Source organism: Pempheris klunzingeri, chromosome 7 (assembly GCF_042242105.1).
Source record: "Pempheris klunzingeri isolate RE-2024b chromosome 7, fPemKlu1.hap1, whole genome shotgun sequence".
In the NCBI taxonomy this organism is placed as follows: domain Eukaryota; kingdom Metazoa; phylum Chordata; class Actinopteri; order Acropomatiformes; family Pempheridae; genus Pempheris; species Pempheris klunzingeri.
The window spans coordinates 26034287-26178465 of record NC_092018.1 but is presented as its reverse complement, the minus strand read 5'-3'; the positions used below and the strand labels follow the sequence as shown (position 1 = coordinate 26178465).

The following is a 144179-nucleotide window of genomic DNA, read 5'->3' as shown; positions in this document are numbered from 1 at the left end:
GATTCAGTGCGATTATCTGGCAGAACTTGTCTGAGAATCTCCACGCTTTAAGTTGTCTTCAGTACCAAAGTAATCCAGTAATAGCTGTCTGTAGGTACATGGCACATTGCTTTCAGGAACTGCTAGTAGCTGATTTGGCATAGTTTCAATGGCGCCACTTCAAAGCAATTATAGGCTAAATCAAATCGGTGGCAACTTTATATTTCCTGTTTACATTCCTCAAAACATAATGAGAGCTGGAGTTTCCATACTGGAAACCCTTTGTTCTACATTGATAGAGAGGACATTCTGACTGAGCCCGACAGTTTCAGAGGTCTCTAAAAAAAAGTGCTATTAACTCTGCATTACTATGCTTTATGAAGCTGCTAACCTATAAAAGAAATGTCACTTTTATGGTTTTCAATGCAGCTTTAGATTCTTTTCATTCCTTCCATTTTCTAAATTTCAAAACATGAAAACATTAGTAGCATCAACGTTTTAAGATAATTTCTGCTTGAAAGAGTAAAGATAGAGATATATCACATCTAACAATGTAAAAAAATAACATTTTAATTCTGTTAGAGAAGCTCACCAATCTCATCAATGAAGACGATGCAGGGCTGGATTTTGACAGCCAATGAGAAGACAGCAGCAGTGAGCTTCTGTGATTCACCGTACCACATGTCTGTCAGCGTGGAGGCCTGAAGGTTAATAAACTTGCAGCCCGAGGCTTTTGCTGTTGCCTTGGCGATCAAGGTCTTCCCACATCCCGGAGGACCAAACAATAAAACACCTACAAGTGCAAAATCAAAACAGAAATTAGAGTTTCTTTCAGGCTCCTGTTATGTGTTTGTTCAAGGTTCTTTTTAAACTTCCTGCACGTATTATTCTAAAGTGCACAATACTTGTGTGTCTGTCTGGACAAAATGATAAAATGCTGATTTGTTTTTAGGCATAACTTTATAGTTTTAACCTCATTTCAAACATCACTGGCAACTTGTGGGGAGACTTTTTCCAAACATGTTCTCAAACACACAAACTAATGGAACATTTGGCCCAACTTACTGCTTACTTTTTTAAAGGTACACGATATAGTCAAAGGCTAGAGACTAGAAATGGAAGTGGATTCCCAGAGCAGCTAATTTTGGAGGTTGACTCATCTTGAAGCTCAGTGTAAAGCTGTGTGCCAAACAGTAAAAACTCTCTACAAAAGTGAAGTATCCCTCTAAGTGATCATCTGCTGTCAGGCTGCCAAGTGTATAAATATTGTCAGATGCTTTTTGGCACACGGCACTGGATGGGGGCACAATGCCCTGGATGGCTTTCTAACAATAGTGAGAGAGAGAGAGAATGGCTAAGACACAAACTGATGTGGGTTATAACAACTTCTGATATCTGTAGTTTTCTCATGCAAAGTCATGGATCTTATAATCTAGTTTTATGTTGGCTAGCTTTTGATGCACTTCAACTCCAACTATTAGCATTCATGACAAAAAGTGAAGTCAAAAATTGTAGTGACTTGGTTTTGTACTCTAATACATCAAATTTTGCAAAAAATATCCAGCATGAGGTTAAAAGCTGACTTTCTTCAGCATTAACATACACTTTATGTCCCATAATCCCATAATTTTAGGACAAAGAAGCAGGACAATCAACATACAAAAGACAATAAGGGCTTCAGAGGTTTTGTCTGGCCAACAAAGTCCCCTGACATCCAACCACACGATGTCTCACTAAAGAGAAAGTGAAGGATATTTGTGCTGTAGAACAAAGCCAAAAAAACAAAACTGTGTCATTGTCCAAATACTTTCCTGTACTACTGGAGATTAAGTAAAGCCAGATACCCACAAGTGCATCATTCAGAGAATTTCTCTAGGAAGTATTTTGTACTCTTGTAATGGCAACACGGATCTGAAACATTATATGTGAAATGTGAACACTTGTATTTCTGTTTAGATTACATGTTCTGGTACCTTTAGGAGGCTGAAAGAGTTTGGATCCAGCTAAAAGGTGTCTTTTCTGAAAAGGCAGGATGACTGTGTCTTGCAGCTCGTTTATAACCTCATCCAGACCTGCTATGTCTCTCCAGGACACCTGCAGCAAAGCAATGAACTGTGAAAAACTACGTCTGGGAAAGTGCAATGACAAAAAAAGGTTTCGATTGTCACTTGATAATCTCAACGTCACTGGCCCCATTAGATTGCTACTATTACCTTCATAGTTTGTGGATCAACTAAGTGAGATGCAATGTTCATCTCATACTCTGTCAGTTTGACTCCCTCCACGCCGATCCTCTTCATCAACTGTTCTGCCTGGAAAGACAAGACACACACCTCACCTTGAAGTTACATAATATAGCAATGTCACGCTTATTTTATGTGCATATGTTCTGCATACCCTTTTCTTGGCTTGGCTTTTCTGTTTGGAGGTTGGGTCCATAGCGTCTACAACCCATTTGATGCTGTAGTAGGTAGCTGCGCCAAAGATAGTCAGCCTCAGCAACATGCCCACCACTTCATTCCTGGACAGCGGCCGCATCAGGGCCTCTCTGGGAAGATCTTTCAGCAGCATCTCTGCCGGCCGACGTCAGTGCATTGGCTTGATGGGGGACAGATGGAATAGGGCAATGAGACAGACTCCTGGACTAAAACACTATGTGTTACAATTACAACACATGCAGGTCACCGGAGCCTGAAATGACCATTAAGTTTTCAATTGATTGTATTTGGTGCAAGCATGGGTATGCTAGACTCTATAATCTATAATGCCACAATGCCTGATTAAACAAATCCCATCACTTAATGTTGCGGTGCAGCACATTCTTGTAATGGCGACGTTTCAAGTGTGTAAATAACTTTTTATCCACACAAACTCCTCCTGGCTAATCACCAAAATACACCCTGAGTGTCAGTCAGTAGGGTGAACCATACGAATTAATTAATAACAATTTACTAATATAACACTACTAATATAACACACCGCTTGTTGGATGATACTTACATCGTACAAATGTGTTATGACCCTGAACATGTGTGCAGCTGAGCGTTGACATTTTATAATTGTGAATAAAGGTTGGACGTAATATAACAACTATCCCACCCAAAAGCTAACCTGTCCGACATTTCTTCATAATGCTTCCTACTGCTGTTATTTGAGCAGGCAATTTATGAGCAGAAGTGTCTATTTGGCGGTAATAATTACATGTATGCTTTATCACCAAGGACTAAATCCCATTCATTCGCAGGTTAGCATGTCCGGGCGAGCTAAAGCTAACCGAGCTAGCAGGCACCAAACTGTTACTTTGCACTGTGAAATGTCATAAAAACATAACGGCTGCACGTACAACATTTGACCTACACTCTGTGTGCTTTTACACACAAATGTAACGTCCCCTCTAAGATAAAACACTCAACAGTAATACTTACTAAAAACAGGAGCCAACAGATATGTAACAAAAATGCCAAAACACTAGCATTGACGGTGCACCACTTTTTTAAGTCGGGTAGGAACAAACAATTTAGTTCCGGGTTTTGTATGATTCCGCCTTGGCCCTGAGCAGGGACGTTTAATGCTGTCGGCCACTGGATGGCAGCGCTCACACACAGACATCTCACACACATCAGCACCATGGACAGCATTCACATCACTGCAGCAGGTAGACGAGACAGAAAAAGAAGGTTAGACAGGTGAAAAAAGTAGTGAACCTTTTGGACTAACAACCATTTATTAGTATAGTGGAGATTGAATGTTTATGTGGTATTGCACAAACAGAAAGTGAGTGGTGGAGATTTGTTAAGAATAATTAAATATCAAAATATTTTTCTAAGATAATTAGATGGTTTGGTTGAATAAATCTGCCCAGTAGAATTTTGGAGAAATACATTTATTTTACCAAGGAATATGTGTGTGCAGCTAATAATATCATTAATTGTTTCTCATTGAAAAACAAAAATGTTTTAGTATGTATCTAAAATGTATGCAAATTTGTGCCTATCATGCCACAAAGTGTAAGCCACTGCATTATCTTTTGGAGCAGAATATTTTGCTGTGGGTGGCTGTGGATCCATTGATTAGACTGTGATTGGACACTTAACACCCAAGCATGTCCAGGGGTAGGCAACATGCAAATGTCCCTCGGTCTGGAGGATGGCTCACATCTGAGGCCCTAATCTGTGTTTGGTTTCCACTCAATTCCAGTGCTGTCTGATAATACATAATTCAGTCTTAACAGCACCCTCAAAGATAAGCCTAGAACAAATGTGCTTCTCCTGCAAGCAATTTATCACACACAGGCCAAAGGGACTGTTAATTGTCACAGATTGTGAGCTAAATTTGAAAATGCTGTTACAGCTTGTTTCCAGACGGGTCTCTGCTTCAGTACCACCGAGAACAAACTGAGGTTTACAGTATATGTATAAAAAAAATCTACCACAACTCCATCAATTGCAAGCGTTTACATAAGATGACTTAATGAATACACGGGTTCTTTTTGCTATTTGCTCCAAGACTCACAGCTCTCGCATCAACCTGAATGCTGCAACTCCAACAAACACCGACTATAACAGTTTTCACTGTAAAGTTCACCTCACAGTCCACGTGCCCAGTTTAGCACACTTCTCTCTAAGCATAATTAACAGGACTCTGAACAATGTGCTAGAAAAGGAGGGATTGTCTGTTCTTAATTTTTTTTTTCTTTGCTGTTAAAATCCTTCAAAGTCTCTCTCCCTTTTGTCGTCCAATTAGTTGTCCAAATTGGATGCAAAATTCCATCCTGCACAGTTCCAGCTCTAAGCATCCAGCAAAGTCCACCCTCGTTAAGGAAAATGGCACACAAGCTGCTATTGCACACACCTTTGGCTGTGAAAATGCTTCATAAAAAGCTTTAATCCCCCTGTACTGCAGCAGCAAGTCCCAGGAGATAGGAGCCTGACAGGGCCATTTTGATGGGTCTGGGCATGAAAGCGCAGGCTAGTGTATCTGCAAAGTGCAGCCGGGGCTCCCACAACGCCTCGCACCTCGCCCAAACAACCACTCTGAAGCGGTTGGGACAAAAAAAAACAAAAACACATTCAGCTCCCATGGCTGTCAACCTCCACATGGCTGAAATAAAACTTGAAACTATCTGCTGGCATCGTTTATACACCAAAGCGGCATTCTTTTGAGAAAACATGCTGCCAACTGATTGTTTTTCAGCAAGAGATACAAATCCCTGTTGATGGATAATGCTTGAGCCAATATGTCCTATTGTAAATGCTAGCAAGGTTATTATTTGGTGTGCTGAGTGTGACTACTGGATAGAGGAAACATGTCTACCTATTAACTGCACAAGTTAAACTGTTTAACACTTTCAGTAAATGTTGGTCACACACAGCTGTTAATTACCCTTTCAGTCTTCCAGGAAGAGATGTTATCTGCAGCAGGACAAGGAATCATTTGGAGTGGATTATTTATTTACCTGTTACCCAGAGGGACTGAAAGGATTTATCTTTGACCACTGAAGTGTTGGAAGTCGACGGCTCACCTGAATGAATGAACTTTCGAACGTAAGTGGACTGTACTTGTGGTCCATTCTGTGGTGGTGGAGTTTCCTCTTATGTACAGACACTTAGTTGGTCACACGTTGCAATGACTGAGTCCTTATAAAGGGTCTTCCATATATTTGTTAACAGGTTATCGACATCTGTAATGGTGTTATTAGCAAATATAAGGGATGAACACCAGCCAGAAGGATCTTCATGAATGACTTGTAACTGATCTATTAAACATGTGTAATCCATTAAAAACGGTAGGCTATTAGTTACAACTTATAAACCATTTATACGGGGTCAGAAAGAGTCAGAAAGTAGTACACAAACGCAGTCATGCAGGTGTAAAGAAACAATAGTAGCCCCAAGCATGAAAACATCTATCACCAGTGTTTCACTCTGGTTGCCCTTTTTGGCACCTATCAGCTGCCAACTGCTCAGGGACATAATATAAATGATTCATGTCTGCTATCTGACAAATAAGCCTATCAATGTCGTTTGGCATAGATGGAAAGTCAGAGGAATGGAAGAGGAGAGATGTAAGAACGAAGCGAAGTCTGGATGAGACTCGACACCAATCAACAAAGGGATTTCACATGATGCTCAGGCTTCCTCGGGCATCCTCTTTGTTCATTCTGCCAAGGTAACTGACGCAAGTCGACTACCCATCGACATTGGCAGAGAAAGATGATTACAGCCGTAGTTACAGACTGACTCCTTTCTCCAGTTTTTCCAAGACTCAGCGGGCCTCACCATGGTTACTGAGACACTGGCAACAGAAGAAAAAAATGCTTGAAAAGGAGTAATAATTTGTTTTCTCCTTCTCCTCCATCACCTAAGACAGGTGAGGAGACTATGCATTTACAATGGCACATCCATCCATGCATTTAGATCAGAGTGATTTCAGAACGTCCTGTTCTGAAGAGGAAACCAGTTTCTTTGGTGCATCAGTGAGGTGGAAATTTGTGATAAATCTTTTTTTTGTGTGTGTTTGTTTTAAAAATGATTTCGCTGTCGAGTAGGGTGTGACAGCAGTCTGATAATGGTGTCAGTTGTAGATCAGCATTTTGTACCAGCAGTCTGTGAGGTTGACAAAAGGAACCCAATTATCCACTGAAACTAAGGATTATTTTGTTAAACATAATAACAGTGAAAAGAGAAAAGAGACAAATTACAGTAGTGTAGCATGCTAACACATATAATTACATTAGCAGTCATGTGAGATCCAAACATTGTGTTACATTAGAGGCAGCTATCAGTTGATGTCACAGTGTAAAAGTATCAAAATGGTAAACAACAATCTAATAATAAAAGTGTTAATTTCTGTAGCCCTGAGACACTGATAGCAGCTACGAAGCTTGTCACATTGGATGGATCGTAAACACTTCTTCTTTCTTCACCGCATGTAGCATGAAAATCTGTTATCACCTGTCATCAGTGGCAGGCCGCCGCCTCCCCTCATCTACTTGATGACATATTTGTACTCCAGCTCATATTGTGTTTTTTGACATTTAATTGGCTCACTTTACAGTCTATGTTGGGTTGATTGAACAACCTTATTCAGTGTTCATCGTCTTTAGTGTTTTCTGAGGAAATGATTTGCCTGCATCACATGCGTAATAAAGAAGGCCAAAGGTCAATTATTTCACATGTGCTTCCTTTCCATGCATTAATTATGCACATTAGTAGAGAAGGTCGTTATTGTAACTAGCATCATTAAATGCAACAGCAGCAGTGAACTGACAGTTTGAGATGATCTAAATTAATGCTGGAATAAAATCCTCATTCATTCACACTCACGAATCTGACTTCCATTTCAATTCGCTTTTGAAACTCTGATCTATGCTCCTTGTTTTAATATTTTGTTGTTTTATATATATATATGTAATATGTGTCTACGCTAAGATAAGCTAAACTAAACTAACTGACTCCCACGTCTTGTTTCATGTTTAACTGTCAGACATTTCTGTAGACATTTCATGTTTTTAATCTATATATCAGCAGGAAAGCTTAGGAGCATGTATCTACAGATGTTAAGTCAGTAAGAGTCTTCCCAAAATGTTGAGCTATTGCCTGTGAGAGTCATCGAGATTTCATACAATATCATCATGAGCAGGGTATTTTCATTCAATGTTTTGCTTGAACAGCGCTTGAAATGAAAAATGTGTCTGACTTTGACTGAATGAGTTTCACTGATATCAATCCAGCTTCAGACAGCAAACTAGCTCTCTCTTTTGCAGTGAGAAGTGCAACCCAGACAGCAGCAGCATCAACAAGGCCTCACTACACCGCCTCCACACATCCACCATGGTTACTTCCTCACCACTCACCTGAAAAGCTGGAGCTGACTCCATAATCTCCATCTGGCATGAAGGATTCTGAGCCGTGGAGATGAAATTGAAGCCTTCAGCCCCAACTCCTCAGGTAGATTCTAATAAGAAAAGCCCCGGGGATGTCAGGTGGGGGGCTGGTGTCTGCGTACGTGCGAGAACGATGGCAGAGGTACGTGAGCCTTTAAAAAGCATGAGAATGCCAGAGCTTCTCTGACAAGTAGGACGTTTAAGTTCAGAGCGTGTGAGACTTGTCCCGTCGAGTGAAAACAATTGGCCAGTTCCAGCTCCCATTCATCAAAGTGACAGCACTTGGCCACGTGGAAATGAATGAATAAATAAAGGAGAACGCATTCAGTGTGCAGATGAAGCTGAGCCTGCTGGGTAGACGCTGTCAGAGAGAACTGTCAGTATGTATACTATTCAGCCCTTGTTGGCAAAATGACACAACTGAAATGCTCCTTGCATATGGCTCCCTCCTCTCACCACATGACACAAATGATTTGTGACACTGAAAGTAAAATTTCATCTTTACAATCCCCCCTTTTATCCACCCTCTACTGATATTGTAGCCCCTGCTGGGCTGCTGTCATGGTTGGCCTGTTGTCTGCAAAAACAGGAGTGGTTGACCTCGGACAGCTCAAGCATATCAGCATCCTTTTCTTGACTTTGACTGTGAAAAGAAAAGTATTTGTATGCACCCCTTGTGGATACAGAAAAGTCTGCTTCACCCCTCACTACCCTGCTCTTGAGCTATGACCTGCCAATTCATTATTGATCATCATTTTCTGTTGCCTGGTTACCAACAGACATCCATGCTGATCCATAAGCTCCCCTCCACGTGCAGTTCACGAGATATTAAAGCTGCAAGCAGCGATGAACGGGCCCTCGCACCTCTGGTCACGTCGGGCGTGCGGCGTCCTTGCTGTCAGACGCCGACTGTTGTATGTGGCTCTGAATTTATATGCGTTTCGGACACCTCACAAGGGAGGAGAATGACACTTCCTGTGGTGAGCTCACCATGAACATCTAATGAAAACCAAATGATGATTGTAACAGATGGCACACTTCCTGTTGCCAGAGGGTGGCACAATGACTGTGACTGCTAATGGGGATGTAGATGTCTTCAGGCCAGTACTCTGATGAAATCTGGACAGTTTACACTGAAGTTACATCAACTTAGTGTTTCACTGATAAAATGACTTTCAACAATTTTTCATCTTTACGGTCTTACATGGAGTTTGAGGTGGAACTAGGACCAGTTCAGTATTTTACAGTCCCTCTGAATGGCCAAAAACACACCATAATTTCACATGCAATTCCAAATAGCTGACATAGTTTCAAGGCTTCAGTTTAGGAGGTGCTGTCAAGCCATTTTGTCGCACTCAGGCCTTAGACTCATGAAATATATAATTTTTCACCACTTTTGATTTTTCTTGCAACGTTTCATAACATTCTGAGCACATCAAAAGTGCCCCTCAAAAATGCACTTGAATATTAAAAATCGAAAAAAAAAAGAATAATTATGAGTCTTTGCACCACAATAGGTCCTCGCATCGCCTGTTGCTCGTGCCCTAATAAGAGCCTCTTTGATGACGGGACCGTCTGTGCTACTGAGGTTGTACTGTAGACACATCGAGGTCACCCCGCTGGATCCTTTCTTCTTTTATCTTGAAGTGAAGAAAGTTGAGAAAATCCCTCTGCAATCCAATAATGCTATTTGACCAATTTAGGCTGCAGTTAATACAAGTAAATTCAACGGGATTTTCTTCTTAAATACTTTTTGTTCTAATTATATTTCATTTCAATGTACACATTGTAAAAACATAATGTGAATCCATTAAATCAGAAGTAACATAGATGTAAAGATGAGTCATAATCTGAAATTCTACTCTGACCTTAGTGTAAGTAAAATAACAGTGTGGCATTTGGGGAAATTTGCTTATTCGCTTTCTTGCCGACAGTTACATGAGGAGAGCGATACTAGAGCTTATCTTAGCAAAGAGACTGGAAAATAGGGAGAAACATCTAGCCTGACTTTGTCCAAAGGTAAAAAAAAAATACACACATTATATCTCATTTGTTTAATCTGTACAAAAAATGGAAAAGTGTAAAATGAAAATAAGAAGTTGTGGTTTTACAGGGGGCTATGTGCTATTTCAGGCTTACTCTGTCTTTAAGTCTTTACACTAAACTGAGCTATCTAGCCACTGGCTGTAGTTTCACATTTAGCATACAGAAGAAATGACATTTGTATTTATCTTCCTATCTAAGTCTTGGCAAGAAAGCAAATAACAAAGAACTAAGCTAAACTATTCCTTTTAAAAGAAATGCTGAATGTTTGCATGAAAACTCTATTTTGCAGCAGAGGCCTGAGAACGCTCATCTCTTTCAGTTGTCATTAAAAGCCACTTGAAATGCATCACCCAGCTCTAACTTCTTATGGGATACCTTGGATCAGGCCATCATCATATGAGAGAAACAGAATTGAACAAGTAACTGGTTTTTTCCTTTGCGAGGACACAAAGCTCTCATTGCCCTTATGGGCTGGGCTCCCTCAGCTGTGGCGTATCATTCTGAGAGTGACACCTTCATCATAAATTACACACAGGCAGCACGGTGGCATCCAGCGTTAGCCCGGAGTAAGCAGTGGATGGTGTGAGGAGTCTTATGTTGCTTGGCTGCACAGGGAACCGTATTGATTACCACTCATGTTTCTTTCGAATCAATCTCCATCACCCATCGGCCATTTTCTTCTTTATATTTCATTTGGGAAGACGGATGATGGAGATGGCTGCCTGCGTGTTTGGAGCCAGCCAATCTGTGGCACTGCAGAGATTCCATCAGGAGATTTAGCATTGTCTCCATCACACCAGGACTGGCTAATGGAAGGAGGCATATCACTGTCATTGCCTTCACTCTCCGTCCTCCCCCATCCTCCCTCACTGCACCCCCTGGGGATCCTGAGACAACATTTACTTTGGCTGATTAAAACCCCTGCCAAATAACACATTGGGATCTGTCCAGCCACCCTCAGTGACAGGTGATATATGGTTTTGCCCCTACATATATATAATCATACCATACTGGACATGTGTACATGTACAGTACTGTGCAAAGGGTTTAGGCAGGTGTGAAGAAATGCTGTAAAGTAAGAATGCTTTCAAAAATATAAAATGTAACTGTTTAAAATGCAAAGAGAGCAAACAGAAGAAAAAATCTAAATCAAATCAATATTTGGTGTGACCTCCCTTTGCTTTTAAAGGCGCATCACTTCTTCTAGGTTCACTTGCATACAGTTTTTGAAGGAACTCAAAATGTGGATGTCGGCTGCCTCAAATCCCTCTGTCTCTTCATGTCAATCAATCAATCAATCAATCTTTATTTATAGAGCGCCAATTCATAACTGCGTTGTCTCAAGACGTTTTACATAAAGAGCAAGTCAAGACCATGTCGGTCATGTGATCCCAGACAGACTGGGTGTTGTTGAGCTCAGGGCTCTGTGGGGGCCACACCATCCCTTTCAGGACTCCTTGTTCTTCTTTATGCTGAACAAGGAGTCCTGAAGATCGTTCCTATGGACACTGGCTGTACGTTTGTGGCCGTTGTCCTGCTGCAGAATAAATTTGGGGTCAATCAGACGCCTCCCCGATGGTATTGCATGATGGATAAGTATCTGTTTGGCTTTTTGGCTGCAATTCTTCCATGAAGACCACTTCTGGCCAGACTTCTCCTGACGGGAGATGGGTGTACCTGGTCCCACTGGTTTCTACTAGTTCCGAGCTGATGGCACTGCTGGATATCTTCCGATTTCAAGGGGAAGTAAACATAATGTGTCTTTCATCTGCTGCACCAAGTCTCCTTGGCCGACCACTGCGTCTATGGTCCTGAACGTTGCCTGTTTCTTTGTGCTCCTTCAAAAGAGCTTGAACAGCACATCTTGAAACCCCAGTCTGTTTTGAAATCTTTGCCTGGGAGAGACCTTGCTGATGCAGGATAACCTCCTTGTGTCTTGTTGCTGTGCTCAGTCTTGCTGTGGTGTTTGACCTGTGAAATGAAATTATCTTCCACAGCCTCACCTTGGTAGCAGAGTCTGGCTGTTTTTCACCCAGTTTTAAACCTCCTACAGCTGTTTCTGTTTCAGCTAATGACTGTGTTTCAACCTACATATGAAACTGATGATCACTAGCACCTGTTTGGTATAATTGGTTAATCATACACCTGACGATGATCCCAAAGCCCCTGACTTTGTGCAGGTGTACCTGAAAGAACTGGTGCTGTTTTGAAGTCAAAGGGTGGTCACACCAAATATTGATGTGATTTAGATTTTTTGTCTGTTCACTCACTTTTCATTTTGTCAACTGATAAAAATAAACTATCAAATTCTATATTTTTGAAAGCGTTCTTACTTTACAGCATTTCTTCACACCTGCCTGAGACTTTTGCACAGTACTGCATAAAAGACACGTTTTCTATATTTTCAGATGTCTGTGATCCATAAATGAAATGCCTGACAATGACACTTCACTTTGCATTTTTTTATTTGATGCATCAAGTCTTTCCTGAGGCATGTCTGAAATAATACCTTTTCCATGTCAATCAATGTCCAAAAACAATAACTATACTTTCATATTTCTTTATTTAAGCTTTGACAGGAAATTAACTGAAAAAGCAAATTATACCTCCCTGTGATTGCAGACATTCCTCACTTTGACAGCAACTACACATTGCATATTTATCCTCAAACACAATCTCACTTTTGATTGTTCCTCGATAAGCCGGGGCTGTTAGATGCAGGCTCTGTGTGGAGCAGATCTCACTCAGCTGGGGTCAGCCAGATTTATTTCTCCTCCCAGCACTGGAGCTCGGTGAGCGTTGAGCTCAGCCCAAACCCCCTGGTGCTCTCACCAATCTATCAAGTCCATCAGTGCTTCATGTAGCCTGGGGGACAATGGCTGGCAGCCCGAATGAGCTCGCTCTTCCTCCTCCTCCTCTTCCTGTCATTGCCTCCACTCCCTCTGCAACATGTCTGAGCCATAGAGGTCTGGCAACGTGTGCTAGGTTGGTTTTCTCTCCTCAGGTAGACTGCAGGATGTTTTTACACTGAAATGTTTGAAAACTCTCAGATCACCTCAGGGATACTACAGAGTAACCTAAGCAAATTACCACACTACCTGCATCACAACCTTTTGAAAAAGGCAGAGAAATGGGTAAAACATGGTTAGAACACGTACCATATAACTGCAGTATTCCCCGACATCCAGATTCAGTTCCAGCCGTAGAATCTTTGTTGCATATCTTTCTCTCCCCATGTTTCCTGTCTCATGAAATAGTAAGTAAAGCACACGCTTAAGATATTTCATTTATTGATTATTAGCAAGATGAAATTGTTGTCAAGTGCCTTTTTTGAGCTCCTCTGCTGAAAATAGCAAGTGAGTGAGCCAAAACAGTAAAGATGCACAACAAGCTAAAAGACTCTAAAAAGCTCTGCACAGCTGAGGGGAAACTGCTGCAGTAACAAATGTTGTGTTGAGTGTTACTCAGTAACTATAATGAAAAAACAAGTAAAAAGATCCGTAAAGGAATCAGCTGAAAACTGTGTACTAAGTGGTCCTTCCTCCAAAGCCCAGTAACACAAGCTGGTGGGTGTAATAAATGTTGACAGCAGCCCACTAAATTCCGGATTAAGCTTAAGTCAAAATATGACCTCTTCAACTTCTCAACTGAACATGAGTTGTAAGTTGAAGTTTTACAAAGATGGCAGCGTTTTTTTATCCCTGAGGTATAACCAGTAGTAGCGGTGCTGCAGTTTATAGGCCTGTAAAAAGCATTGCAGAGAGCTGTGATATATATATTTATATATATATATATATATATATATATATATATATATATACGCCAACTGCAGCTTCTTCTCCTGTCAAGATTGTTAAGGCTAAAAATGTACAAGCTGCATCTAAACATAACATGACACAAGTCAGCACAACATGCTTGTTTTTATTTTTGTGGCCAGCAGCAATACAGTGTTTATGGTCTCTCCGGCCCTGAAAGACAGAAATGTGTGAAGCAAGTACTGCCATCTTGTACACCTGTGAAAAAGAAAAAGAAGGGAGCTCTCACTCCGCTCTGATGGCTGTTAAACTCCAGGTGTGGTATGATCAGTTAGTCAAACCTTAGGTTGTAGATATCTCCTGTTACAACATCTTGGATCCAATTTTTGTGGAGTTTTATTGGAAAAACTTGTGAGTTGCCACTTATGCCCTTTTTTGCAGAATGGAAGTGGGAACCCAACCACCTCCCCCTTTTAACAGTGATTTATCTTTTAACGCTCAGGATCTTTGGCCTGCTGCTGAGGTCTTCAGGAACACATTTACTCAGGCTGTGATTATGCTCTCAAAAGGTCACCACAGTAATCATGTATCTAGTGTAAAATCAGTGAGAAGTGGGTTAGGACTATTTCATGAGGTCCTGGCTCTCTCTCTCTCTCATTTTCTCGTTGCTTAGAGACGGGGTTCATGTAGAGTTTTTGAAGGAATGTGAACCTTTCACATTGTAATGCCAAACAGCACCTGCATTTTTGTGACCCTGCAAGGGCATTTAAGAACTTGTTTGCTGAGACTTGAAAGCTTAAAATTAAACTGCTCTGTGTTGTTTCTTAGATGTGAGAGCATGTTCTGTATGCCATCAGTTTAAATGAGGATAAAGACAAGGTTAATGGCATTTGGTCGTTTCCACAAACCCACAAACTTCTCAGTACCCTCAGGGTGCATAAACTTAAGATACATGACTGACAAGTTTGACGTACAGTAGTTTGGAGCAATTTATCTGAGAGAAAATAAGATGGATTGAACAGGAGGCAAGCTGAATAATTTCACACACAAACAGATGCCATTTGGGGATCAGCACTAGAATTACAAGGATGCCCAGGCTACTTCACTCCTCAGCCATCTGGAGCACATCTTCAAACCAAAACCGCCAAGGACATAATTTAACAATATTTCATTTTCAGTAAAATGTTATGCATATTCTCAGATTCTTTTAGCCAGAGTGCGACTGTGCTGTAAGCTTTCATCCTCAGCATTATCGTTGTCAACTCTGTCAACACTCGACTTGAAAACAGAAAGGAGGCTGGTTTGATGTTTGTGTAAAGCACATGCTTTAAGCCACCAAACTCTCACACTTTCTGCAAAAGGGGAAGAGGCATATTCGTTTTCTTGCCAAGAGTTAGATGAGAAGATTGATACGACTGAAAGTGCCATCAATCTTCTCCTATCAAGAAAGTGAGTATGTGTATTTCCTAGAATTTTTAACCATTCCTTTATTGCTTGCTGCACTGAAGTGCTAACTTTATGCCAAACACTCTTGTCATTATAAAAACACAAATGGACCAGAGCATCATTAAATTCACAACATCATGAAAGACATCAAAACTTCATAAATAAGGAACTAAATGGTTCTCCCCTGGGTCATTTTTGATAATACTCAAGCCTCCCCAAGGCTTAAATTAAACAAAAGCTATTAATCTCTCATAAATAGCTACAGACACAGAAGTTGCACGCTGTGCTGTGATGGTTGGGAGGAAAAAATGGCATGCTGGCCTGAAAAGTATCACACACTCCAGAGGAAACATAGGAGGAGGAAGTCATTAATTTTGCATCATAGTTTATTTAACAGTGTTAAGGTCAGTGGACATGAGTATTGTGAGAAAGGCCAACATGCTTTGGCTGAAAGGCATGCAGCATAACAATTATGTGTAATTATGTAAGAATGACATTTGACGTCTGTGTTTTTTAGTGGCATGTGTCTCTGAAGGCTCATATAAACAAGCAAGTCTTGTGAAACATGAACTGATGCATTCTTTGTTTTGAAAATAGAAGAAAACACTATTTAAACCTGTATGATCTGATCATGAACTTAAAAAACTAACTTCATATCACCCTTTAAAGGCCACATATTATACATTTTCAGGTTCACACTTTTGTTTTCAGGGTCTAATGTAATATGATTACATGCAATAATGTTAAAAAATAAATAATTTTTCCAAAAAATAGAGAGACACAGGTAATTAAAATTGCTACAAAAAATATCGTTTTACTATTTAAACCATTTATCATGTTGGTCTCCATCTTGCACCTTTACATTTGACTTGCCATTGTTCTAAAACCATAATAATTAGTAGATCTAATACATAGCAACTATTTCAGATACACTACTACAAATACACTTTTATTTTGCTGTAAAATCATCATTATTTTACCCCGTTCTCCCTAATCTGCAACAAGCCTATCACTCTCATTATTTGGTTGGTTTCATATGAGGCTTAATTCACACAGTCTGTAGCGAATTAGTAAAATAGATGCCAGCCACATTATCCATGCAACATGTCAACGCCAAGTTCAACAGGCTAATCTTCAAAATAAATGCTCATAAAATGCAATATACAATGCGCAAATTCAACATATAAGAGGTTACTGTATCCTATACATACACACTGTATGTATGGTTCCTCTCTGCATGAGTCTCTTGTATAGTTGACATGTATAATTACACCACATAAAAACCATATACACATCATGCATGTATTTGTTAAATATCAATACACCTTGTTTGTCTTATATTGCCAATATGTATACCTATATGTGAAATGTAAAAACAACAGCAGAGAACACATGCTGCACTCTCAGTCTGTCCTTGTCTTTGGGTTCTCACTTAATTCATTCAAACAAACCTGCAAAGCCCATGTTTTAATGACCTAGAACAATAATAATGTTAACATTCTTTACTGATTCATCTCATTTCACTGTGACTGTCGCTTGTGAAAAATGGACTGAATTAACTAACTTGCACTAGTGTTCCAATATTGCAAATAAATAAATTATACATAATATATAATAATAAGAAGAATAAATATGTCACTGTTTTTGATTGATAACAAGAGCTACAATAGAGGGGCTACATTCATTTAAACATGCAACCAAGACATTACTATTGTTGCAAATGGCCATTACTGTGGGAAAGATGGTAAAATTATTTATTCATATAAAACTGCAAAGACCCATTTTCAGTTATCATTATTTTAGTGGTTCAAAATGGCCAAAGCAAAATGGCTCTGTAATACTCTTGCCAGTATTACATTGCAACTAGTTCTGGTACTGCCTGACATGTGATACAAATCTTTACAATACTGTGAAATGAACCAACACATCATTGTCAGCTCTTACTAGACCCAGAGAGATGTGGGAATCCCTGGAGCTCTGTTTTGAGCGGCGAGGAGAATAAGTCCCCAGAGTTTCCTTTGAATTACTGTGGATTGTCAGAGGAGCTTCCTGTGAGATTGACATCCGTGGACCAGATCCTTTGGGATTCTATAGGTGGCTTGTTAAAATGGAATGATACTAATATTCAATAATTTAATTTTTGGATTCTAAAATAAAAAAAGATTTTTATAGTACACATTCATACTGTCATCCTTTTCCCATTTCCACTGGCCTCTTATTTTATTCTGTCTCAGAATATAAAAGCCCTGTGCTGGCATTATGGCCGCAAACAGCAGGGGGCAGTTAAAGTCCAATTGAAATCACCTTAAGTCATCCCCTGTTTGACATGAATATTCTTTATTAATATTAAAAGGAAGGAAAGAGTCTTTGGGAAAATATAAGACATGCTGCTTCTCCTCTTAGCTGTGTGCTGGTGTTTCACTGTAGGGAATGAGAAACAAACAAAACTGCCCTGTAGCCAGCATGCCATGGTTAGACAGCATGTCGTTAGTGGTAGTGAAGGGTAGGGAACAGCATCTAACAAGACTGTAGTGACAGTTGCAGCAATGTCCACATGCTGTTTAATGTGCAGCAGCTGAGCAGCTAATCAAGGTATCAATTTAACATTTTGATTCCGCTCACACAGCAGCTCCTGTTCCCCAAATCAATGGGAGGAACAACAAACACTCCCTTCTAATTCTTCACCAACCACAGGTATAACCAAATCATCGTCATGGGCAGCTGAAAATGACCGACAGGCTTCACAGCCTCTGAGCCAACAACATGTTCACTGACACCCTGGAAATCTCAGCAACCGCAGCAAACAGTCCTTCCTATCTTGGCTGAACTCCTATCTCTCAACACAGAGACGCTCACCACACAACAGCCAAACACTAACATGTCACCCAGTAAATGACTACGCAGCCCTGGGGGGCCATAGAAAGAAAAAATACATATCCAGGCCACATCTTAATGTACTGAGTGCTTGGAATGCTATTGTGTGAGCACGAGATACAATTTGTGGCCATGTTTGATTCATTTGTGTGCACGAAATACAATTTGTTCCCACTTTTTGATCAATTCGTGGTCACGTTTTGATTAATCTGTGCACATGAGATAAGTGTATGTACAGAGAGCCAGCACAACACACCATTTCTCCCCAAGATGGTCTGTCTGCCTGAAATACCATTTCTCCCCAAAATACATCAGTGCACTGTGGTGCTATCCATTCATTATCCATCCCGCTTATCCTAGAGGGTCACAGGGGGGCTGGAGCACTGTCAGAAACTTTTTATATTGTTTATTTTGCATTCAGATTTAATTTAAGTAGCGCCTCGACAGTGGTGTCTGCCACAGAGTGTCCTGGGGATTCACTGCATTATCATTGTATGGATTACTGAGGATCACTGCTAGCAGACGAGATGACGCCTGCTCCTTGATTATGGAAGATTTCTCACTGTAAATTGTAGGTTGTCAATGCAAATCGGTAGTTTAATACAGGGTTCGAGTTACAATCTGGGAATTGTGGGGGTGTATAAAATAACTAACATTAGGAGTGGAGGATGGGTGCGCCTCCATGGTTGAGAGAGAGCCAGAGAGAGAGAGAGAGGGAGAGAGACATCACTGCTCAATAGCTGGTACAAGACACACACACACACACACACACACACACCACACCAGCCCATTATTTACAACAATTGTAGGCTATCCTCGGTGGTGAAGCACAGCCATACTATCATTCATGAAAGAATACGGTGTTTATTTTAGCCTATTCATCTTAAATTATACTCATTACATTGTGATTAAAGCGATGGTTGTTGGTAATGTATCAGTGACCCCCAGGTGCTTATGAATTTGATGCTTTCAGGGGAGCTCTGACGTCTCATGGGAGAGTAACGTGATCAAGGTTCAGTTCACCTAACTTAAACCCTTGGCTAATATTTTTAATGATTCTCCCTGACTGACACAAAAACACATTTACATAGCTGACAGCATTTTATGCTACCCGGTTATTTATTATTACAATTAGAATTTTAGAATTTTTATTTTTAGGAATATATTGTGCTGCACTATTCTCTGATTTTGAAGTGTTGGATGGCACATTTACCCATTACTACTGATTTTATTAATCACTTTTGTGCCCATTTTATCCACATCAGCAATGTTCTTTTAACACTTTAATTAGTCTTGAACAGCTGTCACAAATCCATGTAAAACAATTCTCCAATCAACACTTGTCGGCTTGTCAGAATAATTGCCTCTGAACAATCAACACTGATAAACACTGAGAAATTAGAGTGCAACACTAAGGAGGACAAACATGAGGAATTAATTCCACATAAACTAATCTATGACTATTTGCAACTGATTTTATTTTTTAATAATATAATTATTAATGAAATGAAAATAATGATAGAGCATTGCCCCTACAGTCAATAGGAAACAATCAATTCATGTTAAAATATGTGTTCAACTATAACACACATCTGCAGAATTTCCTAAATCTCTTCCAGCAAAGTGCTTTCCAGTTTTCTGGCTCCACTAAACAAACCTGATGAACTCATTCTGTCTGTGAATTAATTAAAACAGCAAGTGGACTATTTTCATCCTTTGGCCCTGCTTTTTTCATGCCAACTGTATTTGACCTGCTGCACCAAGTTGGAGAAGAAGGACAAACTGCATGGTGCCCTTTAATGGCTGCCCTTTTAGCAGCACTTTCCAAGGCCCTCTCCCTTTTTCCTCTATCGAGTGTGCTTTTCATTGTCACCACCATCATTCATTGGTAGTCATAAATAAGAAAATCAAAAGGTACTATTGTTTCCCATCCAAACATCCATCTGCTGTTAAAATCCATATGTATACATACATGATGTACTATTGTCAGTTTCTGCTTCATTTTTTTATTTTCCAATCATCGCATACTAAATGTGTATGCAGTGTGCATTGATGATACCTATTATGAAACCCAGATTACTGACACCAGGCCAGACATATTATGATATGTGGTGAAAGTAAAAGTGGAACAGCGCAGTAGTTACAATCTGACTGGAATCATGGAGAGCTGACGGGACCATCAGAAATGGCACCACGGAATCTGAGTTGCACCTGGCAAAGGCCTTTATGTGCGATATGAATCAGTTTGTTCAACATTTTTCATCATCAAGTTCAATTTTATGTGTTTCACAATGTAAATGCTACCACTGATAAGTGCCATATTGAAGGCAGATGCTTTCAAATCTGGTAGCAACAAATGAATAGCCAAAACACTTCACCAACCTTGACAACATCTGGATCAGAACATGACATGCCAACACTACGGCAATAACGACTGACAAGACCAGCACTGTAGAGAGTCCAACAGCACTCAGAAATGTGTTTGACACATTATTATTTCAGCAGGATGTTTGACCTGCTCTGCACAGATTGATGCATGTGCAGAGGTTGACACTATTCATCTGCTGAATGGTGAAATTTTCTCTGTGCTCACCTTAAATCTCAGTTGCATAATTAATTGCATGATTAATTATGTGAGTTTTGAAGCCAATTGTGGTCCAATACATCGCTTGCACTGATGTGATGCAGAAATTTCAGGTATCAAATGCGCACTGAATATTACGCCTGAATAGCACTGACAGAACGCCAATGCTATGGTGGCAAAAGTGGGAATTGATCTACTGCATTGGACAAACAAAACGTGCCTGTGCAAATGCTGCTCAAATAATAATCTAAATCATCAACCCTGGTGATATTGCTGTGCTTCAGCATTTTCAAACAGCCAAAAAATAATGTAGCATCAAAGAAACATTTCATGCATACAGGATGTGACTTTATGGAAATGATTATCCCACGCAATCACTGATGTACAAGACTCACAGTAACGAGTTCAAATCACTTTTCTGAAACATTTTCATTTTCACAAAAACACAACAGAGCCTGAGCGCCTTGGCCTTGTCTGGAGCAGTTGGAGTACATCGGCGCCACATGGGAAACGCAGTGAAATGCTCTTGTTCCTCTGTGACAGAACATACAGCTCTGTGCATCGTGCTTGTTGGCATGCCGAGGTCTGGGGAGTGTTTGGCCGACGTCGGAAGGAGAAAATGCTCGGCTCACATCTGAGAACAGTGGCTGATGCTCGGTCCCTCGGGCTCCGCAGGACCGTCGCTGTCAAACCCCTGGGCCCTCACTCCTTCTCCTGGAGCCCGCAGATCAAACGCTTGGCACAGGACTGTCAAAACCCATCTCGTCATGGAGAGAAGAACGAGCTAAGAGGCTGTGATAATGTTTACCAGCAAGAAATAGGGACAAAGAAGCACTTTGCTTTGACTTTTAGGGCCGATATGTGCACTCAGCAGTTTATTGTGTCTTACTTGCATCTCAGCATGTTTAGAAGTGTGTCCTACTTACTGGCCACACATGAAGAGCACTGAGCGATTCAGGAAGCTTGTTACAGCACAACATATTTCATGTCCCTTCACCCTTCCAGTGCTTGACATTTCTTCAGTTCTATATATGCTCTCTTGAAATCAAAGAACGAAAACATGAGAATGTGGAGCCGAAGTATGAAAAGAACACATTGTGATACAGGAAAGAATAAACAGAAAACAACACGGCCTCGGGCACTGAGCAGCATCTTAGAAAGATTAATGAGTGTTCCCGAGGACCCCAAATTAAAATAGCATCGCTTTACATATCATCTTGACAGGAGATAATTAATTACCAGCCCTTATACAATTGTTTTCAGGAACATCGTGATGACTGTACATGCACAAATAGTCATAGGTTCCTTTAATGAAATTCACTACTTTTCTAATAGATGTCTTCATTGGAGCGATGCCAGCAGGTCAAGAGAGCATAACTTGGCATCGATAGAACTGCTGGCTCAGTTACTCACTCCTCAAACTAGAACGTGGAAAATAGGACTTGTGATCCCGTTTTTAGGTGGAAGAACAGCACCTAGAGGGAGAAACTAGACTCAAGAATGCAACAAGGACATCACTGCTGCTATTTAAGTCATGGGGACTTATGGAACGGCACAGTATCTTTAGAGCAACCTGAATAAATTATGGAGTGTCTCACATAAGAGAAAGAGCTCACTAAGAGAGTGAATAGAGTCTGCTTGTTTCACCTCCTCATCAATCAAGCACAGAAAGCAATCTAAAGGCTGTCGATACAGGATGGCGAATAACATTGAGAGGTCTTTGGCGAATGGGCGTGGAAGGCATATGTAGGCACATGGCCAAAATGTAGGTTGGGATCAAGGCAGAGTTAGATTTTTTTTCTGTTTAACATCATCCTAAATCTTGCCTTACTTTACTTGGCAGGATTTCTTGTAAAAATGCCGCCAACATACCATCCAAGAGGAGAAAGTAGGGCTGCCAGCAGAAAGGATTGTCCAATCCCCATATCTGAGAGGCTTGGATTTGTCTTTTTTGTCAAAATAAAATGATAGTTCAGACGACTCTCTGCCCACAGGACAAGCTGATTTAAACTTTAGAACAAAGTACAAGCTATGACCTAAACAGAAAACAGGTCATCTCGAGGAACACAACAGTGGTGGTCATCTTTCAAACAACTTAAAAAGCCCTACGGTTACATCAAGTATTATATAGAAATAGGCAGCTGTTTGCACTGGCTGTTTAACAGTTCACATTTCACTCACGCTATATAAATGCAACCTGAAGCACATTTTTACATTTTACGTCTATTTTCTTCTGTTTGACATTTATAACTACAGTGGTTGTGTGATTAACTCTGAGCGCTGCCAAAATACACTCAATACTGCGCCTGAACGCATCCTGTGTAGCCACAGAGGAGGACTGAAGCTGTACTTGATACTGTGTAGGGTGACCATATTTCAAAAACCTCAAACCAGGACTCTTGAATGTACGTCTGTGCATGCGTACATGTATGTCCTTGTGCACCAAAGGCGTTGCCATAGGACAGATGGGCTATTATTTTGGCACTTGGCACTCTTACCGAGCACGCCTTTCAGCACCATGGGTACCACGAAGGAGGCATTCTTGTTACCAGATACTTTACAAAAGAAAAAGAAAGCCTCCTAGAGCTCCTTAGAAAAGAAGACTTTCTCTTCAGTGTGGCAATTACCTGCTAGCATATGGACCAAAAGAGCTCCTAGTAACTTGATAATGATACATTAATTAACTGACACACATGGAAACCAATCAGTGTTGAATTCAGAAGTGTGGGACATTGTTTATGTTTATGGGTGGGACAGAACATGATAACTGTATGTAAAAAGCTAATGTCAGCAATGCTCATAACCACTCACAATGCTAACATGCTGATATTTAGAAGCAGTAATGTTACCCATGTTCACCATTTTAGTTTAACCTTGAAAGCTGGACCACAATCATCGGTAAATCTTTGCTCTTCTGTCTCTCTCTTCTAGGACCTTGTAGTATAAAGTAGCTGCAGTAGTAAACACAAATAGCCTACACTGAGTGTGGTTTATCAATGTCAAGTTACACAATGTCTTGATCCAAAACTTTTAAACAGTTACCCCTTGAAGCTATTTGGAGCTACCAGTGTATGAAGTTGTCTAGCTGTGCATCGTCACGGTGTCATATTGTACCGTGGGTGACAGTAGTCGGTGCTGACAGGCTTGCAGACAGACGGCCCTGGGAAGCTGTCAGTCTCCCCAAAGATGTTGCCATCTTATTTCAACAGAGTATGTGGAAGTTGTTCAATTTGAAATTCTCAATGTCATTTCTCCTTATTTCCCTGTAGTTTTGACCTTCCTAGCCAGGTCTGGATATGCAATCACTTGTGTTTTATTACACCTTAAAGACATATTAAAGACATATTAGTTAGAGCTCCAAAGCTAAATTTGGGAATATTTAGTAGCTACCAAAGTGTCCAATATTTGCCCTCAGAGCACTTTAATGAGTAACATAAACTGAAAATCTTGTTGTTTTTTTTTTTTTACCTCCAATGGTTTAACTTCCTAACTTGTGATGTAAAAGGGCCCTCCTGCATGTGTAAGTACACTGTGACATCACTACTAGAGGTGATTACAGGTGCAACAAGAATTAAGTTAAGAATTAAATGACCTAATGTTTATCCCCCTCTGTTCAAACTGTTATTATCTGAGTATTGAACATTGTGTACTGGATAGTGGACCTTTCCTAAGGTAGGATAGCATTGAATCCTTTAAAAAAAAAGTCTGGGAGGAAATCCACTCGAGCGTTCAACATTCAAGTGGCGTTCGGATGTGGCAACTATGGAGGCTCCCCTCCTGACATTATACAGCAGTGTGTCTTGTGGTGTGTATCATCTTGAAAAAGGGCAATAGCCTGAGTGATCAGCTGCTGCACTTTAACATGCTCCTCATGGCTCCTCAAGGCTGCGACTATCAATCCATCCTCACGTTTAATACTTGGCACAAACCATTGCATGTTGACATTATCCATTGGTTCTCTCCAAAAGTAAATGGTCCAGACAAGCGCACCATATTTCTTCTCTCCAGATCTTTTGTGCTCTAAATTGCGTTATGTGACCCTGGACACAAGTCATTTCTAAATGTCAGCGCTGCCACTTTGAGTTCAGTGTGTTTTGTGGACGGTTTCGCAAGAGTCTTGCTTTAGATATCTTAGATAATGTTTTTAAATCAGCCAGAACCCGGCTCAGCGTGCATCTCGCCCTGCAGCGATCCTTGACTTGACAAATGTTTCACCTTTGTGAATCATGTGATGCTGATACCTTGCTGCTATGTGAGGCATTGTCACGTGCACGTAGTTTATACTGAAGTTGTACTGCTGTAAGGACATGTCATACAGAATGTGCTGTGCATTTCTGGATCTGCTATAGACTCTTTTTACAATACAAAGGTCACATTTCAGTCAGTTTGCTGCTGAGGTTAAAAATGCAATTTTCTGCTCTCCATTTTACTGCACCCACATATTGGAACAGAGTTTGCAAGAGTTTGCTTGAGCCTTCTGTGTTTGTATATGGGTTGCACACACACAAACGATGCTTTAAGGGTTTCGGCTTTGTGCTGCCAGCTACAAATCACCGTGTCCTGTTGTACTGCTTCCATCCTTAAAGTTACCCATGCTTTAAATAGTGTTTCACACATTAGAAAAAACACTAATACACAAGAAATATGATTCAATACACACACCGTTGTTGCTGTAATTGTTTTTTTATCCACACGCTTTTTTATTTTCATTTTTGTCTGAAGACCAGAAGGCTGAAAAGCAATTGATCTTTGAGGTTGAGCAAGTGCATTTTCCAAAGCAGATACAGAAGAGAATCAATTTGAAGCAAGAGCACCCACACAATTGTTTGTGGGCATCAAAGGCTACCCTTTTCTGTCTCATGAAACAAACAAACCATAAATCACAACTGATTGGAGATTGTGGACGGCGCTGGATTCACTGCAGCTGGTACAAGTAAACCAAGATTCCCATTAGTGAGGTAAATACAACAGGAAAGCTTTGGAATGCAAATGCCAAGAGTCAAGCTGTTTTTATTGTTTTCAGTCGTTAAGTGATTATCTGCAAGTGATCATAAACGGGGGCGTTCACAGAGGCCTGGACCTCTGTGGGGGAATTCTACACAATTTTGTCTTCTTTTTTTTTTTTTCATAAACAAGCTTTATTTTGACGTTTTTAATATTTTATGCACTCTGAATTAAATGACTGAAAATCTGAAATGTGTACCTCATAAACTGTTAAATAAATTAACATAAATGTATTTATATAAACATAAGTTCACTGGAATTTTAAAAGTTTAGTTCATGCAACTACTGCTTTCTCTCTCTCTCTCTCTCTCTCTCTCTCTCTCTCTCTCTCTCTCTCTCTCTCTCTCTCTCCTATCTTTAATGAATTCTCTTTGTTTACAGTTTTAGTGGACTGCATGTATTTTTTTTCAAACTCTCCAAATGTTCCAGATCGTGACGCTATAGTGGCAGGGAGAAATCAGTAGGCTTCAGTTGACTTTAATCATTTAGGCATAATAATAGATTTACAACTCATTCTCTAAACACAAGTACAAAAAAAATGCCATGATTGTCTGACATGTGAACCACTGTCTTACCAGCTGTTCACAGGCAGGTAGAACCACATCTTCATTCAGTAAAGACACTCTATAAGGAGGTTTTGAAAAAAAACGGATAAAGAAATCAAACTAAATCTGATTTCTTAAACCAGGGAAACATGAGCAAATTTGTAGATGTTTTGCTTGTGTAAGAGATTATCCATGGTCCGGCACCCCCTTAATGAACTCATTAAACCAAATCAAAACTCTCTACTTGAGCTACTTAGCGAAGGGGATTTTAAAAAACCATATGTATAGAAAAGCCATTTTTGGGCAGTCAGCCTTTTCCATCTCTTAACTCTTTCTCCAGATCATGAGAACAGTTACTGTTACAGTTACTGGACATTCAAACATGTCAGAATCTGCGGTCGTGGTTGCGTCTGTGCTGATGTACTCTTGTATACTTTCTCTTCATATTTTGTACACGCATCAACCTGCCAGAGACAGCACATGAAAATGAGCCGGTATGGTTAAATCTGGAAGTTAAATCTGGAACATTGACATAATGTTTACATGATGTTAATTGATTTGCATTGTCCCTTAAATAAAAAAAAAAGTAAGTAAACAATGTAGGAGCCACACCGCTAAATAAAGTGACGTTATGAACATGAGGTAAATCATTTTTTAATAAAATATGATTTATGATTTAGAAACCTACTTATATCATAAATCAGCAATGTCACACACACACACAGAGTTTAGAGACCTTAGTATGTCAGACTGTGATGTTACAAACATGAACATTCACACATATTAAGTTTTTTGTCAAGCTTCACAGGCTTACATTTGAAACTTTGGGGGCCTGATGAAATGACCTACCGATGCCGATGATCATAAATAGACTAGTAATAAGTAATAGTAGTAGTAGGAGTTTAATTCTTAGGCTTGTGAAAATATTTGGTCAGCTTCTTGTTATAACAACAGACTTTTCTCATTTTTACAGCATCATTTGCTCTTCAACACGTTTCATTTCATGTTATTGTGGCATACTTTATAGTTATAATGAGATATCACATTATTCTTATTTCACAGCTTACTTTTCTTACTACAACAATATGTCATGTTATTATTTTATATAACAAAATTTAGGTATGTGATGATATACATATACATATACATACATATATACATACATATATATATTTTTTTTTTGTCGTGGTGGTAGCGCTATGCTATGGCTGTAAACAAGTAAAATGACCTTTTAGGTGTTCATTAAGGTATTCTAAGGTATTCCTAATTAAAAATACATGATTACATGAACAAATCCTCACAGCCTGAGCGTGATATAAAACATTAAATAACTGTTTATGCACATGAGGACATCATTCTCAAGTGGGTTTAAATCTGGTTACAAATGTCCTCAAAATTCAGGATCCACTCAGATAGATTTGTTTGTTCAAGATGCTATTAATATGTCTGTAAACAACTTTTGTATTTCCAGAACAAGAACTAGTATGACGGCCAAAATACTCAAACATGGTTTGCTTTGACAGTCACATTAATTTTTCATAAGGCAGCACACAGCCCATTGCAGAAGTGTATGATTTTCCTGCTACAGTGTGTCCTTGGAATATTTTTCTCTAGAGAGCACGGGTAATAAATTCGTCCGTTTCAGTCCTGGGCTCTGTTTAGATGGCGATCCACTTCCTATTGATGATAATCATCTGTCACAGAGCACAGCAACGTCAATTAAATGGGGGCTGTCCATCAGAGAGGTAGCAAGTGTCGTAATTTACCCCATTGTTCCAGATTACAACGATTCACTGACTGATTGCAAAGATTATCCAGAAGTAAGATAAAAGCTCTCCTTTCTTCTGAGAATACCCTTGGATAGACTGCCCCTCAATACGCAAGACTACTTTTTGAAATTTCTTTCAAAAGTCTGAAAGTGAGTTTGTTTTCACAAAGACAAGGATGCCCTTCTCGGCATAGGTAAGGACTAGCGTTGTCACCGATGTTTGTTGTGCAAATGTCCCCTTTAAGAACTACATCAAGGGCATCAGTGGCTGCCTACATTTGAACAGACACGGCTGATTATTTAGACAGATAAAAAGATGCTCATTTGTATTCAGAGGTGAGTAAAGAGGGAACAGGGAGTACATCACACCCAGGAAGGACCAGTACTTGCAAATGAAAGCAACCCACAGGTCAAATCAATACTGTGTCTACGATAATACTGTAAAGTGGCAAACCAAGGCCATTTATAACTTTAATAACACTTACTACCCCAACAATGCAATGAATGACCACAGTAGAAAAAGCTGCAGCACACACACACACACACACACACACACACACACACACACACACACACACACACACACACACACACACACACACACACAAACCACTCAGCTACTCTTGCTCATCTATGAGTTACAAAGGAAAAACAATGCAAAAGGGAACCTGTAAGCATGAATATTTGAATAAATATTCCAAATTCTCTTCAGAGATGAGTCACATCTGTCGAGAATTGTTCTCTAAGCTTTCATTTACATTTTCCACTCAGCCAATCTCTGATTGGCATTTAAACAAAGCTTCGTGTATCCTGGAGAGGACTGACATTTGCGTTGCTATTTTTTTCCCTCGCTCCTCTGCAATTTGGAATGATAAACCATTCCTAGATGAACTCAACACCTCCACCTCTTGCCTTTCTTCCACCTAATGGAAAACAGACCTGTAATAACAGTGAACAGATTTCCATATAGACTTTGGGAGACTGTTTGTTGGTGTTATTTGTTCTGTGCTATTGATTCTTTCAATATGTGGACCCAATGCCAGCTGCACGTGCTTGGCCTACTAGCTCAGCTGGGAGTCTCAGCTGCTGGAATATTTAGTATATATCTTTGCCATGTATTATTAACCACCTCTGTGACTTACAAAAATGTTTCCTTCTTGTGTCTTTGCTGCAGGAAAATGTCAGCAAAGACTGAGTGTACTGTACAGCTCCACTATACAAGCATGCAAAAACAACTACCAAGTACTTTAAGTCCAGACTGATGACTACTAGTACTACTACTACTGCAATAACATCTACTACTTCTACATCTACATCCAATGAATATAGTAATCGTGTTTGTACAGCACTTTTAACATTTACAGACAGGATTGAAATCATTCAGTGCCTTTATGAGCAATCAGCAATAACTTTAAATCAATTCAAACATCCAATGAGAGCCCATGCAACATGCTACAGTGACATCTATCAATATTCTGTGCTAAAGGTCTTCCAGCGGCATTTTAAATCAGCTTGAGATGTTTGATAACTACTACATATTTGTTCCACACGATCTTGAACTTAAAGCTACAGTGATTGATTTGCCAGTTGGGGGTGACGCAACAAGCTGTAAACACAACTTTGATGTATCGGCTGTGAGAGCGAACCAAACCAGTGAGGTTACTAATGAAAAAAACAAAATGGGCTGAAAGATGTTAAAATCCTGTGTAAGCGACCTCTGTCACATTACACATGGCCATTTTTTCCACTACTATTATAAAAACACATATAAAATTTGGTTCAAAGCTTCCCCAGCAGAGCGGCAGAGGGCATGATGCAGGCAGTTTTATCAGCCAAATGTTTTTGTCTGACTATTTTGCAAAACAAATAATGTTCCTTCAGAGAATATACTGTAGACTATAGACAGCCAACACAAAACCAAAATGTTATCACTGTACATGACAAAGAAGACCATGTGTGCTTCGTACAAACCTTCCTTTGGTAAGGGAATATTTCAGGTCTTGAATGTCAGATGCATACTAGCAAAGTTCTGCATCGACAGACTCCTGCACTCTTTGTACTCACTAGTGCATCACACAATAGGAGAGTCATCAGAGAGCTTGTGGAGGTGGTATGACCTTGAGTTAAATTAGGTAGAGAGCATTGCTCTCGCTTTTCTTTTTTTTCACTTTTCCAAAGTGATATTAAGTTTTATCTAGTTGAAAAGTACAGGAGAAGTCAGGAAACACAGTTTTCACCAGCTCCTCCAGATGGATGGAAACCCTGTGGACCTATAGAGTACCGTATATGTTGCATCGTCTTTGCTGTGTGGGCTGAAATTCTGTCTTGATGGGGCCGACAGAGTTCCTATACGGGGGTTAGAGAAAAGAAAAAGTTCAAGGTGGGTTTAGAAAGAAACGCAGAATTTTCTTCATTCATAAAATAGCATACAATTGCACAGATCACCTGGTCAGAGGCATCAACCTCATTGGCCGACTTTTAAGTCCTTCCACCCCACTGCACACCCAGATGCATGAATGTCTGAATATCCCATTACCATTCCACAGTATGGTGAGATTGATTCCATTCATCCGTGTTATTAGGGGCCTGGAGTGCAGCCAGTGAAGAGAGAGTACAGTATGGCTTCAGTGACAATTCAATTAGCTGCCTCCATCTTTGCACCACCTCCACATGACCTGCATCACTAGTTTTTGCTGACGATCAACCTTAGTAAAGTGATGGCATCCTTGGGTTGTGCCGCAAATGCAACCAACATGCTGATTGGCTGAAAGGACTTCAGGTTAATGGGAGTGGTGGGGGGGGAGGGGTTCTCCTTCTATTTTCAGCTCAGAGATTGGTTTGAGAGTCGCAGCTGTGGAAAATCGGCATTAGTTCAATTTCAGAATACACAAAAGCACGTTCAAATAACAGTCAATAACACACTGGTGTACCATCATTGTGTACGACTTGTGTGCCAAAAATGAATATAATCATTTATCTAGCAGCTGCAGCACTTGACTTATTATTTGTAACCTCTGATTGTATTTCTGGATTTGTGTGTTAATGTATGTGTTGAAACCAGCCAGCGCTCATTTGTGCAATAAACAATCTTACTGTTTGTACACAGCAACCTACATTTACTCTCACTTACCATATGTATGGGAAAATGATGAGATGTTTTTAATAAGCGGCACAGTGGTTAGCACTGTTGCTTCACAGCAAGAAGGTTCCAGATTGAAATCAGCAGGCAAGAGTTCGTATGCTTGTGTGGGTTTTTCTCCAGGTACTCCGGCTTCCTCTCACAGTCCAAAGACCTGCAGATTAATTGGTGACTCTAAATTGCCCGTAGGTGTGAGAGTGGGTGGCTGTTTGTTTCAATGTGTCAGCCCTGTGGTTGACTGGCGACCAGTCCAGGGTGCACCCCGCCTCTCGCCCAGTGTCAGCTGGGATTGGTTCCAGCCCATAGACAATGGATGGATGGATGGATGGACATGTTTTTAATTTTCTCTGACCGCTGTGCCTGGAATAGTGATTATTTCCAAGTTGCTTCATCACCTCATCACCCTCCATCACTAATCCATATATTAACCACGTTAAAATATATATCATCAGCATCTAAATCAAACATTTCTGTTTCAGTCAAGCTGCTCTCTTGTTTGAGCAGAAGTTCATGATAACTTGCATATTCTCTTACCAACGTAGTAGCTTTACTTCTTAAAGTGAGTTGAGATAACTAGCTGGCTCTTATGTTGAGTGAACGCAAAAAGACTTTGGACTTTTGGAGCTAAGATTTTCTCAGTTTTCTACATTTTAAAAGTGGACATTTTGGACTGATTTCTATCAAAGTGGACTACTTTGATTTCTATCAAAGTAGTAGCAATTCAAAGTTTGCTCCTGCAAACAGGAATCTATTTAGACTAAATGAAGAGCAGCCAAACCATCTCTTTCATTTCCCAGTACTAATTCTGCAATAGAGGGAAAAGTCTGGAGTGGATTTATTCAAAAGACAGGGGATGTCCTTGAGGTGTGGAAATAACCTGGATTAATACGGCAGCATAGAATCAGCTTGGGAGGAGACATCAGTGATGGAGCCAGTTCAGTGATATTAGGCAAAGAGCCAAACCAGTCAACACAGAGCAGCAGGGCCAGTTTGGCTAAGGGGGTGGGGGTGGGGGTGGGGGGGTGAGGCTAGCAGCCGAACTTTGACATCTATGAAGGACATGGCTGACTGCATAATGCCTGCCGTGGTTCTATTTTGGATGACACATATAGTCACAAGTGTATTTACTGTTATTAGAGTTACATGCTCACTCTTTTTCTACTTGAGGGAATTATATTTAAGTCAAATTGGCCAACATCCATTGCAAGCTTTTGAATCAGATCTGCTCATGTGTGCAGTGCTGAGTAAAACCACAGAAATAGCTCAGAACACCACTCTGCCTCACACCATGTGCCTCTGACAGGGTTTTAGGCAAGTGACATAAACACCAATCCCAATAATCCTTGACACTGAAATTGGACTGCCTTTCTTGATCATCGCTGACTCTTGCCCTGCTTCTCCTCCCACATCAGTGTGCAGCTCACAGCCAAAATCCTGCACTCTACTAAAATTTATCACACAGTACGTGACTTAAAAATGTTCTGAGCTTGTCTTAACCACAAACAATATTTCAACTGTCATTACTTAGCAGCTGAGGGAACCCATGGCGCGGTGAAGCCTTAACTCACTTTCCGATTTCAGGATTTAAAACATGCTCAACATAGTTTTAATTCACGAGCTGCTTCTTTAGGATGTAACAATATGGCTCAGTATTTAAATTCAGACTGATCATAAAGCACTGAGCCATTGTGTTAACATGTGGAGTGTGTATTGTGAGACACCAGGGCAGAAAACACACTGTGAGAAAGATCTCTGGTGAGATGAAGCTGCAGAGAGTTGAGAACAGCTGAGGGAACCTTACTGTGGCAAATAACCTAAAGTTTTGCTGTGGGTAATGCTTCCCCCTCAAGTCATTGTGCTGTTTTGGGAAATAGCGCCATTAAAGTCATCACTGTTTACGATGTGGAAAGAACACAGGGATGTGGGAGCTGCGCAAAGACTGGCTGACCTTGATGGAGCTTATTAGCATAAAGCAGCCCTTTGGGCCCCACATACTGGGTGGTGGTGGTGGTGGTGGTGGTGGTGGTGCTGGGGTGTATGCGTGTGTGGAAATGTACTCTGCTCAGTAAGCTGCTTCCCATGACTTTGTATTAGACAAAGCTGAAGAATAAAAAGAGAATTATATCTCTCTCCTGGCAGAATTCTGCATTAGATACAATGGAATTGCTGTAATGTAATGAGTTAAAACAAATGAGTATTACAGCAAATGTATAGAACTTTAAGTGAACACATTTTTCATCATAATTGGAATAGATGCTTTTTAATTAGAGATGATTTTATGTTTAGAAAGTCTGTTGGATTCACTCACTGCACATTCTGTGGATATTTGTAGGCACAGTCATCCAGCAGTAATGAGATCACACTGTTGATTTTGGTATTTAAAGCCGCATTCATTGATTTTTCTTGCCACTTGAAAAACACAGCATTGACTTATTATCATTTAGGCTTACACATCCAGCAGAAAAAGCAAGATTAGCATTGATTTAGAGCTGTGTTATTGTCCAGGCAAAGAATTAAAAGTGAATATTCTCTGTCTTTTTATTTATTTTTTTTTTTTTGGTTTAATGAGCAGATAGCATGCAGTGGGTTTATCAGACCTTTTTAGTTTGGGCTGAAAAAGTTGGAGCCTGTTGGAAATAAAGCTAATAACAGTGACCAGAAACTCTGTTGACCACCCATGTTCAAAAATAACATTCAAAAGTAATCAGAAAACTTATTTTGAAAGCAACCATCCAGCACTCAGTTTAGCCTCTTTGGAAATCAGGAAGTAAATTTATGGTGGTTGTAACTTTGTTTCAGAAAATCATCCAGGTAGCTCGCCATATTGCAGCCCTCAGTACAAACATTGAATGGTTCAGTCCTACCGTAGCTGTGCTCAGGTGGAAACTAGCGAACAGTCCGTCTTGATGTTGCTCGTTCGCACAAACTCAAAGCTAAGATCAGGGTCGAGAAATAGAAAGACAGGCAGAAAAGTGCTGAAAAAGAGGATAAAGGGCAATAATTTGTTACCAATTTTTTCTCCAAGAAAGACAAGGGCCCATCAGAACCTGCACAACCACGTTAGCATTTAAAGTTAATAATATCCCAGCTTGGGATGAAACCTGCTACAGTTCAACAAAATCACTCCGGTGGTTTCATTTCACTCAAATGCACTCTGTGGATCAACATAAGTCTTACAGACATTACATTTTATTTATATCGCTGATATTGATTCAATACTTTAATCAATAATCAGTTCCAGCAAACCCGCCATCAGTCCTCCCAAGGCCTACACAGCTCTCAGGTGAAGGGGAGGAAGGTGAGCAGCAGTTCGTTTATAATGGCGGGCAAATAATCCATGGAGCTGATGATGGTAAATTCTGATCTTTGGGGTAAAAGTTAACTCCCCCTCCACTTCTCCCATAACAGAGCAAATAAATATTCATTATGAAAGTACAAAATAATAATAGTATAATATAATACACTGCTAAATAAAGGCCGGTAGACTTTGTATAAGGTAATTAACATCAGACATCAGCAGGGATTTCTGATTAATATTTGGGATCGTCTAATGGGTTTTTCATGTGTGGTTTCGTGGGTCTATCATCTCAGGTGGCAGCCCTGCGTGTTGTTGATCAACACCAGAGACTTTTTATTTTTCATACTAATGCTTAATATTTATTTGGCCAGATGCCTCTGACTTTCCAGTGTAAAAAATTCTCCTCACATCAAACTTGCATGCCAGGGACCCGTGTAGGAGAAGACAGATTCTATCAGTGCTGCTGTATTTTCTTGTGCTCCTGTAAAGGTCAGAGATTATCCAGCGTGGTCTGTTGCCTTTGAATGTAACATTTGCTGTGCTAATGATCCTGTTAAATGTTGGAACAACTTCAGTCATTTACAGACTGGGAGGTTCCTCCACTTTGTTCGATAACGGTCCCTGCAGATGATCATATTAGATGTAAGCCCACTAAACAAATCAAACCTGTTTCTCTATTCATTTTGCCAAATCAAGGCCTAAAGGCATCTTCAGACTTTATTGGTTTACAGCAGTTATTTTGAACCCTGGAGCTGTTTCTTCATCAGGTGGGTTTGTTTGAGCATTCAGAGCCACTGGGCCAGAAGCCATGTTAAGGGGCTGGTCCCTCTTCAGGTTTCCAAACCAGCCTGGAGCTTCGTCTGGAGAGAGAGAGTGTGATCGGAATAGATACAGAAAGTACAAACATATAAATACACAGTGTTCACACAGTAATACCAAACTGATACTGAACATTAGAATATAATATATAATAATAAATGGAAATCACCCATCATGCGGTCCATTCAGATGGTCAAATGGTCTATTCTATCATTTATTGCTTTGCTCAAATCTCAACAATATCAGTATGTACACACACACACACACACACACATACCACCTCTGTGCTGCCGATACAGTTCTATCTAGGAGGCAGAGCAATGCTGGGCCTAATTGTGTCTTGGAGCTACTGTGCTGCTCATCTCTGGAGATCTCATTATAAGATCCACAAGCTGTTCAGGCACGTACCCGCTCTGTTCACTCCCTCATCCCGTCAGCTCGTACATCATAACCGGCTCAAATCTCCATCGCCCCTCTGCAGTATTGACAGAATAAAACAATTATTGTTGATTAGGAAATTGCACCGCGCACCTAAAGACAGAGGCACAGAGACAAACAGATAAACTGCTCTGCGAGGTGTTTGATCTCACCATCAGCTGTCAATAGCGAGTATCTAGTTAGGAGCTCTGATCCAAGCCGTAAGAGGAGTGCAGGTTTCAAAGTCTTCACAAAGTTTGGTCCGTTTGACAGCACATATGGCTTTTGAAGCGCCCAAAGCTTGACTTTTTTTTTTTTGTTTACAATGCTGCTCGGGCACCATTCTCTCAGACTCCCTCACCCATCTGTGTTTTCTCTCCCACAGGTAAATCAACTTTTTCAAGGAGTAATTCATCATATGTAAGTATTACAAAGTGTGGATACTGTCAGCATGCAGTACAAAAACAGGTTACATCTTTTGTCTTTGCCTTTGTCTGGAATTTGAGCAATTAAATAAATATCTGATATGTAAATGACAGTAAATATTCATCCAAGATCATTTTTGCCTCTTCAGCATCTAAGTAGTGTTTATTAACATTATTATTATTATTAGCATTATCAGGTGATGGGTATTTGTGTAATGAGGCAGGGTGTGGCCTAAAGTGATCAACACCCTATATCAAGGTGCATAATTATTAGGCAGCTTCTTTACCTCAGACAAAATGGGCCAAAAAAGAGATTTAACAGACTCTGAAAAGTCAAAAATTATAAAATGCCTTTCAAGTGTGGAGAAAAAGGGATGCAAATTATCTACTAAAGACTTGAGAGGAATTAAACGTGAAGCTACCAGGAACTCATTAACCTCCAGTGCTGCCATATTCCAGAAATGCAACCTACCTGGAGTGTCCAGAAGTACAAGGTGTTCGGTGCTCAGAGACATGGCCCAGGTAAGGAAGGCTGAAACATGACCACCACTGAACAAGACTCATAAGGTAACGTCAAGACTTGGCCAAGAGATATCTGGAGATTGTAGATCTGAAGGTTTTATGGACGGATGAAATGAGAGTGACTCTGGACCGACAAGATGGATGAGCCCATGGCTGGATCACTAATGGGCACAGAGCTCCACTTCGAGTCAGACGCCAGCAAGGTGGAGGTGAGGTACTGGTATGGGCTGCTTTTATTAAGGATGAGCAAGTTGGACCTTTTCGGGCTGAAGATGGACTTAAAATCACCTCCCAAACCTACTGCCACTTTTTAGAAGATACAGGAAAAAGTCTACATCATTCAAGAAGGCCATGATTTTTATGCAGGACAATGCTCCATCACATGCATCCAAGTACTCCACAGCGTGGCTGGCCAGCAAAGGCCTTAAAGATGACGGAATAATGACATGGCCCCCTTCCTCACCTGACCTAAACCCTATTGAGAACAGTGAGGAAAGAGAATACACCTCTTTGAGCAGCATTTGGGAGGCTGTGGTTGCTGCTGCATGAAAAGTTGATCATCAACAGATCAAAAAACTAAGGGACTCCATGGATGGGAGGCTTATGGCAGTTATTGATAAGAAGGGTGACTATACTGGTCACTGAATATATGTGGAAATGTCAGAAGTGTTTCTTTGTAAATTTCGAGTTGTTTATTTGTTATTCTTACTCTAATAAATGAAAATAAGTGAGATGGGAAATTTTTGGTTTTTCATTTAGTTGCAGAATAATTCTGCACACTAATGGTTGCCTAATAATTGTGCACACATAGATATTCTGCTGAGAAAGTCAAAACTCACGTTTCCTTTGTTAAATCCTTTTGGATTGACTGAGAGAACTGTATTTCTTCAAAAATAAAATTAATCCTCGGGAATACAACTTGCCTAATAATTGTGCATGCAGTGTGTAATACTATTGCAGGCTGGAAAACATGAATCACTTAGCCCACCCTCCTTTAGAGCTGCTGGAATTTGGACTTGTTCAGAGTATTAATACTAAGCCAAGCTAAAAGTCTCCCTGCTCCAGCCTTAGTACTTGGCACACAGACAAAAGAGTGGTATCAATCTTTTCATAGTAAGTATACTAATTACTGATAAAATGAAAAACTTCATAATCATTTTTCAACTTCTAATGTTCTGCAATGGCAGCCGCACATAAAGATTTCAGCAGAAGTATCTGTCAAGATGAGGACATGAGAGGGGATTCAATATTGTAGTCAAGGACACTTGAGTAGGGACTCAGCAGGGATCAAACCTAAGACCACTGTGTTGGATCACTCTAGCACTAAACAGCCCTCTCTGAGATGCTATCCTGCCCACTCAAAGCCACACTGGATAATGTTATTATACTTTGTTATCTTATATATTGCATTTATTCTTCTATATTCCCATTTTATGTCAGAGTCTATTACACACTAATAAACAGGCCAAAATATGACAGGGAGAGATGTTTCCTGTTATGTTAGAGTGAACTTGGTTGCTTCAGATGGGGACTATTACACAGATGAAATATTGTATAGAGAAACGGTCATTTCATCTCAAGAAGGGCTCATAAAGTGTGTGACATTAATCTGTGCAGGAATGACCCTCTCACGGTTCCCATAAAGGCTGGCTGTTATCCAGGTCCCAGGAAAATATGAGTTTTTTAAAAAATTTTTATTAATAATCCCCATTGATGGATTTGAGTAGACAGAGCCAAAAGGTCATTTTGATTCCATTAGGTAAAAATAAAGTCACAAAGGATTTTCTTTTTCATTTTATTTTAAAAGGAATTGAAAAGAGTTGTGATTTTGATTAATGTAGCATTCTCTGTACCTCCAAAGATAACGTCCGCACTGCACCTGTGTATACAGTTCTCTATGAGTTGAATCTACATTTTTATCTTATAGTATATCATCTACAGTCACACAGGTTTGTGTTTGTCCCCCAAACTTTGCTCATTAAAACTTTTGCACTATTTCACTTATTGAGCTGGCTATCTGTCCAGATCTCTGTGCTTTTTCCTGCTGTAATTGCTGTCAGTTTCTCTGCAGATAAATAAACCACCGATTGCTCTCCTGGCTCTCTCAAATTTATGAATATATGTGCAAAGTGTATGCATTCCTGGCAGTCCAGGGACTTTGCATTGGTTTGGCCTCACAATGGAAACACTTTTATCATACACATGAAAGAAAACCCACCGACTCCTGTACCGCCAACCTTCCCCTCCATCCCCCTCACCCTGCAGCTGTCTGAATAATGAAGTCACCTCTCCCTTTTGGCCGCGGTCCAGGCGTAAAAAGAGTATTGTTAGTATCACAATGAGAAAGAACGAGTGGGTCCTGCTCATGAGATGGATGTGGTGTCCTTGTCCATCCAACCCCCAGCACCACTTCCCACCTCCAGCTCTCTGTCACACACATCTTACCCCCACCCTCCACCGGCCCATCACTCACTGTCACTCTGTCATCCAATCTGAGGTAAAATGAAACCTTTAATGCAGACTAACCTTCCCTTTCACCTATTGCTGCACAAGCATGCAGCGCTGATGCACACGTGCACACACTGCAGACTGTAACACTACACATGTGACTGCTGTTGATTACACACACAAAACTTTAATCCCTAACTTTAGTCCACAACCCCAACTTCAAATGATAATCCACCCAAAATGTATTCTTTCAGGATGAAGCTGTCTGTCGGCACAGGTTCAGAGAATCACTGTGACTGTTGTGTATCCAAGAAGATCACAGCCTCTGGGCTCTGTAAACATGCAAAGTACCACGTCTTTTTTAGACTACAAAGACTGAGTGTTTGATACTTAAAGGGCTGATTTTAGGTGCAGTTTCACTACTCCACTACACCCAGCAGAGTTTAGCATAAAATCAAGTAATAGTTTGAGGACATTTGTTCCTTACACACACATGCTCACAAACCTCTTAATATGAAAGCAGCTAAGCCACATCCAGCACGGTAGCTCTCGGCCTCTCAGTCTGCCACCTGCAACACACTCCCCGGGAGCCTGCTGTAAATCGACACGGCAGGCGAGCCTCTGTGGCGCAGAGCTGAAACCATTCATTCTATCAGGTGGGGTAATATTATTCTGCAGGTGTTAAGACCGGGGAAATCCATATTGCTAGAATAATAATTTCCCGGTTAAAGCTATTTCCTGACATGGAGGCCATGAGACATTGCATTGGCGGTGTGTTTGTAAACCCTGTCGGAGACCACAGTAAGATATTACCTTGGGAGGGCTGAAGCAGTCTTCGTTTAGAGGACACACAGATGATGCATTGCTTATGTGAAATGATTAGAGGCAAAGAAGCATGACGTGGTGGCAAGTTGCAGGCAATCTCTCAGAGTAAACCAGCTGGAAACCAAATTAAAACGAGCCTTTGGAACATGCAGGTTGGGCAGCATGGCTAACCCCAGTAAAAAGGACTTTTCCCTTTTCATTGCGTCCTAAAATGCTCAGTGTATTTGTGCATGACGGTAGTGGAGAAATAGAGGAATAGATTGGACACACACGGAAGCCTCTTGTGAACGCAACAAATGTGTTCAGTACTTTCAGCAGCACTTCTTAGCTTATAGTCCGTCCTGCTGATGTCTCTGTTAAAGGGATGGGAGGCAAGTTTTCACATCTTATTCTCACTCAGTCTTTTCATTACTATAACTCTTACTACTGCTTTTGATATTTTGTGTACCGTGAGAGGGAAATTCTTCGCTCAGCCCCAACCTTGCTCACTGTTCTTGGACCAGTCGAACTGTCCATTCTCACACTGCACATGTGCAGCTGACAGTGATCTAAGTGGCAGATTTACTACTGAGAAGTCTTTGTAATTTCCTGAACCAAGGGTCCTTGATTTAACGTAACCTGAAACCCCAAATGAATCCAGTGAATTAATGATGAGCTCCTGGATTACTACTGTAGCTAGTAAACTGGTTAGCCTGACATGCTAACAATCGTAGCTTACATTAAAACTGATTAACAAACTTAAAATGTTACTTACACTTTAGCTCCTGTGTTTTTGGTTTTGGAAACAAGATGCAATAAAGTAAGCTCAAAGTCTGACAGGCTTACCATGCAATAGTCAGTCACTATTAGGGGAGGGAGACCAGTACAGAGCCTGCCAATGTTGGCATGGAAATGTTATTACAGTGTCTGTACATAAAAGTAATGTATTACAAAACTAAAGGAAAAAAAAAGGTCTTTTGAACATGTTTTGATATTTGAGTTAAAAGCATGGCAAAAGACTTTTGAAGTCATTCTTCCTCAGAACGGCCACATTTTTGGCTGGACATGAGAAAAACTGAGCAAGTCAAGAAGGTTCTTTCTGGGTAAAATAATTGGAAAGCTTTCAGTGCTTTCTGCAGACATGTTATCCAGTGGGCGGGCTGAACAATCACAGCACAAAGGCCCAGAAAACCTGATGGAGGCTTGAGGTGGTTGTAAGTACAGGCAAAGCAAAATAGGCAATTGTTCTGGTGCTGTTAGCAACTGGCTTTACAATAGTGCATGTAGTTTGAGTATGACATGGCCAAGTACACTCATGGGAGAAAAAGCGAATTATATGACTTGATGAGAGAAGGATTGAAAATGCTTAAGAGAAAATGGAGAAGCGACTCATCATAAAAATGATTTTATTATCCTAATAGTTATCGGAGGACAGATATCAGTTTTGCACTTTTTACAATATATTACTATCCTTAGACTGTTTTATACATTGTTTTATATATTAATCATTTTCAAATAATTTTGTACATGCTTTTGGGACTGACATTCCCTGGTCAGATTAAGCAGAAAAATGGGAAAAAAGGCACATGATTGCTCCTGTCCACAGTAAGCAATGCAGTACAAAGAAACAAAGAACTGTAGAGGTTTGTATAAGTGCAGGTCAAATACCTCCCGATCAGATGATGGGCACCCTGAAGTCTACTACATGTCTTGCCAGGGCAGCACAATATGTCCAAAGCAATTTTCCAAATCACAGGCCAAAGTAATCATTCTGATGTGGCAATTGACAGAAATCATGCCTTTTGATTTTCTCAGATGCACTCAGATAAAAACTCTGAAGCGCTCACACGCCCGGAGGCTCTTTCTCATATCCAAAGATCTCATAGTTTTACAGTAGAAATAAAAGAATTACTGGGATCTCGAAACACCTCTGGGCAGCGCTCAGGTGTCTTGTTCCTCTGTTCTATACATGGAGCTGAAAGTCAGAAATATGGGTCATTGAGAACAGCTTAGCTTGCTGTAAGGTCTCTGTGAACGCGCAGCTCAGTGGAACACATGAATTGATCGTATTCTTCTTTAAGACTCAGTGTCGGAAAGCGCCGCGGCCTGAGGGAAGCTCAGTGTGCAGTGCAGTATGTAGTGTGAAATACCACAGACTGGCACCACCAGTCCCCCCCGCTCCTCTCTGAACTGTCCACGGTTTGAGATCCGACTGCGACTTGAAACAATGTCCAAACTGTCTCAGAGGTTGTTCTCTGGCTTCAGTGTCTGGGATGCTTAATCCAGTTTCGTATCATCCACTTCTGACCGGAGCATCTCTGGACCACCAGGCGAAGGCCAAAGTTGGCATCTTTGGACATTTCTACCTCCAAGCATCTCCCGGTGTCCCTGCTGATGATTGGACCATTCTGCAACAAAGACACGCGGCAATATGACTAAATTTGCACTAGCGAAGTGTTTAAATTCATCCCTAACGATCAGATAACGTGTGAACTTTTTACCTGTGTAAAGTCCCAAAGCCTCTGGGAAGTTCTTGAAACAGCATCGCATTTTTTCAACCTGGGAGTGCGTCCTCTGCCATCATCAACGAGACATTTTGTGTCTGGCAGGAAGGTGGTGGACCCCAGGGGTCCTAGCTGGAGAAGTCCCTCGGTAGAGTAGCGGGCGAGCTGCAACACAGAGAAAACCAATATGTTACTGCTGAGCTCACACACTGTCGCAGCACTCACTGCTTCAAAAAACAAGCACTTGAGTTTTTAGAGAGCACCTCGACATCCGTGGACGGCACCAGCTGTAAATGTGCTTTGACACTTTGATGGGAAAAGAGAATGTGGTTTGCAGTGATGCTGGTTAGCTGTTGGGCCCTACAAAGACAGACTGCAGTAACTACTGTGCAGCAGCAGCAGTGACGCTGAGAGAAAAAGGGTTTAAAGTTTTCAGACATATGGAGAGGTTGCAATTCTTTCCTTTTAGGCTGATTATTTTTAACAAAACATAATTGGTACAGAAAGTGCATGACACATAGAAAATGCAGATACGGCACTCTGCCTTTGGATTTGCTGAATGTAAGTGGGGAAACTACCATCTACCATCAAAAAGTGTTCTTTCAGCTTCCATTTCAACAAGAAAACAAACCGCACTTTGATTATTTACATCATTATCTTGCAGTAATTAAACATAACAGTGTTTTGCTACGTGTCTTCCTATTTCAAGTATTTATATGGAAAATATGAAGAATATATATATATATAAGAAAATATGTTAACTGATAATTTAACACATTTAAACGTGTGATTTGAAGGTAGCTGAACTTTAGTATATCATATGAGTTCCACTAGCAGCAAAAGCTAAGATGCAATACATTTTTAAAGCACAATATGTTTTTCTGATTTATGATATATGCCAGGTTTAGGACTTTGCTCATTTTTGATCAAATATGTGGTTGCAGTGTTCTGCCGTACCCAATTATTTTTAGACAGGAAAACTTCAAATATTTCCATGTACAGCAGTGAACGGAAACCACAGTGTACAGCTTATTAATGCTGCAATATTTCCCCAAACCAAAACTTGATCCCTCACTGTTTAATCCTTCACATGAAAGGCTCTGTGACGATAAGTATCTATTACGTAAGGATACAGTAGAGATAGCATTTATTATTTATGGGAGTGATCCTCTCTGAAAAACGAGATGCCAAAGATAGGGAGGTCTTTCGTACGACAGCAGCTCGGCTTTGAGGGGAACACGCATACATCCATGACTGTCCGTGAAACACACATATACACACACACAGTCTTCTATTAAAGCACAGGGAAGGCTATGTTATATTGTTCACAGTGCTGGATCCTGAATCAATGTAACAGAATGCCTCTGACAAGGCTGACCTATGAACAATGTGTCTTCTAATGCTTTAATGATGTAAAAGCATGGTTTCTCCTTTTTCTGTACCAGTGTGTGTTTTTTTTCCCCAGAAAAAAATTCTTTTGGAGCAGGTTTTCTGAGGTTTTGACTATGAAAATGAAATGAAATATACAGTGAACAAATGCCTACCATCTCTACAAACCTGCACATAAGACCTGTGTAACAGGATGAAAGCATATTACTGTGGTCATACACTGATAGTCCCTGGTCAAGTATGTTTGCCAATCTAAGCATGTAAAAATCTCTCCAAACTGACGGGACTCTCTGTGAGAGGAGGATCTTTTGGAGCATGGATGGAGAAAGTAGCGCTGCAGTGCGTGGCCCGTGTGGGTGTTGCTCCTTGTTAGAGGAGAGAACGCAGGTGGTTTGTAATCCAATGTTCTGCCCTGAAGAGCCACTTGGAACAAATGAGAAAACAACGAAGCACCACTTTGTGTGTCACTCAAGGTTCACCTGAGCCGGCTGGGCTGTTCATGAGAATGCTGATAGTGTTCTTTGGACCAAGGAATGTTAGACATTTACATAGAAAAATCTCAAACTCTCAGTCTAACGCGAGGCAAATAACGAACAGCCCACAGGTCATCATTACAGGCAGTTTGATAAGGGATTCCTTATGGAATTTTGCATTGCTGTCTTTGGGTCTTTTGGGGTAGTAAAGCTCTTTGCTGATTTATCCATAGTGTAAACTATAACTGGGCACAAGGAAACTCCCATATAATCCTCACTAATACCTGTTTACAGCTCAGTCTGACAGCCTTTTATACGCTAATACATTTAAAATTACATAATAACAAGTAATTAACACAAGGAAATGATTCTGCAAAGCCAATTAACCCATGCCCCATGCAGCAACATTAGACGCTCCATTGCCTTCCTGCCATCATGAAAGTTTCACAGCCACTTTTTGGAGGTCAGACTAATCACGAGTCTCTTAATTAGCTCATTAATGGTGCAACGCTGTGACAATGTAAATATAAGTGTTTGTGTTTTATATTGGGTTGTAATCTCCACATTTCTACCTTTCCTGTAACTAGCTCCACCAGGATGTTATGAGTAAATTCAGATTATGGCAAACGTCTTAAGAAGGGCTTGGCTTGGGGCCTCAGCTCCTTTCCCAGCACATGTCGTCATGTCTCCATATGGGACTTGGGTCTAGCATGGGAATCTGGGTGAGCTTCCAGCCTCTACACAAACCTCTTAAGAGGCCCTGCAGTAGAAGCCGTGCAGAAAGTGTCCATCAGCGCCATGCACACCCAAGTGTACCACACATAGCTGAGATTCCTTAAGAGAGTGAACCCAAGAAATTTGCTTTTGAGCCTGAGGGTCCTATTTTCTTGGCAATAATAAGTGAAAGCAGCAGCCTGTCGTTGGTGTTTTCGTAAAAACTGGGTCCCAGACGTTACACTTGGAAAAGATGAGAAACACTTGTGATTTCTGTCAACAACAGCAAGCTATATACTTTATAAAAATGCGCAGAAATACTAGAATCATGCTTAAAATGTATATAAACAACTTCAATTAAACACTCATATAATGTGGCCAAAGCAGGAGCGTTGCACTGATCTATAAATTGTGTGTGGGTGTGCATTGATCTATAAATTCCTATTGTTGATTCTATCATCCTCACCAGAGTGCAGTGGGATTACATGCTGCCATACGATGTCTTTACCTTTAGTTACCACACACACCTCTGGACACATCGGGCTGGTTAGTATTCTGCTTGTTCATGTGGGTGTGTGTGTGCATGTGAGTATGAACAATGATCCAGCCTTTCTAGCTCCTCCACCAAGCTATCACTGCATTACGATATGGGACAAAGGTGAGACATTATCCATAATTCAGATTTCCACCAGGAGAGCCAGCAGAGAGAGAGTCATTTGTTACAAGCGCAATAAAGATTTATTCTGGCCAATTATATTTTTTTCCTAAGTAAAAGGAGCAACAGTAAAAAGGAATGCAAAATCACAGTGTCCCACGAAATTAAATTCGGCCTGCTCACAGTAATGTCGGTCATCACTGTAATCTAATGACACAAAAACACAAAATCCATCTCCATTTGTTTATTTCCCCCGGGCATCAGGATTAAAAGATTCAGTGAAGCTTTACATTACTGGACCCCACAGAGCTCTCACCGTAGAAGAAGAAGAAGAAGAAGAAGAAGAGGAGAGGCTGGCGAGCGGCTGGCCTCCTCACAGTACTCCCCGACAGATAATGAACATGTCACTCAGCAGAGAGCGAAGCGGCTCAAAGAGGTGGGAAGTGTTAGAAAAGTGATGCATGAATAGCATTTGCATCATTTGTCTTCAGGGTTATCTTTTGTTTCACAGCACAGAGGGAAAATAAGCACAAAAACAGGACAGCAGCCTCCCACCCACAGTGCCATTTGTCCTGGTATCTATTCAAGTAAATTATTATGCTGAGCACACGTGTTCCTTTTTTGAGCAGCATCAAACTGCATATTCATAGAACTACATGCACTCTCACCTGGGAGTGCCCTAGTTTTCCAGTGTTTCCCACTGAGCAGCAAAAAGAGAGCTGTTGGTGATGCCTTGCTTAATTGTACTTTGTAATGTCACAACATTGTGTCCATACTACCGAATCCTTTTGTTCTCGTCTGACTGGTGAACAATTTTCAGGTCCAGCATACATGCTGACATCATACAGTATCATTAAGTCAACATTTAACCACCATGAAATGATCCAATAATCTGGAAGCTTTCCATCTTTGAACTGCATCCCGCATAAAAAAACATGTATCTGGAAATGCTGAATTTCCCTATAAGAGGAGAGGATGGGGTGCGAGGATGTAAGTGGGCTGTAATTCTAACAGTGTTTTCTGAGTGGCAACATGCTATGAAGAGAAAAATGCCCTTGCCCATACAATGTTGCAGCCTGTAAGGTAAGGATAGATTAAACAATAAAAAAGAGCAAAAAGACCTTGTTTGTGCACAAAATAACTTACTGTTCCAATAAAACCAAAAGGTCGGGTTACTTTTGTACTGACGACTATGTCTATGTGTTCTCTCCAACTACAGCTCTTCACAGAAATCTTGTGGCTGACTTCATTACTCTGAAGTAAGATTTTACAGGCTGTGTTGTTAACATTTTCAGAAATGGTGAAGGCCATGGGGATTAATTATTAGGTGGATGATAGGTTAATGTTTTGTCATTTTAATCGTATAGTTGCTCTTTTTATAGTTTTAAATCTAAGGAAAATGTTGATATTCCCAATGGTGTCACATTTCCTGCATTAATGTTACGTTGCCTGCTTGCCAACAACATTTTAGCTACAAGTACAATAACTGCAAACTGTAAAGGCCACATCACAGCAAAAAATCTTTTGGCACCCTTGTTGCCCAGCAGCATTGTCTATGTTCTCACGACATGATCACTTGAACTGCAAGCATATAGTGTCCATGACTTCCCATTTCGTAACTCTACACTCCAGTGTTGGCCAGATTGTTCATTTTGCCTATGTGGTACTTTGAGTACAGCCAAACTTGTGCTCCAGTTCTGAGGTTTCTTGTGTTTGCCCGGATCAAATCTAACTCTGTGCTTACGTGTGCCTCAGGTTCATTATCCTCCGTGGTCCCAGTCTGCCTGCCTCGCCCAGTGCTTTGTCAGTCCGCTTTCCTGCCTTCAGCTCTGCTCTCTCTGCCTGCCTCCCTCCTCCACAAATTTTCAGATATAGTAAAGGAGGTAATACTTTGATTCTTTTTTTATACCTGGACCACAAAGCCTGATGTGCATCACGTTCCACACTATGTTAAGCTTCTCTGAATTTAATTAAATTGAGATCTGCTGCTTTTGCAAATGTATTGCATATTTTATTGCAGCATGTCATACAGCGTATATCACTTTATATGCATTTCTTCCTCCATGGACCCAACTTCAAAACTGAGAAGAATATGTGGATGTGTGGGGCAGTAAATCCACTTCTTGCTAGTTCTCCATCCTGATTTGCATCTTTGGTGCTTTATTACTATTCAACCTGAATTCTTGTGAAAGTAAAAGTGCATTCTGATTCAATCCACACACAAGTTTATTTCTGTTACTGTACTGCAGTGTTAATGTATTTACAGGGTATGGTAACTACTTCACTGGTGATTCAGAGTATCATATTAGAATCTGCCCTCAGTAGTCTTGGGTGTGTCTTCACTTAAAAGCTTCAGTGGAGTTGTGTGTGTGTGTGTGTGTGTGCGTGTGTCTATATAGTGTTGTTGCCAACACCACTTATTAAATTAAATTTGATTTAACTTTTATGGGGCTTGAAGAGCAGAGTAATCACACCACATCATCCTGTGGAGAGTTCTCAAGTGCCAAATATGTTGATACTAAGAATGAGCCTTTACTTTTGCCAGGAGGGAAACAGAAGGAAACCAAATCTACAAAATGACACTTGGAGTTATTTTGGAAGAAACAACACAACACGCGGACTGACTGATAGCCGACTGCTTGATGAACGCAGCAGTGAACATGGACACACAAACTGTTCCTGGGCCTTGTCTGACCTGGGAGGACATGCCGTGGCACGGGTAGAGGATGGCTTTGTCGTCGTCCTCAGAGCCCTGGTCCAGGCAATAGCCGCTAGCTTTACTGTTCCTCACCTGAAAGACATCACAGGAGGTACAAGGTCTTTTAAGGAAGAGGTTATGATAGAAAAAGGAAGAGACAAGAGCAAAGGTTCTAGTACAGTAGATGTTACATTTGGATTGTTAGGGTTTAAGGTTTAGGAGATATGTTTATTCTGCTTGCCGAGAGTTTGATGAGAAGATTGAGACCTATCTGTTTATTAGATACTGTATGATGCTGTCTCTTACATGTTTTATCTTATTTCTGTAGGAAGTCACTAAATAGTTAGAAATAGTAAAGAAATAGTTTAGCTGTCATTAGCGTGACACTGAATCTTCTATATGGTGCGTACAATTTTATGTTTGGCCAAATTTAAACATCCTGAATTTTAGTTCAAAATATTGGCCACTGTTTGCTCTAAATCCAGAACATAGGTTTCAGTAGCGAAGCTTGTATCAGTCAAACCCCAGCGCTTATTAATATGGTGTTGGTGACAACAAGGTTGCTATGGTTACATTTGCCACAAAGTTGAATCTGAAAGCAAATAAATTTCAGTGTGCCTGGCAGATCCCTTTGTGGCTTGTTCACACAGAGTCTTGTATCATCTCAAAGTGATGACCTAGCCATGATGAGATATCATCATGCATTGACCAGTCCCAGTTCTGTCTTTTCCTCTCCTCCAAGCCTCCAGATGGTGGTGTGCATTGAGCATGAGCTCTGGCTCTGTGTGATTTGAATGCGTACAGCTTCATTTCCAGGTTGTGACATATCTATCATGTGCTGTTGTCAGGGAAGGTTCCACTCGGCTGGTCTGGTCAGCACGGCCTAGCGCGGCCCTGATGTTCAGTGACAGATGAGACTCACTTCTCCTGCGGCGGCTGTGTGGCAACACAAGGCTTGTCGACAGATCTGAAATAGTGCCACTTAAGTGGCTGCCACTCTAAGGAATCCATTAGCTGTGTGCCAGAGCCAAAACAGGCGGCAGGGGGAACAAGGGGGGAGTAAATTCACACAGCTTTGATAAATCTAGAGGTTAATTTTGATGTATTCCGGCATTCCATTTGCAGAGCATATAGATTTTCCTGTTTTCCATGGTTGAAATTGATATGACGAAAAACAGTGAGTTTCAGCAAAACTCCAAATAGTGTCTGGCTGGAGTGTGTTCAATTCTTCAACCTGTCATAATCCTGTTTTCTTCCCCCACTGTGTTGAGTGTGCAGCCAAGCCCAAAACAATCATGCTGGAATGGAAAACTAGTAAGTGTTTAATTAAAACTCATTCTTGGGAAATTGCAGCTAATCCTGTGTGGTGATGCTGCATTTCTTTACCTTAGGCTGTGACGACACTCAACTGTTTGTACATGTCGGTTTGTGTTGGACCACTGCGTACTTGCAATGGGTAATGTACAACCTACAGCAGTTATCAACTAGCTGCTAATAAATGTGTTACAGGGAGATGTTGACTGTGTCAGAAAAGATTGTGATAATGCACAGCTCACAAATGATTAAATTCTCACCAACTCATTTTCTGTATCTGTCATCTGTGGAATCAAATTAACTGTCTCAGTGTATGCATCTTCTGTAATGGAATTACAGACAATGATACATAGTGGAAAAATTAACACGTAGAGCATATCCAACGATTTTGTTAGCCGTTAGCTGTTATCTATCTCACCTCGCCATATGTGATTGTATTGTTGTAGATCCGCATCTCTGGGTAGACGTGTTCAAGGTACCAGCGGAAACTCCGACATTGCAGCCTCTTCCTTAAGGCCAAGCGCTCCGAGACATCCCCGAAATCTACCCCCGGGTTCTGTCAACAAATGGTACAAAACAAAGACAAAAAAATAAAATAAAATTAGCCAGTGGGCACTTTATTTAAGTCCCAAGTGGAAGGACTAGTACTACTACTAGACTGCTGAAAAAATGAGAGATGCAAGAGTGTTGAGGTGCAGAGAGGACGCAACAAGCATTTAGTTAAGAGATGGATAGATGCGCCTGTCATGTGGGACCTTCATTGTTCTTTCATTAGACATGATCTGTGCTGAGCAAATTCTAATCAGCTGCTTAATTATGAGCCCTCACAGCCCTGTCTGCATTATGGAGGTGGCTTCCCAGATTGATTAGGGGAGTGCCTAATAGCTGCACTGCCAGGCACAGGGGCCTGATCCTGCGTACACAGACACACACACACACACACACACGCGCGCAAACCCCACATCAGTATGTGCATATACAGCACACTTTGTCTATGTGCATGAATGTGCAAATAAACACTTACTCTGGATAACCATAAAGACTATGCACTACATGCAAATGAAAGGACAATGGCCTTCTCATAGAAATTGAGGAAAAGGCCCGCACACACGCACACTACAGGCAAATCCCTCTCATCATTTTCCCCCTCTCCATTGGAGTCTACAGCCAGCTGCTGAACCCACTTTCAACATGTGTGAAAAGTGAATTCTAGGTGAGATTGTCCGTTTTTTTGTACCATAAAGCGACACTAACAAAATACATTCCATTTCAGTGAGATGTTGTTTAGTATTTGGCCACTGTGGTGAATCATAAAGCCTTCCCCCACTGAAGTAATTGTGCTCTCAGTGGGTACCTCAGACAATAACAAGAATCTGTGATTGTGTGTATGGGCGGGATGGGAGGGAGGGTGTGAGGGAGGGAGGTAGTGAGGGGGTAGATGGAATAATCGTAGCGTTAGGTCTTTGTACTGTACACAAAATAACTCTGCACCACAGGACAGCTGGGGTAATAACGTGCCATACCACTGTGCTTGTAATTACACTGGAGAGAAGATGTGGCCTGATTGGCTAGTTTGTCGAAGTTGCACCCCCCCGTCCCTCTCCAACACGTCCTCCATGCTGCACACACACAACGCTTACAACATTTCCCCAGTTGGCACTTCCTACCTGCATTTAGTGAGTTCTCATGTAATGATGTTTGTGCCAAATTTCTAGACGGCATGCAGGCATCAGCAGCACATCAGACCTGTGTGCGACTGCTACACAGCCGGGTATTATTTTGTTTTGAGCGGCAGTGTGTTGTTTTGGGCAGTGTTCAGAGGCCTCCACTGACGACCTTCACTGACAATCATCTCATTCTGCATGGCTGAAGAGGCAATTAGGATTCAATATTAAACTCTTTATTAATAAAAGTAGCTGTTTATTATTTTGCAGCCCATCTCAACAGACCCTTGAAAGCAATTAAGCTAAAGTGATGTGTATGAAAATAGACTGATTAGACATGAGGCTCTTCTCAGTCACTTGGTGCACCTCTCTCATCTGTTTGGATTGAGACTCCTCTGCTTCCTCGCTTTGCCTTTGCTCTGCTGCCAATGTGAAGGTCAAGTGGGATGAAATCTGAATTTTGAATTCGTATTGACTAGTGTCCCGGGAGAGCCAGGCTGCATGTCTGAATGAGCAAGTGAGGAGGGGAGAGAGAGGGGGCAAAGGGAGCTCAGGGATCGAGGGAGGGGGTGATCCAAGAAAGAGAAAAGCTTACGTTCATGGGAATGTTCCAGGCCATGTAGACGTGGGATTTGTATTCATCCATCCACACCTCAGCGGCTCGCAGGGCATTGCGCTTAGCGTAGTAATCTATGTCATTGTTGTAGGGCTTCTTGGTGCGCTCGATGTGAGCCACTCGGGCACAGGGCAGGACTTCCATACTCCCTCCACACTGCCACACCTAAACAACAGCAGGAAAGAGTCCATGTGTCAGTCAAATGTGAATGGATTCACAGAGATATATGGGAATAAATACGAAGCTTTAGAGCACACTCATCATCAGGATTTAGATGTGGATTATGCTGCAGGAGTAGTTCTGAGTTTCAAAGGATATATTCATACAGTTTCTTCCATAATGAAAGTGCATGAGACATGAAATTAAGATGAAAACAGTTGCAGTCCACTAAAGAAGAAATTACCTCAATACCAGGCAAGATGGGGATTAAAGGGTAATTATGGTTTATTACGTTTTAGTTCTTACATTCATAGTTTTTTGTCATAGTTTACAGCTCTGGGGCTGTAAACTATGATGGATGTTTGCAACAGTTAATATATCTTGAGGGTTTATATAAACTGTGCCTGATTGTCTTGCTGCTTGTGTTTGTTGCCCCAACTCACTTCTCTTTATTCTTGCAATTTACTCACTACTTGTACAGTACAATCTACTTGTTATCAATTGAATGGATGTCCAAAGCTACCAAATTAATGATAATTTACTGCTGCTCAACCAAGTGTCCACATTTAACTAAATCATAAAACCCCTCTTCTGCATTATTCCCCTCTTAGAGTTCCCACATTATGCAATGCATCATTGCTAAACACACAGCTTCTATTGCTTCCATAACTTGCCACTGGTTCAGAACAAATGAAGGCAAAGTTCCATATGGCATGCAAAACTTTAACAATATGAAATATTGTATTAAATAGTAGTGGAGTGAATAAAGTTGCCATTTTAACCACCTATTGCTGAAGGTCAGGAATTTAAGGAGGAAAATGCCCACATATTCATAAATTGCCACTACTGAAAGCAAATGTAAATATAGGTACAAAGGCCAAACACGTGTCCTCATTAATGTGTCAGTTGCATTTGTCTCTAACTGGATCTGTTACAATTCACCTTCTTTATGATGCAGCTTGCTGTTTAACATATAAGATGTATACATGGGCACACAGAAATCTGATAGTGAATATTCCAGCTCACAAAAGATAAATATACAAAACAAAGTCCAACCATATGTAAAATGGGAGCAGATTGCAGCAAGTACAACAACCACTGCATAGGAAAGGAATAACAAACATCTTTTTCTACTGTAACATTTATATTATATTTCACCAACTTTTAGCTAGCCAGTCTCTTTAAAATGACATGCATCATCTAAATGCTGGAATTTGGTGTTCCTCTCTGCTGGAGCTGCTGGGGGGGACGAGAAAGCTCTCATGGACCTGCTTGACCTTGGAGACATGGAAGGTGGGATGAACCCGCATGGACCAGGGTTACTTGAAACTCACTGCCACAGGACTTTCAGGAACTCGAATGGACCAATGAAGATGGGAGCCAACTCTCTACCCGTAAAGGCAGGTCCCGGGTCAACAGCCACTCTGACCAACCTGGTAGGCGGTTGGCTCTCTTGGCATAGTGGTTAGAGGAGCAGAGAAGAGTGGCTCTGGCTTAAGTCCAAGTCCTGTGGCAGTGGAGGATGAAGCCTGGACAGGGAGAAAACCTCTTTATCCAGATTGGGAAACTGGGGGGGCTGAAACCTGTAAGCGCATTGGAACAGGGAGAGTCAAGTCGCAGAGCTCAGGGTGTTGTGGGTGTACTCTACCTACAGAAGCTGTCGGGACCAGGACAAGGGATGCTGAGATGCCGTGCAGCATAGGTTAGTCTCCATCTCTATCCAACCATGCAGTAAAATCAGTTCCGCTGTCTTCTTGGCCGAGGGAAGCTTGGGCAGGGGCACGAAGAGAGCCATCTAACTGAACCGGTCAACTACTGTCAGGATGGTGGTGTGGCCGTGGGATAGTGGCAGACTGATGACAAAGTCCAGGCAGATGTGGGACATGGGGCAATGGGGCACCAGGAAGGGATGCAGGAGTCCAGCGGGAGCCTGGGTGGAGCTTGCGGAACTCAATGGCACAGTCAGAGACGGTACGCATCACCTGGCTCAGACCAAGCAGTTTGCTCGTAGTGTTAGGACCCACAGATGCCACGCTGAACACGGTGGAACTCAGTGTCTGCCACTGAGTTCCACAGGAGGAGCAGGTACCACTCGGCAGTTCCCCGCAGGCGAGCTGGGCTAGTTAATTGGGTGGTGGAGAACGCCACCCTTGCTTCCTCAGGCAACAGTGTGGGGCTGCAGGGCGAAGAGAATGGAGCAGTTTGGATTGGAGCCCTCCGGATCTCTAGCATAGCGCTCAGGGTTTCCCACTCGGGGCTCCAGGAACTGGCCCGGAAGAACAGGAGCCAGAGTCGGTGGTGTCAGAGGAGAGGTGTGAGCTGCTCGGGAGAAGGCTGTTGTAAGCTGCTGGAGAACCTAGCCCCTCTGTCTCGTTAGCCACAGCCTGTTGGATGTCGGCCGCTGTGGAGGCTAACCAAGCCTTGTGCTGTTGTAGCGCCTGCGCAATTCTCTCTAGCCGGGACTTTGGGAAAGGAGTGGGCCAAGTCCATTTCTGTTTAGGACTCAAATGCAGCACACAGGCACTTTTATTATGCTTGGCAAGCAGTTCAGAATAACACACTGGTTCAGAGTCTCTTTGTGCTTGGAGGATGCCCCAGGACTCCAGCTCGTGAAGCCAGATCTGCGAGCCAGTGAGTGGAGCGAGGAAGGAGAACCCACACTCACAGTTCAATAGAAGCTGATGGTACATGACAAAATTCATGGTCAGAGACAAGCTGAGTCAGCAACAGGCAATCAGTCCGGGAGTGAGTGCTGGCGAGTCTTGTATCAAGGAGCGAAGAACAATCTGGCAGTGAGTGAGCGGTGAAGGCTTAAATACTGGCTTAATGAGTGATCACGAGCAGGTGAGTGGAACTGGTGGTGGGAGTGGCTGGCAGGTGATTGGAAAACTACTGAGGGAGGAGGGTTAACCAGAAGACGGACTGTGGGAGTGAAGCATTTCTTAATATCTTAAAATACAACAAAAAATTGGAATTTCAGCATTTTCTGTGAAATAACATCCTCCACTGATATATGGTATGCAAATATGCAAATCTATGCCATGCTGTGGGAAGGTGGCTCAGGAGTTACACAATCGCACAATGTCATCAGAATACCACAGCATATGGTAATTTCCTTCCAGTCGTACAAACTGCAGAGCCTCCACCACCCACAGTCTCTTAATGATAATCGCCACAATGCGTAACAGATGTTCTGATCCATTAACTTCTCCCTGAACCCAAAACGATACCCCCAGCATGGTGTTAAAGGAGAATACTGCTGCAAAACAATTTCCTAAATGAAGTCTAGAGCAGGGGTGCAGCCTGTGTTGAGCTAACCATCTTCATTTAATGCCATGACAGTGAACACAGCTTCTTGGGCCTTTGGGCATGTTCACAATAATCATGCTTGGAGAGGTTTATTCAAACTTTGGAGCTTTCTTCTCATAGTTTTGCTCCCTTGGTCAATCTAGAACAGCAGCACTAAACAGACAGTGACCTCAGGTGTGTTCCTTCTCTGTGACAAGTGTGTATGTTGAAGCAACTACTCACGAACAAACTCATTAGGTAATTTTTAGTTTTATGGGATGATGCTTTACTTTGAGGGCCACATAAAACAGTAGAGGTGAGATAATCGCGAAGGATTACTCACTACTTAGTATGATGAACCACTTTAGTTGAGTGGGCAGGCTGGCCAATCAATACTCTTGGTATTCCAATCCCATGAAATCCCTCAATACATTCTCAATACTTACAGACATCCTTATGCTATCAGTGGCTCGCAGCCTGTAACTCAAACTGGAGTAAATAGTGCTTTTATTGGGGACTGTTTTCAGTTGTGGATTAATACATATTTGGTGCACTGGTGCGTCAGGATGGCATATGTGGGATTGACTCAAAAGAAGTTCCAATGTTCATATTAATGAAAGAACAGAAACAGTGATTCATTGATATTTTTGAAATAGTTTAAACATCATCAGGCTATATCAGGCTTTGGACACACACATATACATGGAATGTGTTGACAAAAATATAAAGAATATCATCAGACTTATCTTCCACAAGTGGTGAGTAAGTCAGTTCATGAATACTAATCATTACATAATTTCATTCATACAGTATCACAAACTCTTATTCTTATCCACCACGTAGTCCTTACATCACACAGAAGCTACATCAAAAAGCCCCGACAAAATACCAGAGAAAGCTTTATCAACTTTGCCATTGTGGGCAGGCAAGATGTTGGAATCAGTAAGCCTTATGGCCATGTGTGCAGTGTTCATGGAAATGAAACACCATCAAACATTTACTTAAGTCCCAATTATCATAATTTGCATGTTTCCGTAATGCTCAAGGGTGTATGAAAGCTTGTGTTTAATTGTACATTAATAAAGGCATCCATTCTCTTTTATTCTGTCTTAGCATGAAGCCCTTAATTGCTCCGGCTGTATCAGTAGCAGCTGACCTAAGCTTAAACACATCCATTGACTGGCTGACCCCTCATCCTCACTGCTGATGATCCACACTGACCCAGGCCTAAAAAATCCATTAGTACTTATGAGTAGGCTTTAGTTGCTTTGCTGCTGCCCATGACAAGTGCTACTTTACCACGATAGCCTTCATGCTCGATGCCTTTTTGCAAGTGTAAGTGCAATATCAATTTAATGGTAAGTCTTTAGTCCTTGCAGATCACCTTTTGTATCATGGGAAGTCTGTGTAATGCCTTCTTTCTTTGGATTCTACTTCCAGGTTTCCTGTTTAAAATCAATAGTGTTAGTGTATTTATGTGTTTGAAAGTACTCGTGTGTTAAGTGCATGCGGATCCCTGCGTGGAGCACTCATGGATAATTGAAAGTGTGTATATGTGTAATTGCAGTTAGCAGTTTGCCCAGCACTAAAAGCAAATTGAAGATCAATGTTTTCTCAACCACCACTTCCAGAAGGTCAGAAACCTAATAGCTAACTAGGCTTGTGAAACAGCCTCTAGTTTCTTTGCATCACACCAGGCTTCATGTGGTGTCACTGGACAAAAGTAACACAACGACTGCTTTTTCAGTAATAAGGGAAAGGCTTCTTTTCTCATTCACATCCATGCATTGTTTTCACTGTACATTGTTACCTCTGTATGCCCAGACAGCTGATAATAGTGCTGTGTGGCAGTAATCATCTAAGCATCATTTCTTTTAATTATATATCACAACATGGTGTGCTATAATTCATCATATAAAATTGATATCTAACAAAGCAGAGTGCCATATTACCTGTCAATTTTGGTAGCTGTTCGCATTTTGTGAAATTCTGATACTTTTAGGGCAACAAAAAAAAAACAAGACACATTCCAAGAGCATTCTGGTGCTGAAAAAAAGATAGCAGGGCTGAAGAAATTGAATAGCTCTAGCTTATTACATACATGCTAAGCTCTGTTTACGCCCGGCAGCAGGGCAGAGTCTCTGTAAGCCGACTGTATGTGTTTTATCTCGTGCAGTTTACCTAGTCTGTGGTTATGTGTGGTTATGCAATGTTCAAATGCTTATATCACATTATATCAGAGGAGGTGCATTTACAGGAAGCTTTCTATGTGCCACAGGGATCTCACACACATGTACTTGCTTGACATCAGAGATGGCAGTTACAGGGCTGAATGTAGTGGTGTTTCTCCATGTTGACAGTATTTTTTATTCTGTTAGATTGTACTTCTCTGAAAGTCACTGACATCAATATCAGCACACAATTTGTCCTTGTTTATATGTTAAATGTGGATACGAGCAATCACGAGCAAGATCACAATGTAACTGAAAAGTAATTTCCATCTTCCCTGAATGTGTTTGTGCTGCACTGGGGTGGGCGTGTTGCTAAACGTATCAGTGAGACAATGAAATACGATACAGGAAATTCAGTTTGAGTCATACATCTAAGATTTTGAAGGCTTAAATGCTACAAAAGCAAAGGACTTTACAAAGGTTGGTAAAAATGTCCTTTTTTTTGCACTAACAGATTGGAAAGTCGTTGCAAAGAGAAGATTTGATTACATTCTAAGCTGTATTCTCCGAGTCAAGACACTAACTGGTGATGTGAAAAGCTAATCACAAACCACTAACTACTACAGGGGTGGATGATGGGGTAGGCTGGAGTAAATTTCCTCTTTGATTTAACAGCGAACCACCTGGGATAAGACATCTGCAGGGAGTCAACTCTGCCTTTAAAGATTGTCAGTAATTGTGTGACCTTTTTAAACGCATGAGAGAATCGCCCGATCTGCTGGTTTGATGGAGAAAAAAAAGAACAGCAGATTGCTGGCTCAAACAGGGTGTGACATTCCAGGACTGCTCATGACTGTATCCTGCAGCCTGTGTCTTTGCAACCAGGGATTCAGTTGAAGTATTTTTTATTTTTTTTTTCCCCTCCCACAACATAGAGGACATATGCTGGTGCTCTTGTATTCACACTGGAAAGTACATTAATGCCATGCTGAGAGCACCTCAGCTAATGACAGGGTGTGCCTTCATGATCTTGTATTGCACATCACTGAACTATAGATCATATAGAATCATTTGCGCTACATAAACTTTTCAATATTAAGCCAAGTCTGCTGCTGTCCTTAACTGAATACCTTGTTATTTAAATAAATCAGCCCAGCATGGAAAATAAATGTTTGGCCTCATGCATGAATGTACAATTAATCTTCTTTAATTAAAAAAATCAATAAGATAATACAGTATTATTATGGAAATATAATACAATCTAAATATCAAATGAGACAGTTTTAATCTTCTACCTCTTATGACATCCCACACACAGGTCCTCGGGCCAGCATTTTTCGAAGTCCATTTGGCACTGACCCTTCATAAAATTGGAGCCTGAATCATTAAGAGGCAGCACTTAACACGGAGCACTTTGATGTAGTGGTAATGGAATTGCTAATTTACTTTAATTGTCTTTGTACATGTAGTTTGTTAATTGCAGCTAGACCATTTGCATGATAAGTTCCAGAGGGCTACAGAAAACATCAGCCATAAAAAGCATAAAAGCTATTAACAGCAATAAACAGGGTTCCTTCAGTGCCATTACACAATACAATCAATAAACTGGGAAATGCAGCGCACAGCAGCTCATGACGGACAGGTAGATCAGTTTTGCATTTCCAAAGAAAATATTCAGATGTGATTGTAAAAAGCCATTGAAACAGTATTTACTTTACTACCATGGATCATGAGAACTCTCACTGAAACTGGATGATATTTAAAATGCTAAAAATTGGGCAATAATTAAGATTGGAATTACTTTGCAAATAATTACCCTTTAAGCAGTCAGAAGTGCAAACTAAACATTGCTGTCTATTCAAATTCAAAACAATCTACAGTGCTGCAGATTGCTGACAACACCTAAGCCAAACCCTGTTGCTGACTAACTGATCTGGCTTCAGGCTACTCTAGCAGGCTCAATTTATTCTTTTCTGTTTTCCAGACTCATCAGTTGCAAAAATATAGCTTTGATCTTCGAAAATATTGATGCTGCTGGGAATTCCAGGCTTTTGACCAGACACATAAAGTGGTCCCCAGTGCATCAACTCTGCAGGCTGGGTCACATGTGAAAAGAAATAATCTGTGCACATAACTGCAAAATCCAAGTTTGAAGGTAAAAGTACTTATAGCTGTCTCTCACAGCCACACTTGAAGGCAGGGTGAAAAGCTGGTCCGCTGTCAAGTCTGTCTCCCTGAAATAGTGTTTGCCTCTCCTTCTCACTGTATGTTCCATACTGTTGCTCTCTGCAGTTGGAGTTCTGGCGTAGGTCACATTGTGGTTAAGCACTCTTGAGATAATTGGTTGGGGTTAAGGTAAAGTTGAGATCTCAGAAAGCCATTGACTGGGGTTATGAATATATTTGGGCTCGGGTAAAAGGTAAAAGGAATCAACAAATCCCCAGCCGTCACAAAGAAAAGTGAGCAAGCAAATCATTTAGATATAGGGATAACAGCACAGACAATTTCAACTCTGTTGCACAAAAAGTGACAGGAGTAAAGAATGAAAAAGGAGAGCTTGAGAAAGAAGTTCAACCCCTGCTAGTGTTCTCGACTTTGGTCACCTGGCCAGTCAAGTGGCTGTAAATGTCCAATTGGTGTTTTTGGTTACAAATGTTGATTTCAGGCACTGTTTGACCTTCTGACAAATGCCTCTTTAGATAACCCCTGATGTTCAATCTCACCAGCGGAACCTTTACTGAAACTGCAAGGATCATATTACCAACCGGCTTTTTCTCACTCAGTGGTCAAAATGGAAAATAGGGCAAAGGAGAAGGAGCCAGCGAGCAGCCAAGAACCCAGATTGAGATGATGAAAGGGAGAGCTGAGGTCATGAAGACTTAATATAAGTCCTCATTTTGCTAGACAGCTGATGTGTTTGACAGACAGGGAGGAAAATGACCCTGCGGCAACAAACAGAAGCCCCAGGTCTTCCCAGATGAACGTAGCGGTGGCCTGAGGTCAACCAGAGTTCATCTGCACTTTCCTCAGCCATTCTATGTGCATGACTTAAACAGCTTGGAAACAGACAGATAGGCTGCTGATGGGTATTAAGATGTGCAGAGGTCTAATTTTGAACATAACTGAGAGAAAGATTATGTGGAGCTATTTTACTGTGCACTGAGGGGCTGACTGATTCACTGGGCGTACTGATCTCTTCAAAAGAGGAAGACAGCATTCTGCCGTTTTCAGCAACACAAACAACGGTGACCTGATGTTTCTGTTTCTTCTTCTACTGTGGCATTTTCCACATAATTTCACCATCATATTGTTTTGTTGAGAGACATTCTGCAAGTTCAAACATGCCATGTTCTGTTGCACTCCTGATAGTAAATGTACCATTGTGTACCTGCTTACAAATGTGTCATTTCTTACCAGGATACCATTGTGGCTGTACACTCCTGTGTATATATACAGGATATCCACCATACTGCTCTAAACATCAGTGCTTTCACTAATGGATTCCTCCTATGGCCGATAACACACATCAGGTTATTGACATTTTGGTGATGGCCCTGCAGACATATGAGACACCATTGCTATTGTGTTGGCTGTAAGTATGGAACTATACTTCTGCCTCAGTTCATATATCTGACATATGCCACTGATGGGTCAACATTTCCACTTGGCCAATGCTTATAATTGCATTTCCATCAAACTTACTCGAGCTACAGTGACTAAAGCTATTTAGTCACAGAGCTGTTGTAGCCTGTCTGGTTCACTTGGGGGCATTAATTGACTGCCAGTCTACCTGCATTCTTGAACTTTCTTCACAAAATATCGTGAAAATGCATTATTCCTTCTGTCATTTGTTCCTCTCCATAAGGAGCAGAAGATAATTACTACACTGTCATTACTGCACTGTTGGCAGAACACTGGGAATTAACTTTATATAACTCATCTCTTTACTTTCAAACAGCTTCATTTATTTAGTATTCCTCTCAGCTCATGTGGTAACTTGTGATTATGGAAACTCTGTCTCTCTGTAAATACCGCATTAATAGTTTTGCTGTAAGTAAATAAGACTAAATATCTATTCTCTTTTATTTTGTGGATATTCAATAGGTTGCAGGCAAATGTCATTCTGAAACCTGAACAGATCACCCTGCAGTGTGACAGCTGCATTTAAAATTGATTGTGCACATGTATTAATCCAGCAGCTCTCAGTCCTGCTGCACGAGGAGGCAAGCAGCTTTTCTGTCTTAACAGCTACTAAAGACCATTCATCTAAAATCCCAGGTGTTAGCCTGTCCCTGACTAGACAGTGGGAGAACCAGAGGGGCTGTAATACTTGAGGATTAAGATTGAGGACTACTACATTATCAATACCAACAGGAAAAAAACACCTTTAACATGCTTATATGTAATATGACACAAATATGAGCATCGCCTGTAGTCTGTGTTTTTTGCATCAAAACCTATATCTGCTTGTCCACAAGCTGAATGTGACTGAAAATGATACTGTGGCAGCAAGACTGAGCCAAACGTTATAGTTGTGGACCCAAAAACCAAAAAAATGAGGTATAAGATGTGCAAATGCTCAGTGAAGCTGGAGAGATTTGGGTGATCATCAGGTTAAAGAAGAGATAAATTTGAAATAAACACATCAGATTTACACGTTCCCCATGTGGCTGTGATCTCCAGTGCCAAACGCATGATGTATAGTTAGGAGGACTCCTACACAGACCCGTGTCACAGCACTTCATATGGAAATCGTCACACTTAACTGGAAGAAAGCCATCCACAGACTTGCTGTATCCACTTGAGATAATGAGTTGTGTGCACTCAGTTGCGTCTGGGGGATTTTACATGTCCCTGTTTTTAATTGAAATGCTCTCCATTCTGCAATCTCTATACCCAAGGGATGTCTTTTTGCTGCATAATATCCCAAAAAGTCTCACCCGTTTCAAAGAAATGCTTATGAAGTGTGCAAGCTAACCAGATTGCAGGCTTCTATCTTCTCTGATCCTTTGAGACATTACGCCAAAAATCAAGGGATTTTATGGGGTACAGTGAAATCTGAGTTCTGAGGTCTTTGTGATGTGTTGAGCCATCATGTGCTCTCACAATTGTTGTTAAACACAGAGAAGCATGTACTAGCACAAGAGATAACCTTTTTCCTTACTTAGAAACAAATTTGGTGTCATCTATGCAATGTTTATTCACACCAACACCAATTTCGAGAACTGAAACTGTGAAAATCACATGGTAGGGAGTCACTTTTCAAAGCTGTTGTGTGAGTGAGTAGAATATCAAATGGGATTTACAGAGGTAACATTATAATGTGAGGGACTACAGCCTGATTTAATACGAGAAATATACTGCGTCAGTCGGCACCAAGCACACAGTGACTACGTTTACATGCCAGATGTAATCAGGTTTTTGCCCTTATTCCGAAAAAGACAATATTCCTAATAAGCCGTGTGTGAGCCTAAATAACTAGTGGAAAATGAATGTTTCACTCACATTCCCGTTTACATGCAGGTGTGCATACTCCTATTAGAGTGGAGCCGCTTGTGCCATGTTGCTCGTTTGCGTCAAAATAGGATTTTTTTTCACAGCACAGGTCCACAGCCTCCCTCTTTCATTCCTTCAACCACCTTCATGAAAAGGTTGTTGCTGCGATTATTGCGCATATTCAACAACCTGTTGATGTCTATGTCTCTCCAGATGTTTAAAAGTAAGTCTGTTTCTCCTACCAACCCGAAATGTGGACTTCTCTTTTGGGCACGTATCTCTACCACAGCCTTGCAGACTGTTGTCTAGTTGGTTTATTTACAATGCACAGAGCTGACTGTAAAAAGGCAAGAAGGCATATGTGCTGTAAGTGCTGTAAAACCCCCAACTGTGGCACATATTCTGAATGCGCTGCATACATGTCCAAAGAATGCTCCTAAAATCTGAATAATATGAGCATATCCTGTGTGTCTTAACCAGAATATTCTCCACTCTGAATGAGGCTTAATTCAGTATATCCAAATGAAATGTGCTGTTAACGGCACATTGTAATGGAATATTGTCATATTTGGAGTAATAGTGGAATACTAGTGTGAATGTAAATGCAGTCACTGTTATTCCTCTAACAGGAATATACAGTAGGTGCCATCTGTTTTACTGTCTCATGAATTATAACTCTCCACAGCCACTGATAACGCTAGATGCTTCCTTCCTTTCACAGTGGCATTCAAAGAGTTAAATGTGTATTAAGTAATTCATGATCTATTGACCTCTTTCAGCAGAGGAGGATATGCAACATTGACAGGTCTCTGCCTCTGCTCACAGTGGTCTTTAAATATCATAAATATTAAATTAACACTTTTACAAAAGCACAGACAAGCTAGTTGATTAGTCCCAACAACATAACTTCTAGTTAAGAAGTTAAAGGCTGAGTAGATAACTTTTAGAAAGATAGATTTTTGTTATACTTGCTGAAACTGTATTATGAATATGAAACTATTCTGACAGTGGTACATAAAATAGGTAATCTGTGAAAAGATAAGGCTCCTTTGGCTTCTCCTAGTGCTCCTGATGGATGAAGAATCAGAGGTAGAGGTCTTTGTCGCATTGTGAATCACTGCTCGTGCACACACTTTGGAGTTAAACCTAAAGCACACTGGAGAGGGCGAAGGAGAGATGGAAGTTGTACTGTTTCAAACTCTGAAAAGAAGTCCATTCTCATCTCAATATTACTAACTGCTGCTTTAACCAGTACTCAAAATAACAGTGTTTCTTCCAACAAAATGTGTCGGAGGAGGGTGGAAAATTACTTTTGAAAGGCAGAAATCTGAGCACCTAGCAAAGTATACCCTGAGTCACTGAGTCATCGTGTGCTAGGTGATATAAAGCCTGGACCTGAAGTCTTATTTAATGCACTTGACTTTTCCACAGAATGAGCCTAGAATGACGAACAGAAATAGTCTGACATTTTGTGAAGTTTGCTTCTTTGCTTTACTGTAGTGAGTCAGATGAAAAGATCCCAATATCCATTGTAAACATTTTTTGCATTTCTGTTTTTTATAATTGTTATATGAGGTTTTAATGGGGGGCTTATTTTACTTTTGGACAGAGCAAGGCTCTGTTTCCAGTCTTAATGCTAAGCTAAACGAACTGGCAGCAGCAGAGTGGTATTCCATAGAGGCAAATAAGAACATTTCTCAGAATGTTTTGTTCTCCATGCCATAGAACACTGAGGTTTTTTCATTAAATAATTTCATTCATCTATTAATTTTTTGATCAATACATTCCTTCATTGTTGATGACTTTCTGTGGACCTTTTCCCCAATTAGCTAATATCACACACTGGACAGAACCACTGCCATGCTAGCCTTCTTCACTCCTTTCCTCTCAAGTCTTGATTAAGACCAACTAATGTCTCAAAGCGTCGGGAACTGAGGCCCCCTCCTCCATTAACAGGGTGGATATGAGCTCCATCACTTCATTTCATGCCTTCTTTGCCTGCCTCTCTTCCTCATACATCTATAAAATGGAGGGTGTTGATGGAGAGAGAGATAGATGCAGAGGCCCTTCTATGCCTGTCAAAAGCTAATTCCATCCAGTTGCTTCCCTTCGTCTTTGATATGTCTGCCGATTTGCTGGTGCAGCCAGATCAGTGCGTGCTAGTACTCTTCAAATACTTGGGCTTTGTCAGATCATTTCAAGTTTTCAGCCTGGGTCTGAGACATCCAACAGAGACAATTACGTGAACAGATTAACGAATGCTCAGATAGCGATGAGCTGTGTTACTGTATTTGCTGGAGATGGTGCTGTCCACAGAGGGAGATTTGATGCACCTGCATTTAATCAAATTGTCCTGAATAGCAGACGGATGTGAAATGCACAATTCCTCTGAAATGATCTTCATTACCATGTCACTATGTGCTCAAATTAAGCTGGGGGTATCTGCAGTCACTCTTAAAAGAGGTTTTTAATGAAGTTTATGATTCACATGGATAATGGGCAAGCTGACAAGCTCTGTCTAATTACTTATCCCTCTGGCCCTGAACACCAAAGCAGCAACTCTCTGAGGTATGCTGATGCTCAGGAAGCCATTTCAGGCTGAAGAGTATGCTGCATGTCATTGTTAAATGGTAAACATAAAGTATGCTTTCCAAACACGCAATCTGTTGAAGCATAAATTATGGCTATAGGACCAGCAGAATCTGAAGTAACAAAACAATAACAATAAGTCTTGAATTATCCATGCATGGAATGTTCCAATAAATGCAAATCATCAACATGTTTTATAATGTAAATGAAAAAACCCATGGTAAATTCCACAACAACACAAAGCAAACGCAGAGCTGCTTCACTTCACCGTATGTCGGCAGTAAGTCCTTCAATAGCTGCCGTAATTCCTCTGAAACAATACCTGATCCGAGTCTTGTGTACAGAACTTTTACAGCTGCATCTATCACCTCTCATCTCTCCTCCCTGAGACGGATGCAGGCTGGAACATACAGTAATGAGCCATGGAGTAAGTAAACCTGAGTCCATTAAGCCCTAACAGATTGATTCAGCCACTAAATAATGCAGGCATTGAAAAAGACAAATGCCCAATCAATATCCAATGCTATTGTTACCTTTACACGGGCTGTATTGATGAAGAGCAGACGGTTCCTCCCATGTTGTAGCTCTGCAATGTTGCGAGAGACTGAATCAGTTGTGTGCGAGGGATGGGATGAGCAAATGGAGCAGGGTTGCAGTTAAGGCTACTTAAGGCAAGTTGAAGACCAAGCACAGTCAGGACAAAAGTAAGACTGGGACCAAACAAGCTCCGGACCAAGTCAAGACCAAGACTGCGAAAAAATGTAATCCTTTGTCAGGTCCTTGAACTAGTGTTCGACCAGCACCAATTAAGTTGTGCTTCTTTATTCTGAGATGGTAGAAAACATGTCTAGAAATGAGACTCAAGTACCACAAACCTGTAATAGATTAAATTCCCATTGGAATTACGTATGCAGAAGTCAATAACGGATACTCTACTGCACCATATCGAGCTTGTCTGACACAATTGACTGGTTGTTCAGTATATGGTGCCTTATCCAAAGAGTCCTACGGCATTGCTCATTATGGCATTTATCCAATCATTTGTCTCCACATTTGTCTCTTCCATTTGATGAAGTGTAATATTAGAATTCCTCAGATGCCTCAAATTTGTTCTCATCTCTGGAATGACTCAGTTTGTTGGAAAGGGCCCACATATGGTCAGCGCCTACTGTCATTTGCTGCTTGATGGACAGGGGCATGCTGGTAGTTTTGAAGCTGCCAGAATGGCTGGTGTCCACAGATGGCTGGGGCTTAATGCCGCCTCATAACGACGTTCCTGCCCTTTGCAAGGTGACTGCTTTCACTGTAGAGGGCTGCAGCCTGTAGGAGTGTATGTCAGAAATGTTCACGGTATAATCTGTATGATCTGAATGCTGCTCTACCAGCAAAGCACAAACACTCTTCCATTTGCCGGCACAGGAGAATTCTTGCTCTGATGTGTTGTGATTGGACAAAGAGAGCAAACACAGCTCAGCTGCTCCCAAAAGGAACCAAGATTATCAGGAAGTAACTTGCTCTAGGCTTATCACAGGAGCCTCCCTGCCCCTGGCATTGTAGCCTAGAGATGGCATTAGCATTTACCCAGTAAAGGATCAGCATCAATCCCTTCATTACCGTCATGTTACTGCATTCTTTCAGATATCTGACACCAAATCACAATAATAACACCCACCTGGCAGAGTTACTAGCTAAATCTCACGGTCCTGTACTTGTGATTTATGGGCTAGGTGGACTGACTCACAGTGATTTCACCTTTGAAATGTTGCAGGATGAACAGCTATAGGGACAACATAACAGGTGTGAAGCTAGTCAACCACAGTCGCTGTCCACCTCCTCATCGATTCTGACTCATACATTAGAACAAAGCACCACACCTCGAACACATCTGGAGTGTGCCATCTTTCTTTGAACCCATTTGTATCTACAAATCCAGACGGCTTGTGAGGTTAATCAACTGTGTTAGTGCCCGTGTCTTACGTTTGTATCAGTGGGACAGATGTTCTCAGAATAAACTAAAAGCAACATTTGACTGCATCAACCAAACCGCTTTGAAGCAGCACCTGTTATTGTAACGGAAATAATGCACACTCGCTCATTTTCATTCGTTTTATTCCTCTTCTTTTTTTATGAAGTTTCTGTTGGGCTTCACCAGAAAATGGTGAGGACTACATGTTTCTGTCTTTTGAATCAGTGTGGCCTGTACCAGACCAGGCCACCTTTTTCATGGCAGCGACACAGAGCCCTGCCTGAACCAAGCTTATCAGCGATACTGCCAACCTCTACTCTGTCAAGAACTCCGAAATCCTTCAACTAGCTGTCAATATGGTCATTTTGGTAGTAGTTAAGTCAATTATTAATCATAATACCAAATTGATAGTTTAGTATTTTTATGAGACTGAATCATTTAAATAAGCTATCTTTTACCTCATTTATCTTTTTTCAATTGATTTAGAATAAACTGAAGTGACCTGCATAGAGGCTGAATATGAAGTAATTGCAACAATAGTTGAATAGAGGGGAATTAGAAAACTCAACCTTTGTGTCATGTGCTGATCCTGTCTATCCCAGGACTGTATAACCCTAACCCTAACCCATGGATGTACAGACAAATACCACTGGATTACTTTGATACTGAATAAAACGATTTCTACATAGTTTAATGGACGTTTATTTGTGGTTGACATTTAAGTGTAAATCACATTGGATCTAAAAATACGTGTCTGCATGTTCAAATAAGACCAAATGATGACTCAGAGAAGTACCTTCTCCAGCTCCATAAGCTGTGTGTCATGGCCACTGCTAAAGCTCCAACTGCTGACAGTGTTGGTGAGTCAGACCACAATAAATAACTTGGTTTGGTTTTCAGAACACCAGCACACACCTGTCACCTCCTCTCACCCCACAGCTCCCACATTTTGAGAACCTCCGCTCAATAGGCACTGCATTCTTAAATTTGTGAATAATGTGTAGTGGTACATTTTCTGTTGGATATTTCATACTTAAAATAGTTTTAAAAAAAATCAAATCTAAACCCGAAATAATAAATGTCCTGAACTGTTGTACAGTAAGCTGCCATCAAACTGTAATATGTCTGCTTGGAATGCATAGGGAACCAAGGAAAGTGTAATTATGTCCCACTCCTGTCTAGCTGCTGGTACTGCTAGACTTTTAATTAGCTCCATTCTCCTCACTACAGAGAGATTATGACCAGATGCCTCCAGGCCCAGCCCAGGTGGTTATGGAGACAAGACTTCAAAGGAAAAAAATAGAATAATTTTTTGGTTCATTACTCCTGAAAGGAGTTCCTGGTGAGTTTAATAAATGTCACTGAGACAAGCAGGCCTCCCCATGAGATCTCACTTGAGTTTCTTGGATTTGGAAGTGACTGATTGATTGGACTGTTATGAAAATGAGACAGATTTTATAAAGCAGCTTGGATGGCGTCCTGATGGCAAAGTGAGCACATGGGCATATTGTGTGGGGTAGACCCATCTAGACACAGATTGGCCTCTTTTTTCTTGGCAGAAAAGAAGTTATCATCATTTTGGCCGGGACAGCAAAGTAGTACACATCATTGAATGTTAGCATTTAAGGGAAATAGCTTGACTGCATGTTGTGACTTTTGTTTTTTCTGCGTGATAATCAGCTGTAAAGTAAGGCATTTGGCACTGAGTCAGGGCACAATGCAAACTAGAGTTAGACAAAGCCTTATTTGCGGTCTGCACTGGTACACACTGCTTATAGAAAGCTATTCCTTTCTCCTGCTATAAATAAAAATTGAAATATTGCAGCCTTAAAAGTTAACTTTTGGCAGTGCAGCCCAGTACACAAGCCCAGGAACGGAAGACAATAGACTTGAAGTGTAAAAAGACTAAATAAAAATGTTGATATTCAACCTGTGTAGACATCTGGATTGATTAAAATAGAAGCGTATTTGTTCTGTCAGATGAACAGGAAATGGAAGGGGATAGGAAACATCTCCTTTGTAGACAAGGCTTCAGTACAAATGAGTTCTACTTATCTATAAAGCTACATGAATCCAATCAGTTGACTAAACTCCAAGTATGCCTTAAGGACATGAAGTCTTGGATGACCAGCAACTTTCTGCTTATTATTCATTAACTTATTAGTTATTGTGCTTGACCCCAAACACAGAGACACATTTTCTAACTCACAGTGCTCACAGTGTCGTACTACCACACTAGAGAACTGCGCTCCCAGAATGCTTTTTGTGCTTGTCTCATCTCTCAGGTTCCTGTGGATCGTGATCACGGTTCGCCTGACTGCGGTTCTCTGGCTTCCATGGATCACTGCTGCGGATCGTTGGCAGCCGCCACTTTGTACTACTATTAGTCATGTTATTATTGTTCATATATTCCTTATTGTCATATTACTCACTGTTACTATGTTGCTCATTATTAGTCATATTCCTATCATCAATAATATAGTTACTATTATTATGGTTGTTTGCTGTGCATCTCCCCTCCCAACCCCTTGTCTCTCTGAGGATTCTTGAATTCTTAATTTTGAATTCCTGAATCGTTGGGTCTGTCTTAATTAAAGGGTTTGGTCTACACCTGCTCATTATGGAAAGCGTTTTGAGATAACATTTTTTTTTATGAATTGGCGCTATATGAATAAAGATTGATTGACTGTTAATGGAAAATGAGGAATAATAAATATGATATAAACAATGGCCCCTGGTAACTTTTATACCAATATACTGGCTTTAGGAGTTGTAAGAGCGATTACAATACATGTAGGAAGGTTTCATTCCTCATCAGCTTTCAGTGGAGCTCGGAGCAGCAGCTGCAGGGATGACCCTAGATAGATTTGATGTAGTACTATATTTGCTGACAGAGTTACCACAGTATAATACTTGTGCCCACAGAAACTTTGAAATGAAAGGCAATGTCCTGGTCTCCTGAGATGCTATATCAGCAAATACTCAGCAATGCAGGAGAGGTGGGAGACACATTACAAGATAAACTCATATTGACACTTCTGGCAGAATTCATCATTTCTGTCCCCAACCATTTTTCTGTGTTTGCAAACGGAGTCTCATGGCAAGCAGGATGTTCTTATTGAGACATGCCAGTTGCAATTATTCAAAAGGTGAAGATATGAAATTCCTTTGTTGTTAGGGCAAAAGGGGAAAAATGTGTCATGAGATTAAACAGCATCAGTATCTGATCAAATAAGAATAATAAGAATTACGTCAAGTTGATTGTTAATTTTGTAATGATTATGTTGCATCTATTCAAACAGAGAATGCATCTATTAATGGTGTGGCTGTAGATGATGCATGTGTCCTTCACTTAATCATACTGGGAGCATCTTTTACTTATCCAGTTTTTTTATTTCTGCATTTTTTGTCTTCCCTCTGTTCATTTCTTTTCATTTTCAGGTCCTACCTTGTGAATTATTGCACACCCGAACAAACAGAAAACTTCAATGGGATCTATGATTTATTTTCCCTTCACTTGATTTTATTTTATTCTCTTCCTCACGGAAACAACACCACATGCAGTGCTATGCGCTATATAATCAGCCCAGCACATATGAGGCTTCCCTCTGCTTACAAAGAGGCCCGCTCTTTGGATCCTGGAAGCCTTTTTACTCCGAGCAAGCTACAGAAGCAGGAACTCACAGTAAATTATAAATACACCATAACCTTTCTGCGTGAACCCTGCCTTTCATCAACCCCCTGCAGTCAGATGGTCCTGGGCAGCCTCAGCTATTGTGAGCTGCCCTGGCTAATTGTTAAACATGGTCATGTCAATCAACCCTATCCCAAATGGCAAGTCCTCAGCCGGCACTACAATAAGCCACTGTAGTCATAGACGAGTAATTGCCGTCCACTCGCCAGAAGCCCATCTCCATTCCATTAGCGGCTGTACAATATGAATGGTTGAAGCTGGTTGTTGACTGCAAACCTATTCAAGCTCGTACATGTGCTGAATAGCCCCTTTTTTGTTGCATGTGTTTCATTTCCACACAGTCAGGCCAAACAGGAGGAGAGGTAATTGCATTTGTGGTGGCATTGTGTTCACAGAGAGGCATATTCTCTTCACTTCATGAATCAAAAAGCTACAGTTAATATTCATAGGGAAAAGAGCCAGAGTCAATGAGGAGCTGGTGTGTGTGAGTGGAGTGTGAGAGCCAAAAGAAGTTCACTGTTACACTATATCACACAGTTCAACAGAGTTGTTCTGACTTTATTTAGCTGCTGTAGCTGAACTGATCTCCCCCACGAACCTCATCTAACTCAGTTGCATGGTTTGTTAGGTACACATAAGCAGCTCTACTGAATGAACACTGTGTAACCTTGGGGGAGGCAGTTGGCAGTTGGCACATAATACATAATGCTGAGTTGTTGCTCTATGATAATGGCAAAACAACTGTCAGATAAAGACACGAGGAGCTAGATGATTGGGTCATTATTGTCAATGGCAAAAAAAACATTCACGCATTTGTACCTCTGGAAAGTCACTCTAGCTAGAATAATGAGAGACTCTGAAATGGTGACCAGTGATTGTAAATGTCTCTGCCTTCAATAAGGTACTTCAGCAATCTGTAAACCGAGAGCCATTCTCCGGACTCCGTTCAAGTGCTTTTTCAAAAGCGGTCGACTCTTCACAGGTGTCCATTGAAGCCATCTCAAGATTTTAAAATGGATGTGGGGAAGACGTTAAATGAAGGAGTGGGATCTTTCAAGCATATCTCATTCCAATAAGCTGAAGGAGTGCGTTTAGATTCAGAATGGTTCCACTCGGCTGGAGAGAAACATTTTCTGAATTTAAACGCTAACCAATTCTTCAGCAAACCCTTCGCTCACATGAAGCGTTAAATTCAACTCAAAGCAGCAGCAAAAGAGATTTACATTTTCTGTATACAGGCTTTAGAGCCTTAAGTTTGGCTGAAGATTTGCATTAAGGGTTTTTTTTTTTTTTTTTTTTTTTATTCCACTCCCATCTAAGAAACTTTGCAAAGTTTAATCGTGGCTTCTGTTGACGCCCCTGGGTTTTGTGTCTTAAGCTGTATCCAAGCTGGGAAACGTAATAAAACTTCATCATAAGCTGTTCCAAAGTCTGAATATAGATTTCACAAATCATTCCAACCAGGACTGCACATCTAAATATTACCCCCTCAAATGCTGGATTTGAAATTATGGGTTTTTGTGTGGCCTTTCTGGTGTTCAACTGCACACAAAAAGACTTTCCAGCTTTGAAGGAATGCCTCATTAAAAACCAACTTTACGTGCAGCAATTCTCTGAGCAATTTCTTCTTCTTAGCACGGTGACTTTTAATTGAGTTTAAAAAAGCAAAAAAAAAAAAAAAAAGCCTACAATTCAAATTATTTATCACAGTCTCCATCCAATTTGACTGCAGTTTAACAGCAGCATGGGTAATAATGTGTGGTCCTTACCCGCATGCCGAGCTCAATGTTCTCGCCCCCGTAGACTTCCATGCCAGGATCCAGCAGACCAATCTCGCCAAAGTATTCCCGATCAACCACAAAGGAGCAGCCAATCATAGCTGGAGTTCTGGATGAGCAGAGAGAGACAGAATATCATTATACTGCCACTAAACTTTTATACGCCCACAGAGAATGCTAAAATATTCAGTGCAATCAAGGCAGAAGGCATCTCAAGTTTTAGAGGGTTTCTCAATGAGCTTGGAAAAAATGTATCAAGCAGTGGTCACAGCGTTATCAAAGTAAAGTATTGAATAGTCTTAGTATTGCATTCAGTTGAATCAATTGAATGTAAACGTGCAAATATGATACACTTTTGACTTTGCCCCCTGATTTAAAAATTTGCAAGAGTATATTCGTGTGGTGAGATGATGGATTTTATTATGGTAAAATGAAGCATATTTCAACCACTTGTCAATAACAAAAAGCTTTTTTTACTGAAGGTAAAATGCAATTTTAAGTTTGCTGAAGCTGTGGTTAATCCAGGTGTAAAACAGTTATCAACTTCTGAGTACTGGCAGTTTGCTGTTTTGACTTCATGTGACCAAAGTGACAAGAGTGGCTCTGAAAAATCAACAATTTACACTTTTGCACACACAGCTTTTGGCCATTTGGGTCAGTGGAACAAGCTATAAACACAACATATTATCATTTAACAAAGTTGCTGTGCCGAACATGTCAACAAACAGTTTATTTTTGTATCCAGTTGGCACAAAACATTATCATTAATTTCGTGTTTCTACTCATTTGACAGTGGTCTCTTCACTCTCCCTTTAGCTCTGATTTAGTCTCCACCAGCGCCTGAGACAAATATGTCTCTCAAGCTACTTAATGTCCCACTATGTTTACTCACTAATTGCTAACTTTGTGTATTTGCTGGTAGGTGCTGGACAAGTAGCGTACAGAGAGCTCATCAGAAAAGGGCTGCCTGCTGGAAATGATGTTGATGAAAGTGATGCGAGTGAACCAAAAGAGTAAAGTTAAACCAAAACAATTCAAATGAAATATGCCAAAATGCTCTGTATCACTGAGGGGGGCTTCAGTGTTGGGGAATTATTTACTGCTGGTTTATCACTATGAACTACACCTTTGATACTGCACATTGTAATTTGACACATTGCAAATAAAAAAAAACATTGATTAATGCAGCTTTAATATCAAGATAGAATGAAAAGTACTATAGATAGAAAATAAAATAAAGCATGACACAAAAAGCCTATTCCCCATCCTACTCCAGTACTACAATCCAGAATGCCATTGTAAGTGTAATTGCCAGATTACATTTCACTTATTACTAACATTTTAGGAGAAGAACTTAAAAAGCCTTTCAAAACTAGCACAACTTAAAAGCGATCCACGTTCGGCTGTTAGAGAGATGAAGAGTGTTTTTCACAGAAGACGTGGTTGCTATCTACCTTTACTAAAAGAAAGAGTGCCACTTTAGCTGCTGTCCCCCCAGGGCTGCTTTTCACTACTATTATCTGTCAGGTCTTAAGTGCTCTGGGACAAAGCCCCACAAAAAGCATTACATTCATAAAGAGTAGCGAGCTACGTTATTTTTTTTTCTCTAAAGTGACCAATGAGTGGCTTTATTCATCTTTCTGGAATGGTGCCCGGGGTAAGTTCACTATATATTATTACGTGCGCGCGCGCGCACACACACACACACACACACACACACAGAGCAAATGTGTGTCTGCCAGTTGAGCTTGAAAGGCATGGAAGTAGGAAGTACCAGAAGGAGGGAGCTGCAGTATGATTCATTGACTCTTTATTTAAAGAATGCACTCTGTCATACAGTGCGTGAGCCAAAAAGAAAGGTTCTTTTAGGTTTACACCCCATATAAAACACAGTTTGGACCTCTACCATTGAGTTTCATTTTGAAAATCCTTGCTCAGAATGAATAAATGATGCAGGGATGGATATTGTGAACTCACCTGGACCATTATGTCTTCAAGAAAAGCTGTGAAAAAGCATTCTATCATCGGCTAATTATTTTAAATGCTTTTGTTCCACATGTATTATAACCGCACGTGCATGCTGCTTATATTCCCCTACTGCCCCGTGTAGCCCAATAGAGTCTTTGTTTAAATTCTAAGGGGGTCACAGGGAAGCTCTCAAGTGCCATTATTTGCACTCACTGCAGATAAAAAGACAGACACAGCACACACTCAGCTCCGCTCACCTCATCCTTCCTCCTCTCCTGACAAGTGACCTACCTTTGCTGTCTGCACAGTGCAAACTTTATGCAGCTCTCTCTGAGTGATCCCTTTAAAATAAGCTGCCGATGTAAACAGCGTTTCTTCTTTAAGTACAGACTCACTGCCTATGCGAAAACCTCTTGCTGACCACATTCCTTACATTTCGATGCTTTTCAACACCACATGAGGTATAATGTTCTAAAAGAAATCTCCTCACATTGATAGTTACAACGTAATAGGGTTATTTATTGGTAATGTTTAGTAGGAAAAGAAAAGAGAACAAATAATAGCAACGTTTTGTGACTCTCTCATCTGGCTGGTGCGACAGGTGATCAAATCTGCAATATTGTGACATGAAAAAGTAGCTCCCCTGCTGGAGCTATATTCGATGAAGCCAATCAAATGAACAATCAGAGCCAGCTATTCTGCCAAACGTGAAGAAAATAGAGAGGCTGAATACCGAATACTGTAAATGTCCACTTTTGGTTTCAAGAATCCAACAGCGACGGTTTTACAGCAGCGTTCAATGATCAAACAAAGAGAAATCAATGGCAGAAAAGGCAGCACTACCAATCTCCATCAACAAAAACCTTCAATAGACTTTGATGCAATGTGACCACAGTTTCTCCTCTGTGTGATCCTGCCATCAGTTGTGTGTGAAGTACAACACAGTCTCCAGCGGCTTTTTTTGTAATGTTTTATAAGTGGGAATGACGCACCCAGCCATTGTTCTCTCTCTGTCACCACTTTTCTTTTTTTGCTCTGTTGTTCTGGCCCTTTGTATCTACATGGATACAGCGCAGAGGACTCACTTCTCTGAAGTTTGTCAAACACCAACTTGAGAGAAAGTATGTTGATGAAAAAAAAAAGGAGAAACTATTTGAGTTTGTCACAGAATGACTTCTGGACTGCGTCAGACATCACAGATTGATGGCAAAATCTTGCACTGGATTTCTCATTTAATGTCATTAGGTTTAGTTATTTTTAGTGTACAGATGGTCAGTCTGCAGGGCTCATCCGCTCTTCACACCCCTTAACTTTGGGCCTCAGCTCATTTGCACGCAGTATGCAGTATGAACATCTGATACATGTACGCAATTTGGCAAGATAAAGACTTTCATTTCAGATTCGTCTCCCAGATGAAGACACACTTGCTTTTTTCAACTGCTTTTTGAACCTGACATCTGGCTTGCTGTTTTGAAGTGCAGTGGTGTCTATAGCCCTATTAAACATTTCTTAATCAGTAATTTGCAGGTTTATATGAAACTTTGTCTTATCTGAGGAAAGCTTATTTTCTTACCCATCTCCTTATATTACGTTCATACACTGTACTCAGATGTCTTCACACCAGTCACATCTTTTTCAAGTGTCTGCTTAAGTAAGATGCTTAGATTGATGTATTCTGTTGTCCCTTTGCTGTCATTGTAGAAGTACTGAAGGTGTATCTGTTGCTTATTCATGTCTGACGCTCATATTTTCTTTGTCTGACAGTAATTTAAACTGCGTCCTTCAGCAGCAGATGATAATCAAGGAAACAAATTTAGTGTCAGCCTTCCCTATAAACTATTACTCTTATCTAAATAAACAGTCCCTGGGTGATTCAGTCCACACTTCAAAACCCCTTCCACTGCCTTCCTATTCTGTCCTATCAAATATTACTGTATGTCACAGAAATCCTCTCTTTGTCAAATCCGCTGTATTCTCAGAATGTGACAGTTTTGTGCCCTTTCACTCGCTTTGTTGTTGAATGTGTCCAAACAGCCAGAAACGGCTTTGAGACTGAGCTCTGAATGGCCACAGAGCTTCTGTTGTTGATGGGCAGAAACCTTGAGGAAACAAGCGGGTGAATGATTTCCAATAGAAATCCGCACAGCCGACACACTTCAGCTGGGCCTTGAGGCGATCTGTCTATTTGCAGCAAAGTGTCAATAGTGAAACGCGAACCAGCACTGCAATGTCTGAGGCTGTTCTTCTATCTTTCCCCTATCTCAAGCCTAGCACTTAATGCTCAATAATACATGATTTTTATGGAGCTTTGATAAAACATCCAATATTTAGGTCCACAGCATAAACTGTTGTCACATTGTTTATTTGTATGAGACCATCTGTTTCAAATCAAAGTGTTATTGCCTTGCCTATGCTGGACTGAGCAAAGTAATGAATCTCTGCTTTGGAATTCAGTTTTCGTAGCCCTTGGCCAAAATCCAGCAGTGTATGTGAATGTTGTAGCTTCTAGGAGCTATTAGTATTATTAGATGTTTCATGCAGCAGCAGAGGCTTTAAGTGATACAAATCAAAGAAAGTACCTTAGTCTGATTCCAGCAACTGTTTAATTTGCCTATGGGTTAAGAATTAGAGTTACTGATCAACTGTAAGTATGACAAGGTCGACACTAAAATGACATAGTGTCTTAAATTCTTGCAATGTCCTGTCTTGATAGTAAGTTGATCAGGTAGAGAAGCACAGTAGCTACCTTACATAGGTGACTGCTTCAACTAGTATTTTCTATGTCTGTTTATGTTCCCTGTGTCGCCCCTGATTTTGTGGTACCTTTTTTGTGCCAATTAATACACCTAATTCACGGCATTTGATGGATCTCTTGCTGCTATTGAGCTGTAGCCCTGTCAGCATGTTCCACGCCTCACTTGCCTCAAATCTCAAAAGGTTTCTTTTCCCTAATTTAATTGTTTTTGCAGTGCCAATCATATAGCAAAGATGGAAAACAGGAGCTGAACTACTTCATGCTGCTGCCTTCTCACACTCATACATCAGCAGCTACAGTTACAGTTCTTGCACATAAAGCAGCATATGAAATGTTCAATGAAATGTCCATTAAGAGTTATTAAATGCGCATAGCAAGACAATTCACTCATTTTTCATACATCACGCAGTGCCTTTTGTTTACTGGCATGTCTGACTGAGACCCATTTCTTCAAAGAGATCGGAGCAACGACTGTGAACCCTGCATCTGGGAGGCAGCTACAGTATTTAGTTAAAGGACATTGCAAATATGGGTATTCCTATTACAATGTGCAAGACCCCTCTTTATCTGATTTTTTCCCCCTCTTATTTTTATATTTGCTTACATTTCTTTTAGAATTGAGCCCAACCAGAGCTGCTGAATACTATCAAAATTTTAAGAAGTTAAAAAATCAATAAAAGACACCACATCCAATTTTGCGGCTACACATCTCTTGATTATTTTGACGGTAGCTTCACAGCAATTGAAGAAACGACAAAGTAAAAGTGAATTTAAATAATTAATTAATTGGAAAAAATGTGTTTTGTGACTACACTACTCTAATTTCTTTACATTTTAGAAACAAACTTATAGTCTTGTGATTAAATCATATTTATTTTCTGGTGATATATACTATATATACTGAAGCCAGAAGGTCTAACCACATTTCTTGTGTTTTGTCTGACTTAAAGTGGTTGGTTTCAGTCACATGTTGCCTGGAATATAAGACCATTTCCATACAACACAATACTCCTGTGCTCTCTCAGTCAATCAGAATACAATACGATTTGACCTCGGACACACATAATCAATTCTAGGATTATACAGAAACACGATACAAGCCAGCGTTGTCCTCCAATCAGCATGTGGTATAATGGAATGCCCTGCTCATATTCTGCACACAATTACACTAATGACACTGCATCGCTGTGGCCTTGTGATCCTGCATCAAAATGAAGATATTCATCATGGTAATTATCCAGCTTTTACAGGAGGGCTTTATTTGTATGTTTGGACGGCACATGAGACTACAGAGCACCTTAGTTTGATGATTCCACACATGAATAAAGCATATCCTGAGGCTATCCATATTTCATCAAACATGCTCATGTATAATGAACAGTGTTCGCCCGCTGAGGCCCTCACCTGATAGGGGCCGTCTCATCGCCCTTGTCCAGCCATTCCTGCGGAGGGATGATGTACATACACCACAGTCCCCAGTTGTAGCCATGGGCGGCATTCGCGTACTGCTGCACCTCAAACGTGTTGTACTTGATGTTGTCTATGGCGGGCAGGATGATGCGTGTGTGATCCTCCTTCATCCGGGTCAGAATAGGTTCAGCCCTATGGACAGAAGTTAAGAGCGGACTTGTGAATCAAGTATGCAGAAGCTTCACTGCTTAGCTGTAAAAGGTGAAAAGAGAGAATGGTCTGCTACAGGGCAAATGATTAAAGAGTGCAGATTTTCATTCTGCCCTGCTCTGAGATTTGAAGTAATAATATTACAGTAACAGTGACCAGATGGATGCAACTGATGCAAATGTAGAATAAAAGCTGTGAATGTGGTTTCACAGAAACTATGTTCAAGAAATCTCCAACATTTTTACAACCTACTGAACCAAGAGATATTTACTGTAGTTCCTGATTCTGCAAAGGATGCCAGGAGCAGCCATGGATGACTGCGGATGTTGTCTCAAGTTTCACTCTAGCGCTACATTTACATGGGTTTTCAGCGATGATGCAGTCTGTCAAATCAGCATCTATTCAGCATTCAAAGCCACTGCCAGGATCCGCTTCCCTCCGCTGTTTATGATGTGAAGGTCTTACAAAATGAATTTCCCGTGGAACAGCAAATAATATCATATCATATTTTATATCTCCTACGCATAAAAACAAAATGTCACAATGTGACACTTATCCTGCCAAGAGACTTGATAAGAAGTAAAACCTGATAAAGCAAAACACATCAGGTGAAAGTGAAGCTTAGTCGGCTCCTGGGAAAACTATCCACTCTCTTTTTTCCTGCCCGTGTGAAGGGTTGCAAGTTAGTTTCTGAAAAAGGCCTTGCTCAGAGCGCTCTCCGTGCTCTTCATCTCGTGGCTTTTGCTCCAAGGCAGCTTTGGCTGGCACACAGCCTTTTAGAGCACATCAAATTGAGAGCACAGGGCCCTATTCACAAAACATCTTAAGGCTAAGGGTAGCTTTTAACGGGCCAATTTGGGGGAAGAACCTCAAAATGATAGGCTTGTCAGCCCAAACTAAAATACTTCAATAAAGGATTTTGTCTTAGTTCATGAAGCATTTTAGCACCAGTTCCTGAGCCTGTGGAAGGGAGACAGGAGTCACTAAGAACAACTGACAAACAGTCCTGCTGGAGAGTCCATCTAGTGAATGGGTCAGTAGTTTTTGAAAGATTCATGGAAGACATTTTATAAATAAATGCATGAAATGTTTTTGAGTGTGTTGAAGAGAGCAGAGGTTACAGTATGCTACAGTACGCCACTCAGTAGAATTCAGCTTTACATGAAACTTGACATGCCTCCTCTAGATGCTACCATCCAACAGTTCACTTCCTATAGATTTATACCACCGACCTTGAAAAAGAATTCGGAAAATCATGTAAATAGTATAAACAGAAAGATAAAAGCGCCTCTGGTGAGTGTAAATAAAAAAAAAATTACAATTAATCACATTAGCAAATAACAATGACAAAAAAAACAATGTTTACTCTAAGGTCGAGTCTCTCACTTTATATTTAATATCCTCATAATATCACCTGCAGCCATTAGAGAACTGTGTCTGTGTCTGAAGTATATGTGAGGAGAACACATCTTTACAGCATCTTTGCATATTATAAATACTGGTTCATGTGAGGGAGATAGAATATGATCAATCAACAGCTCGTCATTTTTATTGAGGCTGCTCTGATCAGGAATTTTTCGACCACTGGAACCAGTATCGGCTGATACCTGCCACCACTCACAGGGTCCATTTGAAGCCCTCAATTTATTGCACAGTATTAGTTGTTTATGTAACTATTCTTTACAAAATTGTATATTTTATATAAGAAAGTATTATGAATTGACAACTGGCAATTTATTGGCAACACGTGCAACGTATTCCACTCTCTCTCTTTTAGAGAACCACAGCAGCCTATGCTCGGTTATTGGAAGCAGCTTAGAGCTTAACAAATAAAACTTTCCTGTGGAATCAAATAAAATTAATTTTACTAAAAAAAAAAGTGCAAGCACAGCAAGTTACAACAACAAATTGTATATATTGAAACTTCAATTTCAAGTGTATGGATGATCAGCTATGTAACATTTGTTGTCGTGTAGGCTTCCAGGACAACACAATTCATAGAGTGTGTGTGACTGTGACTGCATGGCTGCATCTGGTGGCATTTTTAACATTTGGCTCAATAGGTTTGCCTATAACCTGTTCCCTCAGCTGAGGATCTGCATCGCTCATAGTGATTATAATCAGAGAAAAAGGGCAGCCCTTTTTACAGCCAATTTAAGCCAAAATGCTGAACATAACCTCCTCCAGACCAGGTTGAGTTTGCAGCATAAGAAATGGTAATCAAGCCAAGTTAAGAGAGTCACCTTTGTGACACTGAAAACTCTGGCTTTAGGCTCAGCACACCTCGCTGACCCATTAATCTCCCGTCATAGGACACCCCTCTGGGCTAGCATCTGTTGTGTGTACACAGCATATAAAGAGCGGTCCGGTAACAATGGGGAATTTTACCTGATAAAACCTCGGACTAACCTCTGTCTCTCTGGTTTGTCATTTGTGTGTTAGTTTTCAGGTTTTATCCAGTAAAATCCTCCGTTTCTACCAGACTGGACTTTCGACGCTGTGTACACACGACGGATGCTAGTCTTGTAGCATTAGGCCAAAAGCAGCTCACCTCTCCACCGAGATGCAACAGCCATCTCCTTGCTGCCTGCCTCTAAACTGCACATGGCCTGTCAATCAAACCAGGGCTGCTTTGTGTCATTTGATCAGCCTTCATAGTGACCACCGATCAAATTATTCAGATCGAATATCATCTCATAATGGTTGGTGGCTGATTGATCAGAGCGCCCTTAATGTTTACATTCCAAACAAGATAGAACGTTTTTAACAGAAGCTGTTTTTTTTTTTTTGTTTTATATCAGACAGACAAAAAGGTAATGGTAGCCATGTCAGTCAGGATGCTGTATAATCTGTACAGCATGTGACACCCTCTATCCTTAGACACAGCAGGGCGACAAATCAATTATAGTTACAATCATAGTTTTGTTTATTTTGCTCAAATTATCTTGTTAAGAATATAAAGTAAGGATGGATGAGATATTAGAAAGTATTGCACATCAGGGATAGTGTCTGTCCCTGCAGGGCTTCAGTGCCTCCTCTCACCTTACATCGTGTAGTTACACTAACCTCGTATAACTAATGTAACATACAAGTTCTCAAAATGTATTTTTTAGCTATAGTCCCTTTGGGCATAAGCGGTGGAAACAGCCAAAGCAAAAGTATCAGCACACCTTTTCTCTCGGCTTTAAAATTCTCTCCATTCCTCAAACAGCAGGTTTGTTAAGAGGCACCACTAAGCTTCTTGAGGACCTTTAATGGACCATTCGGGGGGGGACTTCATCTGGTAAAACAAAATATTCCTGTCTGTTGGTTACTGGAATGGTTTCTTTGTCGATGCCGCACACAGTAAACTCCTTATGCAACTTAAAAGCTTTGGCCAAGAGCAATATGGTCTTGAGATCTATATGGTACAGAGCGATGGGGAAGTGCTGCTGGCACTGGCTACAGTCGTATAATGTTCTCATGCTGAGAGATGATCTTCAACATATCTTCAAAGCAACTCTTCATATGCTCAGTTCTTCACATGATATACTTCTAAATTTATAAGTGGATGCAATTATAAAATGATAAATGTATCTCTCAAGAATACTCCCACACTGCAGCTTTCTCTCTATCTCCCCTCCCACTGACTTTCTTTCTCACTGCCACCCCCTACCCCCCACATCTACTTCTCCTCAAAAAGTAAAACCCATTTATCTCCCCAAACCAAAATTACTACTTAGCACATGAAGGTAGGAGACAGAAAGTACAGAGGGAATGGATCCAAAATGAACTATATGGGATGATGTCAGTAAAGTATGAAGCAGTACTGAGAAAAAGCCATAATTTAATAACATGAGTGTGGTTGGTAAAAAGTACTGCAGCCGCCATCGTGAGAGGCTGACAGACGGCTCTTTCTGCCCATACTTCAAAGTTTTATTAACTATTTGAGAGTTTTCTTCTTTCATTTGTGGCTTTGTTGGTGACCATTGCTGTGGGTAAAAAAAGGTGGGCTAAGTAGATAGCTATAATCTCCAGGTAAATGACCAATACAAATCAATAAATATATCAGTGTTGAAGGCTAAAGTAAACACGCCACCATTACTGCAGAGGCATTTCACATTGAAGCAGATCATTATTTGGGGATATTTTTACAGTTCATATCGTATTATGTAGTGAGCCTTAGAGGTGCTGGTGGGTGGACTTTGTTTACTTTGAACAGAGGCAGGCGTTCTGTTTCAACCTGTGCAATGACACTGAACTGTAGGAAAGAATTTTACTTTTTAACTGTTTTGACCAACTTTTGCTAAGAAACGTGACTAAGAAATATTGTAAAAAATTTATTAGGTACACCTGTACAATCTAATGGAGTCAGTACAACAGCTCTGCCACTTATTCTACCTGTATGAAGGTTAAATGTTCAGTCGAACTCGAAGCACCTCTGAATAGAATGTAGTCCAATACAATAACACTACTAACCTTGACCTAAAACATGTAACTGACTTAACACCTCTGACACACACTCATTGACCATGTAAAGCTAAACATACAAATACAAGAAGTTTATTTTTGTTAAGTTGTGCTATTATTTTGGGATCCCCTACTAATCCCGCTCTCTTTAAGGTCTTCTTCCAGAAGGCATGTTTTCACAGAGGGCATGCGTGAGCCACTGAACACCAGCAAGTGTCAAACATGAACCAAATGGCAAAAATAGTGAATGGCCTGCACTTGTGTAGTGCTGTTCTACTCTTTGTGACCCCTCAAAGCGCTGTCACACTACATTCGCCCCTTCACAGGAGGTTTGCCAACCCTAAGGAGGAAACTAATCACTGAGACACACAGTTTGAGGTTCAGTGTGTTCCCCAAGGACACTTCGATATGTGGACTGGAAGAACTGGGATCGGACCACCGACCTTCCGATTGGTGGACAACCCGCACCACCTCTGAGCCACAGCCGTCCCACGCTGGTTTTAAATTAATTGTGGACGTGTCTATGTGTCCTTCACTGTATGATGGTGCTGGTAGAGACCACAGGTAGATAGGACAAGTGGAAAATCAATGTAGTATTTGTGTCAGGTTGGATGTCACCTCTGCTGCACCACTCTTCTTGTCCACCCGCCGCATACATATTGATGACAGCTGTGGCACTTTTTGCATCTTGTTTATGATCACTAGTAAAACTCAGAGCTCAGAGCTGCTTGACTGATGGTCATTTGTCCATCGCGCTTTACATCTCAGTACCACTAGCCAGAACAAAATGTTCCTCACTTCATGTGCAATACTTTGTATATTCCACACTTTTTTAGACGTATATCTCTGTCCACTAGTTTGTTATTTATTGTTTTATTGAAGTTCTATTAATGCTGTTCTTTTATTTTTGCTTACTTGCTGCTGTAACACTGAAGTGTGGGACTAATAAAGGAATATCTTATCTTATATTATCTCATCATCCTGTTTGTAATGGTTAACCACCGTCCAACCTTTGTACCGTCATAAAAGTAGACTTCATGGCAGAACAGTACTGGATTGCTTTAGATTGTACATGTGCACTAAATAAAGGGCCCACTGAGTGTGTACTCTTAAAATGCCGTTGGCATTGGCTGGATGTCTTCACCTGCAAATCAACAAAACCAAACTGACTGTTTTGTGCTGTTATCAGCTGCTCTAACTAAACGTCAACAAATCTTTGCTCCTTCAAATCAATTTCACAGTAATTCATCTCCAAGTCTGCACATTTGCATTCTAAACAGCAGTGGCAACAACAAATGAACTGAGGACTAAAGACCAGAAAGCTGCCCGCAGTGTGCAGCTGACATCTTGCTAGATGGCCTGGTACGAACCGCTTGTGTTTCCCAGCTAAAATTCCACTTTGACTTAATTAAATGACATATTTACACGGCAAGAAAGCATGGAGTGCAAACTTGTAGATTTATAACCACAAGTAGGCGAGTAATGAGGATATATGTAAATGCCAATACATTTCCTGTACTATAGGAGCTGCATACTTTTCTTGTCAAACATTTTCCTCTCTTTTTGGGCCGCAGGGCACCATATCCTGCTTTCTTTATACGTCCATGGTTACACAGCCTGTGTCATACCAAATTTCACACAATAGCTTCCTCAATCACACAGACTACTGTCATCTGTCAATGGGGGAGACTGCAGACTGTGATTAACCCAAACTTCCATACTTTCACACTGTCAATGAAACTGTGTTGCTAGAGAGCAAGTATTAGCACAGAAATGAGCTGAATGATTGGTCTGTATGAAAAGTAGAAGATGTTCAGATGTGTTGACATTTTGTCTTTGCTGGAAAACAATAAAACGGTTACATTTCAAAAATAACTGTGACGATAAATGGCCTGAATGTAATTAATTTTTCTGGATTTTTACTGCTGCAGGATTCAGTACAGTGAATTCTTTTTGAAACCTTTTGATGTTTCAAAGCCGCCTGACAGAGTTGTTTAACTCAATGAGTCATTTTGCTGTTTGAAAAATATAGAATGAGCAAATGCTTCTGACTGAGGGCCAGCATATTGTGGACAGTATGTGAATGTGTGCTGGAATAAAGACTTTACTGACTTTCTGTCTACGCTCCCTAACCTTGAGGAGATCTCTCTGCCATCCCAGCATCTTCCATTCATCTCCCTCTGTCCTTGAGAACCCTGAAACACCCCAGAGCCAGCCAGCAGCTCCTGTACCTGAGGGATCTATGAGGCTGATAAGATAGACGGCTCTGGAAAGGAGGACACATCTGGTTTTGTGTCATTCCTCTTCTTGTATCTGCCATTTCATCTGCATAACACCAAGAGGGTTATTCATCCACATCAGCCCAAATCATACTCAGCTCCATATAACAATAGGATTTTTTCCCCGCTTCCAGCCATGATTCATCCAGTATTGCGAATACATGTTGACAAACTTCATTGCCGTTGACTCCACCGCATTTCTTGTGGTGGTCCATACTGTTTGTCTTTGATAATAGCCGATACCTTTTTGGAGCTTAACATCAGGCTGTGCACACATTTTCCATAATCAATCAAACAAAACAATGTGTAGCAAGCCAGGATAAATATCGTTGCATGGTCTCAGTTTAAATCGGCTGGACTCAGCCTCAGCGAATATGTCACTATATGGCCCACCTTTGTCCAGTGTCGACAAAAGACCCTTTGAGATACAGTTTTTTATTAAAAAATTTCCAGGTAATGCATCTCAAATTGTTAATGATTCTGAAGCAGGGAATTATCAGATAATGGAATCTAACTGCGCACTGAATTATTCCCCAAGAGCAGCGGGGCCCTCACTGCCTGAAAATAAGATCTCCTTTAATTCTGCATTGGACTGATCAGCTGAGTGAGCTACCCCTAAGCACAGGATGTAATTTTGGTGTACTGAACCTTTCATGCATGACCCAAATAATTGATTTGAGAGAATGCACAGGAGTAACACAGCGAAATGAGGAGAGTTACATTTCTGGTGTTTAGGGGACCATTACAAATCTCACTTCATGAAAATTTAATGGAACTCTGGTTTGAGTGAAACCTGTCAAACTATCTGTTAATGATCTAAAGTTGGTGTTAAAACATAGTGTCAAGGTTGTTTTTATGAAATATGTAAATTGTCTAAATTGGTAAACTCTATAAGATAAGAATTTTGCTTTCTTGTAGTAAATGTACTGTAATGCATACAGGAGATGTCAGCAAAAGGTGAGTTTGGAGGAAAGATCCAGAAGCCAGCTAAAGTTTCCCAAAACAATAAATTCAACAGATTATTTACAGAACCCTTAATGTTAAAGTCATATCAACGTAAGCATGGAGAAAATACCCAGAAAATCACAGGCATATTGATTGTTTCAAAACAAGATGGACGGACGCTGAGCTGCATAAAGCAGACGTATACACATTTACACACAAGTACATGTAGATGGGTGGATGCTATTTTAGATTTGTATGTTCACACAGATTGTTTTTCTCCATTTTTCTAATATGTAACAATGATTTACTTATTCAATGATTAGAGTTCTCACTGTAATATTTACTGCAGTATAAAAATAAACAATTGGTGGTTATGAACAAAGTATGGACATTGTTAATGACTTTAATGTTCAATGAAGTACATAAAAAAACAAACTTACAAGCACATGACGGACATCTCCACATGTGTAGATTTTTATAGTGTAGTATGTTGTGATATTTATGTGTTAACATGGAGGCAACACCTGTACGGTTAACAATGCCACTGTGAGGGAGTTTATTTCTAAATGCACACATGTGCTGAGAAGAGCTTCGACTGAATACCACTGAAGAGTGTTCAGTTTGAACCAAGGAGTCAATAATCACTGTGTTAAAATATTTAACACTTCAAAAGGGGTTATATTAACACTATGGTGTGCACCTAGTGTTAAATGTTAAATTAATTCTTGTCATGTTAATGTATGTTTGCTGTCTACATATGATGCATGAGCATGTGACCCAGTGTGATGTGTCTGTGAGAGGAATCTAAGCCTGCAGTGATGCTAACCATTTTGAGGCGCATTAAAGCTCTGTAAATTTGAGGCCATCCACAGTCCTTCTGGCTGTCTCACAGAGCAGTTCAGACATGCACATGTAGAGCACATAAGAACATTGGGCAGTCTCCTGCCTCCCATAAAAAATGCAGAATCTAAAGAAAGTAAAAGGTATCCACGCAGAATTTCAATTCATTATGGCGTCTGGGCTTTTTGAAGTAGACAGTGATAGGGATATGGAGGCACGAACTGGAAAGGGTTCTTACGATGCAAGGCTAGATTCTACACTACTTCTAAATGCATTTGATCAGGACGGGGGTTGATATGACACAAATGTATAGGTGGCACAAATCTCTGTCTCCTGCAGTTTTGGAGGTCTGTCTGGCCTCTGAGCTCTGTGAAGCACTCAGCATGCTAAAAGATAAAACATGCTTCTGCTGAAAGAAAATTTCCTCAGCATTCAAGAACTCAAGAAATGTATGTACCATTGAATTTAACATAATACCATTGTACCTGCACTGCATAATAAGCAGATGGAGCTCCGTGATAATAACAGAGAACGTGATATCAAATGTGGATGTAACAAATATTATACATTTCATAATTACAGGAGCTGCAGGTTGGTTTTATTGGTGGTTACTTCTATGAATTTCACCAGTTTGTCGTATTCTTAGAAAAACTCACCAGGTCACATAGTAGCGGAGCATTCAGAATTCATCAAAGTGTTGCTTTCTGAGGCATGTATTTCATTACAGCCTCCCCGCAATGACAATCCTATCTCCAGCATACACCCAGCAGGGAATGTCTGCTACACTTCTAATCATTAATCGTTAATAACCTGAGATCGCAACTGTGCAGGGGCTTTAAAAACCAAATAAATATCAATTTCCCTGCACCTCCCCTCTGCAGCTGCCTGGTTCAAGTGTTGCATACAGTAGGTCCTAATTACAACACACTCCCATTTCCTGCCATTAATCCTGATTAATTACAGGGGGAAACTGGTCCTGTTTGAGGCAGAATGGACAACCGTTGTCTCAGGGACGGATGGATATGAAATGTTAGAGGAGATGGATTGTGAACATTTAGCTGATGCAATACCACATTAATGACACGCAACGATTTCATATCCTCATATTAAAGCAGAGCAAAGCCGTGGAAATCAGATTCCATCACTCCTCTGGTGAAACTGCTCGCGTCTTAGCTCCACGTAAGCCAACATGGTGTGAGGGAATGGGAAACAGCTGTCAAGTGCACTATACAGTGTGATACAATTATGTTTGGTTTAACAGTAATGCGAACCAGCAATACATTTCAGCTGCAAATGTACAGCACCCCGGGGGGAACGGCACGCCAATGAATCACAGCACTGCAGCTGAGAGTTGGCAGCATTGTCTCTGGCTCAGTATGCATAGGCAGTGTGTACAAGGTCATTGAGGGAGACTCACCACAACATCTACGGGAACCATCCATCTCACTTATCACTGTATGTGCAGGGGTGAATAATCATATTATGATAAATAGGGGGCTTCTTCCATTGTAACAAATAGATAGATAGCACAAGTGAATGAATCTATGTGAATAAAAAGAGCAGGGCAGGATGTTTGCAGACATACAGTAGCTAATAAATGCACACACACATATTCTCACACACACACACACCCAAAAGATACCCAAGCAACAGGAAGTAGCTTCTAGAAGATATCCAGTCATCTCCTCCATTGTAATTTCCCTTTACACAGCATCTACTTGTAGAAAAATCACAGGGACTCTGCTCTACTTTTCATTGACTTGTAAATTAAAAGCAGCAAAACAAAGGAAGATGGAGGCAGGTCTGTGTCTTTGTGTGTGGGTGGCGACGGGGGTGGGGGGGGTGAAGAAGAGATAGGTGTGTGAAATTCACATGATGGCAGCAGGTGAACTAACTCAAAGGACATTTGCCAACGCAGGCATGGCATGTAGAGGAGGAGGAGTGGAAGGGGATGGTGATAGCACAGGAAGTGACAAGGAGGAAGCACCAATACAGAGGTGAATGGGTTATGTGGGGGTATGAAAGGCACGTCTATTTTTAAGCCAGAACAGATGGGGAAACAGATGAGGAAACCACCAGGGTATCAATTATCATCAGTAATGCACCTAGGCAATGGCTGCAACTCTCTCCCTGAGTGCTGATTGTTGGCTGGGCGGCTCGCCTCGCACAGCCTCCAGGCCTGAGGATCCTGAAACGGTGTGCCGAGAGGCGATGATCGAGGTACATCCAATCAGTCCTTTGCAAGGGTTACAAGGTTGATGTGTGTGATGGTACTATAAATGGTTAGTAGACCGTATGCGTATGCTTTGTTCATTTTATTAGTAAAGGCGTGCTCACCTGATCTCTTTACTCTCATGTTATCTCAAAAAAACATGAACTCAAGACTGTTGGAAAACCATTCCAGGTCAGCTGACTACCTCATGAAGCTGACTGAGAGAGTGCCTAGAGTGTGCAAGCTTTAAGAATCTAAAATATAAAACATATTCTGGTTTGTTTAACACCTTTTTGTTTACTGCATAATTCTATATGTGATCTTTCATAGTTATAGCTATAAATAATATTAATCTACAATGTAGAAAATAATACAAAAAGAGAGGCTGAACTACGTCCAGGGACACCGTAAACTGTTTAGAAATGTAACATTTCTCTCTGCTATCCTCCTCCATCCCTTTTATTCTTCCTCCATCCCTCCTTGTCCCTCTCCTGCCTCCCAGGCAGCTTCCCAGGGAACAAAAGCTACACTTCATCTTCAAACACTGACAGCATGACAGGCTCAAATTAGGTGCCAATTACATCTATTTGAGTGACTTGTTTGCTGGTAAACTTAAGCAGCAGGCAGACATTGGACTGAGACCCCCAGAAGTAATTTCATATCTCAAAATAAGCCCAGAGCCTGCAGGTGAAATAATGCAGAAATGCTCTACATTTGAGCTCCCTCTTTAATTACCCTCACGCTCGTCTTTCACAGCGTTTGGCTCTCTCTCTTGTCATAAAGGTACATTTGCTGGACAAGGTAGTGCCATTCAAATTGGGATGTCTTTTTGCTCAGCTGTAACTGAAGCCCATTACTGACAGTTTAAGAGGAGATGCAAGAGCTTATTAAAGATAAACTCTCACTAATAATAAGGGTCACTCTGCTGAGAAATGCTGCGTCAGTGAGAAAGTGGCCTGGCACTATATCAAAATGCTTAAGGCAGGCTAAACTGCATATTTCAATGATAATAATCTTACATGACATCCTTCTGCACTAAAAACATGAAAAGCACAGCACGAAAGCAAAGGTTACAAAGGACAGAGACACAGCTTACACCTTCTCGTGTTAAACATGACCTTTTTCTTACCAGCCGGTGTTGAACTCGACGTGAGCATCAAAGAAGCCAACGACAGCAGCCGTGGCGGCATTCCAGCCGTGTATTCTGGCTCTGATCAGACCCTCCCGCTTGGTGTTCCTCACAATCTTGACCAGGCCTGGGTAGCGTTTGTTCACATACTGGTCCAAGTTGAATTTCAGCTCCACTGAAAGAGGGCAGAGTAGAGAAAGTCGTTCTTTAGCTGACATCTAAATGACAGTGTGAGAACATTTAAGCAGGTAGGTGTACCGTAGCAAATGATAATGTGTTTTCCAGATAATCCGATGCTAATGCTGAATGGTTTTTGTTCTACCTTGCCTTTATGAGTCTTTAAGTGTCTTAAATCAAAAAAAATAATTTAGGAAAACAGGAGATCATGCATCGTGCATATTTGCTGAACTTTTTTTTGCTCTTCGGTAGCTTGGATGTGTTTTTAACTCATACTGTATCAAATCTAGCTAACTCAAGAAAAGCTCAATTAATTTGCCCTCTTTAACCAAGACGTCTTCAAGGTTACTATACAGGTTGTTGTACAGTGAGACTATCTAATGCATTCGGCTGCTGATGTCTTCATTCCAGCTGGATTCTAACACCTCTCCTCCTCTGCTCTCCCAGACGACGCTGGCTGTCATCACTGGAAACAAAGTAAACAGCCAGTTGCACAAATTGCTGTCTGTGTTTCGTCGGAGGATAGATGGCTGTTTGAGCTTCTCCTCTGGGTTACTGCTGAGCGTTTCACTTTCTGAGGGAAAGATTAATAAGGATGGTTGTGGCGTGCCGGCTCTGAACAGCATCCACACCTTACTTCTGACTTTGGCTCGTGACATAAATCAGCCAGTGAAAGTAAAAAAAATGGCAGTCTAATCCCCCGTCTATGTGACTGAGGAGACGCAGTGAGTAGAGGGGCTGACAGGAGTCTTTTCCTTAAGGTCTTAACACGCAGTGGTGACTGCTGCAGGGTGAGAGGGGGAATGTGGAAGCAGTGACCCCTTGAAGCAAACAGGCTTTAGTATTTGACTCCAAATTAAAGCAACCGCTCAGTCACGGGGACTTGGTTTGTGTCATTCTCTGTCGGATGTGTTTAATGGTACCTTTGTTTAACATTAAATGGGCTCAGTGATTAGCACTGTGACTGCAGTCAGGTAGTAGATGTGAAACTGCTGCCGATGGATGTGTCAAGTGCTATAGTTACAAAAGTACAGTTTTATGAGGTACTTCAGTGAAGGTACTTCCCATTATTGTTCTTTAAACTTCTAGTCTACTATGTTTCAGGGAATCTGTAGTTGTACTTCCTTAAGAGACTAAGATTTTACATGAAAAACCTAATGGTGAGTTATTAAAATACAGTCCATTGGTAAGGATAAGGATTGCCTTGTGACTCATCACAAAAAAGCAGTGTCTAGGTGTTCGCAATTCCACACAAGACTGATCTCCCCTCTAAACTTCGCACATGGTTTCATTTATAGAAATGTTTAAATGTATAACAATGTATTTAAATGAGGTCCAAAAATGTTACAGTATTTCACAGAAAGTTAAGAAAGAGATAAAAGATAAAGATAAAGACCATAACGACCAGCTCACGGCCTCAGATTTATCTTGTGACAGAGCGGCCAGACCCTCAGTTTGAAATCACTGGACTAAACTACTGTACTGTACAAAGAAGGTCAAACAAGTTCCACAATAGTAAAGTGCTATTTCCACACTGATGCATTAGTATCAACAATCGAATAATGTATCATATAATAATATATTAGTTAAAGAGAATAATACAGCCATGTTTACTTTTGGTCCTCTAGGCGGTATAAATGTGCTGATAATTCTTCCATATGCAGGACTTATATTTGGAATAGAGTATTTTTGCATTGATTTATTGGTACTGTTATTTAAGATGATTAAAGTTTATCTGAGTAAAAGATCTGAGTAGTTTTTTCTCTACTGACTAATATAAAGCGGTGGCTTTAGAACTTTATCCATATTAACTAAAATGGTGTGGGTTAAGTTTTATCCATAGGGACCTCTGGAGGTAAGCGACCTCTTCCCCCCACAAAAAGTTACAAATCACAAGAAAAGCAAGAATATAACAAAGACATCCCAAAAGGTAATAATACAAATTGTGTGCTAAATGGCAGATGGCACTGCATGCAGAGAGAGCTGGCCTCTTCAAAGTTAGACCTTTACTCTGTCATCCCTTTGGTATCCTTTGGCACAAAGCATCTCAGATTGGTGGGTACAAATGAGCACGCTGTTAGCAGTTAGCACTAATATCTCGTCAAACCATTTATGAATCGGTTTTACTGCGTTCCCATTTGGATCAGTCACTGTTGGAAACTGCATTGTGCCTCTTTGAGGGTCCAAAGACCTTTGCAGCTGGGTTTTGTTTGTTGGAGGTTTTGAACTTGTGCAACGGGCCTCCTTCATCATCAGCCTGCCCTGCAGCTACAATATGATAAAAGCTATTAGAGTGTAATAATTACTGGGCTTTGCTGGGAAGGAGAAAAGTTATGGGTCTCCCTTTGAACCTCGCAAATAAAACATTGGACTGCATCCACAGGAGGAGAGTTATGGAGCAGGGAATGCATTTTAAAAGACTGGCAGTGCAACATAGCAGAGGATAAATAACTATCCATCATACTGTAAATTTGAAATTAATGCATAGTAGACTGCAAGAGGAGCACCATGAACTCTTTTGATGACATGGGAGTTTATGGAAGCCTCTAAGGGTAGATGATAGAGAGGTATTGAACATGCTTTTGATTATTTAAACTGGTAAAGCCGTAGAATTCACTTACATGCTGCAAAGCCTGAGTTACTCCCACATACAGCCTCCTATGTGCTCAGTAGTATACTTGTATCAAAAACAACCCGCAGGGTTTTCTGTGTTTTCCGGCAGCCTCAGAACACCTGTCAGTTGTATTTTGCTTCGTATTTACAAAGGTCTGGTAGAGTAAAATGATCACCTTCAGAGAAGAGAGATTTACTTCTGCTACACAAACCACAGGCCACATTCTTCTAACAGTGGATTTATGGACTTGTCTCAGACACTGATACGGAAACAAGTCTGAAATTGATCGCTTTGATCGATCACAAGCGAAGTGAAGTTACCTAACGGGTGAACTGGCCCACCACAAGAAATGCGGTGTTCATTAAATATTCAAAAAAGCTGAAGCCAAAAATAAAAAGCCTCTTAGGAATAACATCCAAATGCTGCACTACAGTATCAGCTCTTCACTGTAAGTGGGAAACATTTTGGCAGTAGACCTGCGGATTGTGGAAATAATCTGTGAAGCAGCACTATGGAGGTTACCCACCTCTCACACATTTATTGGAAACAGCACTCCTCCACCCTTAACCTCCTCTTAACATTGTTTAATCCACTTCATTTAAAATTCTGCTCAGGCAACATTAGGTTTGGTTTTCTCTGAATCACTGACATAAATTATTAAGACAGCTATCAGCGAAACACTCTCTAACCTGAGATTAATTGTGTTTCTCTGCTCGCTGTCCACTCGTCACCCCTCTTCATTGCTTTTAATATAGTACAGGGAAATTTTGCAACATTTTATGTGAATGTCCAATCAGTGTTGTTGATAAATTTAGGCAGAAGAGTAGAGTTCCCCTGCTGCAAAATCTGTCGATGCCACCAGCGCCATCATTTGTTGTTAGTGGCCTGGAAGAACTGCAGGCTATTTCAGCTTGGATTCCTAGTCTCCACGGCAGGGTAACCAGAGACTCTGCTCAAAAACAAAACTTCCGTGTTCTTTTTGCTTGTATTGCTGCAATAGTTGTAATAATAGTAATGCTAAGTACATTTACAACAGCGAAAAATGGCATCCCAAAATATGAGGATACATTTTACAGTGTTATTGACTCCAAAGAAATGCAGGGGAGAGATGCTGAGGCTGCGGCCGCATTAGCCATGCAAGAGAATGTGGCTGGCAGGGACCATTCAGGACCAAGCTGCCAAGAACAAACAGTGATTGGTCTTGCCTTTGCTCATGTTACCCTCCAATGTCAACGAAGTGAATCATGCTGCAATGAATTTCAGTGTGGGTAGATTTTGTTGGATGCTGTCGTCAACGCCAACCCCAAAAGAGCATCAGAAGCTTGCATGCAATGCTTCCTGGTTTATGTAGGCGCTGGTGGCACAGCTCCACAATTAGGGAAACTCTTTCTTGGTCAATATAGTGTGCACTGAGGTATTTAATGCCTCAATTGACTGCATTTACCATGAATACTGAGTTGACATTCACATAAAAACGGCAACATTTCCTGTTAATTGTAATATGAGGTGATTGTACTCCCTGTTCTATAGATGGAAACATACTGTACACAGCTTTCTCACTGCAAGTAGTGACTGAATGCTGCATGTGATGGTTTACAGAGTGCTGTGTCATTGAGTGTTTCAACTATAGTACAGCTGAGGCAAAGTCTCACTAACTGTTCTTTGCAACTGAAGTCACTCCCTCATTTAGGTGAGGCAGATTTTTAATAGAATATAAAGTCAGAGAACTAAAACGACATTTGAGCTAAAGTGGACCAAATGAAGAACAAAGGAATATACACTACTCACTAAAAGTTAGGGATATTCGGCTTTCAGGTGAAATTTCAGGATGAACCTAAAATGCATTCTAACCTTTCCAGGTGAACTTAATGTGACCTTCTCTAAACCTTTGAATGCACATGTCCAACTGTTCAGTGTTTCAGTACTTTTTGCACAAGTTGCTGTTCTCTAACAAGAAGCTTAACAGCAACATTCACAACAGGTTTGATCCCTGAATCCACCAATACATTTCCTGCTTCAGTTAGAATTGGTATTTAAACAGTCCTCCTCATCCTGCTGTTCACATTCTGACATCATGAGACCAAGACGACACCTAACAGTTGATCAGCAGCACCTCAACACTGGAGGCTTCAAACAGGAAGTCCTCAGACGGAGGTGTTCACTGAGCTTAGAGGGTCACAGAGTGTCATCAGGAGGTTGGAACAGTGATACAGAGACTGGAAGAGTCACAGAAAGGAGAGGAGTGGACGTCCTCTGGCCACATCCCAATTTATTGAGACACTGAAAATGTTTTGTTGTGGTATACCTACCACTGTTGTTAGATTTTCTTTCAATAAATTGTTTAAGATGAATAAAACTACCATTGCATGCTTCTACTTAAATGCCCTAATTTCATGATATAATATCACTGTAGCATTCACTTTTTACATTTTCCATATATTTCACCTGAAAGTCAAATATCCCTAACTTTTTGAGTAGTGTATGTGTCAGACAAATTTCCTACAGCATGTTAATGAGCAAATCCTGTATTTTAATCAGATTTAATGTATGCAATGTTTGAAGTAATTCAGCCCCACTTGAAATTAATATTACAAGCAGTACTCAACTGGTCCTCAGTTTCTATCCTGTTTTCATTATATGAACCATTACGTTATCAATTTGTTGGTGGTATTTGCTGGAATTGAATCCTGTAGGGTTCATTAAGTCTTCCCTTGCTGCTAACATGGCGAACAACAATGACTTGGAGTTGTCCTGCCCGACACACGCACACGCGCGCACACACACACACACCCCCAAAGCTCATCAACGGGAATGTGAATTCAGTTCAGACTGCTGGAACCAGTGCTGTGAACAAACCTCTCAGGCACCAATAAATGTCACCGGCTGTCCCAGCAAAGGAAATGTGTCTTGATGACAAGGCAAACATGCTTCCTGTGTGTGTTTTATTATGCCAGGAATGAGTGTGGTTGTACCTCCTCTTGTCTCACTGAGCCTTACTTAAATGAGAGGGGACAGACAGGGCCATCTACAAAAGGTCAAGCAGTTCAGCCTGCATGTTAATAGTCTAATGTCACAGCGGAGTGGCACCCATGAAACAGCTCACACTTCTGCACATATGATCATCACTGTTGCTAAACATACAGTAAGAGCTGCTGACGGATGTGATTTTCTGTAAATTAGACCTCATATTAAACATGCACAAGGTAAGTGGGCACCTAGTACTCATGTACAGTGATGTCAGCGAACTGCACACGTCACACGTCTATGATGCTTTACAGCAAAGGTTACCAAACAGGTGACTGAGGCAGAAGTTGTAACATGAGTTTAGCTTTGCGTTTCTCTGGCTGCTGATTTGGACACAGCTTGTACATCTGTTTCAATTTGTCACTTCCTCTAGGTGGAGACGACTTTATTCTAACAGTTCCGATGAGTTTCTATGCCTTGGGTGCATCTCCAGGTTTTAATTAGTGGGAAAGGAATGCCAACTTTGAGATTTTACTATCGGAACATCAGACAGTCATGTCATTTACTGATGAAGTGGATTACTCAGACAAAGAAACCTTTCTTTTTCTTGCACACCTCAATTATCCAGTGTTCAGTTGTGCTTCTCTCTTTTTGTAAATGCTTAAACCTGCATTCACTGATTCACAACTTTGAATTATTATCTTATACAAGTGAACCAAAACAGTAAATGCACTGCGGTAGCATGATTCTCGCTATTCGCTACTGGTTCATCACTATAAACAACACCTTTCACATTACACACAGTTAATGAGTCCTTTGTTAGTATACAATGTTGACTTGAAAAGTCTGAAATACTGTGAACAACTTAAAAGTATTCCAGCACAACTTAAGTGGAAGGAGGGGAAGTAAATTAGAATAAAACTGAACACTGTCAGATAGTATTCCTGTCTATATAGTGAAAATAGGATTGTCCTTCAAAAATCTATTTCAAGAACATCCCTTTAAGAGTCAAAATGTGTGGGGCAGACTGACATAATGAGAAGAGAGGTCGCCTTCCATTTTTGTCTGGTCACGGGCTTTTAACGGCTTCCTGTTTAATGATCAGCAGTTAGAGCCTCACCAGGGAGCGGAGATGTGCCAGTGGTGTCTCTTGCTCGGCCGTCTTTCAGTATGTTATTCATGCGCCCTTTTCCTCTGCCAGCCTGAGGGAGGCAGGCCTGTTACTCCATGCCAAGTGAAGGAGGGCCAAGTGTCGTCTAGAATCTAGTTCATTGTCCCTCCTTTTCCAAACGGGAAAGCTTTTGGGATGTAGAGCTGATCATCGTCAGCTGCTGTGGGCGTCATGGTTAGGAGGCAAAAGAAGCATTTCCCCATATCGCCATGGAGACAGTAGTAGGCAGCAGTTTAGAAAAGGACGAAACGAATCCCTTCCCTCTTCTCTCCTGTTTTTTTAAGCTATTTTAAAACCGGTGTTCAAAAGTCCACCCTGAGGGGTTCCCTATCCCGTCATCGGTTACTCACAAAACACACACAGTAAAGTCAGAAAACCGTCTCACACACACAACACACATAACAAAATATGCACAGAAAATATAGCATAAAGTAGACAAACTACCCCGACAGGCATCCAAAAACATCACACTAGCTCATTTGTGTATGACGCCTCAGTTCACGTTCCAGCAGGGAAGAGAAAACATGATGAATAGGGTGACTGTCTCAACTGAATAAGCAAACCTACAGCATTAGACAATGATAAACTGCAGGTTGTACAGGTTTAATGATTTAAAGTCTAAGAGGATACGCATGTAGATGAGAAACAAAGGAAATGATCAGAGAGAGATGGGATCACACCTTCACAGCAACTGGCAAGATCTCAGTGACTACCATCAGTTAATGTGGAGCAGAGCGTAAACACAGGAAGAGACCAGGGATGGAAGACCTGTCACATATAGCTAGGAAGTCATTCTCAGAACGGTGACCCTTACATTTTTTCATCCTATTTGCAAAGCTGTGAAAGGTCTTACCGCTGTCGCTGTTGTCGTCCACCAGGATGATCTCTTTGAGCAAGTGTGCTGGTGTGTGGTTGACCACACTGTGGACGGAGCGCAGGATCACTGACAGAGCCTCGTTCACGAAGATGAAGACCACAGAGATCTGAGGAAGGTCCTCTGGGTACGTCAACAGCTTACACCTGTGAGGTAAATTCAAGATTATTAAGCGCTAAAACTACCTGGACTTTGCTGTTTGCATGTCATTCAATGGTAAGAGTTAGCTTCCACTCTCATAGCTGTCTGTTAAATAGGCTTTAGCCAAGAGACAGTTAGTTTAGCTTAGCTTGAAATAGCTTCCCCCCTATTTCACCAAAAGGTTATTGTAAAGAAAATGTGAAATAAGAAAGAATTAACCAGTTATTCCAGTAAGCCCACGTAAAGCAATAATACACTGGTAGAGGCTCATGGGCTCACGACGGAGGGCTGAAAAGCAGCTCACAGCCGAGAGGGGTGACTGCAACAGCTGCTCACGAAGCTATGCTAATGCTAGCTAGCCTGCTAATGAGCCTGTGGCTAAAGCTATCTGGAGTGCCTGTGCTATCTAATGTAGCGCTAACATGGTGGCATTGCTGGAACTCCCAGACACGTCTCTGTAGAAAAGATGTGTCTGCAACAGCGAACACAATCCATCCTAACATTGGTGAGCGAGGCTGGGCTGACCGCAGGGAAAAGACCACACTGGTAATGCTAGCATGTTAGCATTACCAGTCAATGTTTACTGCCTTGTCGATGCTACTGCTGCTCTCTATGCTACGTGTGTAACCATGCAAACATACACATTTTAGAATAGACTCAATTTTGCTGGAACATCCTTAAAGTTCCCTGAAAACTCTTAAGTATAAGCACTTTCGAAAACCCCTTAATGGCCTCCAGGAAGTCCCTCGTTAGGCCCCTGATACCACCTCAGGAGCCTGTGTCTGACTCTCAGTCCACTCAGACAGCACACATTTTGACTTCTCATAGCAGGAAGATCACAGGTGTATCTACAACCATCAATGATGGCTCGGCTCTTGCTTGTGCCAGTGAGCATGTACAGCAGCAGGGACAGGAACCTGCACAGCTGCAGCAAATGGGACATAATCAATAGGTTTAATTGCACCTGAAAAGTTCAAACGTGCAGCTAGACAGGTGCATCAGACGGATGTGTTGAGAAATCAGCCTTGTAGTTTCCTTCCACTCGTTGGAGTTTAAGAGGCTTTTTTTGATGCAAACTTGAGTAAAACATTCAGCGTCACATTCCCAGTGTATCCCCATGGTGCGTGCAGCTTTATATTTCTCTCCAAAAACAAAGAGATTTATCCTGGATAACTTTTTCCTCAGAGCGCTAAACTAACCCGGCAAAGAATAGCACTCTTCTAAGATGTCATTTGAAGGCCCACGTCCATTTGATGGTGAAGCTGCAGACCTGTACGTTCTGTACTGTACTGTGACAGTATAGGTGCCACACTGACACCACACGCTGAATAAAAAGTACATCTCTCCAGCGTCAGGAGAGGAATCTATGTATTTTTTTACTCGGTGTGACAGGTTCTTGGAACATTTGGTAGCACTCATCACTATGCTTTTATAAGCATTATAACGAAGGAGAATGTGCTCATGATGTCTTATGTTGTAAATATGCCCATAAGATCACAAAATGTTTACAACAGTCTCCTAAAAATGATGTTTATATACTTTAAGTTTGTATTAGCAGATGCACTGAATAAGAATTCACCATATTATGTTTTAATTAAAGAGAAACACTTTTTCTTTTCTAGGAATTGCTCACTGCTGACCCAAAATGTTTATTCTGCACATATAATATCCACTAATAGCAACTAAAGCATGATTAATGCTTTTATTGTTATGTTAAGGCATCTCAGGGCACTTTGTTAATGTCAGGGAAGAATTATGGACATTAAATATTTGAAAAGTTAATGGTGACATGCTAGCTTTTTAATACTCAGCCAAAACCACAAACACTCTCTAACCACAACTGCAGTCTGCTGTCGTTAACAGTCATGTGTTTTTTATGTCCCATACCTTCTGTGATATATAAGAATGTCATAATTCCTGGATAGAAAAAAAAAAATTTACATTTACAGTCACCATCATCATAACTATTTGTATATCGGTGTCATTTTTTGGAGAGCTGCTGCATCTGCACTTCAAACTTCAACTTGTATTATACTCAAAACGTAGCTTTGCGTGTTTTAGAAAAGTAGTACAACTATCTTGTTTTTCCCTTCATGGTATTTCCATGGTATTTGCATAGTATTTCCCATATCCCCAAATATCCCAGCTGGGTTACTCTTACAGAAATCTGGACTCTGCTGCAGGTCTAAAAGCCATGTTAGCAGCTCTACTTCTACGGGCTGAATGCTAAAGCCAGCATGCTTACATGCACTCAGTGCTAACATTTGCTAATTAGCGCTAAACATAAGGTTGGGGCTGAAGGGCCTCTCATTAGTTTTACAGTTATTCGGTCATAAACTACACATTTAAATTTTGACATGATCATGGTGCTAGATTAAAGGTCAGAGGATCAACAAAGTGATTACAACTCCTTCCACGCAGCTTGCATGGCTCAAAGCAAACAACAATAATGATGTAATGATGAATAATGAAAATGAAGGCTGACTCTGTTAATGTAGAGGACAAACATTCTCACATTCATCTTCCATTACTAATGGTCAGATGGAGAAGCCAGCTCCTGTCAGAGCGGTAAATGCAGCAGCACTCCCGCCAGTGAACAAGCCAAACTGGGTTCACCCTCAGCTGCTGTGACAGTTCATTCAGTCCAGGAATAATTGAAGTGGCTGAAGTCATGAACATATGCCTCCACTGACACAATCAGAAACCTGAACAATGATAGAGTCACCTATACAGGAAGATAAATAACAGGGTATCTCTACATTCCATGTACACATCATCCCAAATATGATAAAAGCAGGGATGATACACAAGGCCAGGTTTTGAATATACTTTAAATGTAGTCATTGTCCTCCTGTTCATTCCCCATTTATTAACATCCTTGGTTTCGGTCTGCCTGCCTCGTTCTCTTGATCTCATACATGGACTCCATGGTAACCTCTTTTGTATGTCTGGTATTGAAATCCTACCTCATGTTGCAACAGACTCAATTAATAAAATGCCCCACGCTATAGTGCACTCCACACTATACACAGCTGTGGAAATTAATATGGTACAGTGACTTGATCTGCCATGAGTGTCTCCCTCACATGCTCAGCCTCAGTAATCGTGTTCCCCTCCTCCGCTGGTAACTTCAACTCAGTCAAACTTCCCTGTCATCTCCAGTAAAACACAGTGTTTTCTCCCAGACATACTGTGGCTTTGAAGTCAGAAATAACAGTGTTGACTGGACAGAAGCACTTAGCTAATTCCTATGGCAACTGTGAACACACTCACAGCCAACATCTTGTGAATCTTTCCACGCTGCTCCAATTAGCTGCTGACAAACGCATTTCGCTTGCTGCAGCCTTTGTTTCTCCATGTTTTCGTATTCGTATAAGGCGCTGCTGACTCATTATGCGGGGATAATAAGATGGCTAGTGTAATTGTTTTGGTTGAATTATTTAGTTTTTAGAGTTTCTGTCTGTAATGAAAAACTGATAATATTGTTCTGTATTAGAATATTAAATTGACATGAATCAATTATAGTGTGCACAAATCTTTGGGTTTTGTGTAGCTTCAGTAAATCCTGTTAAACTTTTGATGTCTTTTGCTAAACATCAACACAGAGCGCAGTTAAAGACTATGAAGGGACTTATTTTATTTGCAAGGTGAAATACCATTCTCATTTCAAGTATTAATGAAACAATATATTGATTTGTCAGAATGTATCAGTCTCACATGCTATCACAGATTATTAGATTTGATAGAGGCCATGAGTGGAGCTGAAATTAAATCTTGAAAATCTGCACTTGGCAAGAATGTTATTTAAAAATGTCATCCTGAATCGCAAATTAGGGCTGCTGCAGAAAACAACATTCATGATGTCAACTAATAAGCACAGCAAACTTATTCTAAATGCCCAAATGAAACTATGGTGCTGCATACAATCACTGCACACAGGAAGTGGTAAGCAATGACATTTACAGTCTGATGTTATTCTGTATCATTTCTGCAGCACATAACATGGAAACATGAGCTGAGAAACAAAATGTAACCTAGATGTTTTTCACTGTGTTGTAATATCTTTGGAATGGAACTATGTAATGTTGACATCAAAGTCAATTTGGTGGTTTGTCAAAGCTACCTTGAACATGTTTTGTTCAAAGACAGCACTTTTGCTGCTCTTCCACCCTTGCTGTGAGCCATCTGAACTCCACTGGTGCTCTCCGCCAAAACCTCGGTGAACTGGGATATCAGCTTGAGTCAGCAGCATCCGTGGGGTCAGACCGCTGGGAGACGGCCACACAGCAGATGGATGCCAGCGTGGTGCTAAAGTTACATCCTCCTCTCTCCAGCCAATGGAATCCTCCTCATACTTCACAGCCACTGGTTTGTGTGAGTGAGTGCGTGTGGCGGGCATGTGTTAGCAGGTTCTCACCTTTCAACAATGAGAATTGGCAAGAGAGGAACTAGCAATTATGTAGGATGGCACAACAGATGGTATCTTATTTACTTGTGAAATGATATAGTAAATGTTTTGCATATCACAATGAAAAATGGGATTTAAAGGGATTTCTAAAATTACTATTTCTATTTTGCTTTAGGACTTTAGGACTTTGTGCATGTATGTAATACACAGGCCAAGCTCTAATCTATAAAGTGGGCCTGAACATTGCATGGCATTAAAACACAAAACACATTTGCTGTACACATGCAATGCATTCAATAGATAAAAATAGAGAAGAATATTGAGAATAAGAATTGTACCCTCCGACCTTCTATCAGAGATCTCAGTAACATCCTCAAGGCGCAAAGTCTTTCTAAACTGACAATGAAAACTGAGGGTGATATAACTCTTGACAGGCACGTAGGCAGAAAAACAATCCAACCCTGCCGACACTCAACAGCAGTCATATGATTCAAAATAATCTAAGATAACAACAACGCTCACTCAGCACGGTTCTAACATGAAAGAAACTAATATCTTATTGTACACAGATGTTATCTGCAATGTCCCCAATAAGATGATTTAGCAATTGCCTTGAGTACACAAACAGAATATTTTCCAGAGCAAAGTAAAGAGTCGTTTAAGTGAAATTGTCATAAGTGGAACGACCAGAGTGACTCAAGAGACTTAATTATGTTTAATGGACTCTCAACTACTTCTGACAATATCCTGAAAACACCCCAAATACATGAGAAATGTGTGGTTTGACTTTTTAAACTTGAACTACTCAAACGCTTCCATTTAGGGGCCAAACCCACAAACGCTGGCCAGGGATCAAGCCTTCCAGCTGAGACTGGCATCTCTGTGCCACAGAAGTTGCCATGGTTTCCCCAACAGTTGCTGTATCATTGATGCTTGTGTATTTTATAGCCACCAGAATAACTGCCAAACCCTCCTCTTGAATGAAAGGTGAGGAATCAGGGGCATTGGGGGGAAAAACACATGTACTCCCACTGGAGTACAGCAGCAGAATTGTGGACCTCAAAGAAATGTGTGCCTTGCTAAAAAACAGTGACAAGTGGATGATCTTGAAAACAGATTGTGGTGCTGCAACTTTTTTTGCGAGGTCTCGGCGACTGATTTGTTCCCCACTCTGGACTGGGCACATCATCTCCTTTGTCCACACCGAGACCTTTGATAGAGATATTTCGCCATCATCAGGACAAAGAATGCTCACTAAGAGGGAGTCAAAATAAACTCAAGTACTTCGAAGGACAAGTCCGCTCCTACGCCGCTGCAAACAAGGACCACGTAACATTCAATACCACTTCATATCCCAATAGGGAGTGAAGTGTCATGTGATTTGTCCTGCTGTGCTAGGGGTGGGCTCTATGGGGGAGACAGTCTATGACTCTGACTCATTCATTGTGGAACAAAAATCTATGGCCAGCATGTTGGTAATTTGGTGAACTGTGAGGAACCTAACTCATAAACTGACCTCACAGACTGACCAAACATAGGACTGGTGTTGACATAGCATTAACTGGTGAAATCCTACTGTCGCTGACTTACATAGACCTGATTAATATCTGTGTTGGCCTCTGGAGTTTGTAGCTTGCCGTGATTAAGCTTGAAGTTTGATTTTATCAATTGATAATCTTAGAAATAAGGTCTGGATATAAAAAGCTGGATAAAATCCTGTGCTGCTTGACTTGTACTTACTGTAAGATTTTTTGGCAGAGTCTGGCAGAGCATCTCTACAAGGCTATCATGTTTTATCTGAAAGTAGATTTTCCCTGCAGTTCTCCTTGACCTACAGTGGGATCATTCATTTGTATTTTGTGTTTTGTTTTGATAAGGGATTAGCCTATGATTTACATTGTAGTACAGATAAATTAAATGAGAGTTAAAAAGGAACTATTTTCCTAAAACTCCTTCTCTCTAGCCATTATTTTAGTGTCTCCCTATTTAAAACCAAAAACTAAAAATGGCTAACGCTAGCAATTCCTCTGATGCTTTGTGGGTAGGAGATAACTGATTTATCTCATGAAATACAGAAGGGATATATAGACCAATGGAACACTAAAGAGCATTTGCCCATCTAAGAGCTGATGTAATTTTCCTACAAGAGACACACTTGAAAAGATCTGATCAGATTACACTGTGTAAAGCTTGGATTAATCATGTGTCCCACTCCAGTTTTAATACCACAGGGTGGGTGGGGACGAGGGAGGAGGCGGTATTGGTCAGCGAAAAAATACAGTAGATCTAAAGTAGATCTTTGGAGGGGATCCTAATTGTATAATGGATCAAATGTTTTTTTTTCTTTTTTTTATACGTCCAAATTGACTTTTCGTACCATTTGTAAAGTCTGTGGAACAGTTAGCAGTTAGCCAGTTTTATTTCGGACCGTGCTGGATTACAATTAGACATGTGCGTTACCTTTAATCAGAAACTTCTATAATAAAATTACAGGATCCATTTGTACCTTTATTGAATCTAATAAATCTAATACAGTGTGCGACTCCCTTCTTTGGGAAACCCCTAAAGCGTTTTTACGAGGCGATAGTAATTTTATTTATGTCTTATTCAAACAAAATGATGAAGCAGCAACTACATTATTTAACTATTTAACATTTTTAACTGAAAACTTTTTTTAGCAGTGGGTTTCTAATCCCTGGAACTCTTTTTAAATAAATGCGATTATAGTTTAACTTGTTCACAAGAGAACAAGAAGCACATCAGTTAAAGTAACTTCTGATCCCTGAAATTAAAGATAGTTACAATAACCTGGTAAGAAGTCCATTGGAAAATTAACAAGATCTTTTAGTCCTATTACACTAGACTGTATACCTCTGAAATTACCTCAAATTATGGGCTAATGACAACGCTTTTAGTTGGCCCAAATTTCCTCTTACTTGAAACGGATAATATTGCTGAGCTAAATTGGACAGTGGATTTAAATTCAATCATTTGTTCTAATGCAAAAGTATCTGAAAAACAAAGTATAATTAATTACCACATTATCTCAATCTCTCACCTTTTTAATCTGGCTTTCGACGAAATCATTCCATAAATACTGCTTTGTTAAAAAATACAAAGGATATTTTACCTGCATCTAATGACAGCAAATAAACAGGTGCAATTTTCATTTATATTTCACCAATGTTTTTTATTTAGTTAATCACTACCTTCTTTTAGTTAAACTTTAGTCTGTTGGTCTGTCACATAATGATTTACTTTGGTTCTATTCCTTCTTTCATAATAGAACACAATAGAATAGAATAGTTCCTTTTGTTGATCCTTCACAGGAAATTATTTTGTCACGGCAGCAGTACAGACAGACACCCCAGAGACAACAAACAGCCACCACAAGACACAAAAACACTAGTAAAAAAGGAAACATTATATGAAAATATAAAATATGTACAATCTAAAAAAGAATGATATAATATAAGACTAGTATACAATATAAAAAATAAAAAGAAATAAAAATAGAAATATCTTGTGCATAATAGGAAGCAATGTGTTGTTATACAAGGTAAAAAAACCCTGATAAACTGGTACAATGAGGAAGCATGCCGCAAGGCTTAACTCTAGGACCTCTGCTTTTTTCCATTTTTATTAATGATTTCTCCTCTATTTGTTGTGAGTGTTTTGTTCAGCTCTGTGCAGACAACATGGAAATATACACATCTAAACCTAATTTATCACAGATCACAATCAGCTTTGCAGTCTGATTTTAATAACCTGCAACACTGGCTCGCAGCTAATAAACTACTTTTCAATAAAACTAAATGTCATACCACCATTTTTGGCACTCGCCAAAGCATTAAATCCAAAGTTAAATATTATTCATGTGTTATTGCCTGTCTTGGTGATACGGCACTGCAATGAGTTGAACACAGTAAATACCGTGGTCTATGGCTTGATGCTGAACTATCATTTAGATGCCATATTAATGATATTATAAAGATAATGATTCTTGGCACTAACGTCCTTTACCGATCCAGGAACTGCTTTTCACTTACTGTTAGGAAGAAGCTTGCATTGCAACTTATTTTACCAATCATGGATTATCCTGATGTTTTAAATCAGACTGCATCCAAAACTAACCTTTTCCTCCCTATATAGTTAATAATAGTTGTTGTTTAAAAAAAACAAACTTTTCTGCTAATAAAAATTGTAAAGATATACCAGAACTATGGAGGAAGGCTGAAATGTTAAGTTTACACTAACAGTGGCTCTTCAGTTTGAGGGAAAAGAGTGTCATTGGTCTGATACTTGATACTTATTAGCAACTGTGATTTAAATTGTGATTATTTTGTTTAGATTAACTACAGGCATAAATTCATTGTCTACATACTTCTAAACAAGATATGATTGTGCCAAGCATAAAACATATTGTCTCTTCTAAGTTGAAACTAGGTTTGTTCTAACATAACTGTTTTTCTTTCGAAGAAATGACTAATTTAGCTCACATTTCCAACGTTGTTCATGTACAAAAAGACTTACAAAAATACTACTGCTGTTTTTGAAGAGTAAAAAAGCCCATTCGCTGTTTTTGAAAACATCAAAATGTTTCCTCTTCCACAAACCATCATTGGCCAAGTGTATAGTACAGTCACTGGAATAGAGAGAATCTAACCCCTGTTTATTAGCTATCCTACCTGTTAGCAAACCATTAACAATTTACACACCTGGCAGATACGGAGAACATTAGCAGTTGTGGAATCATGCTTCCCGCGTGCACGTTTCATGATGGACAGTAGTTTTAGAGTTTTTTTGATAATATAATAAATAATAATAATAATAAATAATAACTGCTTCCAAACACGACACTATAAGAACTGTGAGCGTGAGCCTTAACATAAGTTTAGAAACAAAGAAAAGAGATCTGGAAGGTTATTTTCCGTGGGTGTATCACCACGAGAAACCCATTTTAAAGACACGAGTTGTCATTCATTTATTTATCTTTATCATTTTTGTATTTTTCTACTTGACACTTTGTCTAAATATTGGCATGGGTTCATGCATAGGAATGACAATCTGCTGCCAATAGTCTCACTGGCCAAGTGGGCTGGTGCTAGCCGTTCTGGACTGGGAAAGCTTAATTTCATGCACTGTTATCAATCACATCTAGTACCGCAGCCCACATGCATTTGACAGCAGAGGTAATAACAGGAAAACTAAACCACAGAGAGTGTTTATGATGAAGCATGCTGCGTACGTCTATCTATACTTTAAGCCCTGCTCTGGCGCTCCGGTGTAAGAGTAAATGCAGAAGTGTTTTGATTGATAGTCCTTCCACTGTATCATTTCAGTCCTTCCCTGTGCATTTATGCTCTCCCTCAGTAACTCCTTTGTTCCCTCGCACAGCTTTCTCTATTGCCTCTCTCAATCAGCCTTGCCAGGTCTATAAATACAATGACAAATCTGGCAGTGAGTTTGAGGGGGGACTTTTTGCATTGCAGAGACACAGTGACGACATTGCATTCGTGCAAAACAACGTAATGTATATTTCTGTCCTGTTCAGTTATATGACTGGTTGGGAGGCTGCGTTTAATGAATATTACCAGAGTAATATCTTGAAAATGTCACAAGGGGCAAGGTAGCCTCATCACTTCTAGTTGAGATGTGGTGTACGGCTAGATTTCAATGTCGAGATTGTAAAGTGATATTGTAGTTCCATTGCCCTAGTTACTGGATCCAATTTAGGGCATCGCTCAGCCTTAAATTTGTACCTGTCTGCAGCAGAGGGGAAGCCTAGTAAAGCCTTAACAGGATGAGCGATCGACTCATCTGTTTGTAATGGGACTGAGCTCACTGGACAGTGCTCATAATTTGACCCGGAACAAGCTTTGACAGAAACAGAGCGCCAGATTAAGATGTATTCCTATCACACCTCCCCCTTCTCCTCCTCTGCCAGCCTGCAGCCCCGGCTGCTCCCTCTGACTTTTTTCCCCACTGGCCACTCTTATTTGCTGTGAAATTTCACATTAACCTCCCGTAACCCACGCGGTGCAGGCAACACCAAAGCAACTTTCCAATCCGTGAGCACTCGCCTCAGAAAGATAATCGTTTGCCTTGTCATTTCTCAGCCCCCCCCCTTGCCCCTCCATCCAGGAGATAAACTCTAGCACTGGAAAGAGCAACAATTTGCAGCAGGAGCTCCTGCACCGCGGAAACCTCACGATCCCATTCAGCAGTATCAGACGCTCAGGAGATGAGCTAAACCTGTTTTTCAGTCGCCCTTTCTGGTTATCACCCTCCCACAGGCAGACAAACACAAGATGAGGGGTCCTTGACAGAGCAGCTGCTGCGCTCCAATATAGTTTGGGTTTAACAACTATTTTGACAAAATATAAATCAAATCTTCTGTAAAGTGACGATATAGATAGAGGTGTGATTAGAAGTAATTGAATAAGAATCCTCCTAGAGGAGAAGAACCAGAGGGTGAAAAACAGATTTCATGCCTTGAATTACATTTCTCTATTTATGAGTGACACAAGATACGTTTAACATCTTTTTGTTTGTTTTTGGGAGCATCAGTAATCTTACCAGCTTGCCTGCCCACATTGTTTTTCTTTCCACAGCCCAATGAGATGTTATCATACCTAAGCCTCCCAAGGACAGCGAATGGCAGGCTCAGAGTTGCCATAATATAGAGCCTACTTAAGTCTCTTGGTATCTCAGTTAAGAATGTCACTTGCAGAAGTGAAGGGCAGGAGAGAGAAATGCAGGCTAGCGGGCGGTGAAAGGGGATTACAGGTTTTTGTGTGAGGGACAAGTGTGGCTGGAATTATTATGAATTGGTTTTGCTGCAGACAAGCAGGTTTGAAAAGAGAGAGGTTTAAGGATGTGCAGATCACTCAGTCATGGCGATGGACCTCTGTTCCCTGTAGTCATCGAAGTCCTCAGCTCAATGACTCCTGTTCAATTAAAAGCCCATTAGACAGTAGGTGCCTGGTTCCCGCATTTAACCTCACTTCTGCATTGCTTCAGTCACCTTTTGCCTGCAGGACACAGTCACAGAATCAGAATTAGAAATGGGGCAGAGACAGACAGACTGTATGGGGCAGAGAGCTGCAGCAGACTGCAGCAGGTGGACAGCGGGTGCGTCCACACATGGAGTTTGGTTCACTTGGTTCACAAAGGGAAAGATACAGTGACTGATGATGTTGATCACAGCCAGAATTCTTGCTAAAGTCACATATCTACGGTCATAAAACCCTGTGGTTGATCCTTTCTGATTTCACATCACAAAGGTCGTCCCGCAGTGCTTTCTTTCCAGGCAGTCTCGGTCCAGTTGTGTTGTCCACACCTGACTTCGACTGACCGCTGTCACACCAGCCTTAACCAACTGTGGAAGTCCTCACTAGTGCCACAACAGTGCTGGCAGTAACAGCATCTTGCTGGCTGTACACGTATCCCTTTTCTTTCTGTGAACAATTCTTTCGCTTGCAGGGCTTTGATGTTTCTCTTCTTTCTCAAGTGCTGCTTGACGAAAGCTCAAGAAGCAAAGAATACTATATTTGCACTTTGCAATGTATTTATTTCCATCGAGCTTCACAACAAATGCATCTTCATCATACGCCTTCCGTGAACTAAAACTTTACCATGTTTTGACGTGACATGTTTTGCTTTTTTTGCACTGTTAATATGGGCACAAAAATGTATTCTCTCAGAAATTGAGCCCTGATAGAATATTCTGTGGATATGGAGACACAGATGAAGAAGGGGGAGCTTGTATAACTGTATATCTGTATAGTGTATAAGACAGAGTGTATGAAGAGCTTGCACAAAATCCATTTAAAAGTCAGTGCCATTTAAAACCAGAAACAACCCCTTCAGCGAACCCACAACTCTCATTTCCCTCTTGTCTAATGTCCCTTTTTTTGTTGAACTAGTTGAAATAAAAGGAATTTATTAAAAACCCTCAACTGTAGTGGCACTCTCAGCTGACTATATTAATTAGCAAGCTTCTTTTTAGTCACCCTACTCCTCCCTGTTCCACTCTTCGTTAATTTTTCGGGGTGGGAAAAAGAGCTCGGAACAAAGCAGCGTGGATGAAATGAATTGTTATCCACGCTAAAGCCCTAAGAAACCTCTCTTGGCCGTCAGAGTTCCTCTCAGTGTCTCTGCCTGTAGCCATTGTTCTTTGACACTGTCATATAAACACCACTGGCCGCCCCGATTACTCCCTCCCCCTCCCCCAAATCCATCTCCGACTGCACTGACTGTATCGCAGCTGCAGTTCTAAATATAAAATTTATTCTAAAAGGACCATTAAGGTTTCTTGCTGGGTGTCCACTGGGTGTCTTTCATAAAAATTCAAAGTAATTCAAGATGCCTTTTATTGCAATATTATAGCGCAGCTCTTCAACTGTCACCATCATCGTGTCCCTGTCCTTTTATGTTGGGATTAGTCGTGTCTAAAGTAATTTTCTTTTTGTTTGACTCCCCATGGCCGAGGCCCCGCGGTGCCCTGTGGCTAAAATGACTGTGCTGCATTGACAGAAGAGAGAAGGAAGGATTACGTGGATTTAGGCAACAAGACAGACGAGGAAGATGAAAAGTATCAAACAGGAAATAAGGACAGCTTGTGAAGAGGGAGATTCTCGAAACCATGACGATCCGCAAGGGGGGGTGTCAGTACTGCAGGCTAGTCTTTGGTAGCTGGGCGAGCTTGTATATTTGTAGCGTAAGAAGAGGTGAAGACACCAATAACACAACTGTCTTTAAAGAGGTAAATCTCTCTACAACTAAGGGAACACACTTGTTAATCAACCTGATGTTTCACCCTTCATCTCGATTTTGTTTAAAAAAGGAGTGCCTCATTCTCATCCCAAGAGATAACGTCAGTCTAAATTCTTCGTCAGTTCTTACTGAAATGTATCCCTTGTATATTTTTTAATAAGAATTTCTAAAACACACTGTCAAACCAACAGCCAGCGTTGCTGTCACATAACCCACTACAGGTCACCTCCCTAATGAGGACGCACAAAGGTTTAGCAATGTCTGAGCAATGGACAGAAGGTGGACAACTTTGCATATCTCACATATATGCACATTTCATCAGAGCTGCTCTATTGAACACCAAGGGGCTCAGAAACAATTTCCCCTCAGCCATCAGTCAGTGAGTGAAATGCTGATGTTAACTGATAACAACAATAACGGCAGCCATTGTAAAGTGAATGCCAAACACGGCAGACATGTACCTATCTGAGTTATGTTTGCAAAACAAGTGTATTCGTATTTCCTGAATGCACTGCTCTCTCACTCTTTTTTGACTGGTGCAAGTTTACAACATGCAATGTGCCACTGGGGAGCTGGGGGCCAGCCAGTGCAAAATGAATGCCATAAACCACCAGGTGTACAGGAATGTCCCTGCTGGGAGCCATTACATTTACAAGAGTGCCATTTGCATTTTTCTGTTTAATATGGAAACCAATGAGAGGCAGTTTTTGATCTGTGAGACATTCCATGCATCTTATCAGCCACCCAACAACAGGTGCTGGCTCCAGTGTTTTGCATAGTACATAGTATATAGTGCTGCATTATACAGCAACCTAAATCAAACTTAAAGTTGACAGCTATTTGGGAACCATGTTGTATCAGTTTTAAGGGATCCTTCCACCAATCTGTCCCTGACATCTGCAGAAAGTCAAAGCCTCACTTAGTGCATTCTCACCAAGTGGCTGCTGACACTTTGTTGGATCATAACTGTTCACACTGCTGCTGCATGTGTGTAGAAAAACTACATCTGATTTTCAATATTCCTCATGAAAGGAAATAACCAGGAAAAGAAGCTCTTCAGACTTCATTGCTCAGTAAAAGCATAGCCATGATTGTGCCATGCTTATTGGTTCGACTCACCTTGTACTGCAGCTCAACTATTTGGGCACAGTTACTGTCCAAAATACCAATCAATACAAAGAGGAAGACGAAGAAGAGGATCAAACACTATGCTTGAAAAAAAACGGAGAAAAAAAAACAGTGCCTTGGCAAAAATGGTGCCGTACATTGTGTGCCTTCACAAAAGTAGAGCCCATCAACTGCAGCAGGGATTAAACTGGCAGACCTTCCAGATACAAGTCTCTCTATCATTATACAACCCTGCCAGGGGGAGATACAGGTGCAGAGCTGTAGATGGAAGAGGAATGTACATGACAGACAATGAAAAGAAACAGGAGGTGGATATACTTTTTAGGCCTATAGTCGGGGATGCTCCTGTCCAGGGAGATGCGGTCACTTAGCTGAGCGTTGTATCCATACTCCTCGTATTTCCCCTCAGCATCACGACTGTCCTCTCCCAAAGTGGCAGCAGCTCCCCCCTGGCCAAGCCCTCCGGGGCCCTCAACCAGCCCCATGGGCTTCGCCAAACCTGCCAAGAAAATGACAAAACAGAAAGACAATCATACGGTTGTACTTGACCATGTGTGGAGGCACATACAAACACACACACACACACGGAGAGAAGAGGGACAGACACGTGAGAGGAGAGGCCATGCAGAAGGGCAGCTGATTGACATTCTCTGGCAGTGTGAGGTGACTGGTGTACGGCCGCTCCAAGACCCAGTGTGGCTCATCCACAGGGCATCATTACACTGTCTGTCAATGAAAAAGCTGCAAAACACCCACATGGACACAGACGTCACAGAGATGAGCAGAGCAGAGCAGAAGCTGAGAGACACAGTGGTACAAGGGCCAACAAACAACAGAGCCGAGAGAGAATGTATAGAGCAGAGCTGTGATCAGGGAAGTCACAAGTAACATTTACTCTCTTTACTGTAGTACAGTCACTCTTTAGTGGACTTGTACTTTTCAGAGTAATTTTGCTGTCAGTTATATTTCAATAGCAGATGCTCTTTCACATAACCGTCATTAAAGTCTACATGTTATGTAAAAAACAAGGAGAAAAGAGCCCTATGAATTTTCATTGGAAAGTTGGAGGAGGAAACGTAACCCACTTCATAAAACATTGGAGTAGAAATACAAGTGTAATTTTCCCAAGTAAAAGAGATTAATAAATAAATACAAATATGATAAAAACACATCAGCTTTGACCCATTTATGGATCTAAGAGTTCATTCTCTGAACACATGACCATTTGGACCGAAATATGCTAATGCATCACTGCTGTCGTGAATTTACAACTCAGTTTTAAAAACGCTGATTTTTACAGAGACTTTTAGTCCAACAAGGACAACCAGATGTTAAATGAGCCCCTAATGGCAGTATATGGCTAATTATAGAAGCCGTATGCAGCGGCACCATGACCATAGTGGCTATTCAAACAGTGCTTGCTTCATGCAGGTCCTTTTATCCCACAAAGAATCCCTTAAGAGAGGCCAGATTGCTTATCTGTGTGCTTAGTGGTGAATGAAAGCCAGTCCTTGGTCCGCCCTATCATGTTAGGCTTCACAGGTCTAACACAACTACATTCAGCACCGGATTTAATGTGTTAAAATAACCCTCTGCTCTCATTAAAATGACTAATGACTGTGATTTAACAGACCATCACTTTGGTACTGTGACAGTGACATTTTCAAAAAGGATAAAAATGAGGTGCAGAGTAAAAAATGAAATATGGGCTGATGGGGGGTGGAAAAGAGCCTGTTCACTGGTTCAGAACTCTGAGGGACTTTACAGAAATGTTTGGGGTGGGGAGGGGGGCAGAACCTTAGGTCTGAACCCTTCCTAATGTGTTAATGGGGCAACCATTTTTACATAGCCCGAGATACATATTTAGAGTGGAAATGAGCAAACGTGATAAATGCAGGTATATACTTTACCTCTATGACTGTATACATTAACTGTACTGTAGTAGTGCTGTGATAGTGCAGGGTAAAGAAAAGGCAGCTGTTGGCTAGTGAAAGGATGGTGCACTCCTTAGAGAGATCACTTACTAATAGCCATAAACATCCTCATCTTTCTCACAACTGACACACTACTACTGGATATTAGACAATCAAGCCCTGACATACAGACATGACGGCTGTCCTATAAACAGCAAACGTAAATCAGGCCTTTAGGATCCATAGGTGCATACAAAAAATATAATATAAAATACTGAGGCCTACCCTTAGAAAATAGATATATGCATATAAATATATATCTATATATCTAAAGTTGAAAGAGTTTTCTTCAACAAAAGCATGCTGTCAGCTTTATTAATGCATCTCTGCCAGCTTGTCTATTCTTCAACTATTTAAAATTCCACGGAACTGCAGGATAATGTCACATAATTGTTATGCGAGCCAAGCTTCCAGTGTGGCCTCCATAGAAAAATCGTGCTGCGTCTGTTCTCCATATCAACAGATGGACACACAGACAGTAAGTAAACAGCGCATACCAATGAAGAGCTCAGCTCTCAGCTTCACCCCTCCAGGAACTGCGGAGTAATCACCATATTTGGATGGCCTCAAATCCTCGGGTGCTACTGAAGATTTGTAATTGGAGCTGAATGGTTGCAAACTGGCTTCTCCCGCGAGAGGGATTTAGCATGCCCTGCACCCGCCAATGTGGTGGCATAGTGACAAGTATGGGTGGGGTTCACGTCACGGACCAGCCATCTGGCATTGCGGCCCATGTCACACAATAACACAGATACCCTCCAGAGCCGCAGACGTGGGTCTGGAGGGCCTCTCTGTCTCCGCATGAGTCTTGGAAGCACGACAGTGCCTGCCAGCTTTGTTTTCTGGTGGCTGCGTTATTTTGCTTCCCTCTGCCTTCCTCTACCTCTGTCTGATTGAAGGGAATTCCATTATGGGAAGAGTGGCCTGAAATCCAACCCACTGTTATCTTTCTGGAGCACTTCAACATACATTTTAAGACTGTGTGGAGGCAATCTGATGGTGGAGAGTTTGTTTTTGTGATGTGAAAACAGCACATTAACTCCGAAGTTGAATTAGTCTTTTGCAGAGTTCAGTTTTTACATAACTGATGATATAAACCTGTTTTTTATCATGCCTGGTAGGTACGTTGAGGTAGTTCAGCTGCTCTGTCTGGCTCTAATTCATCTTTTATGTTTTCTCCATCTTGTAATTTCTTCTATTTTTCAACAAGAACAGAATATGCATAAATTAATCAATATCAAAACCCGAATGCCTCTTTTACGCAGCAATAATTTGTTTCCACAAATAGAGCGTTTGTACACAAAAATAAAAGCTTTTAATACATTGGTTGAAAGGAAGAATTGGACCGCGTACGTCTGTGGGTAGAGCATCGCACTAACACTGTGAGGATTAAGAGCTATTCTCACGGCGACTGCACGAGTTAAATATGTATGTACACACGATCCTCTGAGGCACTTTGTATAAAAGCATCCAGCAAGTGGGCTGTTATGTTCTGAACAAAAAAAAAAAAAAAGATGACAATGACTAAAGGCCCACGCTGCTCACTGCAGTGCTATGACCAAGATAACTACAAACACGAACACACGATGAGAGTTGATTTATAAGCTAAAACAAATACCACACCTGTAGTATTTGACTGCACAGCTATAAAATGTCTACGTAGTTCATGTGAAGTATCTTTTCACTCTCTGTTTCCGATGTGGGATTCACACTCCAAATGCCACATTAGCACTTTCATCATCTCACTTCCAGGCAGTTACAGCCCAGCATCTGCTTCTTCCACTCGGGCTTCTTTCCCATCTAAGAGTCAGCTGGATGTGCATCCTTGAAAGCGTCAGGCACCAATTTGAATCTAATGGTGTCCAAGTATACATCTGTCTCTTTGCTCATTCCTCACAATCCATTTGTCCAAACCCTTCTGACACGACACATTAAACCCGCAGCAGCTGTAGATTATACAGCGATCTTCGGCTGTCTGGTTTGGCCTTTATAAGGTTGAGCCTCAGATTCAAAGATGACCCCATTTTTAATGAATGATTTAAGAGCAGGACTGGATTTATGCGTGTCCAAAGTGATGCAGCAGAGATCTAAATATTGATGGTGAGGGATCTCTTCAAGAAGAGGAAAATAACTCCTTCCAGAGAGGTTTAAAGCCTTCTAAGGCCAAAACAAATCTATGAAATATTGAGAGCTGGGAGAAGGGCTGCATTAATTCGAGCACCGCCACTCATAGTATCACCAACTCTGATTTGGAAATTGATAGTGCTAGACTCCTGAATTATATCTCAACAATGTATTGTTGCCCTTTTGCAAAATTGAAGCCCTACAACAGCTTGCTTGGCAGTGCAGATACACCAAATACAGAGTGTTTGTGCAGAAACAGCAAGGTAGGACATTCTGTTCATGTTTTACTCTATTAGCTCATTTGTTTTCAAGCGTTATTCATTTGTTTTTTATATAAAGGCATATTTGCACTGGTTTAAAAGTGTAGTCTGGCAGCTACACCAAAGTGAACCCATTAAAGACCCCATTCCCTGTTTCAGTACAGCTTTTCCTGCCTTTGACGGAGCGCCGCCTTATTGGACTGAAAATGCATTTTCGGCATCAATGTGTGCCTCAGAGTGACGGGCAAAATCACACTAGCATGTCTTTTGTGTATATTGTTAACACTGAATAGAAAGCATCTTCAAGCTAATATTAGTAATTACTCGGGGAGCACAGCAAAGCTACTATCTGCATCTGTTGATTTCAAACATAATATCTGTATTCTTATCTGCGTGCTCTGATTTACACAGATTTGCCTCCTTTTGCTATGCTCTCTTCTGCCTTTTAAACTCTCGTGTGTGTTTTGCTGTTCACAGACGACACAGAATAACACTATATTTGATTCTACCAAATGAATCAAATAAAACAGTGTGATGCTTTTAACAACTTATGAAGCCTTTTTTATATATAGCTTATATATGTAAAACTTATTGCCTTCATCTGTTTGAATTTCACCAGATCTGGTCTATGTAAATCGGTGCTGCATTAACTACCAGCAGTTCAAGTCTGAATCACTTTGGTGTGATTTCCTGTCCATCTTTCAACAGATTACGCTTCATTTGTGCAGTAATACAAATTTTAGTTCACAAGATCCATCAACAAATGCCACTAGAGTGCATTATCTGTTCATATCTGAATAATCTATTTGTGTTTGGTTACATCCTCTGTACTGGTTGTAATCTTTTCACAACAATGTTGTTCCATTTTCTCAAAACTCTCCAAATAGATGGATAAGCATTCAAGGTGTATAAAGGGAAAGGAAAATTAATTTTCATCATTAATTACAAACTGGTCTGCATGCCCCTCTTTTGCTGGATGTCATTATTAGATGTTAGTAATGCAATCACTGCATGACTCCGGGCCAACAATGTAAATAAGAGGGATGCTCGCTCCATCTGAAATTGTCATTATTGTCTGTGGCTGACTGCTGATTGTCAGGTTAGCTGCTGAATTCATTATCATGATTCCTCAAGGCTGAGCAGAATTGATTCTTATCTGTTTGCGAAAACCGTTGTTTGTCGGCCCGAGACTGATCTCCATATCATTATTGGAATATATTTCATCAAACTTCACCGCGCTGTGATGTGATGTCTTTGCACCTGCTGCCGTTCCACACTGCAACAACAACATATAGGCACACGGTGATGTGTATCATTGACACGCAGCCAGAGAATCAAGTGTGTGTCAGGGAGAGAGAGAGAGAGAGAGAGAGAGTGTGTGACATTTCTCATTTCTCATCAAGTCTTTGCCCCAGCAGGCTTAGCATATAAACAGTGTTAGATTCTTTGCCATAATTGGGCATTATAGATAAGGAGCATATCTGGTGCTGCAGCTTGGCCTGTGAGGCTGCCATCCCATCAGCACCTACGCCCAGGGAGAAGGCCGGGAGTGACATGCATGGCTGATGACAAGAACCTCAGTAGGACCGCGAGCTGAGGGACACCAGCCGAGCTCACACAGTGACACATCCAGCGGTGGTCGGAGGAGTCAACTGACTAGTGGCACATTCACTTGCTGACATCAAAATCTGTTTTTTAAGAAACTTATTTTTGGATCTGCTTTCGGTGACTGAACAGTAGAAAGAAAGAGAGGCAATGAAAAGAAAGGCAGGTAGTTTCATCTAATCCAGTTTAAGTTCGACCTCAAGACCGTCGGAATTAAAATTATCGAGTTGCTTTTTAATGATTTGATTAATAATGATAATGATTTTTTTTTCTTCCACGCTATTTTTGCACATTACAGTTCTCTATTCCCCTTCCCTGAACAGCAATTACCTAATCATAGCTCAGCAAGCGTACCTAACACAGCAGGCCTGTCAATCTTTGGATTTCTCCATCTGTTGAAGCGGTGCACACAAGTGTAAGGAACGGATTAATCAGTGTTTTTTGGTTGTTGTTTTTTTCTTTTTTTTACTTCTCAAATGTCAGCTGCAGCCGTTAGCATGCCCGGCTAACTAGCCAGACTCGTTAACATTCTCCAGACTCTTCAGTCCTCATCCTACAAGCATGTGTCATTTTGGCAAAACATACAAAACAAAATCATATTAGATTAAAATATCTTATATTTCCCTTTACATACAAGGACTGTAGCTGTACATGGCAACCCTGAACACTGACACGTTATGTCGGATTTCTACGGCTGACTTCAGATTTTCCAAGTCAATGCTGACCTTCAAAATCCTTACCAGTCAAACTGAGTGACAAAATGACTAATGCTCAACGTATTTATTTCTATCTTTGGCCGCTTGTCTTATTTGCATTCGTTTAGTCAGATTCAAAGGGCTTCGGCAGGTAAGTACCGGTGAGAAGGTATTTGCTGGTTCTAATGCACTACTTAAGGTCAAAACACCGCTTCATAAGCTTGTTAACAAGCTTAAAACCCTCACATCTGATTACCCGAAGACGGTGGCATCCACAGCAGAGCAGTGCTGCTGATAACCCTCGCGTTGCTCATTTCTGTGCAGAGTGGGCTGCAGATAAAGCTTAACCTTTGTTTTCTTGTTGGGAGTCTGGTGTCCATCCATCAGGCAACCATAAAAGAGGAATTCTGCAACTTGTTTATGTCCTTCAAATCTAATTGGACCTTGCCGCAGCTCCCACAGCATGCCATTGGTAGGCAATAAACAACAGAGGGAATGGGCAATTACTTCATATCGCTGCCGGACATGGTAATAGTTATTGGCGCGCTGAGTCCTCCTCTCACCATAGTTATTCCCAGTGGCCATAGAATACAATTTGTGGTCTGTGCACGATTTAGAAAAAGGGGCAGTGACCTGGGATATGAGGATATGATTAAGTACGGCATTAAAGAGCTCAAGACAAATCATTGAGGGATTGTGACAGCCAGCGAACGCTTCCAGGCTGTGTGCCCTCCTTGGTACACATTGATGCTGTCAAATAAAAATTACAAAACTGCAATTGATTCCTTTTTTCTGTCTCAGACTTGGGTTACGTAGAGAGAGAAATGTGCCGAATGTTTGCGAAGTGTAGATCTGAATTTGTTGCGCTCGCGTTGAACAACTGTATTTGTCAAATTAATGAACGCAGCTATTTGGAATTCAGTGTAACAGCTGGACTCTGAATGTGATTATTGCTGAATTTATCTGATTTATTAATTTCATTTTAGCCTCACACCTTGGTTCAAAATGTTTATGCATTTATTCTCCTCTGTTAAATGGAAGACTTGTTCCTCTGCTCAGCCCATAACTGACTGTTACTCTCTCCACTCGCGATCTGCAAGTTGTTTCCCAGCTACTTGCTGAGATGCTGATATGTTCGCTAACATAAAACAGCTGACACAAACTACAACTCTTTTGATTGTGTATATCTAGCCATATACAGCCAACACACAGGGGGGGAAGTCAATTACCATTTTCCTAATAAAAACTGCAAAGGCATGTTTTAAAATCCAGTAATCCACGTGAATCAGGTATTTCTATTTTGGGTCCCTGAAGAGTTTTGCAGACAGTGTGCTTCTGTCCCACAGCAGTGACACTGTGGGGTTGACTGGCTTAGTCTCATTGTCTGTATATAAAGCTAAGTGACTGAGAGGATGCATTGTACTTTTTGAGCGGCAATGCCTGCTGGTTGGATGCCAGCTGCCAAGCATAACTCACAGTGACAGAGTGACCCTCAAATAGCTGCTCGGGCTCGGGCATAATATCAAGATCATGCAGAAACACAGTCCACAGTCGCACTGTTTCGGGGCCATGAAGCTGTGAAATGTCCTTAACAACTGAGTGTTGAGAAAACAGACAAAGCCACTATTTTCTGGATCTTTCTTACACTGAGATGAGGAATCCTCAACAACAATCTCTCCATGTTCTATGTCTTTTCTCTGTGCTCTTGCACTCAGGGTTTTATCTGCTTTCAACGGGCTGAATCGTGGTTTAAGGAGGTATTAAGATATCTGTGACCTCTACTGGTGACCAGCATGAAATACAACAACACAAGCAGAAAGTGCCTCCTCTTGCACAGCCCCCGTCCTCCTTCGGCCTGAGCTACAGTGATTCACACACATGATAACAGCTTTCTATCTTAACTAATAGATTATAGATCAATCAGCAACAGGAGTAACATTCTGATTGGTAGGCTTGTGAACAAGACGTTTTAGCTCGAGTCAGTGAGACAAAACTGGTGAGTGAATAAGTTGGAGGCGTTATGAGTTAGTGGAGCGACTGTGGGTGAGAAGTTTGGGCAGGAATGAATTTTTCTAGGGTTATTAATCAATACGTCCTTCAGCCGCCTGCAGATGCACCAGGATCTGTTTGTGAATTTTTCACTCCCAGACAACTCTTTATTAAAGTATGCCACCAAAGCAGCCACTACAGTGCGAGAAAATGTGAGTGAGCACGGATCAGTCCAACACACACACTCATCTCATGCAATGTGTCTCTTTCATTACAACAGTAAACTGTGCAGGAGTCAGCGGGAGCCTGCGGATTGGCCATGGATTACTATCATCTGTTATGTGAAGTGTTCATTATTTTAAGGTTTTGAGTCACTCATAAGAAAGACACCGTTATCAGACCTTTAAAGGAGAAGGAAATAGTAGAAAGTAGCAGTTCTCTTAAAAAAAGAGTTGTTTTTATGTTGCATTGCCATTTGAGCCGAGCCTATTAATGAATTGGTCGATTGACAGAAATGAAACCGTAGTAAATGCAACAGGCATTTCTCAAAATTCTCGACAGTCAGTGGACCAGACGATTAACCAATTAACTGAGAAATGAATGGCGGATTAATCAATGATGAAAATTACATGTTGCAGCCCTAATTGTCATTCATTCATTAACCATGCCTGGCTAATATAATGAATGTATATATTCATGCGTTAACAGTAATTGAATGAATACAATTAGATGCACGGGAGTGTGGAGCTTAATTTAATTCTAAAATGAATTTTGAGGATGTAAGTTTGTTTGCTTGATTTAAGTTAACAAACACTGATATAACTAATGTCTATTTATTCATCACAATAAGTTGTAAGCTGAAAACGTTTCATGTACTGTATCCAGATAAGTTTCGTCAAGCATCTGTATGAATGATGCCAGATAAATAGCATGTTTAACATCATCCGTGATCGTGTGGATCTCCCACAGGAGAGTATGACCACGAGTCATATGTAACCTAACCGGATTTTAAAGATTGCCGCTGTGCTGAGGAGACCGAATCGGCCCCACGGAGACTGATGGCCATGTAATGAAATACACGTCTGTCATTCCGTTATTGAGCCATTACATTAGACTGTCTCTTCAAAACTGAGACAGCTTGTTAAATCTGATATGTTCCACCAGCAGTGCCTCCAGTGAAATGAGCTGCTGCTGAGATGGAGACAGACTTCCTCTGAGCGGGGTTCTATGCAGAAGAACAGACATCAACACTTAAAGCATAAGTTTATGTGAAGTTTACAACAAGTCGATTATGGGTTAGGGGAGTCACAGTCTGGTAGGCTGTTAAAGTAACAGCCCAGTAAAGTCTATCAACACAAACGCTGTGAGCACATACACCAAGTATTGCACTGTAATACATCAGCCTGCTTCATTAGCCCCCTAACAAGCAGGGTTAGTGCTGTGGAGGCAGCAGACCTTCACTCACCAGCACGTTGACATTGACTTTGTTTCATGCACAAAATGAGGCTGGTGTTTCGCGGTTTTGCCCAAGAAATGAGGCTACAGTCTGTCAGGCTGAAGAATATGCATGAGTCATGCCTCAGGTCTGTGGAAAACTCACCTCGGTGCATTCAGCCTCTTCATCTTTGTAGATTTTGGAGGACAGTTTGGCCAATTAAGCAGAGCAAAGCCCTCAGCACTGCACAAACACTCACTTTTAGGGGGTTTAACCACATTAAGCATTCGGCTCACAGATGTTTTTGCCTCGGTATAATGATGACCTCTTTAGCAGTAAGTCACACATTTTGCTCATTCTGAGATGATTACCATGTACAAGCTGCATCCTACCGTTCAGCTGATTGTAGACCACATCCTCCAGCCTCTCCAGCCTCTGGAGAATAGACTGCCTGTCCACCAAGTTGGAAACTTTGCCATTCCTGGCTCGCAGCCTCTGGTCAGAAATACGCCCTATCTGGATGAGCTCCTCGGATCGGTCCTGGATCCTGCAGTAGACCGAGAACAGAATAATCCCCACAAACACTAAGATGTTGACGGTCAGCAAAGTTTTGATTTTGCGTGCCACAGCCATGAAAGAGAATATTGTCTGGCTGACTCAGTCAAGCCCAGCAGCGGTCCATGCGCGGTGGCCTGCTCTGCCACCTTACTGTGCGTTGCAGGAGGGTGATTGTCTGCCTGGAGGAGAGAAGGTCAAGTCGTGGAGATGCGTTCAGGACCACGGACAGCTCAGGAGGCTGCGCTCGCTTCTTAGCGGAGCATCGCACCCGTCACATGGAGCTTGAAGGTGTGTGTGTGTGTGTGTGTGCGGAGGGGAGGGGAGGGGGGGGTTGGTTGCTGGCAAACCACGGTGCTCGGCTCCAGCCGGTCAGAGATGCTTTTTACGGGCTTCACCAGCCGAGAAACAGCCGCGCGTTGGAGCTACATATTAGAGGCGAGACAGGACGCCGGGGAAGGCATGCATCCTGCTGGACAGCCCGCGGCAGCTGGGAAACATCTCTCTCCTCCTGCAACGTGATAAGTCGCCAGTTGCTCAGCCCAAATACGTCTCGTCCGTGTCACAGGGGATGCAGTGCAATAACCGCTCGCATCGAAGCATCCTGCTCCCACATCTCTCTCCCTCAAAGGCGTTGTGGTCACTCGATCCCGTCCCGCTCTGCAAATACGAGCTGATGTCCACAGGATGTGTGCATGCTTCAAAAACAAGGCGTCTCTCTCTCCCCCTCTCTCTCTCTCTCTCTCTCTCTCTGTCTCTCTCTCTGTGTTTGTGCTCCCGTCAGTCCATCGTCGTTTCCCCGGTCGGCGGCGCACAGTCGGACGAGTTGAGAGCAGATTCGCCCTCAAATGCGGTGGGAGAGATGCAGCCGGACCCTGGCATGCTGTCTCTCTCCTCTCCTCCAGCCTCTCCGCTCTCTGTCGGGGAGGAAGAGCCGCCGCTGCGTCCTGACGTTCGGAGGCACAATCATGAATATTCACGAGCCGCGTTGTGGTCTCGCAGGATAAAATAAACAGCGCGACTATGAAAGCAGCAGATACTTGTGCTTGGCGGAGCAGCCTCCTCCCTTCAGCTGGTGATCTGCGAGGACGTGCTGACAGATTTTCTTGCTACTTGATCCGTAATGCGAAGGTTAACAGTTCCCACTCACTGGTGGCCCTGAACTTAGAGCTTTAGTGCTTCACATCCATGTTGCAAAGAGGTTTTGTGTTTGCATGTTATGCAACTGCCCCTGCATTCATGCATGGTCAGCCTCAGAGGGCTAATCATCATTTTCTTTTTTCTTTTTTTGGGGTGGATGCAGTTTCAACTCCCTCATAATAGAGCCAACAAACGTACTGCAACCTGCACAGAATAAATGACCTATTTTTAGGTAAGTCCACAAGGGAAAGGGCTGGTTCATATTTCTTCTCCTGCACAGAAGTTCAACTTTTATCAACAGAAGGATCCACCTGACAACTGCGGCCCACACTGCTGACTGCTGACTGTAAAGTGCAGCAGAAACCCCACAGCTAAAAGCAAACATCTCCAAGAACACGAGTGGTGCCGACCACAGTCATGTAGTCAGTTCAGATCACTTCCTCCTCACAACTCGGTACACTCTAACCTCCCTCCTGCCACTGCCAGCTCCTCATCTCCAATTCCAAATGAATTATGGCTCAAGTAAATCATGTACAAAGTGATTCAGTCTCACTGTGTACTTTTACTTGATTAGGCAAACCCAGACATGGCACAGGCTTCCCAAAGTGCTCTGATCCCACTTCAGATCCACCAGAGGACATCAGATTTACTCTCTTTAGTTTGTTTGCTGCTTCGCTCTAATCAGATGGTGGCAGTGACTGTAAAAACCCTTAAAGGCCGCACCGCTCTTTGTCAGAAGACTCGTGATTTTCTGAGCATTCTCATTGTCAAGAGGAAATCAATTATAGTTTTCTGAGAGCAGACTGGAGAGCTTTTATTTTTAATCGTCTGTTTTGTTGGAGTTGGAGGAGAAGTGGTGCGCTGTGGCTCCACACAGAGCATGACCTCATCTTTTCTATCAAGGCACAAAGTTAACATGCTCAAGGGGGGTTCAGTGCTCCATACACTCCTCGAAGTCCGTGCAGTTTGAAATGTGCTTAAAGATGACGTTGAGTCACCCCGAGGTGATCGCACTGCTCTCTGTGCTGTGATGGCATGCTGTGTTTCCTGTCATCAGCCTTCAGTGATTCAATGATCGTAGCCTGTGTGCTTTCTCTCTTGTGTCTCTCAGCTTTGTGTGACATTTACATTTAACATAATTGGCTTTGTGTGCAGCGTTTAATTAGGATTCCTGCTGCATATGAATCCCATTACAAAAAGGTGCTGATTTAATTCATGGTCTGCAGAAACAGACAGACTGTGGGGAAATCACTGTTACAGCCACCTCAGCCGCCATGCAGGCCTCAGCACAGCTGCTTATACAGCAGCTACAGTATCACGGCTCCCAGCGCTCCTCCACAGGACTCTCTGAAGACTTCTCTGCTGTTTTCTGCATTCGGCACCCCGCATGCCTCTGTGACTGCAGATACTGGCACTCAAGTGTTTTAACCATATTAACCTGGGTCACTGCCAGCTGCACCTTAGTCATCCCACTCAGTGTTTCAACATAAGCCACTTGAACATTTTCAGTGGGAGGACGCAGCCAGGATAGAACACTGTGCAGCAAGCATTACCGCAAGACAGTCTGAAATATCTACAGCAATGTATTCATCAGATCTGTGATCACAGGAAACTTAAGCAGTGGCTTCCAGACTCACTACCCTGCAGAGAATGGAACTCACTCCAAATATGTGTATGGATCAGTCTGCTACATATCAATCGGACAGGTATCGTCTTCTTAGCAGTTGTGTTGAAGAATAATGACCGAGACATTTAACGTGTAAGCAAATCTTGACATTGACATTAGCCAGTGAGTTTTTACTATACCTAATGTGCTTGCTTCATAGCTTATTAGCTATTTAGTCTGCAGAATTAAATTAGCAGTAAACTTGTAGAGCAAGTTCAGATGTGGAGCAAGACCTGGGTTCATTCTATGTTCATTCTATGAGGGAGATATTAGCCTGAAAGCCACTGTGGGTTGTAGTTCAAAGTTGATCATTATTTCTGTGTCATCATGTCTTAGAGTTTCCAGGGGAACCAATTTAGAATAATAAAAGTTTCACCCTTTGGGTCGCTGAGTTTCAGTCGTTAAATTTTTTGTTGGCCTAGTAGTAATGTTTGAGTATTTACAAAAACAGTTGCCAATCGACACATCCAGCAGTTACAGACTACCACTAGTATTAATTTGGAGTCATGTCTCAGGTGACCCGATGAATGTAGGTCCAACACTCACTCTTCTCGTAGCTCCGTTTTGGTCTCTACCAACGCCTGAGATAAATATCAAGCTCTTTAGGGGGTATATACACCACTAGGTTCACCAGCTAGTATGCCGACCATGACGGCTTAGTCACTGAAAACATTTGCTTCATGCATCTGGAAGTGGGATGTTGATGCGAGAGGTGAGAATGAACCAACAAAGTTGCGAGGCACCAAAACAACAGGCCGAAAGTCACCAAAGGTCCCTGTAGAGCTGAATAACTGCACAGTCAGGTTTTTCTCATCATTAAGAGCCACATCTTTTACGTTCCATGTGGCCGTTGGATCTATTGGTAATATAAATATATTGGCTAGTGAGGCTTTAAAAAGTGAAAAACATATATGGACCATGTAATAAACACAGGCAGGTAGGAGCACAGAGGACTCCAGGCCCCAAGGAGCATAATAACTACTGTAAAACCCTTACTGCTTTGTTGGGGACCATTTAGTTCGCTACACTCCAGTGATTTTAGTACACTGGGCATTCTCGTCAGCTGAAGCTGCTCCGCACTGTTTGGTTCACAAGAGGCCAACGTGTCCGGGCAGAGTGAATGTGTTCAGACAAGATGCTATTAAGCGAGGACAGCCAGAAGTCAACAGATCACACACGTCCACAGCATTTCAAGACTAAATTTAACAACAGTGTGAGGGATCAAAATAACTTTTCTTCAGCTTTTTTGCCTTTAGCAATAGTGTGTTTATTTAACATTTCATCCAGGTTTCCACCAACCACAGGCCAACTCCGTGTCCTTGCCATTCTAATAGAATAAAAAATGCAGTGTTGGGTGTGTTGATAGAATTTAATAAAAGAAAGACCTTGTGGTTTCTTTTCAAGTAAAGGAGTTTGTATTCATTAGCATGCAAACTTAGAATTGCGAGTTAGAATTAGTAAGCACTGAGCTTAAAACTTATAAAGTTACTTTTTATTCTCATCAAAAATACGCAAGGCTGTTTTTTCCTTGGAGAAAAAATGGTTTCTTCCATTTGTATTCAGAGAGCCTAATATGCATAACATTTTGGTATAAACATAAATGATCTAATCACAAGCTACATCAAGGTCACAGCAGCCATTGTGAAAAGGAAAAAAAAAAAGAAAGCAACTGACAAATCTGATGCAGCAGGAACAGTGGTGCTGATGTAGCTGAGCAAAAAAAAAAAACCATGTTTGCCCCCAATCAGCTAACGTGCAGACTTGTTCAGTCGCTTTCAGAATAAAGCACCCACTCTAAGACGCTCATTGGTCACTAATGTAGTGCTGTCTGCTCGCCTGCCAGAGCTAAGTTCATACATTATCACTTTGACCCCAGGGCTAACAGCAAAGCCCCAGTTCTGTCTGCCTTAACTTAGCTCATTCACATTCCACCTCCAGCCACTTCTCCCCACTGCGCTGCTGCAGGAGCCGTTGATTTGCCTAATGCCTTAACTAGATTAGAATAATAACCCTACGGACTGGAATATGTGGTGTTCAGCTCCGGGCAAATTTTTACATGTTTTTGGTTTTCGTACAACACGGATGAGGCCACACTGGGGGCCAGCAGCCAAGTGTTTATCAGAGCCAGGGAGTCATTAAGGCACAATGTGCTCCTTGACCTTGGCAGACAACTGTGGCTGCACCCGTAATGCTTCACTCAGTGGCGTCCCAATCACAAATGCAAAGTGCTTTTTTTCTCAAGTGGCGACAAGGCAAATCTTGATGTTAATGAGACAAAGACAGAGGCAGGCATTGTTTCTGTGCACACTGTCGAACAAAACATGACAGGAATTATCAGCGTAAGAAGTAAAACAAAAAGCTGGAGACTGAGTGCATCAAGTATCAAAATGTCAGAATGAATGATTGGGTTTATCAATACGAACATAAGCCTGACTTCTCAATGTGTTTGTATTAATGGTGAAGCGCTTGAGACGCCCCCAAATGTTTCTTGATTTATGGCAGAAGCAATTACATCTTGCCAGTGTACTGATGCTTGATAGGCGAATCGGTGCAGGTAATTAGAAAGAATAATGAAACAGGGAGCCAAGGGAATGAATCCCTGCATCAAAAAATCTAATCAAAGATAAATGGACTATCCATATTACCTAGTCATTATGCCGGAAAGATTATTGTTTTAAATCCCTGTGTGCACCAGCTATGGACTCTTTCTCAAACAAAAGCCATTACTCTGCTGACACCTCCGACTTGTTTGCAGACTGATTGATATTCCATGGCTTGTGAGCATTCCTCCAGTTTATGTTTTCAATTTCTGGGTGAGACAATGGGTGGGGGTATTTCATACGGAGAAAAACAGCTATTGATGGATTTACAAAAGAATACAGAAATGTTATTAAAATGCACCCAGGAGCATACATTGGAGCGCAGACAGAGGCATATATACACACACACACGTAAACAGATACGTGGAGCTGCATGTGCTGGCTAATTCAATTGGCGCATTAAAATGCATTGATGGAGCTGTTGTTAGGGTTTCTATACTGTCAACTCTAAACCCTTTAAAGCGGAATCAGCTGTAATTACAAACTAATCCCCTGTTCAGTTCTCTACTGTTTAGTTGCATCTCAAGGTAGTGCCATTCCATATTGCTGCTGCAAGAAAAAAAAAAAAGCCTTAATCCTTCTGAAAGATTAAGGGTTATTTTTCTGTTAAAAAATAAATGTAAATTCCAAAAAGTGTTGCTTTATTCAACTAAAAACAAATGTTTGCAAGCAGTGTTGACTGTCAGAGACACTTAGCTTAGCACAAAGACTGGAAATGGCAGCCTGGCTCTGTCTAAAGTACCAGCCATCAGTCCCTCTCACTGAATAAGACATTATGTGTTGTTTGTTTTAATATGTGCAAACACCATAATGTTAAAATGACAAATTGTGGTTTTGCAGGGTGTATGCTTCTGCTCCAGTAATCTCCTGCTTATTGCCTGGCAACCTCACGGTGACAAGCAGAGATATGTTAATTAGGGAGCTTTAACACTGGACAGAGCCCAGTTAGTTACTCCCAGTCTTAATTCCAAGCTAAGCTAATCACCTGCTGCTCTGCCTACATACTTAGCATACAGACTGGAGAGTGGTATAAACCTCATCATCTAACTCGCAGCAAAGAAGTAAAATGTCGAGCTATTCCTTTGAGGTAATATTTACATGCAGAACACCACAATCTTATTTCTAGTGATAAACCACACCAATTCAGTGTGGAAACGCATGCCTTAAAAAGAGACATTTGTTCAACATCAGCCTGAAAACTAATACTGTGAGGAAGAACTTTGAAGTTTGACCAAACTGCGACACGGTCTGATATGTTCTGAACTATTAACCAGGGAGATGTTAGGGTCCCATTTTCACAAAATGACTCACATAATAGCTACAGATGACAATAGATGTTGTTTCAGCTTTCATTTTTCTTGCTTTATTTACACAACAAAGTGTTTGTCGAGATGCGTTCAGGGTGTCGCTCACTAGGAGGTGGCACGCTCAGAGCCGCTCGTTCAGTCCGGTTCCTTGTTCGTTCGTGGTGAAAAAAGGAAGCAGCGGCCGACATCTCAGCCAATGTTCTAATCACAGGCTCGCAGCAGCAATCACAGACCTAGTAGCTAATCAGTCAACACAAACACGCGCACACAAACAAGCCCACATGCATGGACATATAAACCAGCGTCTGCACAAATACACTAGCATACGCACATGAAATGAAAGTGTGTGGTGGCTCATTTTAGCCTGTTTTTCAAAAAAGCTGTCTAATTGCAGTCTCATGTGCTATCAGGAATACATTCTAAGGGAACAACGCAGTACTTGGAAGTGTTTTTCAAGTGCCCAGATTTAAAAACACTATTATTATTGTTGTTAGCTTGTAGCTTTGAGCAAATCAATATTGTCTGTATCCCTCTTTAAAAACCCGTAATCTCACCACAATGCAATTTTGCACATACACTGCGCATGCATTAAGCAAAGACACCCCTCATAACATACAATGCAAGCACACCAAAGCCCTCAGTCTCCTCACACACATACTAATCCCTGCTGCCAGTGTTTTCTCCAAAAGAACAAAGTGGTAGTTGGCAGCTGGGATCAAAGCATGCAGATGGCCAAACTGGAATTTACTTTTGGAGCAGAACAACATGCTGACCATTGTTAAGCTAACGTCACCGCCCCGAAAAACCCGCCGTGGATCCAAGAATTCGCAATCTGTTTTGGACAAAGATACCACGCTTTACATCCCATCACTGCCGGGGAGAATATGATGCTGTGCAGTCAAAATGGGGTTGACATGTAAGCATTCTGCCATTTGCCAGGACTAAAAAGAGAGAAGTGGAGGGCCAGGAACAGACATCAAAGCAGCACGCCTGGTCCCTCTTGTTAGAGCCCGCACTTGCTCAATTGTAATTAAACATAGAGGCGCATGCAAGCAGTACGTCTCCCAGAGAAAATAATTATGTGGCTCTGCCAGTAAAGAGGGCATGTGGGTGGGTGCAGAGAGGAGGAGGAAGGGGGGGCGGGTTAAGGCCGAGCAGTGGCCCAGGTGTGTGTGGAGGGAGGGGGAGCCACAAGGGATTGCAGCGAGTGAGGTCAAAGCGGGTGCAGAGGATTGCGGGTCATTGCTCCTCTTTGCACAGCTCTCCATTCAAAATCCCTCAGCACAAGCACACAAGCAGACACACACACTCCCTGATGGCTGATTAGGGGGCAGAAAAAGGGGAAGAGATAGAGAGAGAAAGGGGGTGGGGGTTGGGTGTGTGTGGAGGGGCTTCTTTTAAACATCTCTCCCACCGGAGGCCAGTCAGAGTGTGGCGTTCGAGAAAAAGGTAGCATGACACAATGGCGCACCAGTTGAAGCTGTGTTTATAGCAAACGTTGCAGACGGGGATCTGAATTCCATGTTTTGTTTTCTAAATGTTATCAGCGAGCAGGGATTTGCCTGTTTTTCCTATTTGACACTGCACAAAAGCTATATCAACAGCACGTAGAATCACAACACACAATGACGGTAATTCCATGTGTTTGTGGCTTTGACTTGTCATTGATGTTTTGCAGCGCAACAAGATAGTGGTCCATGACGGTACCCATAATGAGGATGAAGCCAGATAGTGATGCATGATGGTAACCAGTGAGCCAGTGGAGCAGGATGGTCATCCATCAAGCAGACATCATCCAGCCTTGATCGGTGGAGATTAAAGCTTGTGCGTGTCATGCTGCTCACCAGAAATAAAAATAAGACATGCACACACACACACACACACACTTAGTCCACTACTATTTCTTTGTGATTTACAGAGACATTGCTATACTGTCAAAAAGACTTCTATGCACACCGACATGTAGTATAATCTGTGCATTTGCAATGTAATCACCCTGCACATCACATTAGTTTACTGTACCTTTAAGTAGTAGTTTGACATTGCAGGAGATTCATTCACTTTGTTGCTGGGAGTTGGATGAGCAGATCCATCCTCCTCTCATGTCTGTAGCCTGTGCTAAATGTGAAGCTACAGTCAGCAGCTCACTGGTCCTTAGACCTCAGACCCAATCACTTTCTCCTCTGCCTCTGTCAAAAACACACAGATAATCAGATAACCAACCTTTCTGTGAGGACGAGAATAACGTAGCAAGTAGAAAATAGCACACATGCTGTACAGCGGTAACATACAGCGCAAGTACAGTAAGCTTTAACAATGAGGTTACAATTGTCAGCCATCCTACTGCATGTATTGTTGTGGATACACATACAGCACTGTGCAAAGGCTTTAGGCAGGTGTGAAGAAATGCTGTAAAGTAAGAATGCTTTCAAAAATATGAAATCTAATATTTATTTTCATCAATTTATAAAACTCAAAGTGAGCGAGCAGAAGAAAAATCTAAAGCAAATCAATATTTGGTGTGACCAGCCTTTGCCTTTTGCACACTACTGTGTGTCCAAATATGAGCATGTATGCGTTCATTGTTGTGGACAGTGTGCACACACCTGCAGAGAAGATGACCTGCAGGGTGCTTCATGGTGCATGCTGGGAGCTTAAGCCTGCACAAATGTTCTGTGTTGAGTTCAACCTGCTGACCTGCTGCGGGAAGGGAGAGGTGGATAGTCCAATGTGGACAAAGCCCGTTGCATCATCCACATTTATGTAGTCACTTCAGAGTCAGAGTTTAAAATGCTCCACTGAACAAGAATGGTCTACAGTAGTTATTACACAGAGGTCACACATCTTTTGAATAAACTGCATGAACTTATTGTCCCATAAGTGTCAGTTAGAGAGAGCTTTTTCCCCCTCTTCAGCGAAACTCTCTTGATGACAGTAAGCTGATGTACAATCCAGATAATAAAAGGCCAAGGAGAGTAAACAGAACAGTACATTGAAAATAGAAAGGAGTTATTGTGACTAGCGCCTCCATCACATACAGCTGTTATCTCTTTGGCTGTGCTTTAAAAGGTCAGCAACCAAGGTCAAAGTTGAAATAACTTGAACTTTTAACGCAGCGATTGATGACAAGTGTGAGTGGTGTGCCACGCCAAGGCTGCGGAAACAATGGCACAGAGCGGTTTTACTGGGGATCATGTGTGGGCAGTTTAAAAGTGGGTCTACATCACTAAGACGTGAAGCAGAGGGATACATTTTGCTGTGCCATTTTCTGGTGTGACTATATCTGAAAAATGTACAAATCACAGTTTTACTGGGTTTAAATGCCCGGACAATATCTTTCTAAGGAGCTGAAGTCTTTGCTAGTTTCCTGGTGACCTCAGAGAGAGGACAGGACTTCAGCAAGGGGCTGGAAGGCAGATTACTTTTGGACAGAGCCAGGCTCGCTGTTTCTCCCTTTTACCAGTTTATGCTAAGCCAACATAACCAGCTTCTGGCTGTAGCCATATATTCACTGGACAGATAAGAGAGTGATATTGATCGTGTTATTTAACTCTCAGCAAGAAAGCAAGTAAGCATGTATCCCAAAATGACGAGCTGTTGCCTTAAATGCCTCCCAGGGCTTCTACAGCAATAAGAATAAAATGGCCATTGAAGGCAATGAAATTCGGACAAAAGAGCAGCAGATTTGAAGGTGTGATGATAATCTGGCAGAATCAATTAGAGAATCTTCACATGAGAGCTTTTAGTCATTGACAGCCCATGGAAAGGAATGCTACTGTCAATTCAAGTATTTCAAGTGTAAAATCTGACTTGGTTTTGCCACAAGCATATAATAAGAAGAGAAAAAGATGTTACCAAAAGAGGGCTCGTATAAAAGAAAGCAGTGGATCTGCAGAAAAAGTAGAGAAATCACATTTCCTGGTACTGAGTCATTTAATATGTTGTCCATTGTTATGGAGGATCCTCATGGAAAGCACTCACATTGTCTCTTATTACTTTAGAACTCAAATGAAAATTGAAGCTGCTCTGTTTTTACTGTTTTCAAGTGGTAAGACAAACCATGTTTGAATTAGAGATTGCTTGCTTACTCCATTTTTCAGTCGTGGCATCCATTTTATTCGGAAGGGCAAGAAAGTCAATTGAAAGTTAATTCCAATGTGTTTGATTAATGGGCACTGGAGGATGCACTCTAATCTGTGCACTGTTAAACTGTTCCCTTTCAAGTCACACACAGGTAATTATTCCCTGCTTTCTGCTGCACTAAATGTTTTTGTTGGACCCTCCGCTCCTCTGTCACCTGTTGTCTTGTTTCCAGGCATCTTCCGAAGGATGTCGGGGTGACTAATATGCTGGTGGTCTGGTGTATTTTTAACCCCAAGGTGCTGTGCTGTGCTGTGCTGTGCTGTGCTGTGCTGTGCTGTGCTGTGCTGTGCTGTGCTGTGCTGTGCAGGTAGGATTTCTTTATCTTTAGGTGTCCTGGTGCTTTGCTCATGTGGGGATTCTTGAATCATTGAGTCTGGTTTTTAATTAAAGAGTTTGGTCTAGACCTGCTCTTTTTAATAACGCTGGTATGATCTGGCACTATATAAATACAGATTGATTGATTGACTGATTGATTGATTGATTGATGGTTTGTGTTGCTTTCTCAGATCAGAAGTGGCTGTAACAGTGGTATACCATGTGGTATGGTGATTACATGATCTGAGTACCAGTCAAACAGCAGCAATATACACCTAAATATCAGCATGTGACAGCAAAACAAGAGTGAAACACCATCCTTATGTCAGTGGGAAGTGGTAGAGCATAAAAGTAAGGACATACTATAATCAGTTTATATATAAGATATTTCTATGTGTGTACTGTAAATGTGAGAGAGGTTGAAACTAAAGAAGCTAATCTGTGCATTTCGAGCTGTGCTTGGTGTGCAAATGTGCATCTTATGTTGTCTAGGATGGAGTTCAGTTCAGTTCACATCCTCCAGGGTGTCCTGGCTCAGCTCTCCAACAGAGCTATGTCTTTTTCACCAGTGTGCTAATCCTGTCTGCATCCCTGCCCTTGATGTTTCCACCCCAGCACTCGACTGCAAAGAACAGAGGGCTGGCCAGCACAGATTGGTAGGGCACGTTGAGCTGTGTGTTCATCAGCCTCCTGAAGAAGAGCTTGGTTGGACGACTGCACTAATTTGATGGTCATAGTGATCTGAATTCTATTTAATTCAACCCATAATTTCTCCAAATTTGGTTTGCAAATGTTGTCTAAAATAATAATGGAACATCTTTTTTTAACCATACAATGTGATCTAATTGAAGCGGAGCTGAATGAGTTCCTACTTTATGCACGTTGAAGTCCAAAGTGCCCTCTGGGAGAGGGATTAGGTCAGACTGGCTTTGGCTTTACCCACCACACATCTCCCAAAAATGTCTGTTACACTGCTTGTGCCTCGTTCACGTCACTGACTTCTTTCCAAGAGGCACACAGCCTGGTTTTATCGCGCAAAGCCTGAGTGTCCAAACCAGATTTTAATAGAGAATGCAAATATAAATGACTTTATAAACATGGTAAAATAAGGTTATCATTTGCCGCCAACATTACGGGACTTCATTTACCATTTAGCTAAAATCATACAGTGCTGTCAACACAGTTACAAGATATGTATAGCTCACCACTAACTCCATTCCCTTGAGTTGTTATCTTCTAATAACTGTAGTTTGTCACACTAGGACAGAAATGCATCAAAAACACATTTATTATTAGTTTAATCTCCCATAATGAAGCAGTGTGGACCTCTGTGATGCATGCCTAGGACATGACATCAAGCGGGCTGATTAGCAGTGTGCCCTACTTAATATTTCATGCACATACAGGCTCTTTGATGTTACTTTTACATTGCATAGGTGCTGAAAAACCGCGGAATGCTCACATGCCGTCGTAGCACGGAGATGAGATCACTGCCAAGGCTCTGTTACATCTCTGTGGAAGAACGAGGGATGTTTACAGGCTAATTGTTTGCTGCTACCTCCGTGAGCAAGCACACTACTTTAAAAGCAGAGCAGTAAATAATGCAGGCTTTCAAAGGCAAAACAAAATGCCTCTTAATCTGTGATGCTTTTTCCACTTTAGCAAATAGAAGTATTTATCTTAGCATGAATAGCTCAGTTAGAATTAGATTACCTTCAAACGTTTCTCTTGAATTAAAGCTTGATTATTTTTGGTGTGCAGCACTCTGGACAAAGGTTTCATGTATCATAGAGAAATAATTACTCGACTCTTGGAATGAAAAATAACATTATGGATAAGCAGATCGGGGACAAGAGCTGTGACAGAACTACTTCCACTGTCTTTCTGTGTGGGTGTCTTGCTCCTGTGTGGGAGGGGTGGGAGGTCTAATACATGTCTGTGTCCAGGGGCCCATTGTCTCATAATCTGTCCATGGCTACAGGCTATTTGGAGCTAGAAATAAAAGCAATTTATTGATATTATGTCATAAGAGAATATCTAAAGTATTTTATTTAGCATACATTTATTACACTGAATCAGTACTGTAACTATTAATCATGTATTGCAATTATTAATGTAATTTTTTAACAATGTAATCATCTAATACTGTAATAGAATTTATTCTTGCAGAGAAACGGGGCTTTAAATTTGAGTCTTAACTAATTTCTTAGATACGCCCCCTGCTCTTAATTTCTTCTCACAAGTGGCACCTAGGAGGTGAACACGGTCGAATGAGGTGCAAAACAGGCCTGTCATTGATAATTAAGTGGCATACCATAGTGCAAATTGAAGGTGTCAGGAATCACCGGGGTGTTGTGGTTCTGCCACTTCCTGCTAAGACCAGGTCAGGCGTGTATGGTGCTCTTGTGTTGTGAGCTATTTTTGTGGCCCTGCCGAGAGATGCAGTATGAACAATCTGACTTTAATAAACCCCTCAAGCAGACAAAACTATCTGAGGCCAACTGCATTTTATATGTTAACTATATAAATGTATGGTGTGCATTGATGGGGATTGTCTATACATCATTTAACCATGGAGAAAAATACGGTACCCAGAATCTCCTCCCATGCTAACTTAAGGTGCTGTATACTGTATTCGCTTGGGGTGATGCTGCACCTCCCACACAAGGACATCACTTTTCTTTTTAGAGGAGCTCCTGTGACAGATCTTCTTCCTCTCTGTGAGGAAATTGTCAAAACACTGTGTTGCAGGGACATCTTGATAGGCATTGTATTTTCTGTTAATCCTGTGTACCCACTCTGTGCACGGCTGCAGAGTTTTGCCACATGCACCAAAAGTAGTGCCCTATATAGTAGCATTAACTGCTTGTTCTTTGCATGGAGTAGGCTTTTGACTTTATAAATTGCCAACTAAGTGTATCAAGGATGGGCTCTTTCCTCTGTTTTCATAATATTTTTACCACATAAAGAAGTCTAATCCTAATGTTTATAATGAATGTATTTAGCACGGCAAACTGCTAGAACACATTTGGGACAAAAATAGTGATGAACGTGGGACTAAAATAAATCACCCTGAAGCTCTACTGTGTTACAAAATCAGAATAAGCAATAAAAAACTGCTGAACCAACGGCTTTTGAAATCATTGTAAATGCAAAATTTTGTGGGTTTGTGGATTATATTTATATTTCAGGATTTTGCTGCTAATGTGTTTCACAATGCAAAAGCAGATTTCTCATAATTCTAGTGGGACAAACCTCATGTGACACATCAGCTCACCGCTGTTGATATTGTACATGAATATATTGAGTGCCACCACAATAACACACTTGATTGAATTTGATTATACTGTATTAAAGACAAAGCGCAACTGACAATGATCATCCCTGGCTGATACATATGATAACTGAGATTTAATGATGAGTGATGGCGCCTCCGAAATGCAAGCTGAAGGACAGAACCGTGCTGTGGATCTGAGTTCATCCTTAAAGCGAGTGGAGGCTGAGTCCTACACTTATTCAAACATAGTGGGGAAGGTTTGCGAGAGATGATGTGTTTGCCTCAGGAGAAATGCACAGTGCATGCTATGATTCTTCATGAGCGCCCGGGATATTCCTCCACTGGGAATGGATACCTTCTCTCACCAGCTGTAAATCACAGTTTTCCTCTGTGCTTTTCCCCCAGTTTCCTCACTTTCAGGAGGCGGGTGTAGCTGCTATTCTGGTGGCTTCAGGACACACAAGTGTGTCATAATTTCTGACAATGACACAGCTGCTCTCTGGGAAACCATGGCAACTTCTGTGGCGCAAAGACGCCCTCTCCCAGCTGAACATATGCACGTTCATTAAGCCACGTTTCTCACATACTTATGGTATTTACAGGATATTGTTAACGGTAGCTGAGAACCCGTTTAGCATAATTAAATCCCTCCCGTCATTCTGGCAGTTCTGGTTAAAGAACATTGGAGAAACCTCTTTCCTCTGCACTGGAAAACATTCTGTTAGTGCACTCCATTGGTAAATCATCTTATTGGAGGATTTACAGATAACATGTGTGTGAAATAGAATGTTAGTTTCTCTCATGTTGTTGGCGTATATCTTCATTCACACATAATTTTTTTCTATGTGTCGCCTGAGCTTTATTGGCATTTTAGATTATTTAGAGTTGTATGACTACTGTTCGCTGTTGGCTGGGTTGGATTGTTTTTCTGCCTGTCGTCAAGGTTCGCATCACCTTCATTTTTTGTTGACAGTTTGCTGAAGACCTTCTGATTTAGAAGAAGATCTTGCCACATTGTGGTAATACAACATAAAAGGATTGTCATGTTGTCCTTATAAAAAAACTATAAGTTTTATATAGTTAAACATATATTGTTAAACGACTTTGTGCTTTTGTTTCATTGTTTCAGAGTAAGAAGGACCCCTAAAGAAAATCTTGCCTAGGGCTCCCTGTTGTGTAGAGCTGGGCCTGCTAAAAGGCTCCATAAAGATAATTCTCAGTGGGTTTGACACTACAGATGACTCCTTTCACTTCACAATTTGATCCAATGTTAATACAAAAATATTGATTAGGACTGCTTTACTGCACTGTTCATCAAATGCACCACCAAAACTAACACATAAAAGTTACTCAATTACGCCATCAAAATTTCCCTGTGGTGATTTGAGCAGTGTGAGCGGTGTTTACTGAGGAGAGATCATTTGGTGCACTGTGGCAGGTCTCTACAAACCACAGCTGGACTAACGTCTGTCCCTGACAGACCTCTGAAAGTCACCAAGGTAGCAAGTGAAACAGCAGTTGGATTCCCTCTCAGGCTGATTGAGTAAAGCTCATTATCTTCAGCTGTCACAATGAATCCATTTCATCAGTGCAACAACTCTCTATATAAACTGTCGCAACTCATCTCATCCAATTGAATTTCACCCAGGCCCTTTTTATCACTGACAACCTTGATGTCGCCACAGTCTCTTTTAAGCAGATTAACTTAACGTTCCAATGAAACCTGTTATGTCATCCCTTCTGTTGATTGACTGTACAGGGTAAATAAAACTAGTACTTGAGGAATATAACCTTTGAGGGAACAGTGAATGATATCCCAGGTATGAATAAAACTAAAGCTATAATAGTCACTTGCTATAGGAGCAACTTCATCCTGCATTTGTGTTATGTAGAGAAGCAGTAACCACATATGACTCTATAGCTATACATCATTTTTATACTGTTTATACATTATATCACAGAGCATGTAAAAACACTCTTGCATTTACCCTGAGAGTGAAATCCATCCATCCATTGCTCCTTCTTTTTTTTTGCTCATACAGGTCTGGGTTTTAGCAGCACCTAACCAAGCAAAGCAGTGCTGCCATTCGTTCCCCAAGGTGTCTCCAGCTACATATAGCTGTATTAAGTCTCCAGTGTGTGCTGGCTCTTCCCTGGGGTCTCCTCCCAGTTCGATGTGCCCAGAATATCTCCACACTATAAGGCCTCCAGGAGGCATCTTAATCAGTCACCTGCTGCTCTTTTGCGTTTTAATGCAAAAGAGCAGCATCTCCACTTTGAGCAATTTCTTTCTGCTTTAGCTCCTCCAACATATGTATAGACGGAACATGACATTTAGAACAGCGATATATTTTAACCTCTTGTATGATGTTTCGTTCCGGTCACAACCCATATGCTGTGATCATGTGGTGAGAGTGGGACTGTATAGTAAACATATAGTTTCACTTCAGATCCGGCTTCCTTGTGACTACCATATGGTTCAATTACAACACCTACGCACCAACAGTGACTATTCCCATCTGCCTGCTTGTACTGCTCTCCATTTTACTCTGATTCCTGAACAAAACCATGAGACAGCCGGGGAAGCTGCTCACTCCCAATACAACTCCTGGAGTGCAATTGTGGCGTCATACTCCAAGTGCTAACCCACCTGCCAACTGCTTTACATTTGGCAGGAGAGTCAGCACTTTAAAAGTGAAAAGTTGATGAAGCCACAGCTACATCATCTGCATAACAGCAAAGTTGCATTCGAGAGTCCACCAAACTGGGCGCTCTTTAGTTGAACTCTTAGTCATGAAAAACTCAACTCACTGCAGAGAGTGAGAGAACTCTTGCAATGAGTGGACCCATATTCAGTTCCTGTGTAAGCTGCAATTTAAATTACAGTTACAGATCACAGTAAAGGCTCTGTCAAGTCTTAACGTGGCAGTGAAGTTCATCACGTCCTTACAAAATAGTATCTTGTGACACAGGAACTACTCATAGCTGGTGAACTACTGTGGCTGATGAGCTACTAGCACGTTATTAGACCATTAAACAGCCCATCATCCACCTAATTACCATTAGGTGTCTTCAGATCGAACCAACCGCACCTACCAGTAGGCAGGAGGGTGCATTATCATCTATAAAGCTATTATCAATACGTTTGCAGTGACAGACAGAATGCTACCAGATATTCGTTGTAATGGTAACAATAATAAATACGTGGTTAACATTGTGAAATGGTCACTGTTTGGTTAAGTTTAGGCACCAAAACTACATGGTTTGTTGTTAGGTTTAGAAAAAAGATGGTGGTTTTGGATAGAATAACTACAGCAAATATGGAAGTGAAAGTGAAGTTTTAAAATAAAATTAACATCGACTGTTACACGTGTTTCGAACCCCGGTATCCTGAGTGACAGTCTGGTTCAAGAGCCATCCAAGAAGTCAAACAACTGCCCTCCAGCTCCCTACACTGTGGACTTTATTGCTCTTTACTATGCCTCCTTTGAGTTTCTTCTGTCATAATTACTAAAGACACTTGGTATCACCGCCTTATAAATGTAGATGTGCATCATTACATGTTAGTGGTAGATGGTAAAAGCCTTCTTAGCCAACAAGGAGGTACAGTAGAGCCATACTATCTCATATCTATATCTATGATGACTGAAATAGCCCATTCATTTGCATCTTAACACTAAAACCCGCTGGATACCAGCTAACAAACTTGCGAGCCTTGAACATGTCAGTCAAAAAATCCTCTCCAAGCCTCTTTCTATTTTCTCTGTGCTCTGTCATTCACTTCCCCGTAGCTAACGAGCAAGAAGTTACCGTCTCAATCGCCTCATACCTAACAGAGCAGTAATTTCACACAGTTTATTCAGGTTGTAGCGTGGATTCCTGTCTGATAACTGTCTGCAGAACATGAGTCTTTCGTGGAGCAGGTTGTACTCCAGTAGAGAAGGGTTTACATTAATGGATAGTGCAGTTTTGAACTCTGTGGCTCTGCATTCGCTCAAAGGTCAACACTGTCAAGCCTTGACTTCATGGTTTGTCAGTGCCTGTGTGCAAATCCACTGATTGTGGCAATTCCACTGAAATTAAGTAATTGAAAGGTTTCTGTTTTAAATGGTGTGACTGTGCCTTTAAGCCTTGTTTCAAGTGCACTCTGTCTCTATGAACATATGCAGATACCAGGTACAGGTGCAGGTACCAGGACAAATTCTCTCCTTGTTTTACTTTCCACTTAGAGTACTGTTAAAATCTGGGTGGTTCAATCTGTAAGGGCGGCCTGTGTCGAACCTTTTTCATTAATATATAATGAACTATAGCTGCTGAACATTCAGGAGACAGCATACATGTAATTTAATTTGTATTAGTGAATATAACTGTTTAAATGGATGAACTGTGTCCTTGGCCACAGGAACCACTAAGTTGAAATGCTGTTTTCAAAGCATCATAAACAGATAGATATTGATCTGTGGACGAGAGTGCCGCCAAAACCAAATACGCTGTTGCCCTTGATCGATCCCCTGAGTGTAACAGTCTGCAAAGAGGTGGCTGTCTTTGCCCATCACTTTGCCTTTTCTCACATTGACATTGTCCTTACAGGAATGAGCTGGGAACATGTGGGTGCTGCCTGCCAAGACATTTGTCAAACTGAATCCAAGATCCATTTACACTTTGAAATAGACATACCCCTGCAGTGCTCGGGATGATGCAGACAGGCAGCTCAGGTCTCCATAAAATTCATGTGTCATCATTATAAAGAGGGAGAAAAATAACAGCACTCAGACTTTATTTCATGCATTACTTGTCTTAAATAGCAACCATAAGGGTGGCACTGAAGTACTAAAGTTACTAAAGTTAGCGATGTGTCATTGAAGTATCTGTCACTTAAGCACACAGTCTTATGATAAAGAAAGATGGCAGAACAATTCTTGAATTTTGACTCTCATTATAGCTGAGGTTTTCTTTGGGACATTATGTAACAACAATACCACACTAATTACACATGTGTGTAATACACAATGGCATCTTACAATAACTGTTCTCAAACAAGCTTTATAATTACCAGATTCTCACGATTTGCCATTTACTCTGAACTCTGAATCAATTTCTCTTGTCCAGAAAATAAAGCAGTTTTTTAAATATTGTACCAAACACTTAAAGCATGTTGCTTGAAGGAGGTGTAATTTATTTTTCCGCTCATCCTATCTCTAGTAGTTAAATGTTCTGCATTCAACCAAATGGAAACTGGAAGCATTAGGAGTGAATGCATAATGAAAAGCAGCCTAGGATTTCTTGATAGCTGTGGAACAAATGCCCCCGCTGGGTTTGCTAATGAGTTTAACTTGGGTGCTCAACCATTTTCCTCACCCGTCCACATATTAATTTCATGCAAATGGGTATCGGCCACGGAGGCCCCTGCGCATAAGAACACAACATGCTTTTTACAATTCCAATTTGCTGTTATCACACGGAAACATCCGGAGCGTGTTTATTGGCTGTCTGTACAGTATGTCACTTGGCATGCAGTGCTGTACACCCAGGATGCACGAGCTAAAGATGGACAGCCAGTTGGTCTTCATTGCTTTTCTGCAGGCTGTCTACATTCTGCAAAAGCCAAAAAACCTCTCCTGTGACCTGTGACATGACATGTTTTGACAGACAGCCAGGTTCCATTTCCCTTACACTTAAGGTCTCAAACTGGCCAAATCCAGATTGCTACAGGCCAA

The 144179-nt window shown here is 41.1% G+C and overlaps 2 protein-coding genes across 2 annotated transcripts in view; both read right to left on the bottom strand.

The window, feature by feature from the left end:
- atad1a (ATPase family AAA domain containing 1a) overlaps positions 1-3473 on the bottom strand; it is a 7604-nt gene extending 4131 nt beyond the window's left edge. The window contains exons 1-5 of the mRNA XM_070834262.1: positions 3405-3473; positions 2377-2577; positions 2193-2291; positions 1953-2073; positions 572-772 (exon numbers count right to left, since the gene is read on the bottom strand). Of these exons, the coding sequence (XP_070690363.1) occupies positions 572-772; positions 1953-2073; positions 2193-2291; positions 2377-2550 (595 nt within the window). The 5' untranslated portion in view covers positions 2551-2577; positions 3405-3473. The remainder of the gene's footprint in view (positions 1-571; positions 773-1952; positions 2074-2192; positions 2292-2376; positions 2578-3404) is intronic.
- Positions 3474-42019: 38546 nt separating this feature from the next.
- On the bottom strand, positions 42020-124092 carry galnt9 (polypeptide N-acetylgalactosaminyltransferase 9). The gene is made up of 11 exons (XM_070834028.1): positions 123852-124092; positions 113697-113877; positions 98903-99069; positions 91124-91298; positions 79054-79251; positions 72918-73035; positions 51765-51950; positions 49924-50061; positions 48189-48284; positions 42260-42427; positions 42020-42166 (listed from the first exon to the last, which is right to left on the bottom strand). The coding sequence occupies exons 1-11, from the start codon at positions 124090-124092 to the stop codon at positions 42020-42022; spliced, it is 1815 nt and encodes a 604-aa protein (XP_070690129.1).
- Between the last annotated feature and the right edge of the window lie 20087 nt (positions 124093-144179).

What these genes read in the sequence shown, in the direction of transcription:
- galnt9 (XM_070834028.1), bottom strand. Translation starts at nt 124,092, where the DNA reads ATGGCTGTGGCACGCAAAATCAAAACTTTGCTGACCGTCAACATCTTA. An exon ending in GGACGACAACAGCGACAGCG is followed by an intron (nt 91,299 to 98,902) that starts GTAAGACCTTTC and finishes GCCCTCTTTCAG; the next exon opens with TGGAGCTGAAATTCAACTTG. An exon ending in GGCTTTGGGACTTTACACAG is followed by an intron (nt 42,167 to 42,259) that starts GTAAAAAGTTCA and finishes TCTTTGTTGCAG; the next exon opens with AATGGTCCAATCATCAGCAG.